Here is a 144,179-nt window from a genome sequence, read left to right on the forward strand (position 1 = left end):
CTTTATTACAGACAGAAATAATCCTCAGTTTCATCAGCTGTCCGGGTGGCTAGTCTCAGACGATCCTGCAGGTGAAGAAGCCGGATGTGGAGGTCCTGGGCTGGCATGGTTACACGTGGTCTGCGGTTGTGAGGCCAGTTGGACGTACTGCCAAATTCTCTAAAATGACATTAGAGGCAGCTTATGGTAGAGCAATTAACATTCAATTATCTGGCAACAGCTCTGGTGGACATTCCTGCAGTCAGCATGCCAATTGCAAGCTCCCTCAAAACTTGAGACATCTGTGGCATTGTGTTGTATGACAAAACTGCACATTTTAAAGTGGCCTTTTATTGTCCCCAGCACAAGGTGCACCTGTGAAATGATCATGCTGTTTAATCAGCTTCTTGATATGCAGCACCTGTCAGGTGGATGGATTATCTTGGCAAATGAGAAATGCTCACTAACAGGGATGTAAACACATTTGTGCACAAAATTTGAGAGAAATACGCTTTTTGTGTGTATGGAACATTTCTGGGATCTTGTATTTCAGATCATGAAACATGGGACCAACACTTTACATGTTGGGTTTATATTTTTGTTCAGTATAGATGTGACATGCTAATTGCTCATATAAACATTTCATATTTTTTCTTCATCTTTTTCATTCTTTTTTTCTTTTTCTTTTTCTTTTTACAATGTATCACTCTATGAAATCATAATACCTTATGTTATGTGTGTTCACATTTCCATCCACTATTGTAGATTTCATCTGACACCATAAATTATATGGATTAGCAGTTAAAGTCTGATGTATTTTGACCCTCCACAGCAGTTAGAGGTGCCTATAACCACTACCATGTTTCTGGGCAATGCTCTCTGGCTTGACCCCAGACATGAAGTCATTGCTGATAAGCATCATACAGCATAGTTAGGGTGAATAACCTATGTGCCTGCGTGTGTGTGTGTGTGTGTGTGTGTGTGTGTGTGTGTGTGTGTGTGTGTGTGTGTGTGTGTGTGTGTGTGTGTGTGTGTGTGTGTGTGTGTGTGTGTGTCTTCATACGCATATATACGTATGTGTATCTTCGTAGGTCTGTGTGTGTGTGCGTGTATCTGTCTGTATGTGCGTGTGCTCTGTGTGTGTGAGTGTCTTCATACATCCTGTGTGGAAACTGATTCATGGTGGAGTCTGTTTTTTTTTCAAACTGCTCGGCCTCACTGTAAACACTCTGACACAGCACAAGCCGATTACAAGTGAGGCAGATGGTTGGACTTCTAGGGAGTTGTGTTTTTGCATTCCACTGTCACGGGAGAGCTGAGAAATGCAATGCAAACTGACCCCCCCACCCCCCACCCCCACCCCACATACACACACACACACACACACACACACACCCCACCACATTGCAGAAAATATGGCCTTCACGTACTGTACTCCGAACTGGGACTCAGTTGATTTATTTTGTGTGCACGAGGGGAGCCTCTATCTCTCTGAATCATGGTTGTGCATTCCCTGGAGCGGATCGAGGAGATCTATCTCAGTAAAAGTTGGCTGTGTGTACTACTTCTATTATGATTTGTTGTTAGGCAAAGAGTGCTGGATGGTCTGGGCCTGGGGGAAAGTGCAGCACAAGACTCCATAATGGGTTGAAGAGTTTCAAGTCCCAGGTTTTGGATGAAAGTGCTCAAAATTGATATCCACATGCATGGGCTGTGAATAAGGCCTCTTAATATCTTATAAGGCCAATACTATCATTGCATGGACCCTCTGAACTCCCTAAATTTCAGCCCTCCCTACTTTGATGTACGGAGTCCTAATAAGGACACCAGATTGGACAGTAATCAGTGGAGGCGGGTCCAGGTAAAGGAGGTAATGGAGCTCCCTTGTAAATATGATGGTTGGTAATGAATAGGCAGTGTTCTATTCTCAGCTGTGCCTGCAGGAAGAAGAGCCTATGCTATAGTAGGCGCTATGCTTCGACATGGGCTAACTGTAAACAAAGGGATAAGTGGGTGGAGCAGAGGAGATAATGATTAAGTCATTTTGGTATTAATGCATCCTTTGAGGTCCATGCATTGACGATAAAGGTTCAAACAAGAAGTGGCTATGATGATGATGTGTACATTGCACTGTGAATCCCAATGTGCTGTCATTACTCAAAACTTTTGAGGAAACCCGTTGCACTTAATATATCTGAGTACAGTTACTTTGTAGTCATTACTCAAACTGATAGTCACTGTGACCCTGTATGGCAGAGGTGTCAAACTCTTTCCATGGAAGGCCTAATGTTTGCAGGTTTTGGGTTTTTCCTTTCAATTAAGGCCTAGACAACTAGGTGTGGGGAGTTCCTTACTAATTAGTGACTTTAATTCATCAATCAAGGACAAGGGAGGAGCGAAAACCCACAGACACTCGGCCCTCCTTGGAATGAGTTTGAAACCTGTGCTGTAGGGGATCCAGATTTGAGTTACCAGCTTGAACATTTGTGTGAGGAGATTACCTAAGCCATTTACAGTGGCTTGCGAAAGTATTCACCCCCCTTGGCATTTTTCCTATTTTGTTGCCTTACAACCATTTACAGTGGCTTGCGAAAGTATTCACCCCCACTTGGCATTTTTCCTATTTTGTTGCCTTACAACCTGGAATTAAAATTGATTTTTTGGGGGGTTTGTATCATTTGATTTACACAACATGCCTACCACTTTGAATATGCAAAATAATTTCTTTTGTGAAACAAACAAGAAATAAGACAAAAAAACAGAAAACTTGAGCGTGCATAACTATTCACCCTCCCCAAAGTCTATACTTTGCAGAGCCACCTTTTGCAGCAATTACAGCTGCAAGTCTCTTGAGGTATGTCTCTATAAGCTTGGCACATCTAGCCACTGGGATTTTTGCCCATTCTTCAAGGCAAAACTGCTCCAGCACCTTCAAGTTGGATGGGTTCTGCTAGTAAACAGCAATCTTTAAGTCATACCACAGATTCTCAATTGGATTGAGGACTGGGCTTTGACTAGGCCATTCCAAGATATTTAAATGTTTCCCCTTAAACCACTCAAGTGTTGCTTTAGCAGTATGCTTAGGGTCATTGTCCTGCTGGTAGGTGAACCTCCGTCTCAAATTTCTAGAAGACTGAAACAGGTTTCCCTCCAGAATGTCCCTGTATTTAGTGCCATCCATCATTCCTTCAATTCTGACCAGTTTCCCAGTCCCTGCCAATGAAAAACATCCCGACAGCATGATGCTTCCACCACCATGCTTCAGTGTGGGGATGGTGTTCTCGGGGTGATGAGAGGTGTTGGGTTTGCGCCAGACATTGTGTTTTCCTTGATGGCCAAAAAGCTCAATTTTAGTCTCATCTGACCAGAGTACCTTCTTCCATATGTTTGGGGAGTCTCCCCCATGCCTTTTGGCGAACACCAAACGTGTTTGCTTATTTTTTTCTTAAAGCAATGGCTTTTTTCTGGCCACTCTTCCGTAAAGCCCAGCTCTGTGGAGTGTACGGCTTAAAGTGGTCCTATGGACAGATACTCCAATCTCCGCTGTGGAGCTTTGCAGCTCCTTCAGAGTTATCTTTGGTCTCTTTGTTGCCTCTGATTAATGCCCTCCTTGCCTGCTCCGTGAGTTTTGGTGGGTGGCCCTCTCTTGGCAGGTTTGTTGTGGTGTCATATTCTTTCAATTTTTTAATAATGGATTTAATGGTGCTACGTGGGATGTTCAAAGTTTAAGATATTTTTTTATAACCCAACCCTGATCTGTACTTCTCCACAACTTTGTCCTGTTTGGAGAGCTCCTTGGTCTTCATGGTGCCGCTTGCTTGGTGGTGCCCCTTGCTTAGTGGTGTTGCAGACTCTGGGGACTTTCAGAACAGGTGTACATATACTAAGATCATGTGACACTTAGATTGCACACAGGTGGACTTTATTTAACTAATTATGTGACTTCTGAAGGTAATTGGTTGCACCAGATCTTATTTAGGGGCTTCATAGCAAAGGGGGTTTATTTATTTTTTTAATTTTATTTCACCTTTATTTAACCAGGTAAACCAGTTGAGAACAGGTTCTCATTTACAACTGCGACCTGGCCAAGATAAAGCAAAGCAGTGCAATAAAAACAACACAGAGTTACATACGGGGTAAAAAAACCTAAAGTCAAAAATACAACAGAAAATATATATACAGTGTGTGCAAATGTAGCAAGTTATGGAGGTAAGGCAATAAATAGGCTATAGTGCAGAATAATTACAATAGTATTAACACTGGAATGCTAGATGTGCAAGAGATTATGTGCAAATAGAGATACTGGGGTGCAAAAGAGCAAAATAAATAACAATATAGGGATGAGGTAGTTGGGTGGGCTAATTTCAGATGGGCTGTGTACAGGTGCAGTGATCGGTAAGGTGCTCTGACAACTGATGCTTAAAGTTATTGAGGGAGATAAGAGTCTCCAGCTTCAGAGATTTTTGCAATTCGTTCCAGTCATTGGCAGCAGAGAACTGGAAGGAATGGCGGCCAAAGGAGGTGTTGGCTTTGGGAATGACCAGTGAGATATACCTGCTGGAGCGCAGACTACGGGTGGGTGCTGCTATGGTGACCAATGAGCTAAGATAAGGCGGGGATTTGCCTAGCAGTGATTTATAGATGGCCTGGAGCCAGTGGGTTTGACGACGAACATGTAGTGAGGACCAGCCAACAAGAGCGTACAGGTCACAGTGGTGGGTAGTGTATGGGGCTTTGGAGACAAAACGGATGGCACTGTGATAGACTACATCCAATTTGCTGAGTAGAGTGTTGGAGGCTATTTTGTAAATGACATCGCCGAAGTCAAGGATCGGTAGGATAGTCAGTTTTACGAGGGCATGTTTGGCAGCATGAGTGAAGGAGGCTTTGTTGCGAAATAGGAAGCCGATTCTAGATTTAACTTTGGATTGGAGATTCTTTATGTGAGTCTGGAAGTTGAGTTTACAGTCTAACCAGACACCTAGGTATTTGTAGTTGTCCACATACTCTAGGTCAGACCCGTCGAGAGTGGTGATTCTGGAGCGGTTTTGGAGCGGTTTTGGAGCAGTGGCTTCTTCCTTGCTGAGCGGCCTTTCAGGGTATGTCGATATAGGACTCGTTTTGCTGTGGATATAGATACTTTTGTACCTGTTTCCTCCAGCATCTTCACAAGGTCCTTTGCTGTTGTTCTGGGATTGATTTGAACTTTTCGCACCAAAGTACATGCATCTCTAGGAGACAGAATGCGTCTCCTTCCTGAGCGGTATGACGGCTGCGTGGTCCCATGGTGTTTATACTTGCATACTATTGTTTGTACAGATGAATGTGGTACCTTCAGGCATTTGGAAATTGCTCCCAAGGATGAACCAGACTTGTGGAGGTCTACAATTTTTTTCTGAGGTCTTGGCTTATTTCTTTTGATTTTCCCATGATGTCAAGCAAAGAGGCACTGAGTTTGAAGGTAGGCCTTGAAATACATCCACAGGTACACCTCCAATTGATTCAAATTATGTCAATTAGCCTATCAGAAGCTTCTAAAGCCATGACATCATTTTCTGGAATTTTCCAAGCTGTTTAAGGGCACAGTCAACTTAGTGTATGTAAACTTCTGACCCACTGGAATTGTGATACAGTGAATTATAAGTGAAATAATCTGTTTGTAAACAATTGTTGGAAAAATTACTTGTGTCATGCACAAAGTAGATGTCCTAACCGACTTGCCAAAACTATAGTTTGTTAACAAGAAATGTGTGGAGTGGTTGAAAAATGAGTTTTAATGACTCCAACCTAAGTGTATGTAAACTTCCGACTTCAACTGTATGCACGCACCACTTTTCCGTTATTTATTTTTTTGAATTTTTTGAAACAAGTTACTTTTTTATTTCACTTCACCAATTTTGACTATTTTGTGTATGTCCATTACATGAAATTCAAATAAAAAACAATTTAAATTACAGGTTGTAATGCAACAAAATAGGAAAAACGCCAAGGGGGATGAATACTTTTGCAAGGCACTGTAAACTGGAACAACCATTTTAGTAACGGGTGCTAAATATAAAAGAAAGTAGTAACACAATAAAAACAATAACGAGGCTATATACAAGGAGTACCAGTACCGAGTCAATTTGCTGGGGTACGAGGTAGTTGATGTAATTGAGGTAATATAGTATGTATATGTGGGTAGGGGTAAAAGTGACTAGGCAATCAGGATATATAATAAACAGAGTAGCGGCAGCGTATGTACAGTGTGTCTTTGTGTGTGTATTTGTGTGTGTGTGTGATTGGCGTCAATATGTGTGTGTTTGTGTTTGTGTGTGTGTGTGTGTGTGTGTGTGTGTGTGTGTGTGTGTGTGTGTGTGTGTGTGTGTGTGTGTGTGTGTGTGTGTGTGTGCGTGTGCATTGAGCCAGTGCAAGGGGGTCAGTGCAATACAATTAATATTTTTTAAAAATACATAATAAAGGGGGTCAATGGAAATTGTCTGGGGTAGCCATTTGTTCAGCAGTCTTATGGTTTGGGGGTAGAAGCTGTTCAGGTGCCTTTTGGTCCCAGAATTGGTACCCCGGTACCACTTGCCATGCGGTAGCAGAGAGAACAGTCTATGACATGCTGCACTTCCAGTGTCATACATCCAAATGAACTCTTGAGCTGTGGACATTGGAGGGTTGGAATTAAAATCAGAATTAATGGTGGATTGGCCGATGTGGGTGAAAATCCAGCACTTGAAGAAAGAGGAAAGTAGGAATATATGTATAATTATTTAACTACAGGTATCGTAGATGTGAGTGAAATAGCTGTAAATAGCAGTAGAAGTATTGTCCATTAGTTTACTCCAATTAGGGTAGGGATGGTAGGGTGGAAAAAGTATGAAGAAAAAAATAAATAAGGGGGATTAGAAATGCTATCTAGGTGTCTGGTTAGACTGTAAACTCAACTTCCAGACTCACATAAAGAATCTCCAATCCAAAGTTAAATCTAGAATCGGCTTCCTATTTCGCAACAAAGCCTCCTTCACTCATGCTGCCAAACATGCCCTCGTAAAACTGACTATCCTACCGATCCTTGACTTCGGCGATGTCATTTACAAAATAGCCTCCAACACTCTACTCAGCAAATTGGATGTAGTCTATCACAGTGCCATCCGTTTTGTCTCCAAAGCCCCATACACTACCCACCACTGTGACCTGTACGCTCTTGTTGGCTGGTCCTCACTACATGTTCGTCGTCAAACCCACTGGCTCCAGGCCATCTATAAATCACTGCTAGGCAAATCCCCGCATTATCTTAGCTCATTGGTCACCATAGCAGCACCCACCCATAGTCTGCGCTCCAGCAGGTATATCTCTCTGGTCATTCCCAAAGCCAACACCTCCTTTGGCCGCCATTCCTTCCAGTTCTCTGCTGCCAATGACTGGAACGAATTGCAAAAATCTCTGAAGCTGGAGACTCTTATCTCCCTCAATAACTTTAAGCATCAGTTGTCAGAGCACCTTACCGATCACTGCACCTGTACACAGCCCATCTGAAATTAGCCCACCCAACTACCTCATCCCTATATTGTTATTTATTTTGCTCTTTTGCACCCCAGTATCTCTATTTGCACATAATCTCTTGCACATCTAGCATTCCAGTGTTAATACTATTGTAATTATTCTGCACTATAGCCTATTTATTGCCTTACCTCCATAACTTGCTACATTTGCACACACTGTATATATATTTTCTGTTGTATTTCTGACTTTATGTTTTTTTTTTACCCCATATATAACTCTGTGTTGTTTTTATTGCACTACTTTGCTTTATCTTGGCCAGGTCGCAGTTGTAAATGAGAACCTGTTCTCAACTGGCTTACCTGGTTAAATAAAGGTGAAATAAAAATAAAATAAAAATAAAAATGATGCAAACAATTAAATTGATAGAACCTACAATCTATCTGCTGATCTACCCCCCATGTAAAAATAATTTAAAAAAGGAGACAATTAGTCCACAGGATTTTAGACTGTGTTTTATCCATAAATGACTACGGTGACAGAGCAAAATACAACATTTGCATATCCTTACTACAGCCCTTTGTAACTAAAACCCTTTGTTTGGAGTACGTTTGCCTTAAAAACCCATTTGAATTACAGTATGTTGCTCATTGGAATATGCAGTCTCTTCCCCCATTTCTAAGAGGCCAGATTCCTTTCGCATTTACCGTATGTCTAAACCCCACTGATGAATGTGAAGTGTCAATCTTTGCCCTGTGGATGGACTGTGATGAAAAGCAGTGCTTCCTGTTATCATTAGTGCGGGTGTCCTTTGAGCAGCACTCCTGGGTCGTTGAACCGGTAGAGGCCAAATGGCCAAGCAGCCACCATGCAGTAATAATGAGTCCAGCCCAAGAGGATGCCACTAACTCACTCTGTTTATTTTAATTAACTGTGAGTCAACAGTTACCGGTAGAGGGAGAGGGAGGAAGGGGAGTGCCACAGTGATGAGGGATTGCATGAGGATTGAGTTAGCCAGCAGCCATCTCAAGTTGAAAGAAACAGTAAGAGGAAATCTAAGTGATTCAGAAGACCAAAATTAATGCGTGTTGCAAATGGATGGGGATTGGAGATGGAGACAGTTTAGGTTAAATATCTCAAAATGTCTGGACTTGTTTATAGTTTATAAAGTATGAATATTGAAATACCACACAGAAAAATGTGCATATTGTCTGTCTAGCATGTAGATGTGTGGAATACAACCATTGTAGACTACAGTGTGGGTGCGTGAGTGAGTGAGAGAGACAGACAGACAGACAGACAGACAGACAGACAGACAGAGACAGACAGACAGACAGACAGACAGACAGACAGACAGACAGACAGACAGACAGACAGACAGACAGACAGACAGACAGACAGACAGACAGACAGACAGACAGACAGACAGACAGACAGACAGAAACAGACAGACAGACAGACAGACAGAGCACATAGTGGAGGAACATCAGGATGGGCATGTCCGCTCTCCCTCCCCTCTCCCAGCCTGGGCTTGTTGGGTCCTGCGCTGGGGGAAGAATGTGCAGTGAACCTGGTGCTAACCTGCAGTAAATGTGCAGTGGGCCTGGCCTGTTAACCTGGCTCTGGTCTCCATTGCCTATCATCAGTATGTGTGTGTCACCCTGTCATTATCCTGATTATACTCCTCTGCTGTAGCACGCTCCTGTAGGCTCCATCTTAATGAAAGGGAGAGCACTGGTGCTAATGGATCTGTACTACGTCATCATAATACACACACACACACACACACACACAGACACATACACACACATGCTGTATAATCTACATTCATTTATCTTATAAATGCTTTCTGTGTGGTATTTCAATACTCATACTGTATACGCTATGCACAAGTCCAGACATTAAACTGTGGGAAACGGATGACTGGAAACAGATTGTTTGTTGTTGGAATCATCTTGTTGCTGCCAGTTAGTTTCCATGTCATTATGTGGAAGGCTGTGTTGTGATCGTTTGTCTCCTCGGCTGTGGTGAGGCACGCATCCATCCAGACCTGGGTTCGAATACTATTTGAAATAATTTCAAATACTTTACCTGTGCTTGATTGTTATTGGCTGTTGCAAAGGAACCAATAGAAATGTCCCAAATGTGCAAACATGTCTACCTGGCACAGGCTAAAGCAGGGGTGTCAAACTCATTTTAGCTCAGGGGCCACATGGAGGAAAATCTATTCCCAAGTGGGCCGGACCGGAAAAATCATGGTATATATAACTTAAAAACAACAACTTCAGATTGTTTTCTTTGTTTTAATACGATCAACATACAACATAAAGCTGGAGCCTGAGGACAGTGTGTCCAAAATAGTACAAGCACAACATCACTATTAATCATAAAACACGTCAAGTTTATTTGAAAATTCTAAAGAAAAAGAACACAAACACACAATGCCTCAGTGATTAACAGAACTGTTTCACAGATCACAGAACTATATCAGGGGTCATTTCTCAGGCAGAAATGTAGATAAAAAGAATGAAATCCTGTTCCCCAAACAAGTGCAAGAACCACAGAGTCAAGAATAAGTTAAATATACAAATAAAATAAAATCAATTAAAAACAATAGCACATCAACATAAAAACATATAAACATAAAGCTGGAGCCTGAGGACAGTGTGTCCAAAAGCACAACATCACTATTAATCATAAAACACCTCAAGTTATTTGAAAGTTCTGAGGACAAAGAACACACAAACACACAATGCCTCAGTGATTCACAGAAGTATATCACAGATCACAGAACTATATCAGGGTGTCTCATGTAGCACTTTAAGTGGGGTTGCATAGTTTATTTGACTCCTGATACCTGGCATCTTTTAGCTTTCACCAGCGCATCAATATCAGGCGTCACATCCTGAGTGGCAGCCAACTTCAGGATGTGATTCAAGTGCTTGTGCGTGAGCCTTGAGCGCAGCTTTGTTTTATTTATGCTCATTACAGAGAAAACTTGCTCACAAACATATGTGGTTCCAAACATGCACAACAGTTTTGCAGCGAGGGCTGTCAAGTTGGGGTAACCTGGCAAGAGATTCTGATTAAATGTGTCCAAGCCAGCTGCGGCAAATTTGCCCTTCAAATCCGAGTCACACTGCAAGTCTATTATTTCAAGTTGGATGCTGACGGGCAGATCAGAGGGATTCACGGTGAATGGCGAGCAAAAAACGTTGAAGTCTTTCTCCAGTTCACCAAAAATCTGAAGCGTTGCTCAAACTCCCGTAACAGTCCCGTTATTTTATCTTTGAACCGCTTCATGTCTGCCACATGTTGGGTCGCGCACACATTTTTCAGACAGGGGAAGTGAGCTGCATCACCACCGGCAAGTTGCGTCTCCCACAATGACAGCTTCAACTTGAAAGAACGTATGCTGTCATAATACTGCGTGACAACTTTGTTGCGCCCTTGCAGCTGTTTGTTCAAGTTATTCAGGTGCTCTGTAACATTCACCATAAATGCAAGGTCCTGCATCCATTCTGCGGAATGGAATTCTAACACTGTTCAATTTCTTCTCGTAAATCAAAGAAATGCCTCAGCACCTCGGCTTAACCATCTCAGTGTGGTATGGCAGGCCATAGATGTGGTCTTTCTCTCTGAGAAGGCTGTCAAACTGACAGTGATTCAGGCTTCTGGATCGGATGAAATTAACAGTTTGGATGACCACCTTCATGACGTTATCCATCTTTAATGACTTGCAACACAAAGCCTCCTGGTGCAAAATACAGTGAAAAGTCCAAAAATCACGTCCTCCATTTGCAGATTGCACTTTCTCTCGGAACTTTGTCACAACGCCTGCTTTTTTCCCGATCATTGAGGGCGCACCATCTGTAGCCAGGCTGACAGCGCGGGACCAGTCCACTCCGACCCTGTCCAGCGCGCCGACGAGTGCGGTAAAAATATCAGCTGCTGTCGTTGTATCTGTCATCGGCACCAACTCCACGAACTCCTCGGTGACGGTCAATGTGTCATCAACTCCGCGGATGAAAGTGGCCAGTTGTGCAACATCTGTAATGTCCGTGCTTTCATCGATTGCAACCGAAAACGCAATAAATGACTTTACTTTTTGCTTCAACTGGCTGTCCAAATCCACTGAAAGATCGGAAATCCTGTCTGCAACTGTGTTTCTTGTCAGGCTGATATTTACAAAAGCCTGACGCTTTTCAGGGCACACAATCTCAGCTGCCTTCATCATGCATGTTTTTACAAATTCACCCTCACTAAATGGTTTTGAAGCCACTGCGATTTCATTAGCAATGAGGTAGCTAGCTTTCACTGCAGCGTCACTGATGTCTCGGCTGTGAGTAAACACAGACTTGACCTACTTGCTCTGCCCCGGTATAAACAGTTTGCTTGCTTAACACAATTGCTATTGCGCCATCCAGTGGACGCAATTGGAACAGCAGTTTATTTTATTGAAAAATTGCAGCGCATTTTTATACTTTACAAAATCATCTCGCGGGCCGGATTAAACCCGTTTGCGGGCCTGATCCGGCCCGCGGGCTGGACGTTTGACACCCCTGGGCTAAAGCCAACGCTCAAAGTAAAATATAATTTTAACCCAGATCGTGTCGTGTGAGGTGATTGTTTGTCTCCGTTGCTTTGGCAAGGCATGGGTCTATCCCTTTACACAGTTTATAATCTGCATTGGGGTATTCCTTTATACAGTCTATGTTCTAAACCTGCATCCTTATGATTTATGCAACCCTCATCTGATGCATTTGGTTGCCTTTGGTTAACATTTCACCTCCTCGTCTCTTTCCCGTGACAGACATGAGAAGCTCACAACAGAAAGAATTAGGAGCTTGTAATAATAGCTCACATCTGTGGGATAGTTCACAGAGTTCCACAGGCTGTGAGTATGTAAGTCTAATTCTCTGTCTGTGTATACAGGACCGGGGAAGGCGATTATATGTTTTTATAAGGAGGATGATGGTTGTGAGGACTTGAAACCTGCTGGGGCTCCAGAAAGTCCAGGAAGTATATCATTGGAGCATGGACACATTAGTGAAGGGACCTCGTGGATTTGTCTGGCACCTGATTGGAAGATTTGGTCACAAGGAATTGCTCATTGGATGGGGTGGGGTATTGGCAGGGTGAAAGGGGAGGGGTGACAAAATGACTAGGTGGCTAAATGTTTGTAAAGCATGAAGGCCCCTCTGCTACAGTAGACTGCTGGTTAGTGAAATTCTTGTATTATCCCTGTGTGTGTGTGTGTGTGTGTGTGTGTGTGTGTGTGTGTGTGTGTGTGTGTGTGTGTGTGTGTGTGTGTGTGTGTGTGTGTGTGTGTGTGTGTGTGTGTGTGTGCATGCCTTTGTGCACGTGTTTGTGTGTGTGTTATCCCAAGTCAAGAGAAATCTGTTTGACCATTAGTCTCATATCACAAGGCCTTTTCTGATCCTTCAGGCTTTAGTCACACTAAATCAATGTCTTGCTTTCTTGTAGGCCCAAGACACAAATGTGACAATACAGGGCCATTTCCATTAGTTAGAAAGTGTCTCTTTGATTGGTCAAGTTTTTTGCTACATGAGGGGTTTTCTCTTCCTGAGGCCTTTAGCTTTTTCCTCATAAATAAGCCATTAGTCCTCATAAACCATTAGTGTTTCCGTAGTGAGAACTCCTTGACCAAAAGACACCCTGTTCCCAATGAGGTCTATCAGCGAGGAAATCCTCCTTTGATAAAGGACGTTTGCCCCCAGGTGAACGAAACTACCAGATTTCACAAGGTTTCACAGCCTTAAAGGCCCACTCTGATATTTACAGCCATTTTTAAAAATAATTGTATGAATGATACCCATTGATTGACATAGCCTTTAACAGTGTACTCAAAGACAGTCGAAAAAACACAATTTTTTGGTGGTAATTCTTTTTTCACATCCTCCTTTTTCTTTCTTTGCCATAGACCAGGAATATCTGGGAATAACTGGGAATTCGAAACTTGCTTTTACTTGGTTTCCTGTTGGCAGTAACGCTTGTTTACGTGTAAACCAAATTGCCGCCCAGAGCGCCACAAGGCACCCGCATGCCGTTCCTGTTTCTGTCTGAGTGGAGGCAGTAGAGTAGAGGGACTCAGACTTGGTGACTCATGTACTGTCTAGAGCATCAACTGAGAGGAGGGGGCTTGGGGGATGACTTCGCCCGGAGCTGTATCCACTACTTCCACCATTTAATTTTTTCCCTACAGATCTACACAACCTACTCCGCATTTTCAAAGTGAAAGAAAGTTATAGAACATTTTCATAATTGGATAAGTCTCTCCATGCCCCGATGAATTAAGGCTGTACAACTCAATATTAGGAAGGTGTTCCTAGTGTTTCATTCAATTCATTCATTCAAGTGTTCCTAGTGCTCATTCAATTTGGTTGGGAATCATTGATGGACAGCATCACAGCAATATTCAAACCAATATTCAAACCTACTCAACACCTCTTGGAAAGCCATTCTGGTATGTCTTTGGCATTAAAATGTGTGTAATTGTCTCACTGAAAATTAAAACTCTATCCCAGGGTTCGGTTTTCAGAAGACAGGTGTGTTTTCCTCTGACTTTTTACCTGGACTTTGTTTCTTTCATATTTATTTGGATCCTGACAAACTACCCAGTCCCTGCCAATGACAAGCATACCCATAACAACCCATAAAATAGAGAGGGTTTCACTCTGTGTTGGGTTGTATTGGATTTGAGCCAGGTAAAAAGTATTCTGAAACCTAACCCTGGGATATGGTTTTATTTTTCTGCAGGACAATTACACACGTTTTTATACAAAAAACACACCAAAATAACTTTCCAAGATGTGTTGAGTGTTCCTGAGTGGTCTAGTCTCAGTCCTGACTTAAATATGCTTAACAAATTTGAGACTAGGTTAAAATATCGCTGTCCATCAATGATCCCCAACCAAATTTACTGATCCTGAGCAATTTTGACAAAACTATGGATATTGTTGCCAGTGGCGATTTTAGCATGTAAACCTTGGTGGGGAAAACTAAAACAAAAAATGTATAGACATGCCAGCAAAGCCACTACACAACACAATAAATTTTTACATTTTTAGTCATTTAGCAGACGCTCTTATCCAGAGCGACTTACAGTTAGTGAATACATTTTTATACTGGCCCCCCGTGGGAAACGAACCCACAACCCTGGCGTTGCAAACGCCATTCTCTATCAACTGAGCTACATCCCTGCCGGCCATTCCCTCCCCTACCCTGGACGACGCTGGGCCAATTGTGCACCGCCCATGAGTCTCCCGGTCGCGGCCGGCTGCGACAGAGCCTGGATTCGAACCAGGATCTCTAGTAGCACAGTTAGCACTGCGATGCAGTGCCTTAGACCACTGCGCCACTCAGGAGTACGTACATTAATTGCACTATAACGGTGACAAACGGTGCCCACAAACTGTTAGGGCCTACATAAAGCTGTCCCAACAGCAGAGCTTTCTTTTCAACACCATGGAGTGAATCCTTACCACTGCTACACCTGGCTATCAGCGGAGCCTTGTCTGGCAGCAAAACAATTAATTCAGCCTTGTTTACTGCCTTTAAAAAAAACGTAAACAAATGTGGTTTCTACTGACAATTGAGATGTACAAACTATGGCATAAGGGGACGACAAGCGGATAAGAGGTAATCCGTAATTTAATTAAGACATTAATGAGCGAGCTAGGACGGACGTACAGTGCCTTGCAAAAGTATACATCCCCCTTGGCATTTTTCCTATTTTGTTGCATTACAACCTGTAATTTAAATTTAAATTGATTTTTATTTGGATTTCATGTAATGGACATACACAAAATAGTCCAAATTGGTGAAGTGAAATGAAAAAAATACCTTGGTTCAAAATATTCTAAACAATAAATAACGGAAAGGTAGTACGTGCATACAGTGGGGAAAATAAGTATTTAGTCAGCCACCAATTGTGCAAGTTCCCCCACTTAAAAAGATGAGAGAGGCCTGTAATTTTCATCATAGGTACACGTCAACTATGACAGACAAAATGAGAAAAAATAATTCAGAAAATCACATTGTAGGATTTTTTATGAATTTATTTGCAAATTATGGTGGAAAATAAGTATTTGGTCAATAACAAAAGTTTCTCAATACTTTGTTATATACCCTTTGTTGGCAATGACACAGGTGAAACGTTTTCTGTAAGTCTTCACAAGGTTTTCACACACTGTTGCTGGTATTTTGGCCCATTCCTCCATGCAGATCTCCTCTAGAGCAGTGATGTTTTGGGGCTGTCGCTGGGCAACACGGACTTTCAACTCCCTCCAAAGATTTTCTATGGGGTTGAGATCTGGAGACTGGCTAGGCCACTCCAGGACCTTGAAATGCTTCTTACGAAGCCACTCCTTCGTTGCCCGGGCGGTGTGTTTGGGATCATTGTCATGCTGAAAGACCCAGCCACGTTTCATCTTCAATGCCCTTGCTGATGGAAGGAGGTTTTCACTCAAAATCTCACGATACATGGTCCCATTCATTCTTTCCTTTACACGGATCAGTCGTCCTGGTCCATTTGCAGAAAAACAGCCCCAAAGCATGATGTTTCCACCCCAATGCTTTACAGTAGGTATGGTGTTCTTTGGATGCAACTCAGCATTCTTTGTCCTCCAAACACGACGAGTTGAGTTTTTACCAAAAAGTTCTATTTTGGTTTCATATGACATTCTCCCAATCCTCTTCTGGATCATCCAAATGCACTCGAGCAAACTTCAGACGGGCCTGGACATGTACTGGCTTAAGCAGGGGGACACGTCTGGCACTGCAGGATTTTAGTCCCTTGCGGCGTAGTGTGTTACTAATGGTAGGCTTTGTTACTTTGGTCCCAGCTCTCTGCAGGTCATTCACTAGGTCCCCCTGTGTGGTTCGGGATTTTTGCTCACCGTTCTTGTGATCATTTTGACCCCACGGGGTGAGATCTTGCGTGGAGCCCCAGATCGTGGGAGATTATCAGTGGTCTTGTATGTCTTCCATTTCCTAATAATTGCTCCCACAGTTGATTTCTTCAAACCAAGCTGCTTACCTATTGCAGATTCAGTCTTCCCAGCCTGGTGCAGGTCTACAATTTTGTTTCTGGTGTCCTTTGACAGCTCTTTGGTCTTGGCCATAGTGGAGTTTGGAGTGTGACTGTTTGAGGTTGTGGACAGGTGTCTTTTATACTGATAACAAGTTCAAACAGGTGCCATTAATACAGGTAACGAGTGGAGGACAGAGGAGCCTCTTAAAGAAGAAGTTACAGGTCTGTGAGAGCCAGAAATCTTGCTTGTTTGTCGGTGACCAAATACTTATTTTCCACCATCATTTGCAAATAAATTCATTAAAAATCCTACAATGTGATTTTCTGGATTTTTTTCCCTTAATTTGTCTGTCATAGTTGACGTGTACCTATGATGAAAATTACAGGCCTCGCTCATCTTTTTAAGTGGGAGAACTTGCACAATTGGTGGCTGACTAAATACTTTTTTCCCCCACTGTATGTATTCACCCCCTTTGCTATGAAGCGCCTAAATAAGATCTGGTGCAACCAATTACCTTCAGAAGTCACATAATTAGTTCAATAAAGTCCACCATGTGTGCAATCAAAGTGTCACATGATCTGTCACATGATCTCAGTATATATACAGCTGTTCTGAAAGGCCCCAGAGTCTACAACACCACTAAGCAAGGGGCACCACCAAGCAAGCAGCACCATGAAGACCAAGGAGCTCTCCAAGCAGGTCAGGGACAAAGTTGTGGAGAAGTACAGATCAGAGTTGGGTTATAAAAGAATATCAGAAACTTTGAACATCCCATGGAGCACCATTAAATCCATTATTAAAAAATGGAAAGAATATGGCACCACAACAAACCTGCCAAGAGAGGGCCGCCCACCAAAACTCACGGACCAGGCAAGGAGGGCATTAATCAGAGAGGCAACAAAGAGACCAAAGATAACCCTGAAGGAGCTGCAAAGCTCCACAGAGGAGATTGGAGTATCTGTCCATAGGACCACTTTAAGCCGTACACTCCACAGAGCATACCAATTGAGAATCTGTGGTATGACTTAAAGATTGCTGTTCACCAGCGGAACCCATCCAACTTGAAGGAGCTGGAGCAGTTTTGCCTTGAAGAATAGGTAAAAATCCCAGTGGCTAGATGTGCCAAGCTTATAGAGACATACCCCAAGAGACTTGCAGCTGTAATTGCTGCAAAAGGTGGCTCTACAAAGTATTGACTTTGGGGGGGGTGAATAGTTATGCACCCCCCCCCCATATTTCTTGTTTGTTTCACAATAAAAAAGAATATGCATCTTCAAAGTGGTAGGCATGTTGTGTAAATCAAATGATACAAACCCCCAAAAAATCCATTTTAATTCCAGGTTGTAAGGCAACAAAATAGGTAAAATGCCAAGGGGGGTGAATAATTTCGCAAGCCACTGTAGTCAATATAACTACTTGTTCAGCACTTTTGAAATGTACAGCGACAGAATTCAGAACATGGGCCGTTCTTACAGTATTCTCCCTGTACACCAAGTCAGAACCGTAGGATAAATAAAGTAGACAATGAAAGCTCTTGCAATATTCAATGATTACATTTCTCTAAAACAGGCTATAGGCTAAATGCACACCACCAAGTCAGAACAGTAGGCTAAGTTATGAGGGGGAAAAGGACCAAATTATTAGGTTGAGGCACGTGCTACTAACAGATTAATACACAACAAACACTTAGTATTACTTGCTTAGCTACAGTAGACATATCTCCCTGGCATATTACATCATTTATGCAGCAGCATTCAAAACATTTTTTGGGACTGTTGTGATTACTTGAACAGGAAAGTGGCGCGGCGGTCCTTCTTGTGGGCAAATTCTGTCATTAAACTTTGTCATTAAAGTCTGGTATTCTCTGGATTTATGGTGCTTTCAAGACAACTGGGAACTCTGAAAAATCTATCTGTAAAAGGTTGAATCATGATGTCAGTGATCTTCTGGTCAGAGCTCTAGAAAGAGGCCCGAGTTCCTGACTTGGAAGTCCGAGTTGGATGACTGTTCAAAACGTATTTTCCCAGTCGGAGCTCGTTTTTTTCAGAGTTCCCAGTTGTCTTGAACTCACTGAAGTCTGATATTTTCCAGTTGTTTTGAACGTGGCAGAAATAATGCTGGATTGACAGCATGACCAATGTATTCAACCTTTTCTGGCCCATGTTGTTGAATGTTTATCCTTTTAAGCTTGGAAAAGAGACTCTTAAACCCAGACTTGGACCACACACCCACTCCACTGAATAGCAGGCTAGTGATTGCTTTGCAACGCTTGCAGTTAGCCACTGATTCCCTCCAAAACACTAATTGTGGAATTTGCGATTTCCAACTTGTTGTGTAATGTTTATGTCAAATGCCCGATGAGCACCGTTACGTTTTATATATTATTTGTCTTCATATGACAAGGATTGAAAAGGATTTGTCAGTAGATTGTTGACTTGATTAATGATGATGACTGCTTGTCTCGCTTGCTAGCTAAGATTTTGAAAGTATGATGTTGACATGATCAGTCCAATCAAAGCTACGGTAGATATAACGTGATTTGACGTCTGTGGCCAATGACCTTGAGCCTTCTTAGATGGGCACTTCTAATGTAACTCTATGGCAGCACCCACAGGACTTGAATTTTCGAGCTCTCCCCGTAGATTTTGAGATGACGTAGTGTCCCCATGAGTGACAGAACACTGAGCCAATCACCGCGCAACTAGAGAACATTACCAACCCCTACGCTCCATATTTTCCGCTGGCTGCCCCACCACCACAGAAAGCACTGAGATAGGCTGAAACACCTGCATTTTGGAGCTGCCTTACGCAAGAAAGCAAAAAAGAGACCATGATTGTATGCTGCTTTATTAAGTCAATTACAAAAAATTGTTTACATTGGATTGTATTAATGCCAAAATAACATGCAAAACAGGCACCATTAAATGTTTTATATATATATATATTTTTTTTTTTTCTTAACAGGTGGGGCTCAAACAGGTGGCCTGAATGACGGGTCGCCACTATATGTTGCCCTAAGTGTTGTGCAAAGTTGGTAGAATCTTAATGAAAATGATTCACAGCTGTAATGGCTGCCAAAGGTACTTCCACCAAGTATTAACTCAGGGTGGTGGTGACTTATCCAATTATGATATTTCAGTTTTATTATATTTTCTTAATTTGGATCATTTTCTATAACTTTCTTTCTCTTTGAAAATGTGGAGTAGGTTGTGTAGATCTGTAGGAAAAAATGAATTGATTCCCTTTTTAAATGTGATTTTAAGACAGCAAAATGTGAACAAAAGTTCAAGGGGATGTAGACTTTTATAGGCACTGTTTACATGTCACTAATATTATTTAGCTAGTAGAATGTAGACAAAGTCAATATATGGAGTTGATGTCCGCGCCCGAGGAGAAATTGAATTAGTATAATTATTTAATTGCCGTTTCATTCATAAAAATCTGTGACTTTAAGCTAGAGACTTCTGGGTTGTTGCATGGGTTGCGTCTCAATCGACTGCATCCTCCAGTGCCGGCCATTCGGCTCTGCGGTGGACAATAGCAGACTTACAACGGAGTTTGTGAGACGAGGAGACATCCCGGAAACAGGTCTTCTCACGAAAATGTCTGTAAAGTCCGAACAGTTTGAGCTAGTAACTATTTTGATTCTATGTTGCCAGGCTAATGATCTGTCATGTCCCTGTCTTGTGAAATTAAGTGAGTTGGTCAAGGCACCAGAGTTCAAAACACAGGTCAACACAGGCATGTGAGGCCTCGGCTCTCTCTCTCCTCTCTCTCTCTCTCTCTCTCTCTCTCTCTCTCTCTCTCTCTCTCTCTCTCTCTCTCTCTCCCTGCCCCCTCTCTCTCTCTCTCTCTCTCTCTCTCTCTCTCTCTCTCTCTCTCTCTCTCGCTCTCTCTCTCTCTCTCTCTCTCTCTCTCTCTCTCTCTCTCTCTCTCTCTCCCTCTCTCTCTCTTTCTCTCTCTCTCTCTCTCTCTCTCTCTCTCTCTCTCTCTCTCCCCCTCTCCCTCCCTCTCTCTCTCTCTCTCTCTCTCTCTCCCCCTCCCTGCCCCTCTCTCTCTCCCCCTCTCCCTCCCTCTCTCTCTCTCTCTCTCTCTCTCTCTCTCTCTCTCTCTCTCTCTCTCTCTCTCTCTCTCTCTCTCTCTCTCTCTCTCTCTCTCTCTCTCTCTCTCTCTCTCTCTCTCTCTCTCTCTTTCTCTCTCTCTCTCTCCCCATCTCTTTCTCTCTCTGTCTCCCTCTCAGTCTCTTTCTCTCTGTTTTCCCTTGTGAGTCGAAAACAGTGTTCCTTAGCAGTGGTGTAAAGTACTTAAGTAAAAATACTTTAAAGTACTACTTAAGTAGTTTTTTTGGGTATCTGTACTTTACTTTACTATTTATATTTTTGACAACTTTTACTTTTACTTCACTACATTCCTAAAGAAAATAATGTACTTTTTACTGCATACATTTTCCCTGACACCCAAAAGTACTTGTTGCATTTTGAATGCTTAGCAGGACAGGAAAATGGTCCAATTCACGCACTTATCAAGAGAACATCCCTGGTCATCCCCTACTGCCTCTGATCTGGTCGGACACAAATACTTTGTTTGTAAATTATGTCTGAGTGTTGGAGTGTGCCCCTGGCTATTCGTAAACAAAATCTAAATAAGAAAATTGTGCCATCTGGTTTGCTTAATATAAGCAATTTGAAATGATTTCTACTTTTACTTTTGATACTTAAGTATATTTTTGCAATTACATTTACTTTTGATACTTAAGTATATTTAAAACCAAATACTTTTAGATTGTTACTCTAGTAATATTTTACTGGGTGACTTTCACTTTTACTTAAGTCATATTCTAAGGTATCTTTACTTTTACTCAAGTATGACAACTGGGTACTTTTCCCACTCAAGAGTTTTGAGGGCGTCCATTTCTCAGCTGCAGTGTCAGTGCTATCTAGGAGACAAGGTCAAAGAGCTGTCGAGTAGAATAGTTCAGGGAGGTGGTTTGAGGCGGAGGAGGTCGGACTGAAGCCAAAGGAGCAGAATGTTTTAGGTGGGGCGACTACAGATGGCGTCTGTCATTATGACAGGTCAGTCGCCAGTGTGGGGTGGGGGGAGGGAGGTTAGGACAGTTAACTGGCTCCAGCTTGCAGGCCTGGTGCTTTATCAAACCCAAACCACCACGCTTGCAGTTTTTAGTGTTAACCTCAAACAATACATTTGGTATACAAGTATTAGTGGCCATGGTTAAGCTTATATGCTCTGTAACTTTTTCGTATTGGTAAACATAAATATAAAATAGATATGTGTACTGGGTTCTATTCTGTATCTATGGTGGTAAACAAGATGACACACAAGTCAAAAGGTCTTAGAATATACAAGGGCCGTGTTTCATTGACGCTGATGACGCCACCGCCCAGAGGCATCTCACAAGGCTTTTAATGGACGCTGATGACGTCACCTCCTTAGAGGCATCTCACAAGGCTTTTAATGGACGCTGATGATGTCACCACCCAGAGGCATCTCATAAGGCTTTTAATGGACGCTGACGATGTCACGGCATCTCACAAGGCTTAACGAGGAGGATGTACATCAGACAGAGTGAACAGAGACAACGACCTAATACTCTTTCATCTGTGTGTCTGTGACCAATATAACCATTATATCGATTACTGTTTTCAAAGGCTCTTGTGTAGAATGCTTGGCGCAAACAACAATTTGACTAACTTTGATGATCATTTTTGGCTAAACTGACGACAACTTATTTCAATGGTCAATTGTGTTCAGTTCAATGTTGCAATGTTATCTCACATGTTTATCTAAATCATAGCTATGAACGTGTGTGTGGTGTGTGTGTGTGTGCATGCATGGGTTTATGTGTCGTACTGTATACAGAGCATAAAGTAGTCCAGCTAAACAGGGTTGGAAGCTGTTTACTTACCAATGGTCCTGGTCATAGATTTCGGAATCTTTTACTGTTTCTCCTAAAAGACACAATCTGTGAATAGGCCTTGAGTTTACTATTGGCTGTAGGCTATAAGGAGTGCTGCTGCTGGACAATAGTGGAAGTTAATTGTTTACTCCCTCAGTGTGGTTCACCAGGGGTGTATTCATTAGGGCATGACGTAGAAAATGTTTTAAAACGTTTTGCAACAGAAAACGAATAATAGCATTTCTTATTGGAAAATGGACAAATATAGGTTATATATATAACGTTTCAAACTGTGCAGAGTGACTACTGGGCCAGACGAGAAGCAGATTGTGGAGAAAGATTGTGTTTAAAGACTTTGTAGTGAACAGTTGATGTTTTAAAAAGGTTTGGACACACCTACTCATTCCGTTCACCAGTTCCGGAGGTCTACATCACCGGCTTTCTAGGTGTTACTGACATGGATCATTACCACCAACCCCGGACTGTCTTGTCTCATTACGCACACCGGGTTCCCATTCCCCCAGATTAGTATATGTATATATGTGCCCTCTGTTCCACGTTGTCCTTGTCGATTATTGTCCCATGTCCGTTGGTCTCGTGAGTACCGTGTATTGTGCTCTTATTGTTTATGGGTCTCGTCCCGTGTATTGTGTATAGGTTACACCTCGCTATTTTTTGGGGGGGGGTTACATCCCTTTGCATATCGCTGCAGAATGCTGTGGTAGCCATGCTGGTTAAGTGTGCCTTCAATTCTAAATAAATCACAGACAGCGTCACCAGCAAAGCACCCCTACACCATAACACCTCCTCCTCCATGCTTTACAGTGGCAACTACACATGCAGAGATCATCCGTTCACCCACACTGCGTCTCACAATGACACGCCGGTTGGAAGCATAAATCTCAAATTTGGACTTCTTCTTATTGGTCTCCTTTAGTAGTGGTTTCTTTGCAGCTAAATAGCCTTGGTTTCTCAAATGACTGCCTCGCCTGGTTCACCAACTATTTCTCAGATAGAGTTCAATGTGTCAAATCGGAGGGCCTGTTGTCTGGACCTATGGCAGTCTCTATGGGGGTGCCACAGGGTTCAATTCTTGGGCCGACTCTTTTCTCTGTGTATATCAATGATGTCGCTCTTGCTGCTGGTGATTCTACCCGCCCACCCGACTAGAATCACTACTCTCGACGGGTCTGACCTAGAGTATGTAACTACAAATACCTAGGTGTCTGGTTAGACTGTAAACTCTCCTTCCAGACTCACATTAAGCATCTCCAATCCAACGTTAAATCTAGAATCAGCTTCCTATTTCACAACAAAGCCTCCTTCACTCATGCTGCCAAACATGCCCTCGTAAAACTGACTATCCTACCGATCCTTGACTTCGACGATGTCATTTACAAAATAGCCTCCAACACTCTACTCAGCAAATTGGATGTAGTCTATCACAGTGCATCCGTTTTGTCACCAAAGCCCCATATACTACCCACCACTGTGACCTGTAAGCTCTTGTTGGCTGGTCCTCACTACATATTCGTCGCCAAACCCACTGGCTCCAGGCCATCTATAAATCACTGCTAGGCAAATCCCCGCCTTATCTTAGCTCATTGGTCACCATAGCAACACCCACCTGTAGTATGCGCTCCAGCAGGTATATCTCACTGGTCATCCCCAAAGCCAACACCTCCTTTGGCCGCCATTCCTTCCAGTTCTCTGCTGCCAATGACAGGAACGAACTGCAAAAATCTCTGAAGCTGGAGACTCTTATCTCCCTCACTAACTTTAAGCATCAGTTGTCAGAGCACCTTACCGATCACTGCACCTGTACACAGCCCATCTGAAATTAGCCCACCCAACTACCTCATCCCCATATTGTTATTTATTTTGCTCATTTGCACCCCAGTATCTCTATTTGAACATAATCTCTTGCACATCTATCATTCCAGTGTTAATACTAATTGTAATTATTTTGCACTATGGCCTATTTATTGCCTTACCTCCATAACTTGCTACATTTGCACACACTGTATATATATTTTCTGTTTTATATGTAACTCTGTGTTGTTGTTTTTATCGCACTGCTTTGCTTTATCTTGGCCAGGTCGCAGTTGTAAATGAGAACTTGTTCTCAACTGGCTTACCTGGTTACATAAAGGTGATATAATATAATAAAATTAAATAAAATTAAAAAATGAAGGCCTGATTCACACAGTTTCCTCTGAACAGTTTATGTTGAGATGTGTCTGTGACTTGAACTTGGGCTGCAATTTCTGAGGCTGGTAACTCTAATGAACTTATTCTCTGCAGCAGAGGTAACTCTGGGTCTTCCATTCCTGTGGCGGTCCTCATGAGAGCCAGTTTCATCATAGTGCTTGATGGTTTTTGCGACTGCACTTGAAGAAACCTTCAAAGTTCTTGAAATGTTCCGTATTGACTGACCTTCATGTCTTAAAGTAATGATGAACTGTCGTTTCTCTTTGCTTATTTGAGCTGTTCTTGCCTTAATATGGACTTGTTATTTTAGGGCTACCTTCTGTATACCCCCCTACCTTGTCACAACACAACTGATTGGCTCAAACGCATTAAGAAGGAAAGAAATTCCACAAATTAACTTTTAAGAAGGCACACCTTTTCATTGAAATGCATTCCAGGTTACCTCATGAAGCTGGTTGAGAGAATGCCAAGAGTGTGCAAAGCTGGCATCAAGGCAAAGGGTGGCTATTTGAAGAATCTCAAATGTAAAATATGTTTTGATTTGTTTAACACTTCTTTGGTTACTACATGATTCCATATGTGTTATTTCATAGTTTTGATGTCTTCACTATTATTCTACAACGTAGAAAATAGTATAAACAAAGAAAAACCCTTGAATAAGTTGGTGTGTCCAAACTTTTGACTGTATATATGGTGCCGTACCAGGGTTGACCAGCAGCATTTTAATTTACCAAACATTTGAGAAATTTACTGGACCCATGCATTGGGTGTTTAACCTGATTAGGGAGTCCTTCCATGGTTCTCAGAATGACAGAAATCACATTTAGATTATGGTAATTCATTTGAACAGAACATGCAAGTGAGGATGCAACGAAATGCTTCCTTCTTACCGAATTCCGATGTGCACTTTGAAGATGTTAGAATAACTTTCCACTTTTATTTTTCTTCAGCCAACAAGACTAGTATCAAACAGCAGAATCACTAGCTTATGTCAATCTATTATCCCCCATAGTATAAAAATGTTGACCTATTCTATTGGTCAGCTTGTCGAGACAGAAAGAGGCTATTCCAAACAGACAATGGGACAGTTGTGGGAGGATAGATCGCAATTCATACAACCAGTGGACCTAGCCTACATAAAAAAAGTTTAAAAGCAATGAGTCAGATGCAACAGACCAGAACGCATAGTTATAAAATGTTGATAAACTATTATTTCTTCACATTATAAGCGTAGCAATGCGCACAAGGCCGTAGACTACGAGTGAATGTTCGTTTCATAATACAATTAGCAGAAAACACCATTGTCAAAGTGACAGATGAAAATATCCGTTAGAAATTTAGAGAGGGGAAATCTAAAGATGCAACAACTATGGGTTGCTAATATGACCAGGACTGTGCTTTGGCTGCTGGACAATGAAAGAAAGATGAAAACCAATAAAACATGAGCGAAATACGCTACTGGCTTCAATGGCATAGGGAAGTCTTTATAAAATAATTTCCTCCACGGATATGGTCGGACTTTGCCTAGGCTACTTTGAAGCAAGGTAAAACATGCCTCATAATAGCTAGTAAACCATTCAGGTTTCAAACATGTTTTCAAAATGCATACTGCCTCCAGCTTATTGCAAAGTAGTGTGTGACGCGCTGATGAAGCCTGCCTTCCTGCTTATGCATTTGAATGGCGAATGGGAAGTACGCTTCAATTAGGCTACCATGAGAAATAGGCCTAAAAATATTAGCTATTTTTAATCGTGGCTATCAACAAATACATGAACACATGATTGCATTTAGAATTGTTGCACAATGATTGGGCTTATAAAAACACTGTCTGACAGATTCTCCACTCAAAGGCTCTGTATCTGTATGCTGTGAGCATGTAAGCATGTGTATATACCTTATGTGATTCATAAGGTATATACACAAGCGCCAATTTAATTCCACTAAATTATGCAAATTAACCCATAGACGATAAGTATGACAGATCCTACCGTTCCCAACACATGACAGCAATAGGCTAATGATATTTATTTTACAACAGGCCTACTTAAAACCTATCTTAACCTAAATACAGAACACACAATTCAAAAGACAGATTCAAACATAATTTAGCCAACAAAAATGTCTCAACAGAATGAAACAAAACAAGTTTTGCATTGGCTATTTAAATAACTGGTTTAGATTAATTAATAGGCCTACAATAATAACAATGATATACAATATAATAATAATAATAATGATCAAACAAATGATTATAAATACGAAGAAAAAATAATTACGCTCCATTGTATCCTACCTGAATAGTGAATTGCTTTGTGTGGTATTAAGAAAGATTCTGCTAATGTCTTCTATCATGTAAATGACATAGAATGCATGAAATGTGTTTATAAAAGGACAATTTTTTACACACCCTGCAATTTTTTTTTTGTGGAAATCCTCAAAATTAGTCTGCTCAACTGTATGCTACTCAAATGCGATGCGTTACACAATAAAAAAAATGTTGTCCTCCTGTCCAGTACCCTAACTCATAGCTATGCACTCTTCCCACAGCTATGCAAAGGACTCCACATGTTATGTCAATATCAGCATCTCCTTTCGATTTTTGAGCCAAACAGCAGTTATGAACTAATATAGCACTGGCTGGTAGGTTAAGATATAAGGTAACGTGGTTAACTCAGGCTTTTCCAGAAAATGGTTGGAAACAGGCAGTATGTGTAACTAAAGTTTAGTCAAGCTCAAGTAAAACTGAAAGTTACACAATGCTGCACAGAAGTGTTTCATATCCCCCCCTCTCTCAAGCATAAAAGCTATAGGGGTCAAATGTATACTTTCAGTGAAAATGAATGGTTCAGCTACTCCAAATTCCAAAGCTTGGAAGACTTGGAAGGCTGAATGCCAACATGTATGTCTTAAGCCCTGCCAACTGCCATTTTATAACAATGTTAAGTGTTCAAACTTTGTTCTGAACTTTCTAACCCTGTTCGTGTCCCGACCTACAGTGACTCAGTAACTGGTTGTTGAACTCCGTTCAGGAGGTGGGTTCTAGAATGGTTTTAATCAACAACCATGACAGGCATAGCTACAGTCATTCAGCATACAACGTTAAACATATCCCCCTTCACTTTATTAACATTTGAAACAGAGTTTATTTTCAACACATTCAAAAGTGTTATTTTGACACCAGTTCAGTGAGTTAATTCAAAACAACACAGAAAAATATAAACTGACAAGGGAGTTATTTAAAAACGACATGGAAAAGTGTGGAATGGCATTTAATGTAATTTTAACTCTAAAAAAATCAACACCATGTCACGCCCTGGCTCTGGGGACTCTTATATGTTGAGCCAGGGTGTGTAGGGTCTGTGTTTTGTGTTCTATGTTAAGTTTCTAGTTCATGTGTTTTCTAGGTTGGCCGGGGTGGTTCTCAATCAGATGCAACGAGAATCAGCTGTTGCTTGTTGTCTCTGATTGGGAACCATACTTAGGCAGCCTGTTGTGCACTTGTGTTTTGTGGGATCTTGTTCCGTGTTGGTGTGTGTTCATGACCGAGGACTTCACGTTTCGTTTTGTTGTTTTGTATTTTTGTATCGTGTTGCTAGTACACTATTAAAGAGATGTACGCATATCACGCTGCACCTTGGTCCAATCATTATGACGATCGTGACACACCATGACCAGAGTGGTTTTAACTCTTGCGATTTTACTGTGAATCCTTCACTGTTTCAATCTGTTTTCTTCCGTTTGGTACCTAATGAACATGACCCAGTATCCCTCCCTGGAATTCCGCTCCCTCCATTCTGCAGGCGTAATAATTAGTGTTTTGGCCTTGTGAGTGTTTGATGCCTGTCCCCATTAAATACTGATAATGGCACATACAGGGGTCCAAAGGGGCCAATCTGCACCCACTGCCTCAAGGCTGACTGGGGAAGTAGTCCCGTCACACTATTTCCTCACAACACACACACGCACACTGAACTATTTTTGTATGCAAATCTAGGTCTTTGGAACATTACATTTTGACTATATCTCTCCACAAACGAAAACTAGTGATGACTGAGATGTGTCCAGTCTCTTGAGTTCATTATGTAGAAAATAAATAGAACATATGCATTACTATGCATTACGGCTGCTTTAGGTACCATTTCACCCCACAAAGAAGAGTGGATGTCAGTAGCCTACAAAGCTCTCAAATATTTTTCCTTGGGCAAGCTAATTGTTGACACCGACCGCTGTATGTGTCCTGCCAGCAATCCACTCATTTGTCCTTGAACAGTTAATACAAACTCATCTGACGTTAACGCATCATCTAGACAAGCTGAACCCCAGGAATGTAAGGAGTGCTTCCAACGTGCCTGCTGCAACCCTGCAACCCTGGGGGCTTGGCACAGGGCTGTCAAGGAGCGAGATGGGAGGGAGGGAGAGGGGGATGGAGGAGGGAGGGAGGAGAGAGGGGGAGGAGAGAGGGGGGAGGGGATTGGAAGAGGTTGTGGGTAAGAGGTAGATGGAAGTCAAAATGCCTGGCTGCCAGGGTGCTGAACTGTTTATGTAATCCCCCCACCCCCTCTCCTTCCCCTCCAGCCTCTCTCCTCTAGACCTGTGCCTGGCTTGCGCCAGTTCAAACTCTGTCACCCCCTCCTGAGGAGAGGGGAACACAGGGGCCTTATATTCGGCTCTCGGCCCTGGGGCTGCATGACGGGACCGCTGCCCACCACCGTGCAGAGGCCGCCCTCCCCAGTCTTCCCTGAGCCATTTTCTGTACCAGCCTACCCAGCCTTTCCCGCCTAATAGACCTTTCCTTCAGTCCTGATGCTCAGCTTCTCATCCTTCCTTCCACGCTGCCTGGGTGTGCCAGAACCTTCCCAGTTCACGCCCATTTCTCCATAGCTACAGTCCCTCCACGGAAACATATAGGACTGTAAAACCCCAATGGCTGGGTAACACCACAGTGTCCCTGATATTCCACTATATGGTCAGTTAACAAGGCGTTAAAACTGTCTGTAAAAGAGGAATTCAGGCTTCTGTGAGGCTTCTCACTTAGGAGTAGAAGAAGTGGAAAGGAGTACGGAGCTGGCTGTCATCACAACTCTAGAATCACAAGGTAAGCAATGGCTCGGCAGGGAGTGGAGAGGTAGAGAGTGGATTCTGTGTGTGTGTGTGTGTGTAGGTGTGTGTAGTTGTGCGCATGTTCTGTGTGGGTTCTGCGTGTGTTTGTTTGTGTACGTGTTAGCCAGCGTGCATGCGTGTGTGTGTATAGTAGTTGAAGTAGGGGAAGTGGAGCCCCCTGATCACAAAACAAGCTCCACATACGGAACGTGGAGCCACTGCCATGGAATCCCATGTGTGTCATAAAGTGGCTCCTGGCAGATGCCTCCAGTTGATTTTATGAGGGGCCTCTGGGGCCAAAAGACAAAGACGTGTTTTATGTACTGGGTGGAGTGTGTGGGTGTGGGCTCTACCTACAGGGAAAACTGGACCAATCATCAGGTAGATTTGTCAAGGGAGCCGTCTTTAGCTAATGAATGGTTGCGAGGTGCCAAGGTGTTTTGTTGTATCTTGGCATGCTATCTTCGTCTCTGACAGTCCATGTAAATGGGAAAAGGAACATGCTTTTTCCTTTCTCCTCCCTCCCTCCATTCCTTCCATCTTGCTCACTTTTTAAGATGTCTCTAATTTCAGTGTCAGTCGAGGTAAGCAATCACAGCTCGAGCCGAGGCTGAGCAACATGTGTTTGGAGTTTGAAAATGTTTCTGATTTAAAACAAAGTATGCCAATTCTCTTTGGGAGCTCTCCCGTGATATTCATTTCCAGCGTACTGCATTTCTACAGATGACTATTACAGTGATGTGAGGTGTGTTTAACTGTCTCACTTTTGTCTGGGTTTTTCAATGGCCATTGAAGCTTGACTGATTCAATTATCATAGTCAATTATCAGATTAGTGGCTGTGTTGAAAAATCGTGGCGTTGTTTGTTACAGTCTATGTTCCTCATCTTGAAGCTAGCTACTAGCTAGCGTAACAGCTAACCATGTCAACCAACGACCCTGTTCTGTTCACAGTTAAAGTGTAACAAGTACTTTAAGGCTTACATGTGGGATAAGGGTCATTTTACCATGCATATGTAGCCTACAGTATTTATGTAAGTATAAGATTGGCTCCAGTGTTTGCCAGGCATTTTCTGTCTTTGTGTGCATGTATCTGTAAAGCAGCCCAACCCTGCCTTTCATCACCAGTGTTTCCCAGTAACATTCACACATCCACCCACACAATACAAAGCATCAACAAAGGAGTTTAATGGAAATCTTTTGGATTGAGTGGGCAAACCCTTATTCCCTTGTCTCAAACACTGTTCTATGAGGATTAATCTGAGCTAGAGGCTACACTTTCATAGTCTTTGTTCTTCCAAAACCTGCCTACCATTTATAGTCAACCTGGACTCCGGGGTAGACGTAACATTGCAAACGTAAAAATGTCTCCGTCCATTTTATGATATGTCACATGTCGTATGGTGTGTATTCATTTGTGGATGTCCATTCATTTCGTATGATATGTTACGAATTACAATTAATATGATATGTTACGAATTGCTACCCTAGGTGGCTAGGTGGCTCAGGCAGAAGAGTGAGTTATAAATTGGACTTCTATCCATGTCTTGAGGACGTCGGTAAATGCCTTCATAACCAGCCACTAGGGGCAACAGCAAGGGAGAACGACTGCCCCCTCTCATTGACGCCCCAGAAGTTCAAGGCCGACCGCAGTACTCCAGGCATTAGCAGAAAATAGGAACCCCCATTTTACTGAATGAAAAAATATATATCTTTGTGGTCAATCTTCATGGAAAAAAATAAATAAGATCGAAGGCAATCATGGTACCAATAATGTATGTCCTTGAACCGATTATTTTTAAATCGCACACAGAAGAGGCTATAAGGATAATTTAGTTGCTAATGGCAGCCTGCAGTACCCTGGTCGGCCTTCAATTTGAGTTACTTAAAGAGAGGGGGCAACACTGACCTAGCCTTTAACGTCATTCCTGGAGTGGCTAAAACTGCGCATGTTATGTCTCCATGAGACACCATCTTAACTGACTTAATTTCACATAGGAATGAATGGTGTCACCTGATCGATGGCTTTGTCCATTCATGTAAACAGTCATTGGGCAATAGTGAGCGCTATTACCATCAAGTAGGCATTAATTTTGCTAGGGTGTTGTGGACAGGGGTGGCAGATGGGTGTAATCCCATGACTCTCTATCAGAAGGTTGTGTGTTTGATCCCAGTGGTGGATCTTTGTTTTTTTGTTTGAACCCTATCCCAAACCTTAAGGCTTACCTTAACCATTCTGAATGGGTGCCTAAACTTTATGTTTTAACCCTATCCAAAACCTTAACCCTTAAAGGAGAAGTTTACCCAAAATACAGAATCTCCCAAGTGATTCCATACATTGAAACTAGTTCAGTGGAGTTTGCCCTCTCCCCATCTCTCTGCCTGTAGTGCTGTACTGAAACAGCTGCAAAAACGGGACACATGACGTTGCTGGATGCTGACCTCGCTCTGATCCATTGCCTGTGAATTCATGATTCGGATATCTATGAAGTGTGGACAAATTCATTATTTTATTTTTTTTACTTGTGGCCGAATTAGCTATTTTTGTCAAAAGTACTATCGGTTTTGAGTCAGAAAATTGGTACTTTTCCACCCCCCCCCCAAATAAAGGAGAGCCGCACACTCTAGGAGCTCAGATGCAATAATTTAATAACCTAATAACCAACGTTTCGACAGACAAGATGTCTTCATCAGGGTATAAATGATGAAGACAGCTTGTCTGTTGAAACATTGGTTATTAGGTTATTAAATTATTGCATCTGAGCTCCTAGAGTGTGCGGCTCTCCTTTTCTTTTTCAAGTGTTCTACTCCGCTAGCCAGCACCTCGCCTAAATAGGTGTGCGTTTCTTTCGCCTCCATACTTTTCCACCTAAAACATTATTTTATATCACAATTTTATGTAGCCATCTGCCACAGCAGCAGAGATGGGTAACAACTGCGCATGTACGCCCTCATGGGGGAGACCCTGCTATGTGAAACATCAAGATGCCCTTATATGGAGCTTGTTGTCACAGATTCTTCCTAGATTCCTGCCTTTCTAGGGAGTTTTCCCTAGCCACCGTTTGATTGATTGATTCAAGTTTTTGTGAGGGGAGAAGGAGCTAGTGCGAAAGTTGATAGAGTTAGGCATATCACAGGTATGAGTGTGTGTAGCAAGCACTTCAGCGACAATGCATATGATTGAGATATGTAATCTGAAATTATGGAGAAAGAAAACCGAAGGATACTAAAAGATACAACCATTGCTACTGTATTTCCATGGACTGGATCTGGCGCAGTGCCAAAATGCAAAGACGCTTTTGAGAAGAGAACGTGACAAAGCAAGCTTGCACAGGTATGTAGCCAGCCTGATTATTGAAGTTTGAGGTGTTCTTATTGTGTTATTACCATTGCACCATATCATATAGACATATAGGCCTAGGTGCTCTAGAGGTTAGCATATGTGCCCTATGTATTTATGATGGGGGGGGGGGGTTGAGAGACAGTAGACATTGTGTCACCTTACATTGCAGAAAAGAGTATCCTAAAACCATTGTGATAAATAAACATAGGTTATATAGTGTTTTGGGCTAATGTGAAAACATAAACCCACTAACGGTCCCGCTCATAGAGATTTATGATAAGCAATCATTCAATAAAGTAAATTTAGCTACTTATTCATTAAATAACTCTCAATTTTGCCCAGCTGGAACAGGGTTGCGTCACCAATTAATTTTTGGAATACAGATTTTTTTTCCAGGACACCAGAGTTAATGTGGGGAGCAAAGTCCCCATGGTCGCAAAAGCAAACGTACCTCTCGTCATCATCATTATGTTCCTCTATTTCTGTAGGAATTGTCGTCACGTATTCAAATTCTCTGCAGCACAAACATTCCTAATTCGTGGCATTGGAGCACAATTGCCACAACTGCACCACCAGTCTGTGTTGATCCTGGGGATGGGTTGGGGCTTTGGTCCAGCTACTGCTGCGGCTTCGGTGGCTAGAGCGGCAGCGTGCATCTGAAGCTCAATTTGCCTCAATTCTTCATCCAAATACTCAGGCTCATATAAATACGGTTCAACAACATCATCGGTGCCCCTCCAGTAGTGAGTATTTAGTCGTCAGACATACAGTATTTGTAGGTTGTGGTTTACTTTGTATAACTAATGTGTAACACCGTCTTCACTTCTCCGCCCCCACAGCAGTGGAGATGGGTAACAATTGTGCATCTCTGAATAAGGGCATAATGTGCAGTTTCTACGTGGCAGAGAGCGCACACGCACAATTGTTACCCATCTCCACTGCTGTGGCAGTCAGCTACATCAAATAATGATGTAAAATAATCACAAATGTTAGTACTAAAAGTGATAGTATTTCTGAAAAAAATAGCTAATTCGGCTGTACGCTTTCAATAAAACAACAAATTTGTCTGAATCATAAATTCACTGGCAACGGAGCAGAGCGAGGCCTGCATCAAGCAACGTTTTTGCAGCTGTTTCAGTACAGCACTACAGGCAGAGAGAGGGGGAGAGGGCAAACTCCACTGAACTAGTTTCAATGTATGGAATCACTTGGGAGTTTCTGGATTTTTGGTACATTTCTCCTTTAACCTTCTAAATTTGACTTTAGAGCAACTTTGAAATTTGACGTTTGGAGAAACGGAACGATACTGAGCAGGAGGAGTCAGCTCTTAGAAATGTGACGTTTGGAGAAACGTGAATATAGTCTAATTCTGGAGTGAGACCGTGAGAGCTTGTTGGGCTAACCTTAGCTAGGTTTGCTAACTACCGCTCTCAAAGACTGCAGTATATAAAGTCAGAACATCTGCTGTCTCAGCCACTACCTGTCACCAAGGGAGTACCCCAAGGCTCGATCCTAGGCCCCACGCTCTTCTCAATTTACATCAACAACATAGCTCAGGCAGTAGGAAGCTCTCTCATCCATTTATATGCAGATTATACAGTTTTATACTCAGCTGGCCCCTCCCCAGATTTTGAGTTAAACGCTCTACAACAAAGCTTTCTTAGTGTCCAACAAGTTTTCTCTGCCCTTAACCTTGTTCTGAACACCTCCAAAACAAAGGTCATGTGGTTTGGTAAGAAGAATGCCCCTCTCCCCACCGGTGTGATTACTACCTCTGAGGGTTTAAAGCTTGAGGTAGCCGCCTCATACAAGTACTTGGGAGTATGGCTAGACAGTACACTGTCCTTCTCTCAAAGCTGCAGGCTAAGGTTAAATCTAGACTTGGTTTCCTCTATCTTAATCGCTCCTCTTTCACCCCAGCTGCCAAACTAACCCTGATTCAGATGACCATCCTACCCATGCTAGATTACGGAGACGTAATTTATAGATCGGCAGGTAAGGGTGATCTTGAGCGGCTAGATGTTCTTTACCATTCGGCCATCAGATTTGCCACCAATACTCCTTATAGGACACATCACTGCACTCTATACTCCTCTGTAAACTGGTCATCTCTGTATATCCGTCGCAAGACCCACTGGTTGATGCTTATTTATAAAACCCTCTTAGGCCTCACTCCCCCCTATCTGAGATACCTACTGCAGCCCTCATCCTCCACATACAACACCCATTCTGCCAGTCACATTCTGTTAAAGGTCACCAAAGCACACACATCCCTGAGTCGCTCCTCTATTCTGTTTGCTGCAGCTAGCGACTGGAACGACCTGGAAAAAACACTCAAACTGGACAGTTTTATCTCCATCTCTTCATTCAAAGACTCAATCATGGACACTCTTACTGACAGTTGTGGCTGCTTCGCGTGATGTATTGTTGTCTCTACCTTCTTGTCTTTGTGCTGTTGTCTGTGCCCAATAATGTTTGTACCATGTTTTGTGTGGCTACCATGTTGTGCTGCTGCCATGTTGTGTTGCTACCATGTTGTTGTCATGTGGTGTTGCTACCATGCTGTGTTGTCATGTGTTGCTGCTATGTTCTTGTCTTAAGTCTCTCTTTATGTAGTATTGTGGTGTCTCTCTTGTCGTGATGTGTGTTTTGTCCTATATTTTTATTTTTAATCCCAGCCCCCATCCCCGCAGGAGGCCTTTTGCCTTTTGGTAAACTGTCATTGTAAATAAGAATTTGTTCTTAACTGACTTGCCTAGTTAAATAAAAGTTAAATTAAATAAAAGGTTAGGGTTAGGGTTAGGGGTTAAGGTCAGAGTTAGAGGATAAGATTAGGGTTAGGGTTAGGGTTAGGGGAAGGGTTAGCTAACATGCTAAGTAGTTGTAAAGTAGCTAAAAAGTAGTACGCTGTTGTAAAGTTGCTAATAAGCTAAATAAGCTGTTATAGTTTATCACCTCAAGTCACCCCAGCAGCTCACTCAATGAACAAGTGCTATCTTGTCTGAGATCTTCCCCTCCTCATCCTCCTCCTTCCCTCACCTCTCATTTCATCGTCCTTTGTTCATTTAATTCTCCCACCTGGTCTCCCCAGAGATAGAACCTTCATATCCCTGAACAAAGTCTCGCCCACTCCTTCTTCCTGTGACAAAAGCCTCTCACAATCTATGGTGTACACTACCTTGACTCGCTGTGCCCCACTGTAAGGTATACTTAAGTAATTGCCTCCTAAAGAGGATAGCATTGGGTTTGTCCCAAACTGGCCAAGATCAGACAGCCTGGAGGCTTCCAATGACTCTACCACCTCTCCACCCCTAACAGACCACACACACACGCACACACACAGACACGCACACACACCCACACCAATACCACAGACACACACACCACACACACCACACATACCACACACACACACACACACACACACACACACACACACACACACACACACACACCCATACCACACACACCCACCACTCACACCAAACACACACACCCCTCTCTCTCAGTGTTGGAGTGTTAATCAGTCCCAGGGACAGGGGGACATCTGCCAGCCATGAGGAGATCATCCATGCAGGAATGTGATCAGAGATGGAGCTCCCTGACAACCCCAGCAAAAAACACTGAGATCCTAGAGCTCAAAATAGTGTGTGTGTGTGTGCGCGCACACGTACAGGACTGCAGTCTAAGAACCCACTGATCCAGCCCACCCTGCTCTCCTCCTCTCATCTCCTGAGAGAGATGCCTTCCGCTGTCTCTCTTTCTTCTCCAATTTGTATTATAAGGGACAAGGGAAAAGCAAAAAGCTGTGAAGAGAGGCAGAAAGGGAGGATGTTTGAACTGGAGCGCCGATGAAATCCAATTTAACTGGATATATCTCCAGAGCATCCAAAGAGCTTGTGTCCCTTCATGGGTTGTTAAGTTCTGCTCTCTAGTGAGCTTGGGTTAATGAGTGAAATATGTGGACAGAAACCAAGGCTGCATCCCAAATGGCATCCTATTCCCTTTATAGTACACTACTTTTGACCAGGGCCCATAGTGAACTATATAGGGAATAGGGTGCTATTTGGGACATATCCCAATACCATGTTTTCTTTCTCTTTCCACCTCAGCAGCAGGATGTATCACAATATCAGCTTTGCGCCGACATTGACCCCATTGAGAAATAAGGAATCTCGATGACGCACTTTTTAATGCAGCTTTTCAATTTTGATTTCACAGCACTTTAGAGAAGTCTTCCCCTCCCTTGATTCCCATGGAGACCCAGTCCATGTTGATGGGAAATACTGTATCTCCATGTCCACCCACTCCTTCTGGCTTTAATAAAATCTGGTCAAGGCTTTGCTTGGTGGCCCGGTGTATTTCCTGCTCACTCTCTTCAGTTGGTTGGGGGTTCCCTCCCTGCTAGTAAGTCTGGGTTACAAAACAAGAAGAGCGTGTGCTCTGAGTCTGTAATGTAGGACTTATGTCCAAGTCATGCTGTCATGGCCAAGTGCTAAGCCTGAAAAGTAGGCTTTTTTTAAATAAAAGTGTTCAAAAGAGTATGGATACTTACATGGCTTTGTGGTTTTGTGTGATTATGTTATTCAGCAAGGATAGTTACTAGATAGATATCTCATATTATGCAGTCAAACCTCTTCAATCTTCATTTTCTTCTCTATAATGGATTTTAAAATCATATTGATAGCCATATGTTTCTGAGTGTGGCACACCTCTGTTAGCAATTAGTTTTCAGCGAGGGAGTTGTCATATTTTTCAGATGACATGTTTACTCCTACCCCCCCAAACGTTCCACTTTCCCATTCATCTTTAAATCTAAAAGGCTTAAGCTGCAATACAGTATGTTTTGTTTCTTATCTGCAGTTATTATAAATGGCTCCAAAGGTAAACAACAATCCATCATTGTCGTGCCTTGTGTTTTGTTTTTGTTCGTGTTTGCTGTCATGCTGTACTCAGTGTGGAAAATCATGCTTAATTTGTCTAGGGGTTGTGCTTTTCCTGCCCGTTTCCTTAACAGAGGGAATGAGGGGGAAGAACTCCCCTCCCACTACTACCTTCCTCCCTCCCTTTTTCCTTCCACCCTCCCTCCCTCCCTCTTTCCCAAACCCTGCTCATTTTTGGCAGTTCCTCCTTCCTCCTTTTTTCTCTCTCTCTCTCTGAGAGGGATTGTATGACACCTTTTCCTGCTGCTGGCAGAGAGAGTGGAGACCGGGAGGGAGAGGGAAAGTCTGTTATTCAGAGAAAGTTGCCACCTCTTCCCTATAGGCTTCTCTACATGCTCCAGGACTGGAGAACAGTAGTAGTCACACACAGGGAATCGGCAAGATTGACAAAGTCAGGATTGCTTGTTGTGTTGATTTTCCCAACCTGGAGGCGAGAAGTAGACTGTTTTGACTGAGGATAGCATTGAGCCTTACCTTATCTTGACAGGAATTAACTTTCCTAAGAGGACACCTTGACAGCACTACTTACTTGGTGAGTGTGACAACCCGTCTGTGTATGTACAATAACATATAAACCTCAACGAGGTATTTATAGAACTGTATTTACAATGTAAAGGCTGTAACTTTTTGCGGGGGGGAGGGGGGGTTGGGGGGGTTCTACTAAGCTATATGGAATTTTTTTAAGAAGGTCTTACCAAGGATCATTTTGCTATTTCATTTTGAATTTTAAGACCCTTTGAAGTATCCAAAAAAAATCCTGCTATTAGCCCATACAAATGCATTGAATAACAGATTCACTACATGGAACAACAGATAGTCCCCAAAAAATATCAAAAGGAAGTCTGTTCTGAAGTGTCTGTCCTATATCTGAGGGATATAAGAAAGATCAGGAAACATTTGTATATATGTATATATATATTTTTTTACATGTATTTAACCCCTTATTTTTGGCACTAAACAGTCTCTATATATACATACTTCCAATCATTTTTGTCAACTGGTATCATATTAGTGTGTAGCCCAAACTGTTCGGACTCTACAGACAGAAGTTGGCAGAACTGCTGTACCTACTTCAGACGAGTCCCAAGACGCTTGTGGGGGGTCGTAGAGCAAAACGGAGAACACCATCGTGTTCGTGAAAGTCTCATCTTTCCAAAGAAGGGTCATAATAGTTTGGGAAGACTGGTTTCGGGATGTCTCATGGTCTTACAAACACCGCTCTAGCTCTGTCACCTTTCACCGCAGATGTGGAAGTGCAACATAGGCGGATGCGGTGGATTGAGATGCATCTAATGCAAAAACGGATATCTCTAGCTTAAACTGTGATTTTTATGGGGATTTTTTTTATTATGCTAATTACATTTCCATGGGGTTGCGACCTGTGGTGTGTGTCTAGTTACAGTGGGGTTTCAATGAGTGCCTGCTGTTTCATGTTTTGAAGCCCTCTTGTGGTTGCACAAGTTTGGGAACACTGTAAAAACACTTTTAAACTGTAATGACGACTAGAGGTTCCCATCCATTCAGTCAGTACACTCAGTAGAACACACAGCTATAGGTTCCAGCACTGTGTGTTGTACCTTGTTTTCTTCCTTCCGGGAAAAGTCTTTACGTGATTCAGGCTCATTCATAGGGGTTATACTGTTCTTGTTGGATTGTCTTCAAGAGAAGCAATGCTCACCCTTGAGCATCTCAACAAGTGTCTCAACAAGAGCTACAGTATGAAGTGTGTGTGGTTACAACATGTATCTGATGGATCAGTGCCAGAGAGCAGGGCTGATGCAGCAAGAGTCAATGAGCATTCCCTGGCTGGTCCGTTTTCCTATGCAGCTAGCTGCACAGTGGCTAACCTTGCGGTGATAAATTACTTTTGCTTCAATAAATACAAACATCCTGCCGCGTTCTGTATTTTGATGAGGGCCTCGTCAACAGCGTAATACGATCAGGGGGATCCGAGGTGAGAGCGTCATGCTTCACTAATGTGCAGGCCTCCGTTTCGTCAACATATAGGGGTCCTGTGTGTGTGCGTACGTGTGTGTGGGGGGGAATAATGATTTTGTCTCACACACATACACATGCACACACCGTCTCCACTGGAGTGCTGTGGTCAGCTCCTCTTATCAGTAGGAGATAGCCATTCTCAGAGGTCCCCTCTAATTAGCATATCAGTGGCCAGGCTGTTTGCTGTGCCTTGCTTTGTCAATCTGATAAAGTGACAGATAACAGGGGATAAGTGTGAATGCCTTTAACCCTCAAGCATGTTTGAGACAGTTGACTTGTATCTGACCTCTCCCAGCTATGTTCCCCACCATCCTCTTGTTCTCCTCAATCTCACTGCCCCATGTTTTATCACTGGGGTTTTTGCCTTATCTGTGGCTTCTAATGAGTCACAGGTCAATCCTTGACTTGAAACGCTTGTCTGAACTCTAAACCAGTTGCCTGGCCCTCTGCTGCACAGGAGACAACAGAGTGCCTCAGAGTGCTTTCACAGACACACATAGACCTGGATCAAGATGAGTGGTGTATTTTACGAGTGGTGTATTTGCTTTATTACCACTACCATCCTGTAATGGTGCCTTGGTATCCCCATTTAAGCCATTGCCTTGGTCTTGCCATTCTCGCCTAGCAGACACTGATAGAGTAACTCACATCCGACAACTTCTTAGGGTGAGTGAAACATTACTCTCCCATTTGTGTTGGTATAATGGTTGGTTTGTTGTGTAACATGAGAGAGAGTTTGAGACATGCTAGCTAAATGAAGTGGGGCATACAGCATATCATATGTTGTAGACCACTAGCCATTAGATGTTGTAAAAGTGTTTTGAAAGAGACGCAAAAGCTATGAACTGCCTCATCTAATCTATTCAGATGTAAAGCCAACAAGACTGCATTCGATTCAGATTTCGCCATTGACAAATAATAGGTTGATGATGGATTTATCTCTGAAGCTGTGTTTGGCAAGACTCCTACTAAAACCACTGCTGTCTCATAAAGGCTCAATGCTTTCTAGTGAAGGCTTCTCCCTGGTCTCCTCAGATTTAGGGGGATGTTTGACATGCTAAATCCACTAGGGTTTGCCTAAGCCTCCCCTCTCTCTCTGTACTTCTCTCTCTGTACACACACATGTGAATGTCCAAGAACATAAAATAAGCCCTGGATTTAAGGTTGAATTTGTGTAAACTTTACATGGGAATCTGGGGGAAGAGAGAAACCATATGGTGAAGAAGGAATAAAAAACAAGATGACAGGGTTAAGCACACAGAAACTGGTACAGTGACGTCTGTAAAGTATCTCTAGTATTCATTGATTACACATTAAATAAGAGACACTGTACTCAGAAGCTTAATCTTATGATAAAATCATAGTTTAGGTCAGTTATCAAATATTTATGTACTACACCAAACAAGTCATTTGTCATGCTCAGAAAATACTGTACCCTAACGAACTAAAGAATTCAAACCATACAGACTATAGATGACACCACGGACCGCTTTCCCAGAAGACTAGGCTTAATTTATGTTCGGGAAACCAGCTCTACATGTTTGTAGACAGGACATGGTTAACTATGCCCAGCCACCCATGGAAAGGGTTAACACGTTTTGTGTCATAGGGTTATCACTAGTCCTGTGTAAAGAATACAGTGTGTGGTTGTGGTCGGCTGGTGCAGGCTGGCCCAGATCGATCAGAGATCACAACTCTATTTTTGGAGCTTGAGGTTGGGGATCACCTGGGGGTTAGTGTGCTTTGAGAAAGCACAGGGGTGATTGCAAGGGAGCAAAAATTAACACACATATGGGTGTATGCACAGACACACATCCTCACACTCTCTCTCTCTCACACACACAAACACATTCTCTCACACACACAAACTCATTAAGTTCCAATTCTGAGCATAAATGTTTTGGATAGAGATGGAGCACATATGATAAAGTCGATATGGAGATAGAGCATGTGTTTTCCCTTCTGGATTTCCATAGGAGCACAGCACTCTGTCTCTGTCTACCATCAAACCCCTCAACCCCACATCTGGCCACTATTAACCCCCACCCCTATGAGCCCGTATCTCCATTACTCCCCATACCCCCACCAGCCCAATCCTCATGGGGGTAAAGAGATTGCTCTCTGGGTAATTTCTTATGTCACTAAAATACCTGCTTCGGTTTGTCACGGGTTGCAGTTACATACGCACTGAAAAACATAGAGGCTTCTCTGCTGAACCAAGTTGGAGTGGAGTTGAATTTGGCACTCTACATTTAAATGAAATCATGGCCTCACGTAGAGAAGTATGACATAAAGAAACCAAAACAACTTCCTATTGAGTACCTGCCCTGTGAATTAGATCAGAATGTTTAATAATGCCTTGACTGAGAAGAAAGTTATGGTCCTTGAAAGCTACAGTGTTAAAAAGCTGTTGTTAATTGAGTCTAAAGTCAAATTCCTAAATGATTGACTAGCCACATAGTGACAGGGACCAACCTCAGAGGCAAACGTTTTCGCTCCTATTACCAAACAGAAGCCCTTTTCCCCAGATACTTGTACACTATAAACCTCTCATAAAGTATCTAACCATGGTACTCCTCTCCACGTCTGAGAAATCACATTAACAGCCCCTGAGTAGGAATTTATCCAGGGAGTGTAGCCATAATTGAATAACAATGAGAAAATACATGAAAAAATACAGCTCCCACAAGGGAGCGAGCACGCCTGTTTCCTCACCATAATGACACACTTTGAGCCACAGAGGGAAAGGGATATTTTCGATACCTAGAATTTCTGTGCGGCCGCAATAGTTCCCTGGCACAATGGATGCTCTTTCTGTGGTTTGCCTGGCATAGGTCTTCAGTGAGTTGAAAAAGCCCAGATTTGAATTGAATTACATTTTGTTGTTTTTATACACAGATATAGCCTTGTCCAACATCTCTGGCATGGGAGATCAGAGACATAGCTGGTGTCATTTTGAGTTTGAGTGTAAAATGAGGACAATTTTCATCAACTTTGCCCCTGACAATGTTCATTAAAAAGTTCCTTGTTTCTTTGAATTTTGTTTCTGCTACTGAGAGAGAATATCTGTCTGGGATTAATGATCCATGGGATCAAATGGACCACTGAGGAGTAATTTATTCATTGTTTTGAGCACATGGAGGCAGTTTTAAGCTCAATATATTCCACTTGACTTTTGCAACTTGAATAGATACTGTATGCTGGAATTGAGAGGCCTGTAGAGCTACTGCTAGTGCTTTGATTTATTTTGTTTCCATTTTTCTCAGAAAGCCATGATGTGAGATTCTGTATGTAGCAGAAAAGCAGGTTAATGGCTATTCCCTAGATGCTCATAATCTGAAGTTGTATCACAGAGGTATCTACTGGATGGTTTTTTCCATACCTTTCCTATTTCAACAGCTTTCTGTAAAATAATTTACCATGTGGCCTCAATCACGCCAGTGTATGGTCTCCAAGGCTTTGTCTATACCTAAACCCAGCCAAGATCACCTGACCACCAACCAAGGCAGGACGGCATCCAAGTCTAGAAAAGCCTGATTGAACTTCAAGCACCAGCTCTCTCTGGGTTTTGACTAGATGGGATACAGCTTTTGTCATATTGTATTTTTTTCGTAGCAGGTTAGGAGAACTTACGCTGCAGGTTAGGATAATTTACATAGCAGGTTAGGATAATTAGGTTAAGGCTAAGAAAAGGGTTAGGGTTAGCTAAAATGCACAAAAAGAAAAAGACAGAAGCTGTATCCCTTCTAGACATGATCCTCTCCCTGTGACAGACAGGCAAAGGTCTGCGATAACGTTCCAACCGATAAACACGGACACTTTTCCTAAGAGCTAGGGCTCTGTTCGCGCTGGTGCCTGCAAAAGCATTCAGAGGGTAGGCATCTGGTGAAGGCATTTTCTATCCAGCGCGGCTGGTCTTTCTTGACGGCCGTGAAGGGTTGTAAGGGCATTTTGGAGAAAAGAGAGTGTCTTCCTTTCTTGTTTTCTCTTGACATGGGATCTTGGGGATCAAGCTTTGCTAAGTGTTGGTGCTGTTTTCCATTGCACCGTGCCCTGGCCATGGACTCGTACTGTGGGGGGGGGGAATTATTTCAGTTCGAGCCCAGTCAGACATGTGTTTGCCATCAGGTTCAGTGACACTGAGCACCAGGTGGAGCTGACCCCAAAGATGGCTGCCAGCTGAGAGTATGGGGAGCTCCACTGAGCTGAGACTCAAACTTAGAAAAAACGTTTCCTTTTCTCCTCCGAACAGCGAGCAGGATTGCCACCCAGTGAAGATGGTTTCCAAACATTACCCTTGGATTAACTTTCTGGGGGTTTTAAGTGAACCATTTTAAACTGCTCACTGGGCACAAACTGGGAGAATCCCCCAAAAATGTTGGTCTTTTTTCACCCAACTTTTAACCAAAATGCACTTACATGGCTCAAAGATTGTTTTGATTTCACTTTCAATTCACGCTCGTTGACAACGCAATCAAATACAGTTGAAGTCAGAAGTTTACATACACCTTAGCCAAATACATTTAAACTCAGTTTTTCACAATTCCTGACATTTACTTTATTTTAAGAATGTGAAATATCAGAATAATAGTAGAGAGAATTATTTATTTCAGTTTTTATTTCTTTCATCACATTCCCAGTGGGTCAGAAGTTTACATACTCTCAATTAGTATTTGGTAGCATTGCCTTTAAATTGTTTAACTTGGGTCAAATGTTTTGGGTAGCCTTCCACAATAAGTTGGGTGAATTTTGGCCCATTCCCCTGACAGAGCTGGTGTAACTGAGTCAGGTTTGTAGGCCTCCTTGCTCGCACACGCGTTTTCAGTTCTGCCCACAAATGTTCTACAGGATTGAGGTCAGGGCTTTGTGATGGCCACGCCATACCTTGACTTTGTTATCCTTAAACCATTTTGCCACAACTTTGGAAGTATGCTTGGGGTCATTGTCGATTTGGAAGACCCATTTGCGACCAAGCTTTAACTTCTTGACTGATGTCTTGAGATGTTGCTTCAATATATCCACATAATTTTCCTTCCGATGATGCCATCTATTTTGTGAAGTGCACCAGTCCCTCCTGCAGCAAAGCACCCCCACAGCATAATGCTGCAACCCCCGTGCTTCACGGTTGGGATAGTGTTCTTAGGCTTGCAAGCGACCCCCTTTTTCCTCCAAACATAACGATGGTCATTATTTACATTTTAGTCATTTAGCAGACGCTTTTATCCAGAGCGACTTACAGTTAGTGAGTGCATACATTTTTTCATACTGGCCCTTCGTGGGAATCGAACCCACAACCCTGGCGTTGCAAACACCATGCTCTACCAACTGAGCTACACAGGGCCAAACAGTTCTATTTTTGTTTCATCATACCAGAGGACATTTCTCCAAAAAGTACGATCTTTGTCCCCATGTGCAGTTGCAAACCGTAGTCTGGCTTTTTTATGGCGGTTTTGGAGCAGTGGCTTCTTCCTTGCTGAGCGGTCTTTCAGGTTATGTCGATATAGGACTCGTTTTACTGTGGATATAGATACTTTTGTACCTGTTTCCTCCAGCATCTTCACAAGATCCTTTGCTGTTGTTTTGGGATTGATTTGCACTTTTCGCACCAAAGTACATTAATCTCTAGGAGACAGAACGCATCTCCTTCCTGAGCGGTATGACGGCTGCGTGGTCCCATGGTGTTTATACTTGCGTACTATTGTTTGTACAGATGAACGTGGTACCTTCAGGCATTTGGAAATTGCTCCCAAGGATGAACCAGCCTTGTGGAGGTCCACAATTATTTTATTTTTTTCTTGGCTGATTTCTTTTGATTTTCCCATGATGTCAAGCAAAGAGGCACTGAGTTTGAAGGTAGGCCTTGAAATACATCCACAGGTACACCTCCAATTGACTCAAATTGGATTTTTCCAAGCTGTTTAAAGGCACAGTCAACTTAGTGTATGTAAACTTCTGACCCACTGGAATTGTGATACAGTGAATTATAATTGAAATAATCTGTCTGTAAACAATTGTTGGAAAAAATACTTGTGTCATGCACAAAGTAGATGTCCTAACCGACTTGCCAAAACTATAGTTTGTTAACAAGAAATTTGTGGAGTGGTTGAAAAATGAGTTTTAATGACTCCAACCTAAGTGTATGTAAGTGTATCTTCTGACTTCAACTGTATAAATCAAAACTAGATGTTGTACCAACATTTGTGCACAGTGGGTGGACATATTTGAGTTACACATCATTCTCCATTGCACACTTTTGCTTCTTATGCCTTGCTGACAGCCAGCCAGTTTTGATAAGTTGTTGAATTTGACTTTAGACTCAATTAACAACAGCTTTTTAACACTGTAGCTTTCAAGGACCATTACTTTCTTCTCAGTCAAGGCATTATTAAACATTCTGATCTAATTCACAGGACAGTCAGTCATTGTATCCTCCATCTATGAATTCGAGAGAGTTTACATTTCTTTCACCCTGTCGTTCAGCTTTATAGCAAACCAAGTGGCGGGGCTGCCGTTTTGTTGTTTGTCAAATTTAAGGAGTGGGAGTTGAGGGTGTTTGTCTGGACTGGGTTCTGGACTGACAGTACAACCGGATGTATGGGGGAAAACTTGGTTGATAAGAACAAAAATATCACACAACGTAGCGGACAGGGTTTTCCTTCATTTGGTTCCTCTGTCCTCCCAACCAAAGCAAACATTTGTCAGTCAGAAACAGAGAATGACCTCTTCCCAGGCCTCACAACACCACGTTGTTTACCTTGGCGTCAGTCTCAACACTATTTATAGTTAGGCCTTACAGTTATTTGAGACTTGGATGAACTTGTCATTGTTTTCGTATCTTGACGTGGTGTCAAGATTCACTTTTCTTACACTCTTAAGTACAAACTGATTGGCTTCAATGTGAAGTCATTGGTTGACTGATGATGCCCACCATGTGAGGACACAGGAAGTGGATTGTGTGTTCAAATTGTTTGACCTGAGGATATGAGGTCAGTTAGGAATGAATGACAGGCATTATCTGGTCACATGTGAGGTGATGTAATCTATGAGTGAGGCCATCAAAGCTGAAGCCTTCTCACGCAACATTAGCTTGGAGTGTGCCTCCATTTATTTCCCAAAAAAAGGTTATAGTACCATAAAGGGTCTTTGGCATGTCTGTGTAGGAGAACCCTGTTTGGTTTCATGTAGAATTCTACAACCACTAAGAACCCTTTGAGAACCTTTTTTTCTTAGTGTGTTTGTGTCTACTTTTTTTGTAGAGGCGTAATGATCCAATTAGCTTTTAAACTATGTAGAGGCCCTTGAAGGGACTAATATGCCAGAACATTTTCAGCACACATTCAAGGTCCCCAAAATTGCAGAAATACTGAAACATATGTGAAGAGTGTTTTTCTCTCCAGCAGTCAAAGGGCATTGCAACATCTGCTATGAAAAATAAAGTCACTTGGAGAACATGACTGAAATTTGAGTCATGGGATAGTGCGTTGAGGAAGGTGGAGAGCACGTCTGTTAATACTTTCCTCCTCAGGGTAAAACAAAAACACAGCAAAACAACAGGCCCATGTTAATTATTATTTAGATTGGCTTTAAAGGGAAAGGGGGATACCTAGTCAGTTGTACAACTGAATGCATTCAACTGAAAGGTGTCTTCCGCATTTAACCCTTTGAATCAGAGAGGTGCGAGGGCTGCTTTAATCGACATCCACGTCACCCACGTCATCGGCGCCCGGGGAAAACGAGTCTCTGGTTGTCTTTAACCACCCTTCTCAGATGCCAGAGTTCTGACGAATTTTGTTCGGGTGCATTCCACTGTGAGAAAAGAGCAGTTAGGCCCAGTTAGCAGTCCAATCATTAGCCATGACCTTGGCGAACTGGTGAAGTCACTCTGGCCTTACACTTTATTGCCCTTGAGACCAAAGCATAATATTGCATTGGAAAGCTCTTAAGACAGTATCCTATGCGGATACTGGCTGCTTTTCCTAGATTATGAATATTTTCCAATAGCAAAGCAAGGATTAGGCCTAGGTAGCCTGGTCCAAGATCTGTTTTTGTTTGGCAATTACAACGACTGTAGTTGGCTATACATACAGCACAAACAGATCTGGGACCAGGCTATAGGAATGATGTGCTGGGGAAAAGAGTACCTTGTCTGTTTAAACACAAGCTACAGTAATTGAAAAGGAAGGAAGTAAAACAGGAAGAGTGTGCGGATGGATCCCGTTTCTGTGGTCCAAAACAAAGGCTCATCGTCTCACTCCCGTGGGGACTGACTGACCATTTGACTCAGTGGCCTGGAGTGGAAAGACGCTGCCATGGCGACCACTGCCTGTGTCCCTGATAGCCCCGAACACTCTCTCGGCCCAGCATTAGTGTACATTGGGTCTGCCAACAGTCAGCAAGATCTAAATCTGCACTGGAAAGCAAAGAGGCTCTGCTAAACCAACTCAAGCTGGCACTGGGCTTTTCCTCTCAACACAAAAATTCACAGAACAGCATTTTTCACAGCCCTCTTTCCCCACCTGGCATTTAAAGAGCTGCTCATATTCTGTGAGATATACTGTGCCGGTCGGGTTTATAGACTAGGATTTCTACTTCTTGGAGACAACATGCTCTGAGGATATCACAGTGGTTTGATGTGTCAGAGATGGGATGAGACTTAAGTTTCGATGTTAAACTGTTCCAGGAAAACATCAGCCCGTGACTTTATCAGAGATATTTTATATACTTTTATTTATCCCTTGTAAGCAGCTTTGACTACTTCAAACATATCAGTGCTTAGGAGTACACAAAAACCTGGAGAGAATTCACTCTTTGTCATGTTTGATTAGAAACACCATTGACAAATCCACAAAAAAAAAAGTGTCCGTCTCCCTGCACATAATGTATTGTTATGTATTCTCCATACATCAACAAGTGCAGTGTTTCAGTGTTTAAGGTTTATAATATATTTTTCATCATTGTTGTACATGCCTTTCGGACATATGTGTATGTAAACTGTATTTATACAGTATGCACTGTATACTTATATTATTATATTATTACTTATGTGTTTGCGTATCCAAATATTAACCTTTGTACTACTGAAAGCTAAGCCTGCATCTTGTCTGCTGCCGGATTGTGTATCCCTCGGCAACAGCACAGGGCCTGTCATTGTTTGCATTGCAAACGCCTCAGTGAGTTTGGATCTGATGTAGGCTGATGGCTGTGTGAGTGTCTGTGTGTTTGCTCTTGTCTCAGGGCGGCCAAATGAACTGTTCGGCCTGAGGAGCGAAGGGCACGGGTATAGATCCAGAGAGAGAGAGAGAGAGAGCGAGAGAGCGAGAGGCTCAATCATTCAGCAACCCTCTCCACTTCCACCATGAGCTGGGACTGAAGAGTTACCTCTACAGCTTCATTTTATGGTAAGATTTATGATACAATACAAAGTGTATATCTGTCCATACTTCTTATTGCCTATCTTTATATCTTAGAGCAAGAGAAAGAGTATTGTGCTTTTTTTTAAAGAGTCAGGCATGTGCTATGAACAGCTACAATATATATCGTTGACCCATGTTTTTGTTGCATTTTTGTATCCTTTTAAAATACTGCATTAACAAATGAGTGTGAAAACAACAGCACAATATCATCGGGATTCACATTAGCGTAGAATCCATAGATTCTGAAGAGATCACCCAACAATTTTGAGGTGACAGAGAACAATGTGACTGTATGTGACTGTGCTAGAGCCAGCCATCTTTTCATACTTGAACAACATGTTTGTTCCCCTGGGAGCCATAACACAAAACACGTGTAGAATAAAAGGGATCGGAGGCTAATGCTAACATGCTAACACATCGAAAGGTTCAGGGATACTCCTATTGGCTGGGCCCCTGTGTCCCTATCTATCACCGCTTGGCTTTCCTGTGCCATGTGCCTTCCATGTCCCATGTGATGATGTCATCAAGGCGGGTCAGTGGGGGGGGGGGGAGAATAATAGCGGAGCGGACGAGAAAATGGCAGTCAGCAGGAAAGGGCTATGACAAGAGAGGGGGTTGCACAGGAAATACAGGAGAGACGCAGCAGGAACCACATGACCCTGTGGATAGAGTGTTCCCTATGGATGAATCCACCCTTTCACTCAGATTGGAAACAGGTTCTCTCTCTCTCTCTCTCTCTCTCTCTCTCTCTCTCTCTCTCTCTCTCTCTCTCTCTCTCTCTCTCTCTCTCTCTCTCTCTCGCTCTCGCTATATCTCTCTCTCTCTCTCTTGCTCTCTCTCTCTCGAAAGTGCAGGGGTAGCATAGGGGCTCGCCTTTATAGCCTAGCCTATGTAATTGACAGAAAATAAAAACAGACCACATAGGAAAAGAAGCAGGACCAGGCGTAGTACTTTTGTTGGATGGTGAGGCGTGGCACCGCAAGGTTCTCTGTGAAGGGAAACTTGAGACTTCCTGCGGAGTCTGAGGCAAGGGAGTAATGACCGGGCCAGCGAGGGCCTGCAGGAACACAATGGAGCCAAACAGAGCAACAGGAAACGCTGAGGAAAAGACTCAGAAAGCGTCACCAGGGATGAGTCAGAATTGGTTCCCCAGTGGTCTAACTTAAACCAATCAAATGACTTGCTTAAACTTAATCATTTACATTTGGTTCTGCTTTCCAGGCAGAGCTGCCTTCAGAACAAGATCAAAAAAGGAAAACTCTAATCTGTTCCCAGTGACCCTGTTTCAGTCAGGGACAGTAAAATTGTAACCAAAATAGATAGTTAAACAACAACACAGGTCCTCCAGGTCTTCACCCATTTGTTTCAGTCAGGGAAATTGAAAGGGTGAACAAACCAGGTACTGTAAAAACAACACAAAGGGCCTCGCCCACATTGATCCGGGAGGCTCGTTGGAGGAAGTGCTGTTCATTGGCTTCTGAGGAGAGAGTTGACCCCTGGCCCCTCACTGTAGAGGCCTGTCACGGCTCACAGGCAGGACCATGTGCCAAATGTGTCATGATCCCAGTTTGCGCTGTTGGTATTTGAGGACGAAACAGTGGAGCTTTTGTTTGCCACAGCTGGACCAGGAGGCCTTGTCCGCACCCACCCAAAGACATATGTGACCGACCGTCTCAATTCGGTCTTATGTAGCAAGATTAGAAATTGTGTTTTTTACATTGGATAAAAGTAGAGACTCAGAGCTAGAAAATTGTATATCATATAATACAGTTGAGGAACAATGAGAAAGTAATTCTGCTTTGAAAGTTGATAAACTTGTAACCCCACTTTTGAGAAAATATCCCTTGAATGTTATTATGGAGAATTACTGTGGTCAGTGCGTTTGGCGCAATAGCAAAAGACAAAACATCTAGTGTGGCACTAGAGGCACTCGTAAAACACTTTAACTACATTGTAGGGGAGGGGAATTATGGGGGTTTGTGGTAGCAGAAGTGTTTCGGCGGGGTGCATGAGGGTAACATGTGGGTAGCTGTGGGGTGCATGAGGGTAGCATGTGGGTAGCTGTAGGGTGCATGAGGGTAGCATGTGGGTAGCTGTGGGGTGCATGAGGGTAACATGTGGGTAGCTGTGGGGTGCATGAGGGTAACATGTGGGTAGCTGTGGGGTGCATAAGGGTAACATGTGGGTAGCTGTGGGGTGCATGAGGGTAGCATGTGGGTAGCTGTGGGGTGCATGAGGGTAACATGTGGGTAGCTGTGGGGTGCATGAGGGTAACATGTGGGTAGCTGTGGGGTGCATGAGGGTAGCATGTGTCTTTTGGTCAAATATCTTGTTGTGTCAGTTTGTTTGAGGGTGTGTGGGAGTTTCTGTGATACACGGTGGGAATAACTGACATTCATGCATACATTCATGCATACAGAACTTTGTAGTTGAGATCGGAAGGAGTTCTGATGCAGTGTGTTGTTGTTAATTGTTCTAGGTGTAAGAAAGGGCTACTGGACATTTCATCAGCATGGACGCCAAGAGGAAAGAGATGGACCTCCTGAGCAACAGCATTGCTGCCTACGCACACATCAAAGGTCAGTCAATCAATCACTTTAACATCAGTAGTTGTCACATTCCTTTTAAAGTACCATACCAGTGATGATGATAATAGCACATCTTATCATATTCTGTAGTTTCATACATGAATCAATGAACCAAAATGGCCAATGTGCCAGTCATAACAATACTGATTTAGGATACTAGCACAATTACTTTTTGACCTATTGTGGTGTTTTGTTATACTAGGTGAATTTACCAACTATCTTTTTCTGTCCTGTAGAGAACCCGGAGAGCTTTGGGCTGTACTTTGTGATCGGGGTGTGTTTCGGCCTAGTCCTCACCCTCTGCCTCCTGGTCATCCGGATCTCCTGCAAGCCCCGCACCAACATCCCGGCCTCCACACTCGAGAAGAAACACTTAAAGGACTTCAGTGAGGACGAATGTGATGAAGATAGCGAGGATGAGGATGAGGAAGAGGAAGGCGACATCGAAGCACCCGCCCCCCTGCCCACCGCGGAGATTCCAATTGGCAACCACCACAACCACAGCCAATCGGACGGGACACTGAGCGTTAACGTGTTCACTTCGGCCGAGGAGCTGGAGCGGGCACAGCGATTGGAGGAGAGGGAGCGAATCATACGGGAGATCTGGAGGAATGGGCAGCCTGATATCCTAGGTTCAGGAACAGGCACTCTAGGTCGGGTGCACTACTACTAACGCCCAGTACTACGGGACCACTGAATGGACATACTATATAGAACTATGGTGCTTTGGAATCAGGGGGTACACTGTGGTCCACACCCGCCAAAGACAGACTTAGAATCAGACCACTGGGTGGGTCAGTGCCCCTGAGGGAGACCTTACAATTCCCATGAGGGGTGTTACTCATGCTGTTGAATACAGGCAGGTCACAAGTGGCGTGCTACTTCGTTCTGGAGTGTATTCAGTGATGTGAAACGTTCTGAACGTTGCAGATAGAAATAAAATGAAAACAGCTGACACAATTCCTTATTCTACCTGACAGACAATCATATCTGTTCTACACAATAAGTTTCTATCTGAACGTTCTGTAACGTGAGATCCCTCTGAACAGGCCCCTGAAGTGTAAGGCTTGACTCTAACACTATGTGATAATGGTGTTCTGTGTGAATGTATTTCCCCCATGAACATTTGTCACCTACTATCACTGCCATAATGGCATTACACCACAAGACACCTTTGAGACCAGTTCTGCTGCTGTGTGGTCTAGGCATGTGAATGGGAACATTTATCATAATTGGAGTCTACAGTGTAGAGAAGTGCCGGAATAAAGTATTGTCCTTAGAAAAGCACTAAGGGAGCAAGGAAGGACTAACACAGCTATTGACAAATAGCCAGAGATACTGTAGGGAGTAGGGAGTAGGGACCAAGTATTTTGCAATGAGAGGTCACTTCCTTTTGTTTGCTATGGGGCCATGTTTCCCTCAACACTGGTGAGTTTACAGCGGGACAGCTCCGTGAACTGTTTGTCATTATATTAGGAAAGGATCCTCAATGCTTTAGAGTGGTCTTAGAAACCTCTGTGAGGAAATAGCTTTGCCTAAGTAAATAGAAATAGATTCAGTGGGACCATTTTTCACCTGATGTCAAGTCATTTTGGAATTGGACTGCTCAGTCTGTTCAGTTTATGGACACAGTTTTAGGCTGTTTTCAGAACCAATTACACTAAGGGAAATTAAATAATTAAAGTGTTAAACTCAAAAGGCCTTGTGGTTGTTTCTGTTACACATAATGTCTTTTAGACAAACAATGCTCTTTCTTAAAATGTCACTGGGCTATATATTTTAAATATACAATACAATATAAAGATTGTCTAGGGCTGAAATTTAACAACTGAAAAACCTCAGTTGAGCCATTTAATTACAATGGATTGTAAGGTCACTCATTGTTAATTGTTATTCATAATCAATTGCTCCCACGTGTGCCTTGAAATGCTAAATAGATATGATTTTTATAATAAAATATCTTGAACTCTCAGATTTGTTTGCTAAATGTTTTGGCAAAACCCAGTGGTCTATCTATAAGAAATAAAGTCTTATTTTATTGTCTGAAATAAAACACAGGACAAAAGGTTATTTGATTGCCAACAGAATCATGTTGAACTTTGATGAATAACACAATTTGCATATGTATCTTGGGTATGATCATTATCCAATTTGGTGCTCTTGGGCTTTAGCTGTACAGGTTATTAACCAAATAAAGACCTGGCCCTCCAACAAAGACCTACAAGAACAGGAAAACATATAATTATCAGTGTACCAACTGGGCACAGACATCAATTCAATGTCTATTCCACATTGGTCCAACGTAATTTCATTGAAATGATGTTGAACCAAATCAGTAATTTATATTGATTACAGCATTGTTGGGTTTACAACTTGCAAGAAAGGCATTTCACTGTACTTGTGCGCGTGACATTAAAACTTGAAACAACATTGATTCAACCAGTGTGTGCCCGGTAGGTCTTCTATCCATTAGACTTTTTGGCCAACCTAGCAGCCAGAAGCCTTAGTTCTAGAATCTGACTGTGCTGGACACCCATGTATAGAGAGGCCAGGCCAATGTTGCGGGGAGGAAGGCATTACTTGGAGAGGAAACCAGCCAAGAACTTCTGTAACATGTCTTAAACTTCCTCGAAGTACACAATGTGTTGGAAAAGCAGACAGGGTAGCAGGTTTACCTTGGCAAGGTTTTCTCTGTTGAGGTCAGGGCTAAACCCTTATGTGGTCCAGGCCGTAGCTACATATGAGGACATTAGATTTAAAAAATAATAATAATTGGGAACTCTGTCGGGGTCTCAACTTACTGTTGAGAGTTATAGTAGCACACAAAAGGTGCAATTTCGAAACTTCGTTGTGCATTAGCAGTTTTCCTCTTGTTATACGTCACTCACTGACAGTCACTCAATTAGCCCATATCAGTTAACATTTTTTAGACTGGTAAATTAGTATAGTTAGTCTAGCCAGCTATCTAAACTTGAAGTAATCATGGTCAAATGACCGACCGGGCACGTGCCCAGGTGCCCTGACCTTCAGGGGGCCCCCATTGATTTTGTTAGTCACTCTCACTCAGATATCATGTTAAGGGCTGGATTCAATCAGAAGCATCGCAGAAATCTGCGTTAAAATGTTAAGGTAATTTCCGACTGAGCTGACCGATTGAGCTCTCCGCAACCGCGGGAACATTGCCTTTAATTGTCAATTGCGCTATGAAGCGGATCTTCAGCGCTACGGATTGAATAGAGCCCTGACATGGCATAAGTCCTCCTGACTTCAGAGTCTGGAAAGGCTCTTTTGATGTTCTCAGCACGAGTTGTCGATAATGAAGAGGGCTGTGCTTTTTTACTGGTTGATGGACCTCTGTGTCTTTCTCACTCAACAGCCACTGAGGGGCACCCCTTCCAATACAACTGTTGGATTTTCAAATCCAAACAATATGAGGTCTCAACCCCCCATGGAAATAAAGAAATCTAAAGGAACCAATCAAAACTCAGCCAGAAATAAGTACAACTGTGCGCGAATACTGCATAGACAACGTCCTCCTGTCCAGACCAGTGTCAGCTCTCCCTCGCTGACCACGTAAGTCATGGCAAAATGTGTAGAGTTGCAGGAAATTAGCTTTAAAACTGCAAAAATGTCTCCCCACCCCACAGACCTCACTAAAACTCAGACCCTGGCTATAGCCCTGGGAAACTCAGACCCTGGCTACAGCCCTGGGAAACTCAGACCCTGGCTACAGCCCTGGGAAACTCAGACCCTGGCTACAGCCCTGGGAAACTCAGACCCTGGCTACAGCCCTGGGAAACTCAGACCCTGGCTACAGCCCTGGGAAGGGGCTGCAGAGATTTTGGAGAGAGATGTTTTCTATCTTCCCTTGTTTCCAGTTGAGAGGACAAGATTCTAAAGACAGGTAGGCCTAAATTAAATTTCAAATAGTTAAACTGCTTAGGCTAAATCGAATTTGAATTAGGTCTGTCTTCAATACACTTTCCATTTAAAATTGCAATGCATTTTTATTAAGCTATTATGTCAATGATGATGATGATGATTATAAAGCCATAAAAACACTTCTAGACGATAACACAGACCTGGAGGAGGGAGGAGTCTCAAATGTCCATTCGGGCATGCTGATTGGTTGAAAGGCCTTTTTTACAATGATGATGATGAAGTTGATGATGATGGTGATGATGATGATGATGGTGGTGGAGGTGGGGATAATTAGGATTAGGGATTAAGAATGTGATGGTGATGTCGTGATGATGGTTAGGACTATGCATTACACTATAAAAAAATATATTATTATTTTCACCTCCTTCAATTACGTGGTGGGCTATTCCTCAGCGTTGCGGTCGCACCCCTGTGATCACCACTTCTGCCGTGAGTGCATGGATTAGATCATAGACGATGGCTTCCGCAACATCGAGGGGCTTGGCTTAAGTCCCAGTCCACAGTGTAAATCAGTTATACTAAATGTGTAATCGTGACTGCATATTTGAGCATTTTTCTTAGTTTTTGTAACCTTTTCTATTACAATGCAATTTTTTTTATCGTTTTTGGATAGCTTACTGTGTAGTAGGCCTAGGGGTCACAGTCAATTAAATTAATATATCTTAATATAACAATTAATCTAAACTCCATCCAATACAAACAACTACTTCAGAATATTGACAAATAGGGCTTAAGCTATATGATGGACTGGCCCAAAGGTCAGTATATCAAAAACAAATACTGCTTGAACTTCAATAAGCACTTCCCATCAAATTCCGCCCTGAAATTCATCTAAACCTCATAACTTGACCTTTGATCTTCAATAAATTACATGGCAGTACACAGTGCATTCATTTCATCTGCAATGTGCCCACATGAACCATATATAGAGAAAACAATCACAGACAAAATGGCAACCTTTCAACCCCTTTACTGGTGAAATTTCTGCATAATTTCAAGACGATGTCAAGAGAAGGAGTTCGATGGACATGACACAGGTGAAACAGACAGAGGGGAAATGTTTTTTCCCGTCTATGGCCTGAGCTGAACCAAAAGTGAAACCAAACTAGGGGGATGTTATGTTAGCTTTACTGGGGGGGAGGAGAGCCTTGGTCTGGTCAACCACGGTCTGGAAGAGCTGCTCCATCTGGGCCTGGAAGTCATCAGCCAGAGGCTTCAACTGGGCCTGCATCTTGTCGACCAGGTCCATTAACTGGGCCTGCAGGTTGTCAGCCAGAGGACTGAACTGGGCCTGGATGTTGTCAGTCATGGGGTGGACGTGGACCTGCTTCTCAATTTCACTGACAAAGGGCTTCATCTGTTCCTGGATCTTCTCAGCATGCTCCTTAATCTTGTCGGTCAGAGGCATGATCTGAGCCTTACCCTCCTCCATGTAACCTGTATGGGGAGAGTGACACGCTTAGTGAGACGTTTTCCAAAAGCTGTAGGCCCATGGATCAAGCTAGCATTATAGCGGACTCTATGGTACTGATGTGAAAACTGACATGTTGATATCCCTGTCGAGGACAATGGTATGAATAAATAAAATGAAAAGTTATATAATTTGAATGAGTAATCTATTTAGAACAACTTGATATCTTAGTGTGGCTGATACCAGTAAACTGAAATTCCAATTCAAGGGTTGTGGGTTCGATTCCCACGGGGAGCCAGTATGAAAATGTATGCACTCACTAACTGTAAGTCGCTCTGGATAAGAATGTCTGCTAAATGACTAAAATATAAAATGTAAATAATTGAAAAAGGGAATCTATTGTCAATGAGTTCTCAATGAAAAGGAGATGCTATTTATGTCAAATGTTTTGGCATTTTGGGATATTAAATTCAAATCACTTCCTGAATTCACTGAGTTTATTTGAATTGACCCCAACCATGGTGTAAACCCTCCTCTACACAGATAGGGCTCTATTCCGCGATAGAAATGTAAAGGTTGTTTCCGATTTAGCCGAAATATGCAGTGTTGCAATATCATGAATGTAGTCTCTGGTAAAGCGGGAACGTTGCCTTTAAATTTCAATCACGCTGTAAAGCTGAACTTCCGCGATGCGGATTGAAAAGAGCCCCTAGTCTTTATTACGCAGCCATTGAACACACATTTCTTAGAAAAAGACTAATAGTAATACGACTAACAACGCCTTTTCTACTTTTCAGGCCGGACATTCCCTCAGAACAGTAAGGGAGAGTGGGGTAAGTTGAGCCAAAGGGGTAAGTTGAGCCATACTTGTTTCTAGGAATTCATACACAAAATTAATAATTTGGAAGAGGTCATCATTTCATGGAGTCTGTGAAGGAAGAAACCACATGGAAAAAGTGGTAAGCAAGTTAGATCCCCAAAAATTATTTTCACCAACTCAAATGAATTTACTGTGTTAGAGGTTTCATGACCAAAGTAGATAATTGTAAGATTGTTCTATACATCAGTTGGGGTCTATATAAGCTTCAATATGAGCTCCTAAACCTAACATAAAAGTGCATTCTTGTAGCTGTGTGAGCTAATATTGTCAAAGTGTTTGCCTTGGGGTAAGTTGAGCCAATGGTTGAGCCAATGGCAAGTTGAGCAAATTGAAGTTTTCTTCCCAGGCATAATGCAAGGTATTATAGCTGGGATATGAGGTAACAACAGGACCTGGTCTATGTTAAACTTTTTTTTTAAGGTACAATGTGTTTGTTAGGCGTTGAGCCTGTGTTAAAAGATGCTTCAAATTATTAAAATTGCGATTGTGTTGAATTGTATTTGGGAAATGAAGATAGACATAGTTTTAAAAAGGTAGTGGTAATATTTAATTCAGTACAGATATTTGTAGGTGGCTTAACTTAGGCTGTCCTGAGGCTCAATTTACCCCATATCCGGGGCAAGTTGTGCCAAGAGACCACTTTTATTGGACAAGTTATGTTTTCAAAACTGTAATGTTTACATCAATTCTGATTATTTCCAGGGATACATGACATCCTGAAATATATGTAGATATCTTTGTTAGAAGGAATACTATATTTCCCTTGATGGAGTGATGCTGAATGTAAAGAATGGCTAAACTTACCCCACTCTCCCCTAATATCTGGCTATCAGCCATTGCCTCACTGCACCAAAATACTGTTACAGTACCAGGCAGAAACACAGAAGGCCTCAGATAAACCCATCACATCAGGGGAATGGCAGATAAGAAGAACGGTGCTTCTCATATTTCTTAGTAATATTCCTTTAATTATTATTTGATGTATGGTCTAACGTTAAATGTTTCTCACACTACGCATAACATATTATGCATAGGTTCTATTTTTTCATCTCTGGTTAAGATAGACTTGATAAATTAAAGCTTGGACTATGATTGCTATAGACAGCTCGTAAGTCCCATAAGCCTCAACCTTTTACAGCAGTGGGCTAAATCAGGGTCACACAGAGTGTTTCTTGCTAGTCTTAAACAAATCTACTTTGAAACAAAAGCATACACATCACACACATGGTTATGGGTTTAAACAAAAGAAGACACCTGTACCATGTCAGATATAGAGTTGAAATGTATTCAATTTTGAGTTTGCATCCCAATATTACACTTTAAATACATCACAGAAGACTGAAATATAGCAAAACTGTTTGACATAGAAACACCGGATTTTCGGCGTTTAAAAATAAGGAATGTTTATTAATTATGAAATTATGAAAATACTAATAACATTCCACCCATGTGGCCACTAGGTCATTTGACTGCAGGAAAGGGATTTATCTTAGAACAAATAGGAATTGCATTGTTTTATGGTTGTAGTGGTGATGGCCTTTCAGGTGTCAGACTGTGCGGACTGTTGCCATTGAATTTGCAATGTTCCTAGAACATTTTTGCTTAATGATGTTGACTAGTGTTTACTGCATCTACAATTCAATGAGAGGGTATGTCAGTACATTACAGAACATTAAATTAGAGGAAATAGTATGGCAATTAATCTGGAAATACAGTGGGGAAAAAAATTATTTAGTCAGCCACCAATTGTGCAAGTTCTCCCACTTAAAAAAATTAGAGAGGCCTGTAATTTTCATCATAGGTACACGTCAACTATGACAGACAAAATTAGAATTTTCTTTCCAGAAAATCACATTGTAGGATTTTTTATGAATTTATTTGCAAATTATGGTGGAAAATAAGTATTTGGTCAATAACAAAAGTTTCTCAATACTTTGTTATATACTCTTTGTTGGCAATGACACAGGTCAATTGTTTTCTGTAAGTCTTCACAAGGTTTTCACACACTGTTGCTGGTATTTTGGCCCATTCCTCCATGCAGATCTCCTCTAGAGCAGTGATGTTTTGGGGCTGTCGCTGGGCAACACAGACTTTCAACTCCCTCCAAAGATTTTCTATGGGGTTGAGATCTGGAGACTGGCTAGGCCTCTCCAGGATCTTGAAATGCTTCTTACGAAGCCACTCCTTCGTTGCCGGGCGGTGTGTTTGGGATCATTGTCATGCTGAAAGACCCAGCCACGTTTCATCTTCAATGCCCTTGCTGATGGAAGGAGGTTTTCACTCAAAATCTCACGATACATGGCCCCATTCATTCTTTCCTTTACACGGATCAGTCGTCCTGGTCCCTTTGCAGAAAAACAGCCCCAAAGCATGATGTTTCCACCCCCATGCTTCACAGTAGGTATGGTGTTCTTTGGATGCAACTCAGCATTCTTTGTCCTCCAAACACGACGAGTTGAGTTTTTACCAAAAAGTTCTATTTTGGTTTCATCTGACCATATGACATTCTCCCAATCCTCTTCTGGATCATCCAAATGCACTCTAGCAAACTTCAGACGGGCCTGGACATGTACTGGCTTAAGCAGGGGGACACGTCTGGCACTGCAGGATTTGAGTCCCTGGCGGCGTAGTGTGGTACTGATGGTAGGCTTTGTTACTTTGGTCCCAGCTCTCTGCAGGTCATTCACTAGGTCCCCCCGTGTGGTTCTGGGATTTTTGCTCACCGTTCTTGTGATCATTTTGACCCCACGGGGTGAGATCTTGCGTGGAGCCCCAGATCGAAGGAGATTATCAGTGGTCTTGTATGTCTTCCATTTCCTAATAATTGCTCCCACAGTTGATTTCTTCAAACCAAGCTGCTTACCTATTGCAGATTCAGTCTTCCCAGCCTGGTGCAGGTCTACAATTTTGTTTCTGGTGTCCTTTGACAGCTCTTTGGTCTTGGCCATAGTGGAGTTTGGAGTGTGACTGTTTGAGGTTGTGGACAGGTGTCTTTTATACTGATAACAAGTTCAAACAGGTGCCATTAATACAGGTAACGAGTGGAGGACAGAGGAGCCTCTTAAAGAAGAAGTTACAGGTCTGTGAGAGCCAGAAATCTTGCTTGTTTGTAGGTGACCAAATACTTATTTTCCACCATAATTTGCAAATAAATTCATAAAAAATCCTATAATGTGATTTTCTGGAGAAAATAATCTCAATTTGTCTGTCATAGTTGACGTGTACCTATGATGAAAATTACAGGCCTCTCTCATCTTTTTAAGTGGGAGAACTTGCACAATTGGTGGCTGACTAAATACTTTTTTCCCCCACTGTATATGAATGTTATTTAGTACAATTTTCACGGTCCAATGTTGATCATCGAAGACAATGAGGTATTTGTTTTAATTTAATAAGGCCTTAAATGCTTCACAAATAATGTATAATCGACTGTCATACCATATAAAGCGTGGCAAAAGGGTCATGCCACAATTCGCAAAGTACCAAATGTGCAGACCAGTTATATCATCACCCTTATATAGTGACATTTGCTTGTAAATGATTTGTGAAGCATCTACGTAGTGCTTATGAAGGCTTCATTAAGCTGAATAAGTTATAGTTTGTGTGACATAGTAAAGTGCACAAAAAAATCTGACATGTTATTAGTCTCAGTAGTAGTAATTGAGTTGAGAGTAGAGGATCTTCACAGCAAACAATTTCTGCTTACCTTCTTCTTCCCAGAACGTTAGCAGGGATGTCTTCAGAATGTTAAAATGACAATGTTTAACAGAGGTTCCCATGACGTAGCTTTATTGTTTTCTCCATCAATGTCCCTAACGTTGTAGCAACGTTAACTGTTTGTTGGGTTTGACTCATACCAATTAAACAACTGAAGAATAACACATGAAAATAATCAATGAATGAGACAAAGAGGACTTCCAAAAAGTTAAGATGAGGAAACTCCAATTAGGATGGACCACACAGAGAACCCCAACGCTGTGTGGGAAAAGGTTCTGACTCGCCCACCGAGAGGATCTGAACATTGTAGAAGGGGCAAGACTGTAATTTGTGGTTCAGTGACTTATTTGGGAAAACACCACTTCAAAAATAATTACTGCTACAGCAGCAACACACGCTCTATTCCTCCCCAATGTAACTGGTTAACCCCTTCATATTGTTCACTGAACCGCAGACAATTCTATAGACTAGCATAATGGGCAAATTTGCAATTGAGAATCAAATCAAAATGACACAAACCATTCATCTCTAGAGTTCCATGGCCCTGGTTGAAGACTTTAGAAATGCATCCTTCCTTCCTCATTTCCTGGAGGTAAGCACGGATCTATCTATAAGTGATTGGATAAGTGGAAGCAAGGTTACCACCCTATTCGTTTTACCAATGCAACCAAGTCAGATCTGTGATTACGTCAGGGAAGATAGGAAGGAATGACTGATGAAGGCATTCAAAAAGGGCCCATGTCTTTTGAATGATATGACAGTCATCAGTGATAACTGTACTGTTTGTGACTTGTGGCTCCTTATCTACGCAATGACACATTTAAAAAAGGGCTTTGTTGTCATTTCCTGGAGGTTAACCAGCTGATCTATGTAGCTCATGCCCTCTCCTCATCCCTAATTTCCTCTCCACAGAAGAGAGGAAAACTGTTCTCCTTCTGTCCGTTTCAGACCCTTTTTTTTTATAAAGGCTAATTTTAGTTTACCTTTGACCCTCCTCCATATCGTATTTCTGGCTCTGTGCCTCCTGATGATACCATTGCTCTTCTCTCAAATCCCTCCTCTTTTACAGTAACTTTTTCCCTCTAAAAAAGATTGTTCTGGATGAATGAAAAGGCTGTCTATTTTCTCTTTGGATGATTCCGGAGTAAAAGTTGCAAAATTGATGTGTTTAATGGAAATGCCTGTGCTGTAACAGTTATGAATGATGACCTATCAAATATGTTTTATGAAAAATCAAATCTGAAATACAATTTTCAGTTGTCTTTGCAGGTCCATGGATGAAGTATCACTTTCAATAGGCCTTATGTGAAAGAAATACTGCTGTACCAACAAACCCTATTTATTTACTTTAGTTTCTTTCATGTTACACTAGCAGTTTTAGCCTGAGAGGAAATATGCACCCCATCACCCGTATTCAATGCCGTTTTTAAAAATAGTTTGTTCCCATGACAGTTTCAGAAGCCCACGCTCTCTAATGTGTTCCAGATGCGCTTTCCAGCTCACAGACTTCCCGGGCCATGCTAGAAGCATGTCGCCAATGCTGAGATGGGGGGAACAGATCTATAGGGCTCACTCAAGAGAAGCCAAAGGCCTAAAATGGTAACAACAAATCTCAAATATCCAACAGTAAAGCTCTCCTTGTTTTTCTTCCTTCATCCTCTATTTTTGTTCATTGTGATAAGTCAACTTGTTTTCAGTTTCAGTATGCTATAAGTTAATGTTCTGGTGTGACTGACGCAACCACTTTTATCCAGCTGCAAAAGTATAATACCGACATGCCTCAATGGCTGATCACTTTAATTTCAGTGTGTTTGTATTTTCAAGGTTTTAATTAGTTTCACTTCACCCTGTGCATGACTAAGTTAACATTTTGACCACAAGTGTGACCCCCTAGCACCTATTCTAAAAGACACATCCAAAAATGAGAAAAGGGTACAGAATTAACTAATATAGTTATGTTTTTGTGGACTGAAAGCCATTTACAATGCAGCACTGAATTCACAACAGTAGTACAAAAGTGCCTCCCAATGGATACATGCAGCATTGCAGAATAGTTGCAAAATATTGCTTGCCAAGTCACTGGAAGCCTGTATTTCCATAAAACATGGCACAAAGGAAACACAAAATAGTATTTTGGACAGGTAATATTTTATATTTAAAAAAAGACACAAAATAGTTACTCTTATATACAATGGCAGTTTGCACAAAAGATACAAGTAGTTTGTTCAGTTGACTCATGTTCCGCAAACACTATGCTTCAAAACATTCCCAAACATGCTCATAAAAATAAGAAATATGCTTTTACAGGAAAATAAGCACTGAGGAACATGGCCCACATTCAGTTGTGTTGTTCTGTCAATGAAATATACAATATCAATATAAAATAAAACGTATTTTCTATCCAAAGGCAGGGATTCAATGCATTGGGGAAAAGTCCTTTGTGCACTGCGCTATAACCCATGTTGAATTGAATCCCGGTTACAAAGTACTTTGGTCGATATATACAAAGCATTTTGGTCGATTCACTTGGTCCCTTGCCAATCAAGTCCAGAATGTCCTCAAACTAAATGGCTGACTACAATCTAGGGCTGGATTCAATCGTTATCGCGAAAGTATCGCAGATCTTAAAATGTAAAAGGTATACTCCGGGATTTTGGCAATGAAGCCCTTTATCTATTTCCCCAGAGTCAGATTAACTCAAGGTTAGAGGTAGTGTTGGCAGCCAATGCTAACTAGAGTTAGGGCAATGACTGGAAGTCTATGGTATCTACTAGCATGCTAGCAGTTACCATAGACTTCCAGTCATTGCACTAACACTAGTTAGAAATTGGGCTAACGCTAGTTAGCAAATTCCTTCAAACTGCACGCAGAGACATAAAAATGGTATCCACGGGTTCATCTGACTCTGGAGAAGTAGATAAAAGACTTAATTGCCAAAATCCCAAAGTATCCCTTTAAAGGTAATATTCGATTGAGCCGGCTTATATACATCTGGCCCTTCGATTGAGCCGGCTTTTGTATACATCTGGCCCTTCATTGGACACTGTGTTAACAAACCTCCAAACGAGCTTCAATGCCATACAACAATCCTTCAGTAGCCTTCAACTGCTCTTAAACACTAGTAAAACTAAATGCATGCTTTTCAATCGAACGCTGCTAGCACCCGCCCACCCGACTAGAATCACCACTCTCGACGGGTCTGACCTAGAGTATGTGGACAACTACAAATATCTAGGTGTCTGGTTAGACTGTAAACTCAACTTCCAGACTCACATAAAGAATCTCCAATCCAAAGTTAAATCTAGAATCGGCTTCCTATTTCGCAACAAAGCCTCCTTCACTCATGCTGCCAAACATGCCCTCGTAAAACTGACTATCCTACCGATCCTTGACTTCGGCGATGTCATTTATAAAATAGCCTCCAACACTCTACTCAGCAAATTGGATGTAGTCTATCACAGTGCCATCCGTTTTGTCTCCAAAGCCCCATACACTACCCACCACTGTGACCTGTACGCTCTTGTTGGCTGGTCCTCACTACATGTTCGTCGTCAAACCCACTGGCTCCAGGCCATCTATAAATCACTGCTAGGCAAATCCCCGCCTTATCTTAGCTCATTGGTCACCATAGCAGCACCCACCCGTAGTCTGCGCTCCAGCAGGTATATCTCACTGGTCATTCCCAAAGCCAACACCTCCTTTGGCCGCCATTCCTTCCAGTTCTCTGCTGCCAATGACTGGAACGAATTGCAAAAATCTCTGAAGCTGGAGACTCTTATCTCCCTCAATAACTTTAAGCATCAGTTGTCAGAGCACCTTACCGATCACTGCACCTGTACACAGCCCATCTGAAATTAGCCCACCCAACTACCTCATCCCTATATTGTTATTTAATTTGCTCTTTTGCACCCCAGTATCTCTATTTGCACATAATCTCTTGCACATCTAGCATTCCAGTGTTAATACTATTGTAATTATTCTGCACTATAGCCTATTTATTGCCTTACCTCCATAACTTGCTACATTTGCACACACTGTATATATATTTTCTGTTGTATTTCTGACTTTATGTTTTTTTTTACCCCATATGTAACTCTGTGTTGTTTTTGTTGCACTACTTTGCTTTGTCTTGGCCAGGTCGCAGTTGTAAATGAGAACCTGTTCTCAACTGGCTTACCTGGTTAAATAAAGGTGAAATAAAAAAAATTAAAAAAATTATGCAGCGTTTACCGTGAATGCAAACATTGCCTTTACATTTTTAACCGAGCTATAAAGCAGACCTTCCACAATACTTCAGAGATACGGATTGATTCCAGCCCCTAATGTGGCCTCATCTGGTATGTCTGTAGAGGAAGCAGACACCTATCCTTTCCATCCCCTCTTGCACTCAAATATCAGGAACATTTTTTATTTCATTTCAAGTTTGTGTTCAAGGGAATGACATAGCAGAGCCTTACTTAGACCGGTCATGGTGTCAGTTAGGATGAATGTTTAGTCCTAAGACCACGTACCTCCTCCTGCATAGGGGAAACATTGTGTTAATATTCAGTTAAATCAAAAGCTTGTATTATGCTCCAAACATTGTGTTGTATGTTCCACTGTATGCTCCAAACAAGACATGCTAACCTCTCACTATTACAATAACACGGGAGGTTAGAATGTCTTGGGGGTATGATATTTGTGCGATATTTGTGCTGCACTTTAACCTCATAGTCATGGTATCATTTCAAATTCAAAGTGCTGGAGTACAGAGCCAAAACAACAAAAAAAGGGTCACTGTCCCAATACTTTTGGAGCTCACTGTAAATATTCCACATACCTGCAGCTCCCCACGTTTGTTTCTTTCATCTCTCAGTTCCTCTTTCAGTTCCTGTATGTCTCGTCTAGAAGGAAAGAACAGAAAATATATCAATAAATGCACTAAGAGGTCAAAGAAGAGTCAGAAAATTAAGGAATGGTTTACATTTTTGGCAGGAGAAATGTAGCCTGGTTAACCCATACTGAATTGTTTCAACAATGGTGAGCCCAGCATTCAGTCTGGTTTAACCAGACTAGGAGAGATCTGACTGGAAGTGTGCAGAGACTTTTTCCTGTCTTTCCAGTTTTGCATTTTGCCTCCAGCACCTTCACTAATCATTTTTGGGTGTGCGGTAGATTATGCCTATTATCAAAATAGTTGAAAATAGCTTGTTTGAACAACTGAACAAACGGGTTAATACTACTTACTCATGTCTGTTTTGCAGCAGCTCCAGAGCCATCTTCAGCTCCCTGACCTCAGCGTGTAGGCTGTCCAGACAAGGCTTCTCCTCCTGGGCTTCCCTGGCCTCCACTACAGCCTTGGGAAGCGCTAGCCTGGAGGGTATCAGATTCTTGGTAGGATGCTCAGGCTTGGATGGTGGTGAGGTGGCAGGTTCTGCAACCTGCAATGTTTAGACAAGGTATCTCTCAGTTTGATTGTCAAGGATTGACAGGTCCAGGATTCAAGCACTTTGAATTAAATCTATTCAATCTCAGCTTATTTAAAGTCAGTTGTTATTTTGTGGCTAATTGATACTTTGAGAGAGATACATTGACGCTATGTTAATTTTGTGTTCTCTATACTTGCCAACAAGGCCTAACATGACGATAGTATCACACCCTGATCTGTTTCACCTGTCTTGTGCTTGTCTCCACCCCCCACCAGGTGTCTCCCATTTTCCCCATCATCCCCTGTGTATTTATACATGCATTTTCTGTTTTTCTGTTGCCAGTTCGTCTTGTCTTGCCAAGTCTAACCAGCGTGTTTTCCCATTTTCCAGTCGCTCTAGTTTTTGTTTTTCTAGTCCTCCTGGTTCTGACCATTCTGCCTGCCCTGACCCCGAGCCCGCCTGCCGTTCTGTCCCTGATTGACGCTGCCATGTTTTATTGACCATTCTGCCTGCCCTGACCCTGAGCCTGCCTGCCGTCCTGTACCTGTCGGACTCTGATCTGGTTATGAACCTCTGCCTGTCCTCGACCTGCCCTTTGCCTGCTCCCCGTGTTAGAATAAATTATCTGAGAACTGAACCATCCGCCTTCTGTGTCTGCATCTGGGTCATATCCTGAGTCATGATAGATAGTGTTCATATACATGGAATCAAAGTCAATTTTACAAACCTTCAGCAGTTTAGGCGATTTTTCTGCTTCTGTCTGGTCCCTGCCACTCAGAGCCTAGGGTTAGAACAACAACCATGACCTTAATGACGATTCCTCTTTAAGAGTCATTCCTCACATCACGGCCTCACTAACCCTTCATGGCATGTAACTTGTCAAGCCACTTATGAACAGGCCATCTCTCTCTATGGGCGGGTGAGTTAAGACTTAGTGAGCCAGATGGGCCACGTCATACAAACTAATAGTCTTCAGGGAAACTCTGGAGGAATGTCATCTAACAAGGGCCACTATTCTCCACTGATATGCCCCTATGACTGTGATGACAGTGATTCCTCTAGGCAGATATGTTCTTGTGGCGTGACATTAGAAAATGACATCAGACTAACCAGAGAATGTATCATCATCTCTATGTTAACCTGGGGTTGTGGGTTCATAATGTCACTGCATGATGAGTGTTGGGCCACACTGCACCCCTGTGGTTTCGGAGGGAATGTGGAGTACAGTGTGCACCTCTGGGCAGATATGGACTGGTGGCGTCATGACAATAGGCAAATCAGGGATTGTATCATCATCGCTATGATAACCAAGGGGATGTGGGTCTTCTGTCATGTGATGTGTCATGTGTTGAAGCCACATTGTGGTTAATTACATGATTAACCCTGTGGTTTCAGAGGAAACATAACTATGTGTGGTGGTCATGTTAGGACACACATACGACAACAACATCAACTCAAAGTGACTGACAGCATCCATGGATGTGTGACTCTTTCCTAATATGCGATCTGTCCTAAATCAAATCAAATACAATTGTATTGGTCGCATACACATATTTAGCAAATGTTATAGTGGGTGTAGCGGAATGCTTCTGTTCCTTGTATGTCCTAATATGTACACTGTACAGAGGTGCAGTCTGTACCATAATAATATTCATAATAATACAGTATGGTATATTGTCACCATACCTGTGGACCGGTGACGAGGGCTGATGGTGGTCGTCTCTGTGGGGGTTTGGCTCTGTTGGCTGTGGGGTGACTCAGTTTCTCAGGGGACACCTCCACTCCGTCAAACTGGTCCGAGTTGCTCTCCTCTGTACATTTGGGTGAAAGGGGAGGGAGATCGCCATTGGCTCTAATGGGAGAAAATAGATAGGCATTTATTTTCTGAGAAATTAAACATTCATTCTTTCAGGCCTACACTTGATTCATAAGGTTAACTTGACCCAAATTGCTGTGATGTAGAGAGAGAAAACAAAGATATGCTTCATTTTCTACGGTTGAGATTTTCAGTTGATGAAAATGGCTGTGGTTCAGTGTGGAAAAAGTGGTATCCTGTTTCCTCTTGCAGGCAATTAGAGGCAGGTGTTGATGCACTGCATATTGAAACCTCAGTGAGTTTATGTTTAGCCAAGCATTAAGACTTCTCCTTTCAACGTCCACACCCTCACTAGAACAAAAAGACGCCAAAGCTTTAAATAAAATATACAAACTTGTTTGACCTTTGCAAGTATAATGATTCAATATCAAGTACATTTTACAAATAAGCAATATGCTTTTAGCCAAGGCCACACTTTTATTGCTTTGCCTCCAACATGTGACAGTTTACTTGGAAAGAACAGTCCGGATTACTTTTTCTTCGTCAGTTGCCCCTTGGTAAAGACTGCCTTTTTGTTTTCACAGTCGTGTGTGTGTTTGTGTGTGTGTGTGTGTGTGTGTGTGTGTGTGTGTGTGTGCGCATGTGTGTTCAGGAAACAGGAAATGGGCTGCTCTCGTCTGTTTAGGCCCACACTGACTCATCCCAGAGTTTCCAGTGCACCGATCAAGGTTTGAGAATCCTGGCATTCAGCATTAAGACATGAAGACTATGTGCTATAGTAGCCTAGGCACCAACCAAAACTATCCTCCACACTCTCCTTCCTTGCCAGTTTAAAGAGAAGAAACAGTTCCTGTCTTGACAGAGACCTTTAGCTTTTCTTATTAGTGGCGTTTGCAATTATATAACTACCAAGGCTTCCGAGTGCCCTATTTGTCCATTCTGATCAGTAACAAAGTCTGAAAGCAATGCTTCCTGAAGCAATCCTTCATTTACAAGTCTCACTATTAACGTTCATACTTCATACTATGGAGTGATATTAGTGTCAACATTGGATTAAGATTGCATTCATGTTGGAACTGCTATACCTCCATACTCTACCTAAATGTTTGATGTTGACTGAGAAAAAAATATATATTTTAGAATCACTCACTTGCCACAACCAAACTTGTGAGGCTTGTCCTTCACTGGAGGTGGTAGTACAGGTCTACTTGGAGCAGGGAGCTTGACTTTGGTTGGGGGGTTGCTTCTCAGGTCTTTACTCTCTGGTTTCTCATCTGTACGCACATGTGCACATTTAAGCATTGCTAGTAAGCAAACTGTACTCACTCGTAATTATTAACAACACACACCTTGGTACAATTGTAAAGCATAATCTCCTCTGTATTTTTAAGTATAATGTAATACAACATCTGGTTATATGAGACTACAGATACAGTAAAACTGTACTTTGACTGAACAGTATCAACATACTGTATCTTACCTTTTGCTTTTGCAGGGCTGCTCATCTCCATCGCTGAACCCTCTGCCTTAACTAGAAGATCATTAGAGCACAAAATACACACCATATTATACACGGCCACAGGTATCTATCTTGCTACTGGTGTATTGTTCTCTTCACTATGATAACGGTGAGGGTACAACAGCATCAAGACCCAGAACTCCAGGGTTAATAATTCTCAGCACATTTGTTTTAGCATAATTTCATTAAAATGCAAATTAATATTCATGTAGCGCAGAAACGTTGTTAATTTTCTTCCATTTGAGTTTGATTAAATTCCAACCAGTATAGTGGCATGGGAAGCCAAGATTCTGTATGTCATAGGAGCAGGCTAGGTCAAAGTTGTGTCCAATAGAATCCTACAGAATCCAACATACTGTAGTTACTGTTCCCAAGGGTCTCCCTTGAGAAGGCCTTGGCTTGGGGTGGAAATAATGTATTTATCACAAAGGAGATCCCTCAAGTGTGAACAGCTATGTATAAAAAACTTATGAGAGTGTCTTTCGACAAAGCACAATGTTCTGCCGCTCAATTACCATTAAGAGTTAACCGAGCAATTATAGTGTTTATTAAAAACAAGAAATTATCAACTAGAGTGCAGTTAAGGGAACTGACCACAATACAGCCAAGTCAATAAAAACATGGATCTGCATTATAGCTTTTAGCACATCTCTCAAGATACAGAGGAAGAACATGATGAGTGTCATGCTGACACGTAAGACAATAAACCACCAAAAAGACTGGTGATGATGAATTCCACAGACTAAGAGTACCAATAGTGAATTAATGAGAATAGAGCCTACCTTCTCAGTTCAAAACACATGTAAAACTCCCTGAACAAGCCTTTCCACCAATGTGAAGTTGTTGCAGAGTTGCTGCTTGGGCAGCTTCTGAAAAGCCACTGTGACAGACAGAGCTCTCTACGGTCCCCCACCCCCTGGCTTCCTCCAAGGTATCTCAGCCAGGTCATGTGACCTACTGTATTACATCTCCCTCTCCATCATGGTCTATAACTTCCTGTGACGTAGTTGCAACCCCCCAGTGACAGTAGATGCCAATGGAGTAGTGGGAGCAATGGGGTGGGGTGGAGGGATTCAAGTGCAAAGATTGTTTGGAATTGGGATGATATTATCTCCAAATGACTGTTAGGCCTCTTAATGTTTGAACTCAAACTCAAACAACAAGATATGAAAGTTTGTTATTTCTCAGCGAGAGCGAGTGCCTCAAAATGTCAATCAAAGGGGTCATGTAGCAATAACAAACGTTCTTTCAGTATTTGTGCACTGATTTTATCATTGATATTTTATTTATCAGTGATTGAAATATTGCATCTTAATGTTGTGTACCCTTCGTATTCAATTAGAAAGGCTTTATTATTTAAAGCTGAGAAGAAACATCCGGCCTAACAGCTAACTAACAGTTAGTGTCTTAAACAGAAGTTGTACCATCAGCAGAAGTGTGTGTTTGAGACAAGATCTGGTGCCCTTAGATAAAACCTGCCCGCGAACCACATCCTGCTATGTGTGGCGCTAACAGTCTCAAGATCGAACTCCCACATCCTCGTTACTGTTTCAGGCAAAACATCTGTTACATGCCGTCTATCCCTCCCCACTGGGCACAAACTGGTTGAATCAGCGTTGTATCAATGCAATTTGTCAGCGTATTGTGACATGGAATCTACATTGGATTTGAAAAAAGTCATCCTCGTAAACTGTTGTTTTGAGGGTGAAATTACAACCACAGGATTATGTCGTCACCAAATTTCAACATGGACAAACCTTTGTAAAATATGTTGAATTTGTGTATTTAAAACAATGTCAGATCTTCAACATAATATCCACTATCAGAAGAAAAATATATATAGGCTAGACAGCACCTCCTACTGGAGAACTTATCTACAGCTGCCCTTCGGTCTCCCATCCAGGGTCTTAACCAAGCCCTGCTTAGCTATGAGATTCATTGCTGACTATTACCAATGTGCTATCGTGAGAACGATTGTTGAGTGTTCTCCACTTAGAAACTAAATAGATTCACTGTTGCTATCAAAGTATTTCCAAAGGCTAGGTTTAACAGAACAAATTAAATGTGACCATACTTTATCACTCATATATCATCAATGATGCTATTTAGGCATATAGCATTTGCAAAGTCATCAACAGCTATTGTTGTTTACAATAGGCCTAAGGTTTCAAGCTTTGGTTTATTTCAAATGTAATGATATTTAGTGATATTGAATTGTGTTTGGTTGAAAATGCAACCAAATATTAACATTTGAAGGAGATTATTTGCTTGGATTGTTCCATCTGTGTGACTGACTCAGTTTGACTTTAATTCCAGTTTGTCTGATATGTTGGATTCACGTCTCCATCTCAACCCATAAATCTAAGTTAAAGTATAGGACAAAATCAAATCAAACTTTAGTGCATTTAAAGTTTGATTTGATTTAGTCCTATTTTTTTATTGAGATGTTTGGTTGAGATAGAGACGTGAATATAACATCAATTATTAATTTGTAGACAAACTGGAATTAAAGTCAGAAGTCAGTGGCACAGATGGAACTATCCAGGAGTTGACAACCAAACACAATTCAATATCATTTTTGAAATACAATAAATTAACTTGTCGACAATGGCCACATTTGTTCCTGTACCAAAGAAAGCAAAGGTAACTGAACTAAACGACTATCGCCCCGTAGCACTCACCTCTTTCATCATGAAGTGCTTTGAGAGATTAGTCAAGGATCATATCACCTCTACCTTACCTGCCACCCTAGACCCACTTCAATTTGCTTACCACCCCAACAGATCCACAGACGATGCAATCGCCATCACTCTTCACACTACCCTATCCCATCTGGACAAGAGGAATACCTGTAAGAATGCTGTTCATTGACTATAGCTCAGCATTCAACACCATAGTACCCTCCAAGCTCATCATTAAGCTCGAGGCCCTGGGTCTGAACCCTGCCCTGTGCAACTGGGTCCTGGACTTCCTGACGAGCCGCCCCCAGGTGGTGCAGGTAGGAAACAACACCTCCACTTCGCTGACCCACAAGGGTGCGTGCTCAGCCCACTCCTGTACTCCCTGTTCACCCATGACTGCGTGGCCAAGCACGCCTCCAACTCAGACGACACAACAATAGTAGGCTTGATTACCAACAATGACTAGACAGTCTACAGGGAGGAGGTGAGGGCTCTGGGAGTGTGGTGCCAGGAAAATAACCTCTCACTCAACATCAACAAAACAAAGGAGATGATCTTGGACTTCAGGAAACAGCAAAGGGTGCACCCCTCTATCCACATCGACGGGACTGCAGTGGAAAAGATGGAAAGCTTCAAGTTCCTTGGCGTACACATCACTGACAAACTGAAATGGACCACCCACACAGACAGTGTGGTGAAGAAGGCGCAACAGAGCCTCTTCAACCTCAGGAGGCTGAAGAAATTTGGCTTGGCACCTAAAACCCTCACAAACTTTTACAGATGCACAATTGAGAGCATCCTGTTGGGCTGTATCACCGCCTGGTACTGCAACTGCACTGCCCGCAACCGCAAGGCTCTCCAGAGGGTGGTGTAGTCTGCACAACGCATTACCGGGGACAAACTACCCGTCCTCCAGGACACCTACAGCACCCAATGTCATAAGAAGGCCAAAAAGATCATAAAGGACATCAACCACCCGAGCCACTGCCTGTTCACCCCGCTATCATCCAGAAGGCGAGGTCAGTACAGGTGCATCAAAGCTGGGACAGAGAGACTGAAAAACAGCTTCTATCTCAAGGCCATCAGACTGTTAAACAGCCATCACTTGCACATTGGAGGCTGCTGCCTTTAGACAGACTAGAAATCACTGGCCACTTTAAGAAATGGAACACTAGCCACTTTAATAATGTTTACATATCTTGCTCTCATATGTATATACTGTATTCTATACTATTCTACTGTATCTTAGTCCATGCTGCTCTGACATCGCTCGTCCATATATGTACAGTTGAAGTCGGAAGTTTACATACACTTACATACACATAATTTTCCTTCCTCATGATGTCATCTATTTTGTGAAGTGCACCAGTCCCTCCTGCAGCAAAGCACCCCCACAGCATGATGCTGCCACCCCCGTGCTTCACGGTTGGGATGGTGTTCTTCAGCTTGCAAGCTGACCCCTTTTTCTTCCAAACATAACGATGGTCATTATGGCCAAACAATTCTATTTTTGTTTCATCAGACCAGAAGACATTTCTCCGAAAAGTATTTGTCCCCATGTGCAGTTGCAAACCGTAGTCTGGCTTTTTTATGGCATTTTGGAGCAGTGGCTTCTTCCTTGCTGAGCGGCCTTTCAGGTTATGTCGATATAGGACTCGTTTTACTGTGGATAAAGATGCTTTTGTACCTGTTTCCTCCAGCATCTTCACAAGGTCCTTTGCTGTTGTTCTGGGGTTGATTTGCACTTTTTGCACCAAAGTACGTTCATCTCTAGGAGACAGAACGCATCTCCTTCCTGAGCGGTATGACGGCTGCGTGGTCCCATGGTGTTTATACTTGCATACTATTGTTTGTACAGATGTGCGTGGTATCTTCAGGCGTTTGGAAATTGCTCCCAAGGATGAACCAGACTTGTGGAGGTCTACAATTTTTCTTCTGAGGTGTTGGCTGATTTCTTTTGATTTTCCCATGATGTCAAGCAAAGAGGCACTGAGTTTGAAGGTAGGCCTTGAAATACATCCACAGGTACACCTCCAATTGACTAAAATGATGTCAATTATCCTATCAGAAGCTTCTAAAGCCATGACATCATTTTCTGGAATTTTCCAAGCTGTTTAAAGGCACAGTCAACTTAGTGTATGTAAACTTCTGACCCACTGGAATTGTGATACAGTGAAACGATTGTTTGAAAAATTACTTGTGTCAAAGTAGATGTCCTAACCGACTTGCCAAAATGTATAGTTTGTTAACAAGAAATTTGTGGAGTGGTTGAAAAACTAGTTTTAATGACTCCAACCTACAGTAAGTGTATGTAAACCTCCGACTTCAACTGTATGTTAATGTTTGTTGTCCATCTACAAGAAAATAATCTGTAAAATGCAAAGATCTTGATTTTGAAATATTCAGGAAGCCATTTGGACCACACAAATTCTCATATTCAGCTGCTAAAACAACAACCTCAAACACCCTAAAACATGAACACTGTGCCAGACTAAACAAACACCACAGCAGATGAAAACTGTAGCAGCCGTAACCATTTCCTTGTGTGAGAAACCTCTTATTCAGCCCTCATTAGCATCTCTAAATCCCAAAACAATCTGTGCTGTCATATTGGTGTTCATATTGGTGTGTCACAGATTGGTGTCACCATAGAATTAGGAATTAGAATACTAATACACTAATACTAATTCTATAATTAGAATAGTAATTTAATAGGATCTCTATGGGTGTCACAGTATATTTTATTGCACCAGTTATTCTGTTAAACCTCATAACCTCCATCATCAGCATCTAAATCACAATACATTCTGTACTGTCATATTGGTGTCATGGACTAACTGGTGTTACAGTATATCCTGCTGCACTGGTCTCTCTGTTAAAACAGGAAGTTGCTGTCTTTACCTGCGTGTCTGTCCGTGCCACGGCGCTCCGGTAGTTGACTGGTGCTCCCAGACTGGAGGAAAAGGAACGGAAAACACATCAGGTCGGCTCGGTCTCTCTTTACTACCTTTTAGCAGCAACACACACATCTAAAACTAACACACACCCACTGATTAGAGCGCCCACTGATGGGAGCGGCCATTCGTATTGTCTTTGTATTGTCTTGTATATATATATATATATATATATTTTTCGAAATATAAAATGAATAAAATTTAACTAACACACTCTTTCCACAGACGGACATTTTAGTCAGTGACTCCTAAACTGCATCTGTTTAAGAGATCTTTGAGTCAGAAACCTTTATAAGTTAGTTATATAAGAAAGACTTGACTGAGAATTTTATTTTTTATTTTTATGTCAGCCAACTGTAGATAAAGGGCTTTCATTTCTTGACCTGTTGCGGTCTAATAAATAGCAAATGTTTATTACTGGTTGATGTATCGTTGGTGTCATAGTTGCTTAGGTCAATGTAATATAATGGCTCAACCCCCCTGGAATGTGTGAGGGGAAATTCCCATTCACAGGGCTACAGTGAGACTATTCCTGGGAACGTTTCCCTCATTCCCTGCTCCAACTCACTTGGAGAGTGTTCGTCATCGGTATCACCATGACGAAGTTGTCGGGGAAAAAACCTCTGCGTCCATTCAGCTCTCCCTCCCACCAGCCATCGTCCTCCGTTTCCTTCAGAAGAAGAGATTGTGCAAAGAGCAACTCAAAGAACTACACATAGTTCAAAAAATTGTCTGAGAGCTTAACAGAGGGTCAGGGGAAGCATGGTCATTGCCAACTGTGGACACTATTATTTGATCTTCAAAGTTATCATAAACCTCTCTTTTCCACTTATAATTTGGCAGTGACGGAAAAAGTACTCAATTGTCATACTTGAGTAAAAGTAAATAGAAATTACTCAAGTAACCCGGTAAAATACTACATGAGTAAAAGTCTGAAAGTATCTGGTTTTAAATATACTTAAGTAAAGTGGTGGAAAAAGTAGTCAATTGTCATATTTGAGTAAAAGTAAAAGTAAATGCTAGACATCAAATTCCTTATTTTAAGCTAACCAGATGGCACGATTCTCATGTTGTTGTTTTTACAGCTAGGGGCACATTCCAACACTCAGACATAATTTACAAACAAAGTATTTGTGTTTAGTGAGTCTGCCAGATCAGTGTGTGAATTGGACCACATTGTTGTCCTACCTAAGCATTCAAAATGTAATGAGTACTTTTGGGTGTCAGGGAAAATGCATGGTAGTAAAAAGTACATATTTTCTTTAGGAATGTAGTGGAGTAAAAGTAAAAGTTGTCAAAAATATAAAGTAAAGTAAAGTACAGATATCCCAAAAAACTGCTTAAGTAGTACTTCAAAGTATTTTTACTTAATGTAGTTACTTTACACCACTGTAATTTGGAATAGAATTTATACCATCTGATTTTTGGATGGTTTCACTACTTATGTAATTGTGCATGCTGTGTTATCTAGTGTATTGTGGCACATATTTTCACAAGTCACATAACAGGTTTGTCTGGTTGAAGAGAAGAAAAAATATTCCAGTACAGAAATGCTATCTAATAGTGAGGGATGAAATTGTATAACCCATTTTATTCTAGTCCAAAGATGGAGCAGAATATTATTGATTTTGGCCCCAAAAGGCATAAAGTCATGAAGGTATACTGTATTGGGGAACATGGATGACAACATTAGGATAAAGACCCAAACCTTGGTGATGATTGTAACAATGTCTCCCTTTTTTAGATTCAACTCGTCCTCGGTCAAGGCTGCGTAGTCGAACATGACTTGACAACATTCTTTCACTGAGTAGACATAAAAGAGAGGGGAACGTTATAAAGAGAACCTAAGCAATGCATGGCTGGAATAGGTTGGTTGTAAGATGATGTTGTAACAGACGCTGACAGTAATTTATCACGATACCTCATCATAACTGACCAATCGACAAGGAAGAATATCAGTCCATACGTTCTTATCTTTTTCTGAGAAGGGTGTGAACTGTGAAGCATTGAGATTAACCTGTGTGATCTCTTTCCACATTAAACTGTGGCATCAAGCCAGGGTTACTGTAAGAGTTTCTGTGGGCCCACACCCACATAGCCTGTTGGGTAAACTGCAGGAATTACTGACTGTCATATGCCAATGACGTGGCTATCTGTTCTTTGTGGACATTCGCCTTAGTAGCAGTTTGGTCCAAAAATAGAACGCTTGTCACACGCAGAACAAAAAGGTCTCACTGTTGTTGTAGTACATCAGAACATGTCTATATTCAGTGGAGACATTGCTTTGCAGTTTCATTCAATGTTTCAAAAAGTCTCTCCCACAAGGAGGATTTATTTGTTGAGGGGTACAAGGATGAACCTTATCTTATCCTTTTTTAAATTATTTTTTAAACGTTTTACCCCTTTTTCTCACCAATTGGTAGTTACAGTTTTGTCCCATTGCTGCAACTCCCATACGGACTCGGGAGAGGCGAAGGTCGAGAGCCATGCGTCCTCCAAAACACGACCCTGCCAAGCCGCACTGCTTCTTGACACACTGCTCATTTAACCTGGAAGCCAGCCGCACCAATGTGTCAGAGGAAACACCATACAACTGGTGACCGCGTCAGTGTGCATGCACCCGGCCCGCCACAGGAGTCGCTAGAGCGCGGTGGGACAAGGACATCCCGGCCGACCAAACCCTCCCCTAACCCGGACGACGCTGGGCCAATTGTGCGTCGCCTCATGCATCTCCCAGTCGCGGCCGACTGCGACACAGCCCGGGATCGAACCCAGATCTGTAGTGACGCCTCAAGCACCACAGTGCCTTAGACTGCTGCGCCACTCGGGAGGCCCTTATTGTACAATTTTATGATGTTTTTCAAAATGCATTCCACTCATTTATACGACCTACATAAAGTAGGAATAAGAACTATAGAAACTTACCATTTTTTGTTTTGTTCCGCACACTCGTCCTCTGAGGTAGCTTTGTCTTAACAAAAGCACAAATGTATTACATTAATCAATGGCATATCACACCTACTGTATGTTTTCAGGAGAAAAGAATCCCATATTTATTGTATTTTGATTTATCTTGCATTCCATACCTCTTTACTGAACATTGTATCTGAGAGTTTGGGTCTGGTTTTGCTCTCGTTATGCTTGACATCTGAATAAAGATATATTGATTTTAGTAGATTAAAGTCTACAAGTCCACGCTCAGAACATGTACAGTAAATCTGCTGTGCAAAAAAAAGGCCATGTGAAAAATGTGCCAATCCCACCTTTTCGAGAGACAAATATCTCTTTGGTGAAGTTTGACGGAAGCGCTCCCACTTTACCACTTTTCATTCCCATCCACCACCCATCTTCAATCTGTCAGGTGTTAAAAGAGAGAAGTAAAAGAGAGAGAAGTAAAAAGAAAGATAAACAGATATATAAGAATAGCACAGTGTAACAGAGCATGTTTCACCAATCAACCACATGCATAGGAATTCTCAAAACAGGTTTGGTCAGCATAATGTCTACAGATGTAGGTCTTAATTTGATCACCCTGTTGCAGGAGACTGTCACGCCCTGGCTCTGGGGACTCTGTTATGTTGAGCCAGGGTGTGTAGAGTCTATGTTTTGTGTTTCTATGTTCAGGATCTAGTTGATGTGTTTCTATGTTGGCCGGGGTGGTTCTCAATCAGAGGCAACGTGAATCAGCTGTTGCTTGTTGTCTCTGATTGGGAACCATACTTAGGTAGTCGTTTGGCATTTCTGTGGTGTGGTATCTTTTTCCGTGTTGGTTTGTGTATGTACCCAAGGACTTCACGTATCGTTTTGTTGTTTTTGTTTGTGTGGTGAATAATATAATAAAAGATGTTCGCATTCCACGCTGCGCATTGGTCCACTCCTTTTGACGATCGTGACAGAGACCTTTCCTGCAACGCAGGAAATGTAAAACTCTGAGTGTATTTGAGGTTTAAAAAGGATTCTGAAGTTTGTAATTTCCCTTATGAAATGTCCATTAATTAGAATCCACATCAGTGGAGGCTATATGAGGGGAGGATGGATCATAAAAATGGCTGGAACGTGCTCCCCAATTAAGGTGCCACCAACCTCCTGTGATCCACATAATAACTATAATTTCCTGTTACTGCAGCAGGATTATTTTCCTGCTGTAGCAAACTGGCTCATATTAAGATCCTACATCTGTACACACCTCAAAGTGATGTTGGAATGTGTGTGAGAAACATGATTTATCAGCATCATTTGGGGGAAATATCACACAATGAATATGCATTGCTGGAAATGTCTGTGCGACTATTGTTTGGTTTTCTGAGCTTTTGGAGGGGTGACATTTTAGTATCATATCTAGCTAGGCAAACAAGATAAATGATTTGTGGTTGTTCCCTCATGCTCATGAATTTGCCATTAGAGATAAGATACAAAGAAAGTAAATATGATATGACACTCCAATTATGAAGTAAAAACATAAACATATCCTTCTAAATAGAGCAGCTAATGTTCTATCCAACAACCTACAACTAATTTACACTGATACTCTATAGCAGTGGTCTCAAGCTAATTTGGGTCTAGGGCTGCATTAAATTGTCTCGTGGGATATTTGTTTGAGAATCCTTCTCTAGTATGTTTGCAAGTGTTTTCCATCTATTGATAATCTAGAGTGTCAGTAATGATAAAAGCAGCACTTTACCTCTCTGAGGATCTCAATGGTCTCCCCGACAACCAGCTCCAGCTCGTCCTCATTCAAGGGACTGTAGGCAAAGGCCACCTCACACTTCCTTGTATGTTGAATCATCCTCGCTGCATGAGCAAAGCATTGTACCAGCCACATAATTAGTCAAAACTGCTCTTATTATTGTAAAATAATAGTTAAAACTAATGATGAATAGAAATTCAGTAGAGAAATTCAGAGCATGAGTAGAATAATTCAAGCTTCTTCGTGTTGTAACTAATTGAACCCCTGAAAGGGACTGTGCTATAACAGTAGACTGTGTGGTTTGTATCTGTTCCTTCTTTGTACATTATAATTAAGCTTGGTGCTAGCAGGCGAGGCTGTACATCAACACAAGGCCTTTAATTACATGTTTCAGCCTGTCTTGCTGACAAGTGTGTGTATCTGAGCACAAACCCAAACACTTCCATATTTCAGTACAAAACAGGGTTCATGTTTGACAGACTGGGAAACATATCTGGATACAGTTTTTGTTACGGTTCAAGTTATGGGCAACACAACAAGCAGAGTGTTATGGTAGTGGAGGTTTAAAGACATTGGAGAATGACACATACATTTTCGTAGGCTTCTTGGTTCCCGCTTGCTGTCACCTATCAAATACACTGGCACCTCCTGTGTGGGAAATAAAAGATACAAACACATACAAGGAAAAAGCTAATGAGTCAAGTATTATACAATGGATTGCACATGAAACATGCACAAACAATAGGCTGATCAGAGTTGGGGTCAAATCGATTTAAAATCAAGTAAACTGAAATAATGGAATTTCAGTTCCTTGACAGAATAGAATTGAATTTGACTTCCTTCGTTGACTGAATTGAGATGGTATTAATCCTTGTCCATGGACTGAAGGCATGAAGGCAAACTCTTGATGGACATACTGTACCTTGACAAAGTTAGCGGGGAAGATGCCCCTCTTGCCCCTCAGTTCCCCCTCCAGCCAGCCCTCCTCGCTGGCCTTGGTGACGCTCTTCACCACGTCTCCCACCTGCACCGTCATCTCATCTCCCATCGTGCCCTCAAAGTCTATCAGCACCAGCACCTCTGAGACACGCAAATGGGGGAGGAGGGTGAAGATGGTGTTGCAAGTTTGATTCTCTTTTCAAACAGATCTAACAATATTGCTTGAGGAACTGCAGTTATTTCGAGTAATTTAACAAATAATGTGGCCCAACATCCAGAAGGTTAACACAATAGTCTGGTTCCTCAAAGACATGGGGAGGGGAAGAGAGATAACGTGGACCCTTTTCACACTATTGTGATGATCCAAACTGTAGTGTGCTGGCATGGATATTGTTTTTCACATTGTTCTCTCTAGCATGGTTTTGGCAACTATGGTGGGTATATAACCAGCTTGTTTGACTCAGCTTGGCTGCATAGTGTGAGAAGGCTAATGGAATTGCAAGTTTGGCTTTCTTTTTTCTAAAATATCTAAAGATATTGATTGAGTAACTGCAGTTATTTGGAATCATTAGACAGGTAATGTGCCCCAACATCTACGAAGGCAATGCTTGTTTCAACAGGCTATATGGTATGTATCATGCAAGGCCGGAGGAGAGTAGTATAGTTGCAATGGGCAACAATGTGACATCAAGATTATTGTGTTTGGAACATACAGTAAATCATAGGCAAAAAAAGCTTATGTTGTTTAAAGATTTCAGCTTTACTTTATCTGAATAAACACCAAGGCCTTCGTAAACCAAACCAGTCTCCTGTAGCATATTTGTGTTTGAACAACACGTATGTAAACCAAGGTTACAGTACAGTACTGGGGCAGCAAAATGGATTCCAAAAATTACAGTTTGGAATTTGCCCTGGCATGGTGAAAAGGTTTCTGTTCAAGTAGTTTTTAGGCAAGGAATATAAATTAAAACATGATGTACCACACACACCCATAGCCTACAACCTGCAAGTAAGAAAATAATGAAAATTGTACCTTACCCACTGCTAGTACTAGTGCTAACCTGCTTACCTGGCTTTAGGCATTTATGTCAATGTTAGCTATGAAGAAACCCTCCAACACCAAATACTCATATAGTATAGTGGAGACCCAGAGACCTACTACCCCTTTGCTTTCTGAATAATAAAGAAGCAAGATCATTATCTCTGTTGTCTGTTTTCTGACAAAGAGGGTGTATAATCTACAAACATGAACTGGCCTACATATCTGGTATACCAAAATCACCTCCAATCCCAACTATTATTTGGGATTACAAAATGACCATGTTTTCTACACTATAGTTCTTGTCAATTACCCTGAATATAACTGATTCATTGACAGACATTGTAAACATTCCCCAAACCCTTGTAGACACTGCTGAATAGACAACACAGTTACAATGCACTTACCCATGACGTCTTAGAAAGCGTTACTCTCTCTTCTAGACTTTAAGGTAATTCCTCTTCAGAGGACAGACAGACACCTCATGCTACAGAAGGAGAACTGAAAGAAAGTGAGTATTGCTCAAGAAGCAAAGCTATATATGGCTAGCCAGGGCCCTCCTTCCCTCTAGTCAAACATTAACATCTACTTCGGCTAGTCATGACAAGCCACCAGCCAGGCGGAGGATGAGTCACATAGAGCAAGCGAGAGAGTAAGAGAAGGAGAGAGATAGAACAGGTGGGACAGGTTTCTAATCGAAAGAGAGAGACAGTAGGCAAGGGTGAAAAAAGTACATGACCACATATTTTCAGCTGTAAAGTAGCTGTCACACATTGTATGGGAAAGAAACAATGTGACGTAATTGTGTGTGTGTGTGTACTCCCTCCAGGCAGTCTCCAAGACACATTTCCAATACCTTGAGAGAGTAATGTGATGTATTTACTATTTGCTGCAGCAATGTCCTTTTCATGAACACCATTGCAGAGTTGTTCAGGTTTAGTCAAGTATACTCGTTATCTGCAATCTCCCAATGTAAGCTATTCTATGAATGGACAGCTATCATTATGTGAAAATTCTCACCCTCTATTGCTAATTATGTTTTACTTCATTGAATGGTTTCCTGTTAAACATGTTTACAGATGTAGGATTTTAATTTGACCTATATTGTCACAGCAAGAATCATGCAGCAACAGGATTTAAATATTTAGTCCATAATGTTGATTGAGTGGTGGTTAGGCTATTATCTGGCCTAAAGTAGGCTACACAAACGTGCAATACTGTTAAAGAAGTCCTACAGCGATTTTTGAACTTTTACTGTTGAAGAGCGATATCCCAAGCATAAATACAGTCAAATACACACACTAAAGAGTTTTTAAAAAAATGTTTACACAACTGCAAACTTCAAGGAGTAGGCCATTCAAGGAGTTGGTTTGATGGGAATCTGTGATGTCATCAGCCTCTCCATTGCCTGATAAACAATAGAGGAGCAATAGAGAACAAAAGAGGAAAGACCCACCCCCTCCACTTGTGCTATAATAATCATATAATATGCCATTTAGCAGACGCTTTTATCCAAAGCGATTTACAGTCATGCGTGCATAAATTTTTTTTGGTGTATGGGTGGTCCTCGGGGATCGAACCCACTACCTTGGCGTTACAAGCGCCATGCTCTACCAGCTGAGCTACAGAGGACCACCATGACATACCTGGACCACCTATTGAGATTTACATTTACATTTTAGTCATTTTAGTAGATGCATATATATTTTTTTCATACTGGCCCCCCGTGGGAAATGAACCCACAACCCTGGCGTTGCAAGCGCCATGCTCTACCAACTGAGCTACACAGGGTCGAGATGTGCCTTTTGTTAAGTAAATCAGGCGTTAAATGACGTGAAAAGGAAACTGGAGTGCCAACCGTGTGTTAGAGTGGGGTTTCAGTGAATTTATGTAAATCATGAAGCTCATCTGCATTTCCTGCAATGCAGGAAAATTCTCAGCAACAAAAGAGTGATCAAATTAAGATCCTACATCTGTAAATCAAAGCTTTCACCACTTCTCTTCCCTATACACAGAATACAGTACTGAAAGTCAGTATAACGACTTATACATCTCTGCTCTTTTGTGTCTAGTGCATGTACTGTATGGCCTATGCTCACCTTACCAGTACAGTATAGACAGGTGGCAATAATGTAAACGTTAGATTTTCAACTCCTTATTGAATAAAGATACATAAAATAAGCAACACAGAAGTAAATTTAACAGATGTTAAATTAACCAGAAGTTCTTTTTAATTTACATCTGAAAAACATTGGCTACAGGAACCATTAAAAAAAGTAATTGCCCCCAACCACATAAAATGTAACATGAGTGTCAACCACAACGTATATCATGTACATTATAGAGCAGTGCAACCCACAGCAAGACATACAAATCAAAATAGTGCTACAGCCTACTTTTTCTTACAAACATTTTTTTACAAACTATATCTTCTTGAACAGCACAAATAATTTCAGATCAAATTCAAATACCTTAGAACTTATTTTATTTTATATTCAACCAAAGTTGACTGTGTTGCACCCCACACATACTACTCAGCAATCAAAACTTAAAAAAGACGTTACACAAGGGGGAAAGTCCCCATTCAATGAAGAAAACCTAGCACATCAAAGCATGAGTGTGTCCCATGAGCTAATCAATGCCATGATATAATCACTCACCATTCTTTCTTAACATACAAAGGAAGCATTAGTTGCTACAAATAATTACAAATTGTGTCGCCTAATCAAAAGATAAATGAATGACTTTGCAAAGGTATATTCTGAGGCACAGACTTCCAATGCTGAGTAGTACACACACCCGACCCAAGACCAAGTTAACAGTTCTGAAAAGTACAAGATAAAAAAATCCAATACAGGATTCTCAACAAACTAGACAAGATAACAAACATCCAGGTAGCCCATTGTGACTTTGCAGACAGGGTATGCCATTTTAGTTAACAGTCTCTGTTTGCCCTTCTGGGGGACTGTGAGCATCTTGTGTCACTCCACAGTGCAGGTCTGTAGAATATAACCTTTGACCCTTTATGATTTGGTCCCATTGTCAGAGGGGTCATTTGCAGGATGCTGGACTAGCAGTTGAATCAACTACGTAGGTTACGTAGTTGAATCCATAGGTTACGTAGTTGAATCCTAAAACTTGCTAAAGTCAACAGTATACTGCATTTTCTCCGGTTGATGACTAAACTAGTCTAAAAATATATCTCCAGTATAATAGTGTACGATTTATCACTACGGTATAATAAATATAAAAATGTTTCTCTTCTAGTATAGTTTTCATCTGTTTGGCCTCAAAAGTCATTTAATTAGATAAATATGTGGCTGACATATTTTAACAAGTCTAAGGAACAAAAATATCCTCCTGTCATGCTCTGCAAAAAGGTGTGACTTTCTTGCATTAGACTTTCTCGCAAAAAAAAAAAAGAAGTGATATGCAATGTTGCATCAGCCCTGTACTAAGATGCACTGTTCATAGTGCTGACCTATCAAGCGCAGAGGTTGGTTACGTATATTTCCTATTCCAACACAGCAGTTCACAATAAGCAGATAAAACACAAGTTAGCTATACCCTGACAAAAGTATAACATAATGTTGCGTAAAGTATTGTGTCAAAGAGAGTCCCCAGAAATAAAACCATACAGCGTTCTCCATTTAATAGCACTGATTGATTCCTAATGTGTGTATTTGTGCACTGGCAAAACTCTCCCATGTCCAGCCATTGTGATGGATAAAGGCTGAGAGCAGGGTATTTTCTTATTGGACAAGTCCAGGTAGTTTCTTATTGGACAGTGTCTTCAGACTTCTCCTGGTCTTTGTGGTCCTGCTCTGTATCCTCCTCTTGGGGCTCGCCCTCCTCCTCCCCCCTGTTGACCTGAAACTTGTCATGTGTCCACTTTGGGCTGCTGTTGTTGTTGTTGGGTGGGCCAACGGTGGCCTTCCGGATAATGAAACGGCCCCTGCTGCCACGCAGGAAGTTTCCCCGTCCTCCACGTCCTCGGTTGTCCACCCACTTCCTCTCGCCCTCCCTGTCATCATGCTGAAGGAGAAAGGGAAAGACAGGAAAAGAGAGAAAGAGTTAATATCTTGAAGTGAGCAAGTTCACTTGGTAGTAAGTTCAAAGGAGTTGTGAATTTGGTGAATTCACCGATTTGATTTGAGGAATTAATTAATTTGAGGATGGAATATTATATATAGGCAAGAGGAAACAAAGATATAATTTATAATGGCATGGGTACAAACCTACCAAGTAGTATTTTCGGCTCTTGGGTGTGTACTCTGGGTCCCAGTCCTCATTCTTGGGGTGAACTGGTATGTCCATGTTAGGGGGATTACCATTGGTGTTATTGTTTCCCCTGTTCCAGCCCCTTCCTCTTATTCTAAATTGCTGCAATATGAGTCAGACACAGAGAACCCAGATCATAAAGACAAGAAGACAATTGCAGAAATTTAATTAACTGCCCATGAGTGTGATTTCCGGTAAAAATCTTTCCAAGTGCAAAGCCAAAGAAGAAGACAAACGTGCCAGCATTTGACATATTTTAATATTTTAAATGTTTTGTTTCAGGTTAGTTGTGGTTGTACTTTGTCTTGTTGTCTTGATGATTCTATTCTTTATCAAACCCTTTAATTTCCTAAACTAATATGAGTGCACGTCCATGAGTAGACTTACAAAACCTCCGCGTCCTCGTCCCCTCTCCATGGGGCCACCATAGTCTCCCCGAGGCCCCAGCCTGGCCTTGTTAAAGCCTTCGTGGGGGTAGTCTCCTCCCCTGTGAGATTCGGCAGATGAAGAGGAAGAGGAGGAGCGAGAGCGAGATGGCTTCTTCTTGTTTTTCCTGGAGGAAGAGGTTGAGGGACCAAAACCCCTTTAAAAGTCAGTTTATTGTTATTGACATATGGCTCCATTGCTTGTCTTGTAAGACCTTGGCTAGATGTAGATATGTACATGACTTGTAAAGTACAGCGAGGGAAAAAAGTATTTGATCCCGTGCTGATTTTGTACGTTTGCCCACTGACAAAGACATGATCAGTCTATAATTTTAATGGTAGGTTTATTTGAACAGTGAGAGACAGAATAACAACAACGAAAATCCAGAAAAACGCATGTCAAAAATGTTATAAATTGATTTGCATTTTAATGAGGGAAATAAGTATTTGACCCCCTCTCAATCAGAAAGATTTCTGGCTCCCAGGTGTCTTTTATACAGGTAACGAGCTGAGATTAGGAGCACACTCTTAAAGGGAGTGCTCAAAATCTCAGTTTGTTACCTGTATAAAAGACACCTGTCCACAAAAGCAATCAATCAATCAGATTCCAAACTCTCCACCATGGCCAAGACCAAAGAGCTCTCCAAGGATGTCAGGGACAAGATTGTAGACCTACACAAGGCTGGAATGGGCTACAAGACCATCGCCAAGCAGCTTGGTGAGAAGGTGACAACAGTTGGTGCGATTATTCGCAAATGGAAGAAACACAAAAGACCTGTCAATCTCCCTCGGCCTGGTGCTCCATGCAAGATCTCACCTCGTGGAGTTGCAATGATCATGAGAACGGTGAGGAATCAGCCCAGAACTACACGGGAGGATCTTGTCAATGATCTCAAGGCAGCTGGGACCATAGTCACCAAGAAAACAATTGGTAACTACGCCGTGAAGGACTGAAATCCTGCAGCGCCCGCAAGTTCCCCCTGCTCAAGAAAGCACATGTACAGGCCCGTCTGAAGTTTGCCAATGAACATCTGAATGATTCAGAGGAGAACTGGATGAAAGTGTTGTGGTCAGATGAGACCAAAATCGAGCTCTTTGCCATCAACTCAACTCGGCGTGTTTGGAGGAGGAGGAATGCTGCCTATGACTCCAAGAACACCATCCCCACCGTCAAACATGGAGGTGGAAACATTATGCTTTGGGGGTGTTTTTCTGCTAAGGGGACAGGACAACTTCACCGCATCAAAGGGACGATGGACGGGGCCATGTACCGTCAACTCTTGGGTGAGAACCTCCTTCCCTCAGCCAGGGCATTGAAAATGGGTCGTGGATGGGTATTCCAGCATGACAATGACCCAAAACACACGGCCAAGGCAACAAAGGAGTGGCTCAAGAAGAAGCACATTAAGGTCCTGGAGTGGCCTAGCCAGTCTCAGACCTTAATCCCATAGAAAATCTGTGGAGGGAGCTGAAGGTTCGAGTTGCCAAACATCAGCCTTGAAACCTTAATGACTTGGAGAAGATCTGCAAAGAGCCAACTACAAGAAACGTCTGACCTCTGTGATTGCCAACAAGGGTTTTGCCACCAAGTACTAAGTCATGTTTTGCAGAGGGGTCAAATACTTATTTCCCTCATTAAAATGCAAATCAATTTATAACATTTTTTACATGCATTTTCTGGATTTTTTTGTTGTTATTCTGTCTCTCACTCTTCAAATAAACCTACCATTAAAATTATAGACTGATCATGTCTTTGTCAGTGGGCAAACTTACAAAATCCGCAGGGGATCAAATACTTTTTTACCTCACTGTAAATGTAGTAAAGTAAAGTAATTGTGATGCTAGTGATAGAGCAGTGGTTCTCAAACCCCTCCTCAGAGACCCTCAGACCTTTCACAATTTTGTTGTAGCTCTGAACTAGCTCACCTGTTTCACCTAGTCAAAGGCTTGATGATTAGTTGACAAAGTGTACTAGCTATGGAATAAATCAAATACATGGAACGGCTGGGGGCCCAGAGGAGAGGTTTGAGAACCACTGCTATAGAGTGTCAGTTGGTTGAACATACTTGGACTTCTTGTGGTGCTTGGAGGATTTCTCAGCGGACCTCTCCCTGTTAGCTTCTGGGGAGTCTCCTGAATCTCTCCCCCCATCCTGTTTATAATCTCTCTCCCGGGTGGAATATTTTTTACGGCGCTCAATATCCAGACGAAGGTCCATTGAGTCACCCTTAATGTTTTTACCTTCGTCCTGTACAGGTAAAAAGAAAAAGAACACAAGGACATGGACATGCTATGGGTTAGCATGGAGAGGTGCTGTCAGTCTGCAGTCAGTCTTGTTTGTACACTACATGTGAGGGGCCGGGAGAACTGTTCCAAGACCATAAATAACCGACAAACTCTGAGAACTGCCAGTTTAACGGCTGCTGTGTTACATTTGACCGGCATAAGTGAAAACAGACCATTCTGGAACTACACTGAACAAAAATATGAACACAAAGTGTTGGTCCCATGTTTCATGAGCTGAAATAAAATATCCCAGCAATCTTGCATAAGCACAAAAAACGTATTTCTCTCAAATTTTGTGCACACATTTGTTTACATTCATGTTAGTGAGCATTTCTCCTTCGCCAAGATAATCCATCCACCTGACAGGTGTGGCATATCAAGAAGCTGATTAAACAGCATGATCATTACACAAGTGCACCTTATGCTGGGGACAATAAAAGGCCATTCTAAAATGTGCAGTTTTGTCACACAACACAATCCCACAGATGACTCAAGTTTTGAGGGAGCATGCAATTGGCAGGATGACTGCAGGAATGTCCAGCAGAGCTATTGCCAGATAATTTAAGATTAATTTCTCTACCATGTATGTTTTAGAGAATTTGGCAGTACATCCAACCAGCCTCACAATCGCAGACCACGTGTAACCACACCAGCGCAGGATTTCCACATCCGGCTTCTTCACCTGCGGGATCGTCTGAGACAGCTGATGAAACTATGGGTTTGCACAAGCAAATAATTTCTGCACAAACTGTCAGAAACCATCTCAGCAATGCTTATCTGCGTGCTCGTCGTCCTCACCAGGGTCATGACCTGACTGTAGTTCGACGTCGTAACCGACTTCAGTGGGCAAATGCTCACCTTCGATGGCCACTGGCACGCTGGAGAATTGTGCTCTTCACGGATGAATCCCGGGTTTCAACTGTACCGGACAGATGGCAGAAGGCATGTATGGCATCATGTGGACGAGTGGTTTGCTGAGTGCCACATGGTGGCGGTGGGGTTATGGTATGGGCAGGCATAAGCTACGGACAACGAACACAACTGCATTTTATTGATGCACAGAGATACCGTAACGAGATCCTGAGGCCCATTGTTGTGCCATTCATCCGCCGCCATCACCTCATGTTTCAGCATGATAATGCACTGCCCCATGTCGCAAGCATCTATACACAATTCCTGGAAGCTGAAAATGTCCCAGTTCTTCACTGGCCTGCATACTCACCAGACAAGTCACCCATTGAGCATGTTTAGGATGCTCTGGATCAACGTGTATGACAGCATGTTCCAGTTCCCGCCAATATCCAGCAACTTCGTGGAGTTGGACAACATTCCACAGGCCACAATCAACAGCCTGATCAACTCTATGCGAAGAAGATGTGTTGCGCTGCATGAGGAAAATGGTGGTCACACCAGATACTGACTGGTTTCCTGATCCACGTCCCTACAGTGCCTTGCAAAAGTATTCATCCCCTTGCCGTTTTTCCTATTTTGTTGCATTACAATCTGTAATTTAAATTGATTTTTTATTTGGATTTCATGTAATGGACATACACAAAATAGTCAAAACTGGTGAAGTGAAATGAAAAAAATAACTTGTTTCAAAACATAATTTTTTTTAAATAGCGGAAAAGTGGTGCGTGCATATGTATTCACGCCCTTTGCTATGAAATCCATAAATAAGATCTGTTGTAACCAATTACCTTCAGAAGTCACATAATTAGTTAAATAAAGTCCACCTGTGTGCAATCTAAGTGTCACATGATCTGTCACATGATCACCTGTTCTGAAAGGCCCCAGAGTCTGCAACACCACTATGCAAGGGGCACCACCAAGCAAGCGGAACCATGAAGACCAAGGAGCTCTCCAAACAGGTCAGGGACAAAGTTGTGGAGAACAAATATCTGAAACTTTGAACATCCCACGGAGCACCATTAAATCCATTATAAAAAAAATGGAAAGTATATGGCACCACAGCAAACCGGCCAAGAGAGGGCCGCCCACCAAAACTCATGGACCAGGTAAGGAGGGCATTAATCAGAGAGGCAACAAAGAGACCAAAGATAACCCGAAAGGAGCTGCAAAGCTCCACAGCGGAGATTGGAGTATTTGTCCATAGGACCACTATAAGCTGTACACGCCAGAGCTGGGCTGGCGTGTACAGCTTATAGAGTGGCCATAAAAAAGCCATTGCTTAAAGAAAAAAATAAGTAAACACGTTTGGTGTTCGCCAAAAGGCATGTGGGAGACTCCCCAAATATATGAAAGAAGGTACTCTGGTCAGATGAGACAAAAATTGAGCTTTTTGGCCATCAAGGAAAATGTCTGGCGCAAACCCAACACCTCACACCACCCCGAGAACACCATCCCCACAGTGAAGAATGGTGGTGGCAGCATCATGCTGTGGGGATGTTTTTCATCGGCAGGGACTGGGAAACTGGTCAGAAAGGAATTATGGATGGCGCTAAATACAGGGAAATTCTTGAGGGAAACCTGTTTCAGTCTTCCAGAGATTTGAGACTGGGACGGAGGTTCACCTTCCAGCAGGACAATGACCCTAAGCATACTGCTAAAGCAACACTGTCTTGGAATGGCCTAGTCAAAGTCCAGACCTAAATCCAATTAAGAATCTGTGGTATGACTTAAAGATTGCTGTACACCAGCGGAACCCATCCAACTTGAAGGAGCTGGAGCAGTTTTGCCTTGAAGAATGGGCAAAAATCCCAGTGGCTAGATGTGTCAAGCTTATAGAGACATACCCCAAGAGACTTGCAGCTGTAATTGCTGCAAAAGGTGGCTCTACAAAGTATTGACTTTCGGGGGGTGAATAGTTATGCACGCTCAAGTTTTCTGTTTTTATGTCTTATTTCTTGTTTGTTTCACACTAAAAAATATTTTGCATCTTCAAAGTGGTAGGCATGTTGTGTAAATCAAATGATACAAACCCCCCAAAAATCAAGTTTAATTCCAGGTTGTAAGGCAACAAAATAGGAAAAATGTACACTACATGACCAAAAGTATGTGGACACCTGCTTGTCGAACAGCTCATTCCAAAATCATGGGCATTAATATGGAGTTTGTTCCCCCTTTGCTGCCATAACAGCCTCCACTCTTCTGGGAAGGCTTTCCACTAGATGTTGGAACATTGCTGCGGGGACTTGCTTCTATTCAGCCACAAGAGCATTAGTGAGGTCAGGCACTGATGTTGGGCGATTAGGCCTGGCTCGCAATCGGCATTCCAATTCATCGCAAATGTTCGATGGGGTTGAGGTCAGGGCTCTGTGCAGGCCAGTCAAGTTCCTCCACACCAATCTCGGCAAACTATTTCTGTATGGACCTCGCTTTGTGTTCGGGGGCATTGTCATGCTGAAACAGTAAAGGGCCTTCCCAAACTGTTGCCACAAACTTCGGAAGCACAGAATTGTCTAGAATGTCATTGTATGGTGTAGCGTTAAGATCTCACTTCACTAGAACTAAGGGGCCTAGCCCGAACCATGAAAAACAGCCCCATACCATTATTCCTCCTCCAACAAACTTTACAGTTGGCACATGGTATTTGGGCAGGTAGCGTTCTCCTGGCATCTGCCAAACCCAGATTTGTCCATTGGACTGCTAGATGGTGATGCGTGATTCCTCACTCCAGAGAATGCGTTTCCACTGCTCCAGAGTCCAATGGCGGCAAGCTTTACACAACTCCAAAGGTTATCTGAAGCTTGTGTGCGGTTGCTCGGCCATGGAAACCCATTTCATGAAGCTCCCGACAAACAGTTATTGTGCTAACATTGCTTCCAGAGGCAATTTGGAACTCGGTAGTGAGTGTTGCAACCACGGACAGACGCTTGATATTGCGCATGGTTATCTGAAGCTTGTGTGCGGTTGCTCGGCCATGGAAACCCATTTCATGAAGCTCCCGACAAACAGTTATTGTGCTAACATTGCTTCCAGAGGCAATTTGGAACTCGGTAGTGAGTGTTGCTTACTTTTGTATATATAGTGTATCTGTGACCAACAGGTGCATATCTGTATTCCCAGTCATGTGAAATCCATAGACTAGGGCCTAATTTATTTATTTCAACTGACTGATTTCCTTATAAATAAAATAAAATAAAATTGTATTGGTCACATACACGTGTTTAGCAGATGTTATTGCGGGTGTAGCGAAATGCTTGTGTTTCTAGCTCCAACAGTGCAGTAATTTCTAACAATTTCACAACATATACCCAATACACACAAATCTAAGTAAAGCAATGGAATTAAGAATATATAAATATATGGACGAGCAATGTCAGCAATGAACTGTAACTCAGTAAAATCTTCGAAATTGTTGCACGTTGCGTATATATATTTGATCAGTGTACTTTCCCAGGTCTGCACAACACAATGTTGAACCTCTGCAACACAACCGGACATAATGAGGTTACAATCTCTTAAAGGCTGAGTTCATTCACTTTCACGCTGTTTCATTCCCCTAAAATGTTTCAGTTTTGAAGCGAGTTCAATTTAGTCATACCACAAAATGGTCTCAGTCAGATATCATCAAATGACCAAAGTTATAAGTAGGCCTATAGACTGTATAAGCACTCCAAAAGTACAACAGGTTTTGCTTTTGACTATATTTTGCCTTATTTGTTGAAGAATAATACTTACTATGACATTTGTTTAGAGTCCTTTGAATGGCTTGGACACAGGAGCAATTGGCCGTTTCCATTTCTGACCCCTCATGTTTTTCGACTCAATGGCCTCAGGCAGGCTTGTACCCACAGTATAACCAAATCATCATACGTGGTGGAGGAGTATATAACACACAACAAATTGAATGTGCCTCGTTTTGCATTTGCTTTGCTTTTAGACGTTATGCATCTCCCTTCAAAGAAAAGCACAGGCTTAGATGGAGAACGCAGTCTAAAAGTGGATGGCTGGCTCACTCGCTCGCTTGCTGTTGTTTTGTCAGTTTTCCAAAATACTTCATATTTCAAAATGTTCAGTCACCTTGTAACTGCCATCCCCGGAGTTTTTCATTCCCTCAAACAGGTGAGAGTGTTTCTTAAAAGCACTGGGAGAAACATCAATTCTCCTGCAAGAGAGAAATACACAAGGTCTAACTTTGCCACAGCTCATAAGCAAGGGATTACTATAAAACATTTTAGGTCAGTGCTGTTCAGATGAGGACTGAAATGACTGCAATGAATTACTCTTAGTTTCAAGTCTGTGCTGCTCAGGTGAGGACTGAAATGACTGCAAATAATTATTCTTAGTTTCAGTGATGATCAGATGAGGACTGAAATGAATAGTCTACGAGCAATGTATAGACCCAAATAACTCCAGGATATCACGTAGCAAACAAGACCACCATTGAACGTGCACTGAATGACAAAAGGTGTGAAAAATACCTGTGCAAGCTTTGATAAATCTAGAGGTGATGCCACAGCACACTGAAGGTGAGAGGGTCACTCAGAAGGCGACTCTACCTGTGTATCTCTGGGCTCTTTCTTGGCTTCATCATTTCCTTTTCCGCAGCTCTTCTTTGGTACATGGCAAATCGCTCATTTAGAGTAATTCCGTTGGATGGAAAGTGCTGTGCTGTAATGAACAGGAACCAGAACTTGTGTTACACAACAGATATATGACCGTACATTCTGCGCCAATGCACTTTCCCATTCCTTTAAATTCATAAGTTACGTACAGTATTAGCTTGTGACCATAAAAACAATATTTTCAGCTACTCCATCAAAGGTTATCTATATTTCAATGTGATTTCATTAGCCCCATAGGGTCATAAAATGTATAATAACCATGCAAATGTTTTCATAGCAATGAAAAACTTTTTTGGAAAACTTATTGAAATCAAATTAAATTACATACCATTTGTGGCTGAAAAAAATAATTTTTTCGATGTACAGAAATATTTTTCAATAATCATTCCCACACAGGATTGCAATGCATGGCAGGGCTAGCTAGGCATACTGGCCAAGCTATTTCACAAGCACTTGGCAACCCTTTTCAGTTTGACCTATCAAATGATACACTGTATAGTCTATATAAACCTTTTGATATTGCAATTGCACCTTAACTTACACCTGTGTTAAAGCACAGCTGGCAGAGAGACTGGTCAGTTGTAAAGGATCAGAAGTGAGCGAGGTCAGTCACCTTTTATGTAGTGGACGATGGTGACAATGTGCTGGGCAAACAGCTCTAAGGGACTCCTTTGTAACTCTGTGGCCTGAATGTGCTGGAAGATAGAGTGAAACTCCTGCTCCTTTTTAGTAGGATGCACAAGATCCCGTGATAACCTTCGCTCACCAACCATAACACCAGAGGAGCTGGGGAAGAGACAAAACAACATTTCATTTGATGTTTCACCTTTGCCCTTTTTGGCAAGAATAAACAGAGAACAAAGAGAATGGGATCTTTCTCATGAGACTTCTATAAACAACACCTGAAAGATTGAATCAGGAGGGGTAATTTCATTATTTCAATTGTCTTAGTACACATCTTTATTCATTTTGATAAAGCTCAGGGTTTCATAGAACTATGACTCAAAGAGGCTATAAAACATGGTCCAGGCCTGAGCCAAAGAGCGTGTCTCATGATTCATGGCTTCCTGCTAATGGAGAGTGAAACCTATCCAAGTCGATAAGGCATCAGAGTCTCTATGTGAATCTATATGATGATGGTGCATACTGCTTACCTTGCCACGTCATCTCTGAGGGAATCCATTCTGACACTGAACTCCGTTCCTCTTTTCCCAGAGGCCCTTGGGGGAGAGTCCTCCCCCCTGACCATGAACATCTCTCGGTCAGAGTTCCTCCGTGGTGGGGGTGTGGGGGGTGGGCTGGAGGCAGCTTTCTCCTTCCTCCTGCCTTTGCTGACATTCTCCGGGGAGAAGCCTCTGAGCATGCCCGCTATGGCCTCTCTCTTGGCCAGGGCTGCAGCTATGGCCGCCGCCTTCTCCTGCTTCCGGCTGCGGTAAATCTCCTCCGCCATGGCGTCAAGATCGTTGTCTTTGGCAGCCACCTGCAAGTAGGCCAGGTCCTCCCACTTGCCGAAGCGCTCCTCGAATAGCTTGCGGGCCGAGAGGGTGACTTTGCTCTTGAGCTTGGGCGACTCGTCGTCCTCCCGGTCACGGTCTTTGCGGAGCACCTTGGGACGGGGCTCGGGTATCATCTCCTCGTCCTCTTCCTCACCATCGCAGGAAAAGAAAGGGGAGGCTTTCAAGAAGCTGTTCAACGACACATTTCCCTCATCGTCAAAGTCTTCCCTGTACTTGTACTTCTCCTTCTCCCCTTTGTCGGGCTCTCTGTCAAAGATGCCCCCAGAGGACTTCATGCCATTCCCTTTCTCCCGCTCCACATCCCCACCATTGGTTTCCATCTCTCTGCCATTCTCCCAACCGGACTGCTTTTTCTTATGATTGTGCTCTTCCAAGAACCTAGACAATGGCGAAGAGAGAAAGAGAAACAACTGTGTTTAAATGCATCTTGGACAACTGTTCAGGTGAGTGCCCTGCAACTTTATTACACAAACAATGTGAAATAAATAAGGACGCTTGTCAATGGTGTAGGTAAAAATCCCCTTCATTGTGGATGACTTAGGGTAATGGATGATACAGTTATAAACACAGAAGCTGACAGCCAGCAAAATATATCCCTTCTTCAAAAGCCCAAGCCATAAGGGATTTGTCATGGTTAGTGCAGCGTTGACTGGCCAAGAAAACACACACATCTCAAAACTCCCAAGGGTCCGTAATGCCTTCTCAACTTACAAACTCCTGTTTCAGCATTGCTATGACTACCACCACTTCCCCAAGGGCTTAGGGCAAAGGAAAAATACTAGGGACAAAGTATTCTATGTGGTGCATGACGCATTGGGAAAGATCCATGAATTCTAAATACAAATAAAATACTCTCAGAGGAAGACTCCTAGACTCATACAGAATTAAAATTGGCACGTTATAACTATGCACTAACCTCACTAAATGAAATGAAAGGTTTTTCCTAGCCTTGAAAAGGGTATTTTACCGAAATGTTGACAAAAATCAACTTTGGGGCAGAATATTCCTGCACTACAAATGAGAAAAACATGGTAGTATGTGTATTAACCTTTCACTTCTAAAGATATTTCATAGAGAAAAGGAGACAAATGTTTGTCTTACCTTTTGAACATAGCTGCTTTATCTCCTGCCAGGTTGTCCTCTTTAGAGAAGAAGCCAAAGCCAGAGAACACAGGTGTGGGGCTTTTCTGAGAAGGGCTTTTGCTGGAAGGCGAGCTGCCCACCGTCTGTGTCTGCCATGAGGGGGCACCATTGGAATTGGGGCCATTAGCATTAGTGCTGTTAGGAGAGGGACTAGCCTGGGTCGTTGCTGGTGCGCCCTGACCAATGATAACAGCTGAGCGCACCTGAGGACTTGACCTCTTGGGGCTGGTGCTATTGCTGTGATCCGTCATGCCCTGCCAGTTAGCCTTGGGCTTGTCCCCACCGGCGCCCCCATCAGGCCCTGCAGACCCCCCTGTGATCTCCACGGGCTCGCCATCTCCTCCTCCTCCTCCTTCTCTCTTCTGGATGTCCTTGGAGGCAGAACGCTCCTCCTTGACATCCTTAGAGTTCTGCGTGGCCGACCCAGAGCCTGACCTGCGTGTGGGAGAGGAAGAATGCGAGGAGTGGCGGGAGCGGCGGGATGGGGGCGAGGAAGAGCGGTCCGAGTACTTGGAGTGGCTGTGGGAACGAGGGCTACCAGAGCGCTTTTTAGGGGTACGGGATCGTCCCCGTCTCGGGCTGTGGGGGTGGGGGTGTTGCTGCTGCTGTTGTTGCTGCTGCTGCTGCTGTTGGGGGTGCTGCCTGTAGTTCTGCCAGTTATTGGGGCGGTAGTTGTTGTTGTAGCCGCCTCCCCCACCCCTCTGGAAGCGCCCCCGTGGGAAGTAGCCACGCCCTCGGCCTCTGAAGTAGTAGGGCCTCCGGAAGCCTCGGTGGTAGCCCCGGAACTCGCGGTTATTATTCTGGTACTCCCTTGGGTAGTTCCGCTCTCGGTTATTGTGGGATGGAGAATGAGATCTGGAGCGCGAGCGAGTGCGGGACCTAGAGCTTTGAAAGTGGGAGAAAGAGACAAGGGAGAAGAGAGAGAGAGATGAAAGGGAGGGAAGACAAAGAGAAGATTCCGTTGTATAAATCTCATTAGCAAAAAAAAAGTGCTTTGAGGAAAAAGGCTATAAACAACATTATAGCGTGAGAAATTCATTTCTTGGTGTTGCTTATGAAAGTGATGTTGTCCGCCATCCAAAACCATTGAAACAATTAGGCCAACAAATGTTGTTTTCAAGTCCACATTTCCATAAGCAATGTATTGGGTCTACAGCTGAAAAAATAATAAAGTGCTTGCTGGTTACAGGAAAAAAATCTAATGTACCTAGCAGTTGTGTTTCTGTAAAGTATATCATAATCCCATTTACAGGTAATGACATGTCACACTATGATGCATCTGTGTGCATCTGACAAATCTATTAACGGAGGTAGCAAACCACATCTTAACAATTAACTGCTGGGAAGTGGGAATACAGGGGTGCACAATGGAGCAGTGGAGAAAAACAGACTTCTCGACACGTCTAGAGACATGGCTGTGAGGTCTACCCAATCCACATGGTGGCTCCATAGCACCATGGATGCTAAAGCATAACAGAGGTAGCCTTCGATACCACCAGACAAGTTTCTCCAGTTTCTAAACAATCTATCGCCTCTGTAAGTATTACGATTTAGTCGATCCATATGGTCAATCTTAGCTACAGTAAAGAAAACAATCTCACTTAAAGAGGATACATCTCTGAGACTACTCATATATCAGCACGATCCAACAATAAATAGCCTGGTAAATAGTCTGAATCCTTTGATAATAACATATGAGTTAAAAGTCATTAAAATCTCAAACTGCTCAGCAGCTTTACACTGCAGTCAATATCCCTATGCAGGCAAAGATGGATAACTTGCACAAATAACAATGAGAAATCCAAACTACAGTCAACACTACAGAAAAAGACCTCAAATTACATCACTTAGACTAAAAGCACACAAAATCCATACAGAAAAGCACCATTGACAGAACAATCTAGTACTCCTAAGTCAGACCCATCTCCATACATTGAAAGTAAATAACAAGCACTCACCCAGTGTGTTTTTTCATTGGAATAAAGAGTGAGCAGAGAAAGTAGTTCACCGAGCAGCATTGCACACTCACATTGAGAGCAAGACACTCTGCATCTCTTATGCTGAGCCCTAGTGGAAAGAGGGTCACATGGGCCATATGGGAAAAATGTCTACTCTAATCCTTCAAGGCAAAAGGAGGGGGCACGGCTTGCCAATTACACTGGCTGGCCAGCCTGCCCAGAAACCTCGGCTAAAAGGAGCAATTCAGTCAGCCAGCTACTATATACAGGGATTTAGGACAGCTAAAATCACTGTTTTTATGAATTAAATGGCCTAATATTACATAATACAGCACGTATGGCATTTTCAAACTAAACAATGTAGGCATCTTTGCATTGGATAAAATTTCACTGTACCCACAAATGCTAAAGATTTGTGGGTACATGGAGTACTTTTGATGAAGGAACATTTCATGGAATGCTTACATCTAAAATAAGTCATGTTTGTGCGTGTGTGCCATCTTGTCTTGCGAGAAGGTAACATTTCACACACTGTAAACAGTGACAGGCCAATCCAGGTCCAGCATTGACTTTCAGCTTCAAGCCATCTCTTTTCAGAACTCACAGAACTCAAGACCATGGCATAATAGTACCATGCCATGCAGTGCCACTCCCCGGAAAAGAGCTGCCATGCATTTCATTTTAATAGACTCCACAAAACCATTCTGCCAGCAGCAAGAGTGGCCAGTGGCGTCACACTCAAACGAATTTCCCTTGCAAATGAACAACATTGGAGCCGGACCACTGCCGAGGAATTTCCATTTAGGGCTACACAACGACATAGTAAAAGCACTAGGTAGATGTTTAGCATGTAGCCTACTAAGGAATGCAATTATCCTAGTAAAGGAAAGAGAAAGGGGATATATAGTCAGTTCATTCAACCGAAATGTGTCTTCTGCATTTAACCCAACCCCTCTGAATCAGAGAGGTGCAGGTAATGCAAATAATTCTGAAATGTTTTTGGTGCAAGTCAAAGGTCTGTGTAGTAGTGGCAGAGGACATTACAATAGCCAAGTACCAAGTCTCACTGAGGCAAGTGTGCCATCACAGCACCAGAGCTCTTTCCCACACACATCAATTTCCTTTGTATAAAGTGCACCAGACCCTGAGTAAGGCCCGTAACCAATAGAAAGCTGTTGTGGCTCTGCAGTTAATATGCACACCAACTCACCATAAAGCACAGGAAACGCATGGGTTTTGAGGCAGGAAATAAAAAAGCAAGTGTATGCTTCAGCACCACTGCAACCCCTTCCAAGCACACTCAAATATTATGCCATGAACGTCTGCAGAAAGAATGGGGTGTCAGCTATGACATGACACCTTGAGTTTGAAAAAATCTATTTTGGTTATTGAACTACAGTAAGTGACGTGGATTTATACCCGGTAACAGAATTGCGGTAATGGAATTTCATCATGGGCCTCTGATCTGTACTACACAGAAATGCATAATTATGGATATTCATGTCATTCTCTTTATGGTGATGTATCCTAAATAGGTACACAAAGGTAGAAATATGCAATATCCTCCTTTGCATATTTGGGTATTATTCTAATAATAATAATAATATGCCATTTAGCAGATGCTTTTATCCAAAGCGACTTACAGTCATGTGCGCATACATTTTTACGTATGGGTGGTCCCGGGGATCGAACCCACTACCCTGGCGTTACAAGCGCCATGCTCTACCAATTGAGCTACAGAGGACCACACACTGGCTATTATTTTAATGAGCTCCGCCACCAAACAGCCCCGGGTTCGATCTAAGGCTGTGGGAGACCCATAGGTTTGGCCGGCCGGGATTTCCTTGTCCCATTGCGCTCTAGTGACTACTTGTGGCCGGCCGGTTGCCTGCAAGCTGACTTCGTTCGCCAGTTGTTTCTTCCGACACATTGGTGCGGCTGGCTTCCGGGTTAAGCGAGCAGTGTGTCAAGAAGCAGTGCGGCTTGGCAGGGTCGTATTTAGGAAGACGCATGGCTCTCGACCTTCGCCTCTCCCGAGTTGCAGCGATGTAACTACCAATTGGGGAGAATAAAAGGACATGTATGGTTTAAACATGTCTTTAATGTTTATTTGTTTTAGCTGTTAGTGATAATTCCCTACGTGTTAATACATTTGTGTTTACATCATTAAGGCTTCATGTATGTGTTATAAATTACAAAAAGGTGTCTGACTTTAAATTAAGTAAAGCATCATGTGATATAGTCTTTATGGATGTGTTATGAATGACCGAAGATGTCTCACGTAAAACTAAGTATTACAGGACACTACATCAGTGTCAATAAATAGGTTATTAACATTCTACTGATTTATGAAGGTTCTCTCATGGTCCACAGGTTACTGTAGAGTGTGAGGTATTTAAATGGGTTGATGGACCTGTAAAGCTTTTGTGTGTGTCGGAGCCAAGATGATTTGGAGTAGTCCAACCTGAGACCACCGCACCAGGTGTTCCTCATCTGTTCCCATGCTGGAGACCAGGGCTTGATTACAACCTGTTACAATGGTGCCAACATTTTGTCATCGTCACTAGTTAACACAGTAAAAAAGTCATAATAATGGCTAAACCCTGCCCACTTCCACAATGTATCCTCTTAAAATGTTATTTTAAACCTAACCCTAACTAATAAAGGCCAAGTCTGATGCGTTGGTCCTCCAGACCTTCCGCACATTTGGGCGGAAGTGTCTGTGAATGAGATTAGGTGTAATGTGACTAACATGACTTTACTTCAGAGAGTAATCCAATCCTTCCACCCAACATGTCACCCTTTATAAAGCACATGGTTATGTCATATTTGATATTGGCGATTATGTCACACAGTTACGCCACATTTATGAACCCTTTATAAAGCATGATATACGGTTATAGATACTTTGTAACACATTTATGACTCAGCGGTCATTTGACACCCAATTTGACATGCTCCTATGAACTTCACATGTTGGTGCTGACAAATGAAACATGTCATGCACCCAATTTGACATGCTACTATGAACTTCACATGTTGGTGATAACAAATGAAACATGTCATGAATTGAGGCCCAAATATAGCATACATAGTCCACGCATAACTGCTGGAGGTCAGCAACCAATCAGGAGCATTTCAAACCTTGGCTAATCGACATAGCAACAACCTTTGTTGGGTCAAAAGCATTTCTTGCAATCTATGTGTAGCATATCTGTCAAGACGCTGTCAGCAACTCTTATCTCGTTACGATTTGTCAGAAAGAAGGAAATAATCTTTCTCAGAAAACATGTTACCTCGCCTCTTGTTTTTGTTTCAAAATCTTCTTCAGGCTCTCTACCCATGTAATGAACTTTTATGGATTTTATAGACAAAAAAAAGACTTCATAAGTCCTTATAAGGTGGAATATGTTGCCTCATCCCTCTTAACCTGTTTATAGACAATTTATAGACAAAATAATATGAATTCATAACAATGTCCTAGTTTCCTCCCATGGGAGGAATTGAGGTGGTCCGTAATATGTAGGTAAGTAAGTTAGCTAAGTTACAGTAAGTTACATTGTTAGCCACCTGTAGCGATGTTTCCTGGATCTGGATCGTGAGCTGCTTCTAGAGCGGGAGACAGAGCGAGATCTGGACCTGGACCGAGAGTGGGACCGAGACTTGGAGGCTGACTTCGTTGCCTTGGACATCACTGCAGGCAACCTCTTTGAGATAACAGCCTGTCAGACAAACAGAGGGGAATCAGTGAGCATCAGCATCTATTCAATTTCAACATTTCACCCACATTCTCCATAGGCCCACATAGGCAACATTGAATAAGTAGAACAAGGTAAATTTGAATCAGCTAAAGTGCTGGTCATAGGATTAATAACAATGATTCATTATTATTATTTATGTTCTTTTCTTCATCTGAACCCATTGCGTACAAAAACATTGATATTCTTCAATGAGGCCTACTGCATAGGAGATACCCACAATTTAATATAACTTAACAAGATAAAGGATTCTTCACAACATTTTTGGAAGATTTAGAGCAAAATGTCTGTCAAATAGTAAAGTGGGCAAATCTGTAAATCACTGTGACCGAAGAGTCAGGTGGCAAACTACAACCAGATGACTAGGCCGCTGAATGATTGTCTACAGTCACTGCAGAGATAGAGGGATTAAGATAAAGAGCTGTGACTCAAGAAAACCATGACAACAATACCTCCAAGAGATATAAAGCATTCAAGAGATGCCATACTTCAGAAAAGCTTTTGTGCAAAAATGTGCAGTGAAGCAGCTTTAAAAGAAGTGCAAAAAGGCTACCACCATACACTAACGATTGCTGCCAAAAACACTGTTGGAGAACAGTGTGGATACTGCAGGTGCAAGTAACATAACCAGTTTCATGTAGTGATTCATTTGCATTAAAGAATCTGTTTCATTCCAGTCATGGGACTGAACTGTTTTACGGAATCATGTCTCTCTCCGGATATATTGTCCCCGTCCATTCAGCCAGCGGGGTTTTCCGTCCATCATGTGGACAGGAAGAAAGAACTCTCTGGGAAAAAGAAAGGGTGGAGGGGTTTGTTTCATGATTAAGAACTCATGGTGTGATTGTGGTAATGTACAAGAACTCAAGTCCTTTTGTTCTCCTGATCTGGAATACCTCCCCATCAAATGCCGACCACACCGCCGTGTATATTCGACAGTACAGGGACAAATTGGAGTTGCAATTCAATGGTTTAGACATGAGACGTACTGTATGTGGAAGGGACCAGACAATCACGGATTATAAATGGAAAGCTATCCACGTGGCAGACACACGTCTCGCTCCCAGACATAAGCTAAACACCTTCTAAGCCCGCTTCGAGGAAAACAACATCGATCCACCGACACGGGCCCCCTCCGCTCACGAGAACTGTGTGCTCTTGTTTTCCATGGCCAACGTGATTAAGTCATTTAAGCGTGTTCACCCTTGCAAGGCTGCCAGCCCAGACGGTATTCCAAGCCGCGTACTCAGAGTATGTGCAGACTAGCTGGCTGGAGTGTTTACGGACATATTCAATCTCTCCATATCCCAGTCTGTTGTTCCCACTTCCTTCAAGATGTCCACCATTGTTCCCGTACCCAAGAAAGCGAAAGTAACTGAACTAAATTACTTTCGCTCTGTAGCACTCACTTCTGTCATCATGAAGTGCTTTTAGAGGATAGTTAAGGACCATATCACCTCCACCTTACCCGGCAACCTAGACCCACTACAATTCGCATACCGTCCCAACAGATCCACGGACGACGGAATCGCCATTGCACTGCACACTGCCCTTTCCCACCTGGACAAGAGAAATACCTATGTAAGAATGCTGTTTATAGACTACAGCTCAGCCTTCAACACTATGGTGCCCTCCAAGCTCATCACTAATCTCTGGGCTCTGGGTCTGAACCCCTCCCTGTGCAACTGGGACCTGGACTTTCTGACGGCCAACCCCAAGTGGTGAAGTGTAGGCAACAACACCTCCGCCACGCTGATCCTCAACACGGGGGCCCACAGGGTTGTGTGCCCAGCCCCCTCCTGTACTCCCTGTTCACCCATGACTGCATGGCCATGTACGTCTCCATCTCAATCATAAAGTTTGCTGACGACACAACCCTCTGGAGAGCCCTGCGTTTGCAGTCGGTGCAATTTCCGTACCAGTCGGTGATACAGCCTGACAGAATTCTCTCAATGGTGCATCTGTAGAAGTTCAACACCTCCGCGACGCTGATCCTCAACACATGGGCCCCACAGGGGTGTGTGCTCAGCCATGACTGCATGGCAATGAACATCTCCAACTCAATCATCACATTTTCTGACAACACAACCCTCTTTAATAATGTTTACATACTGTTTTACCCACTTTCTATGTATATACTGTATTCATGGCTCATCCTATATAACTACTGCTGTACACACCTTTTCTATTCATATACTGTCCATACTGTCTATATACACTATTATATACACTGTTTATTAGGTACATCCATCTAGTACAGGGTTGGACCCCCCTTTGCCTCCAGAACAGCCTGAATTCGATGTGGCATGGACACGTTGCTCAATTGGTATCAAGGGACCTAACGCATGCCAGGAAAAAACAAGAAGAAGCGGCTCCAGTGGGCACGCGATCACCAACACTGGACAACTGAGGAGTGGAAAAACATTTCCTGGTCCGACGAATCCCGGTTCCTGTTGCATCATGCTGATGGCAGAGTCAGGATTTGGTGTAAGCAGCATGAGTCCATGGACCAATCCTGCCTGGTACAGGCTGTACTGGTGTGGGGAATGTTTTCCTGGCACACTTTAGGTCCCTTGATACCAATTGAGCAAAGAATATTTCCGACACCTTGTAGAATCAATGCCCTGAAGAATTCAGGCTGTTTTGGAGGCAAAGAAGTGTCCGACCCGGTACTAGATGGGCATACCTAATAACTCTGACACTGCTCGTTCTGATATTTGTTTTACTTTTAATTTTTACTTTTTGGATTATGTGCGTATAGTTTTGTATTGCTAGGTCTTATTACTGCACTGTTGGAGCTGCACTGTTGGAGGATTTCGCTGCACCTGCGATAACATCTGCAAATATGTGTACGCGACCAATAAACTTTGATTTGATTATACAAAGTTACAAGACATTACTGGAGAGCTTTATAAGATTCACAGACTGAACAACTGGGCTGCCAATAAAGAGAAGGTTACTCTGGCTAGCCTTGAATGTCAACAATGTGTGAAAAACTCTCTCCGAAATAAACTAATTGAAAGGATAACAGTCATATGGTGTCAGACCAGCAAGTGGATTGGCTTGTGAGAGTTGAGAAGATGATCTGATTATTGGGCCTAATGCAACTGCCAATCAGTGGCCGAAGAATGTCCATTCTAGAATAGCACAATCAGTGCCTAACATCTTAACATGTTCCTTACCCCTGTGGAGGGTAAATACGATTCCTTAATGGGATTTTGGCTATATTCTGAGAATTATTCATATGATCCAGCAGATTAGGTTTTTCAGTCTATGGACACTCTCCATGGCATATGATCTTCGGTCTAAGTTAGCAGGGATCAAAACATTTATTTTTCATTTTGATAAGCATCTGAGGGGGGATGCCGTGCAGAGGAAATTGCAGACTAAACATTGGCAGGACTTCAAAAACGGTGCACCGGCATCAAACAGCACATGGTGGTCCCAGAGTATATCCCTGCTACTACTTTGGTGAGTATTGAAATGGACCCTCCTCCTGCTACTCCTCTATGGTGCTCCTTCCCTCGTTTTTCTTCATTGCAGACTGCGCTTGTTATTTTTGGCTACCAGGGCTAATTTCCTGAAGGCACTGAAATATACTTTTTTTGCTTACTGGGCACATTTCATAACCGCCATTCAGAACGTGCTCCCGTATCCACATTTAGAAAAAATAAAGGGAACCTAAACCCTGGTCAACAGATGGTATGGCATATTATGAAACTGGACATTTTGCAATTTACTCTCTGCAGAAGACCTTTAAATCCTAGTCATACACAGTTGACTTAACAGATGTAGCCTATACAGTGGGGGAAAAAAGTATTTAGTCAGCCACCAATTGTGCAAGTTCTCCGACTTAAAAAGATGAGAGAGGCCTGTAATTTTCATCATAGGTACACGTCAACTATGACAGACAAAATGAGAAAGAAATATCCAGAAAATCACATTGTAGGATTTTTAATGAATTTATTTGCAAATTATGGTGGAAAATAAGTATTTGGTCAATAACAAAAGTTTCTCAATACTTTGTTATATACCCTTTGTTGGCAATGACACAGGTCAAACGTTTTCTGTAAGTCTTCACAAGGTTTTCACACACTGTTGCTGGTATTTTGGCCCATTCCTCCATGCAGATCTCCTCTAGAGCAGTGATGTTTTGGGGCTGTCGCTGGGCAACACGGACTTTCAACTCCCTCCAAAGATTTTCTATGGGGGTTGAGATCTGGAGACTGGCTAGGCCACCCAGGACCTTGAAATGCTTCTTACGAAGCCACTCCTTCGTTGCCCGGGCGGTGTGTTTGGGATCATTGTCATGCTGGAAGACCCAGCCACGTTTCATCTTCAATGCCCTTGCTGATGGAAGGAGGTTTTCACTCAAAATCTCACGATACATGGCCCTATTCATTCTTTTCCTTTACACGGATCAGTCGCCCTGGTCCCTTTGCAGAAAAACAGCCCCAAAGCATGATGTTTCCACCCCATGCTTCACAGTAGGTATGGTGTTATTTGGATGCAACTCAGCATTCTTTGTCCTCCAAACACAACGAGTTGAGTTTTTACCAAAAAGTTCTATTTTGGTTTCATCTGACCATATGCCATTCTCCCAATCCTCTTCTGGATCATCCAAATGCACTCTAGCAAACTTCAGACGGGCCTGGACATGTACTGGCTTAAGCAGGGGGACACGTCTAGCACTGCAGGATTTGAGTCCTGGCGGCGTAGTGTTACTGATGGTAGGCTTTGTTACTTTGGTCCCAGCTCTCTGCAGGTCATTCACTAGGTCCCCCGTGTGGTTCTGGGATTTTTGCTCACCCGTTCTTGTGATCATTTTGACCCCACGGGTGAGATCTTGCGTGGAGCCCCAGATCGAGGGAGATTATCAGTGGTCTTGTATGTCTTCCATTTCCTAATAATTGCTCCCACAGTTGATTTCTTCAAACCAAGCTGCTTACCTATTGCAGATTCAGTCTTCCCAGCCTGGTGCAGGTCTACAATTTTGTTTCTGGTGTCCTTTGACAGCTCTTTGGTCTTGGCCATAGTGGAGTTTGGAGAGTGACTATTTGAGGTTGTGGACAGGTGTCTTTTATACTGATAACAAGTTCAAACAGGTGCCATTAATACAGGTAACGAGTGGAGGACAGAGGTGCCTCTTAAAGAAGGAGTTACAGGTCTGTGAGAGCCAAAAATCTTGCTTGTTTGTAGGTGACCAAATACTTATTTTCCACCATAATTTGCAAATAAATTCATTAAAAATCCTACAATGTGATTTTCTGGATATTTTTTTCTCAATTTGTCTGTCATAGTTGACGTGTACCTATGATGAAAATTACAGGCCTCTCTCATCTTTTTAAGTGGGAGAACTTGCACAATTGGTGGCTGACTAAATACTTTTTTCCCCCACTGTAGCTGTATAGCTGTATAACTGCATATACTGTAATACCAAGAATATGTTTAAAACTCATTAAACAAACAAGAAAAACATCTGTTTTGGGGGTTTTCCCAGGACCGGTTTCATATTGCTGAGAATAAACCTTTCTGAAAGCTCTCAAATGCCTGTCAAATGAAACTAAACAAGATGGGGGGCATTCCTGTGCATTTATCCACTAGGTAACTAGAGTATAATCACTTCCTTCACTTAATTTTGTGTGACTGGTTTATCTTACTGGTAAAACCGTGTAGCGCATTGCAGGGGCCAAAACTGGGCAAACTGGGCATTCACTAGGTAACTATTGTATCATGTTTCATCATCTTTAACTTAAATAGATGCTCCCCTGATTTGTGTGTGACTGGTTTATCTTACTGTTAAAACGGCAAGGATATGTGTAGCCCATTCCAACTATAGTTAACTGTAACTTAATAAGTAATAAGTGTTGGTAAAGTGTGATGAATCATGGGTCCATTTCAGTCAGAGCACAGTGACCCATTTCCAACTGATAACCAGAGGCAGCTGCCTGTCTCCTCCTCAGAGTGTGGTCCCCAGTCTAATCACTAGGATTTAAACATCTAAAAGGCTGTGACAAGCATCTACACTAATTATGTACCCTTTACTGACAGACACACAAACACAGGGCCCCTGGTGCAAAGAGTGACAGCTGCTCAAGCCGGGTCACCTGTTTATTTTATTTAAGGGCAAAAGTTGTTGCGAACAATGGTTGGGCAACTCGATACAGCAGCGACAGTATAAACAGAAACTCTCCGCTCAATCAACTACTCTATCATTAAGACCTGGATGCCTAAGAAGCAGCTGGAATCACATTTGGCATCTATATGGACCACTGAGACAACACTCCCCACAGCAACTGTCACTGATGTCGTCTTTGGTTACCAAAATGGACCAGAAATGTGTGCATCATTGTAAGGGTGTCAGAGTTTTCCCTCAAGACGTGGCTTTATAGAGGCGGTTCATGGATTGCCAAGCTGACTCAGCCGGTGATTGTCAAGCAAATAACTGTTGGTCTCACAGTAATTGACCGTTAATTAACATAAACACATTTAGCATCTCCTGGCTTCCACAATTTTAAAAATAATAATAAATCCATGTAATATAGCCTACACCTTCACAATAAATATATGATTTATTTTAGACAGGTCTATGGCTGAGGGTTACACTAGTTTATTTAGCAGACAAGATTTGCTTGTAATTCCGTGGCATTATTTTATATTATTTTATAGTATGAAGAATATAATTGAAGAAAGCTGAATAAAATATAAATATTTTCTCCAAACGATTTGAGGGAGTGGGCACATGCGGCTATTCTGTGTTGAGCGGTTAACAAATAAATAGGTACTCGTATATGCTTAATTTAGAGTTATTAATGTAACTTTAGTTGTTCTACAAACGTTGGGCTATATGTTTAGATGTTTTATACATTGTAAGGCTGCATGATGAGACTCTAATGATGATTTGAAAAAAGTAGCTTTGTTTTTTGCACAGGCTGTATACACTCCAATAGTCTCTCATTCACAATTTCACAAGTACTTGATAATGCCTGGAATTTCACGGCGGCATCCCCTTTGTGGCAGTAATGCACCCTTAAAAAATCCATGCCTTTTGCGACCCGGAGTGCTGCGTTGTGCCCTTTTCCCTGAGTGTGCTGCGCAATCCGAAGCGTCTCTCAATCGCATGGCTCTCTGTCACGTGATCGGGTCTTTCTCACAGGCTACATACAAGTGAAGAGAGACACATCCGGGACGCAACTGCGCGCGTCCTTATCCAATTCCTAGGTGCATATTGAAGATATTGGAAGAACTGTCAACATTTACTTTTCGTCAGCCAGCAAGATGAGTAGGCCTAACGAACAGCAAAAGCACTAGCCTATGTCAATCTACTATCCCCCATAGTACAAAAGTCAACCTATTATATTCTGTGCGAGAAATAAATATTCCAAACAGTCTGGGACAGTTGTGGGATGCGATAGATCCCAAATTAATACAACCACTAGCATCAACAAACCTTTTTTATGCAATGTGGCTTACGCAACAGATCAGAACATTTAGCTTAAAATGTTGCTAAACTATTAGGCTATTTCTTCACATTATAAGCGCAGCAATGCACACATGGTATTAGGCTATAAGCGCAAATGTTCCATTAGCGGAAAACACCATTATCAAAAGTGACCGCAAATGCAATTATGCATGTAATGCTTTTATTATAAAGGCGCATTTTAATGGTGAAAATGTTCTTCCCCAAACTTGAAACTCACGCGTGCTTATATATGCCAGTTAGGCTCTACACCCCTTGTAAAGAGGATTGATATCCTTAATTTTAAGAAGTTATTAGGCCACTTCAGTTGTGATACAAACCTTATTAAAACATATAGGCCTATGGCTAGGCTACATGAGGTGTGCGACTATGATTTAAAAAAAGTCGCAAAAAAAGGCATTGTTTCTTATGCTGGGCATCATTCACAAATGATAATATATAATTCACAATTGAAAGGCTAATATTGTCACCCATCAGACTTTTCTTGATTTAATATTGTCTTTACATATTCTAAATAATATATGTGTGACATTTGTTTCGATTTATAATGGACCATTATCATGCACCTGCATTGAAACAGGGGCAGCGGGAAAATATACATGTCATCTATGCACTTAAATAGGGAATGGAGGACGCTTTTCACCGTGGTTTATTTTCATGCCAGCCAGGTAGGCTATACTCCTGTTGTAAATATAAGCAATGTGCTTAATATTAGGAAAGGTGAGATATAAATATAGTAGGCCTAGCCTATAGAAAGCTGATGGGGATCCTCCTCTTTTTAATAGCGGCCATCACTCTGTTTTCTCCCGCAATTGCATAGCCTATAGAAATGTTGCTCAACATGAGCTCATGGGCTCTCATGAAGTGTTTGATTAGAGTTTCGACTAGATTTGCATTGATGACAGAGTCATTAGAGGGACAATAGAGTGCTGAGTACCAGGCAGTTAGCAAGTTTGGTAGGCTCCTAATGACCAGCAGCAGCATCAGAGCTTGGAGAACATTTTACATTTTAGTCATTTAGCAGATGCTCTTATCCAGAGCGACTTACAGTTAGTGAGTGCATACATTTTCATACTGGCCCCCCGTGGGAATCAAACCCACAACCCTGGTGTTGCAAGCGCCATGCTCTACCAACTTAGCTACACAGGGCCTAATTACTGTGACTAAATGGCTGTCTTCATGACTCGTGACCGCAGGTGTGGCGGTAATATGGTCACCACAACAGCCCTAGTCAAGATACACTGTGTAGCTTCCTTCCATACAGTTCCATGGGCATCATAGGATCATTATTTTGTTTCTAAAAGTTGCCTTATTGCCAATAAGGCCCATTGTAACTTGATTTAGGCCTATTTATAATGGCCCTCTCAGATAAGAAATCATTCAACCATGACTGCATCATTGTGATTTTCTGCAGCAAACTCACAACTGACAAAAACCGTCAAACCAACGTTGAATTGGACATTGCAACAATAATAATTGAAACAAAACAAAAAAACATCACTCAATAACAGAAAGGGTGAGAAAGTTATGTGGTTTATTTTCTCAGAGTGACAAAGGAAATACAGGGGCCCATAGCAGTGTGTCCTCACTAAAAGTTCAGTGTCAGTCTATGTGAGACAGTCCCTCTGTTGGGTGCAACAGCCACAGCGAGTTCCCATCAACTCCCACCAATTGAGTAGGATCCATGTGCGGTACATATAATCACTCTTTGTTCCTACTTGAGATTTCTTAAAAACCTCCTCAGTCAGCACTATAACCAGTATGTTTATTTCTTGGACTGTTGTAAACAGGTGGAAAGTTAATAGGTAGCTATGTGAGCTTTTGATTTACACAACTCTTGTCCTGAAAATACGTAGCAGACCATTTTCTGAGGCATCCTCAAATCGTGAGGACATGCTTCTCAACTTGCAGCTATCAAGATGGAACTCAACAGCTAAAGGTCCTCTCTATTTTAGTCCGTTGTGAACAGCATGGCAAATGGCAAGCTATCGTTCCTTATTTCAGCAATGTGGTGAGATTATGCATTTGTTAGGTCTTGCCTATTCACAGACATTTTCATTCAAATGTAGGCTAAAGCTGTAGATATCTAGAGTATTTGGTCAACTTTCAGTGGAAGCCATTCTACAGGGGCCAGAGTCGTTACATTCACACACAAGTGATGTTGTGGTCCTCTGTAGCTCAGCTGGTAGAGCACGGCGCTTGTAACGCCAAGGTAGTGGGTTCGATCCCCGGGACCACCCATACACACAAAAAATGTATGCACGCATGACTGTAAGTCGCTTTGGATAAAAGCGTCTGCTAAATGGCATATTATTATTATTATTATTATGTTACCCCAGAGTTGGCAGTGTCAAAAACGCCATATCAAATTGTCGACTTCTCCTGTGTACGCCACCTTTTCTCATCACATTTTGCAACTGTCTGAAAAGAAATGTCACGTATGGTGTGAATCCTGTGAAGAGACAAGTGTAGATACAACACCCTGTAGATACATCACCCTGACACTGGAGAGTGCCAGTGACAGGGGTGTCCTCAAATATATACCATACAGAGTTGAGGGCATCACCCATGCATTCACAGCATCAACTGTAGGCTAGTTAACAAGCGTCCATACATACTGTAAAAGGCCGATTACTGTAAATCCCATTGCTTTACAATGATCCCCATGAACAGCAAATGGAAAAGTTATTCTTAGTAAATAAACAAAAGTGACGGTACAATACAGCTTCTTTGTTATAGGACCTGTGCCAGGATACCAGTGGGAATGTGGTTACACCTTTCTTATCTGTGTACATTTGAACAGATATTCTCTGCGTTAAGAGAACAATAAGCCCGGATCTTAGAGCAAACTACAACAGGATATGCTATGATGTAGTGATTATTTATGCAATGGCTGGCACATTCAATCCTGTCCCATTATTTGCTCATAATTAATTAGAAATTATAATTGGGGGGTGAACTATGAATTGGGTTTTCACTATGCAACTGACCCACTGGCTGACATAACTGAAGCTCTAGCATTGCTGATCAATCAATTGACAACATGAAACGCATTCAAAGTGACATCGAGCTGTCGACTTTCTGTAGCTTGACAAATGGTAACTACATTGTATACAAAGTCATGCTTTGAGAATAACCTCACATGTGATACATTATACCATATACAGTAGCTGGTGGGGATAAAAGGACATACTAAAGCAGGGATAGACAGGCTATAGCTTACCTCCGATGTTTTTGGTTTTTTCACGCTCCTCTGGTGGGTCCGGGTCGTATAGCTTCTTGGGTGAAAGCCGGCAGAGGATCCGTTGCTGTCACTGTCAACCAATTTTTTTTTCGATAGGTTGCAATCCGAATAAACAGGCCAGTAGAGCTAACCTTGGCTACTGTGTGTCAAGCATCGTATTGACCGAAACATTTGCGGGAATTACGTTTATCAGCTCGTTAAACAAGCCTTTTATCAGGTCCGTTTTGTATTCATGTCACACTAAATAGCGAGAGCAGTTGTAATGTGACACTGCGCTGTGCGCTCACGAGGAATGAATTCAAAGTGGAGAAATTCTCCGAGAACGCATACAATACGACGCTATAGTACTGGCTACAGTAGAGCCTTCCTTCGCAGCGCAGCTCAGTGCACGCAGGTGAAATTTCCTTCCTGGTATCCCTCGGTCAAACACGTTTCAGAGTGTGCGCCTCCTATGATTATCAATAAACATACACTGAACAAAAATATAAATGCAACATGTAAAGTGTTGGTCCCATTTTTCATGAAATTAAATAAAAGATACCAGAAATTTCCCATATGCAAAAAAGCTTATTTCTTTCAAATATTGTGCACAAATTTGTTTACATCCTTGTTAGTGAGCATTTCTCCTTTGCCAAAATAATCCATCCATCTGACAGGTGTGGCATATCAAGAAGCTGATTAAACAGTATAATAATTACATAGGTGCACCTCGTGCTGGGGACAATAAAAGGCCACTCTAAAATGTGCAGTTTTGTCACACAACACAATGCCACAGATGTCTCAAGTTTTGAGGGAGTGTGCAATTGGCATGCTGACTGCAGGAATGTCCACCAGAGCTTTTGGCAGATAATTGAATGTTAATTGCTCTACCATAAGCCGCCTCCAACTTTGTTTTAGAGAACTTGGCAGTACGTCCAACTGGCCTCAAAACCGCAGACCATGTGTATGGTGTTGTGTGGGCGAGCAGTTTGCCGAAGTCAACGTTGTGAACAAAGTGCCCCATGGTGGCTGGTGGGGTTATGGGTATGGGCAGACATAAGTTACAGACAACGAACACGTGCATTTTATTGAGGGCAATTTGAATGATACCGTGACGAGATCCTGAGGCCCATTGTCGTGCCATTCATCCGCCGCCATTGTCTCATGTTTCAGCATGATAATGCACAGCCCCATGTTGCAAGGACCTGTACACAATTCCTGGAAGCTGAAAATGTCCCAGTTCTTCCATGGCCTGCATAGTCACCAGACATGTCACCCATTGAGCATGTTTGGGATGCTCTGGATCGACGTGTACAACAGCTTGTTCCATTTCCCACCAATATCCATCAACTTCGCACAGCCATTGAAAAGGAGTGGGACAACATTCCACAGGCCACAATCAACAGCCTGATCAACTCTATGCGAAGGAGATGTGTCACGCTGCCTCAGTTGACTGAGACAAATGGTGGTTACACCAGATACTGACTGGTTTTCTGATCCAAGCCCCTACCTTTTTTTGTAAGGTATCTGTGACCAACAGATGCATATCTGTATTCCCAGCCATGTGAAATCCATAGATTAGGGCCTAATTAATTTATTTCAGTTGACTGATTTCCTTATATGAACTGTAAAATTCTGTAAAATCTTTGAAATTGCTACATGTTGCTTTTATATTTTTGTTCAGTATAGTTACACTTTAGCAAAATGTTTTCTACTTCATCAGCAGCTGCGTGTTACACTGTAACAAAGTCCACCACAATTGTTATTTGCAGTCACTACAGCGCTTCTGCAGAAATGTAATTGGTCATGTGCCCTGCATATACAGTATAAGAAAGAATCCAAGGCAGACGAGAGGTCTCATAGGGCATGTTTCATAATTTGTTGCTATACTACAGCAAGTTATTCCTGTCCTGGCAGAAATTGGACAGGAGGAAACATCATTAGTCTTGATTAAGGTATACCAGAGTCATAAAGACTGAAATTATGCAGGTGGCATGAACCTTGCACAAATGTTTCAATATCTACCATAGGTGCTCAACATATTCATTTATCAACAGACCTGCGTCCTTGGACCAACTGGATGCACTGACAGTTAAGATGCTTGGGTTGCAGTGACATTGCCTTGAGGTTTGTATTTGCAAGGCAAATATTGGTACATATGTTAGGATGAATCAAGCTAACGCAGTCTGGGAAAACAGGGAACAAAACAACCCCTTAAGCAAAGTTCTGTTGAGCAGTATTGAGCCCATTCAAATCGCAATAACCACAACCCCAACCCCAACTATGGACTTCTATTACCAGGGGATGAGACAACACAATGAATGCATCATACAAAGATACATAATTTATAGGTTATGGTTAGGGAAACAATATTTTTCTGACCATGTGATCTAATCCTGGGAAAGAAAAAACTCCTGGCCCTAGTAATGACAAAGACAGTAGCCAGATGAATTGAAGACAAATTAAATTAAATATCTTCCAAAAAATATTAGGAGGTAGAGTTATAACATTAGCATAATGCATGTACTGTACTTTACAGTAGACTATTAATGGTAAACATCCATAGTTGTGAGACCTTTTCATCAACTGTTGCCTGTCACACTTCCTTTTAATGTTTGCTTTTTATCTTGACATAGACCAGATAGAATGTACATAGTGATAATGTTCCCATGCCATGTAGGCCTACAGCTTTCCAGTGGTAAGCCTACAAGAAACCCACAAGTAACCTACAAGTAACCCCTTGCGTAGACACAGCTAAAAGACAATACCCAAACAGTAACTAGCCAGTGGTGGAATAAGTACCCAATTGTCATACCTGAGCAAAAGTAAAGATACCTTCATAAAGAAATGACTCAAGTAAAAGTGAAAGTCACCCAGTAAAATACTACTTGAGTAAAAGTAAACAAATATTTGGTTTTCAATTTAAGTATAAAAAGAAAATGTAAATGCTCAAATATACTTAAGTGTGAAAAGTAAAAGTAAATGCTATATTAAGCAAACCAGACACCACAATGTTCTTGTTTTTTTAATTTACGGATAGCCAGGGGCACACTCCAACACAGACACATTTTACAAACAAAGCATTTGTGTTTATTGAGTCCGCCAGATCAGAAGCCGTAGGGATGACCACATGTACTCTTGATAAGTGTGTGAATTGGGCCATTTTCCTGTCCTGCTAAATATTCCAAATGTAACAAGTACTTTTAGGTGTCAGGGAAATGTATGGGAGTAAAAAGTATACATTTTCTTCAGGAATGTAGTGGAGTAAAAGTGAAAGTTGTCAAAAATATAAATAGTAAAGTACAGATACCCCAAAAAACGACTTAAGTAGTACTTCAAAGTAGTTTTACTTAGTTACTTTACACCACTTTAACTAGCAGAGTTAAAGTATGACTTTTCCACTCATAGCAAAAGCTTTGTGCTCAAGATACAACACAGCTTATAGCAGTGCCTGCTGGCAAATCACCTAAAGACGCTTCTTGCTTTTGTCTTTGCGTCCTGTTTTCTACTGTGTAATACATTTTCTGCCAAGTGGAAAACTAATTGTGGGAAAACCACATTGAGAGAAAGAGAAAAAAATATCTGAGGACAAAATTAACCTCCTTGCGAAGCTTAGTGTAGCATTACTGGCATCTATGGCATGTCATCATCAATATTTAAAGAGCAGGGCCTGTATTCATAAAAAAATAAAGCCTCTCAGAGTAGTAGTGCAGATCTAGGTCCAGATCCCCCGTCCATGTAATGTTACTCATTATGATTTTGAAAGCAAAACTCATCCTACATCAGCACTCCTACTCTGAGAGTCTTTGTGAATATGGGCCCTGGTCCCAAAATCAAATTATCCTCATGATAATATAAAAGAATAGGCATTGGAAGGTTTAAACATTTAAAATGTAATAATTTTTGCCACTTCTGCCAGAACCTTGGACAGCGATGATGAACCCATTTTGCATTGCAAAGACAAATTCCTCTAACCAAATGTGTGGCATGTATAGCACAAATCAATCTCAAAAACAAATAGTGCTATCTGAGAGCTTATTTGATTAATTTAAAACAGGAAGCCAAAAGCAAATGCCTACAGTACATTGTTTACCTCATGAGTAGATGTGAGAGTAGGCAAAGTAGGGGTCAGTGGTTGTAAAGTGGTTAACCTCTTAAGGATCGGACCCTTCAATTTTCAACTAAAATGACATACCCAAATCTACCTGCCTGTAGCTCAGGACCTGAAGCAAGGATATGCATATTCTTGATACCATTTGAATGGAAACATTTTGAAGTTTGTGGAAATGTGAAATTAATGTAGGAGAATATAACACATTAGATCTGGTAAAAGATAATACATACAAAAAAACATGCGTTTTCTATTTATATTTTTGTTCCATCATCTTTGAAATGCAAGAGAAAGGCCACAATATAATATTGCAGTTTAGGCGCAATTTAGATTTTAGCTACTAGATGGAAGCAGTGTGTGTGCAAAGTTTCAGATTGATCCAGTGAAGCATTGCAATACTGGACTATTTTGTATCAAGTCTGCCCAACTGTGCCGAATTGGTCAACTGATAAATAACTATAGAGAACATACAAAAATGATATGGTAATACAAAATGTAAGTTTACACACTCCTAGGAATGTCATACATGATGGATCATTAGCTTATACACTAACTTTCACACATCTAGATGGCCGGGCGGGGTGGGTGTGGAGCCAGAGATAGCAGGGGTTTAAACTGTTGTTGTGCACTCTCCTCAAACAATAGCATGGTATTTTTTCACTGTAATAGCTACTGTAAATCGGACAGTGCAGTTAGATTAAAAATAATGTAATCTTTCTGCCCATATAAGACATGTCTATGTTCTCGAAAGTTTGCTGTTACTTACAACAGTCATGCTAATCACATTAGCGCACGTTAGCTCAACCATCCCGTATACGGGACACCGATCCCGTAGAGGTTAAAGTGTCAAAGAGAGGTGTCTCTCCATCAAGCAGGGGTTGTTATGCGGTGTTTACGGTTCAAGAGTTCACATTGTAAGGGGTCACCAAAAGGCCTCACTATCCTACTCTTTATCAACAGGAATAATTTAGCCTCAATTCTGTTATTGAATACACTGTACCTCTGTCAGAATATATTTTTTTTAAATGGGGGAGGGGGGAATGTAGTGTGAAGATGTTAAACTGTCTTCAGGAACATCTTCCAAAATGTTTAACACTTGAGTTTTACAAACATGAGTTTTGTGCACTCATATCTAAACAAATATCCTACATGATTTACTATCCAATTGACATAATTAATTTGCATATATTCATAGCACAGTCTTTGGTTCAGAGCAGCTGTGACACAAGTATTTTGCTAGTTCAACACATTTGAAGACATAAATAGAGAAACATTTGTCTTTATTGTGAATTAATTAATAGTTATCCGGTGATATATCGATTCCAAGGATATTTGGGTTCTCTTTGACTGAACAACCCACACTTTACACACCTTTTTGGACAATCCCAAACACAGGCCACATTCCCTCCTCAACTGCTGTGTGTCTGTGTGTGTGTGAACTAAAGAGTGGTTTTGCATTAACCCTTCCAGTTGAATAGTTGCCCCCTGAGTCACGCCCCTCATGGACTTCCCCACCTACCCTATTAGCCCTGGACTGTGACCCAGAGAATTAGTATAACCCACGAGTGTACAGACAGCAGGGAGGTTTATTTTTGGGCGACCCCTCTGACACCACTTTCTCCATCTGTGCCTGGATAAAAGAGGTCTCACTCCCCCACATACTGCCCACCTGTTGGAAGCGTCTGCTCCCTAACTGACAGGTCAGGACAGACAGGTCTTTACGATATCCAAACTAACTTCCATAAAACCTACCTCATCTACAAGGGGCCACAGACAGTGCAACTTTCATAGTAAAGAATAACATAAGATACTGAAGCAGGAGATGCTTATGGACGACAATCACAGACTCAACCAACACCTAATGTGAACCTCAAGCAGAAAACAATCTAAACTCTACTGATTGAGACCAATGATTAACCAGTACCTTACTAGGGATCAAGGACACACTTTGAATAGAAAGTGACGTGTTTGGCATGCTGTGTGATTTCCCAACATCGCCGTGTGGACACTAGTATCATAAATGGGCATGCAGTCTGAACCAGAAATGTTTTCTCAGAAGCACTTCTGAACTTGACTATATTCCCTGTGTCTCCATGCCAGTGACTTTGCATGATATTGTTTTTAAAGCCCTTTGACCATCTGTTAATGGTTACCACAGCGTGGAGGGATCTACAGTTTAGCAATACAGTTGGCCATGTTTCGATTATTAAACTACAAAGCATTGTGATGACATGAAGGCATAATATATTTAGATCTCATTGTATGTATTTAAACAATGTTCTCAAGATTCAGATCAATATCTCTGTAAAGCCCAAACTATGTAAGTGATGCATGGAGCAGTGATACATAGAGCACATAGTGCTACACACTTTCGCAGTTTCCTGCCCGGTAACGGCGGTGTTGGGAGACGGGGTTGGTTGGAGCCAAGACACCATGCTATCATCAAATCCCAGGTCAACTCCAAAATCCAACCTTTCCTACTCCACGCTGACACAACCATGGCACCTGTTCTACCCTCTACAAAGCACTGCTATTCAATTACAGTCCTTTTTATGTCAGCCTCTTGCAACTACCCAGCTACCCAGGAGCCCAGAAAGGTCAGCTTCAAAGGAGAGGCCTGTGAATTTAGATTCGATTTAAAGGATTCGAGTTGAGGACCCATAAAGGTCTACTTTTTCACCTGAGTACCGAGGCCATTAACCTTTCTAACCAAGGTTAGAACGACTGTAAGGGGTTTATTGATTGTCCTGATTCACAAGGCTGGGAAATCCACAGATTTCACAATGTCCCATATAAATGAATAAGAGAAAACAAACAAATGAAACACTAGCTCAATGTCCATTGCCCTTCATTGACTGTCCCTACTATTCAGCCCCCAAACGGCATTTGATTATGGCTGTCTAATATGTTGTTGTTTGCGGTGCATTGAAGGATGGGTTATTTTTGTGCCACAAGGCTAGAATTAGCAACTTCAAGAATATAAATGCCAGTGTGGAGGAAAGTACATTTCACCATTTCAGTTGTAAATCCATAAAGCCACAGACCGCCATCAGATGTGTTAACAATCTTTATATTTCAGGATGGTAGTGTTAGTTAGATGTCATATTTGTTCATAATGAGTCCAGTATGCGATGTCTCTACCATCTGGCCAGTCCTATCGTAGTCCACAATCAGTCTGGACATCTCACACTTTACCAAGTCGGGCTCGATGTCTCTCTCAGTCTCTTCGTCCTCTTCTTTGAAAGACAGGCCGGGGCTGACCTGAGGTTGGGTTGAGAGGATCAAACCGTTTGTGGGGGGGCAGCTGCCCATGACTTCAGACTGACTCCAGAGGGGGTGTCACCCAGCTGTTCAGAACCTCTTATCACCTTCTAGATGTTTCCACGGGCCTGAGGGCTCGGACCTCCTCAGACCACGTCGCTCTGTGTCAGCGCTCAAGGGAGACGAGTGTCGGAACCCAAGAAGGTGCCATCTGATCTAAGATTTTATCGACAGTGTCATTATAATCAACAGTCCAATTTGACGAGCAGACAGATGACACGTAAAGTTGACACGCAAATTTACGATATGCTTAATTGATACAGTTCTTTGCCGTTCCATATCAAGAAATGTAGAACAGAAATTAAACCTGCACACTGGTACATGCTCCCAAAGTGTTAGTTTAATCGGAAAACATTTCGAACCCAACTGGGTCTTCGTCAGGACCAAACAAGCAATAGTCATAACATTGTCTTGTTTCTAACCCTGCTTAAAAAAACAGCATAGACCAGCAGGCGACCAGCCTTCGCTGTGTTTTGGGCACTGGTGATCAGCCTTCACCGTGTTTTGGGCACTAGTGACCAGCCTTGGCTGTGTTTTGTACACTGGTGACCAGTATACCAGCATGTGTTTTGGACACTGGTGACCAGCATTCCAGCATAAACTGGTCACCAGCATACCAGCATAAACCAGCATCGAAGTGCTTAATTATTTAAGACAGTACATTAAATATATCAAGGCCTAGTTTTTCCCCTAATACAGTAGCGACATCAGGCCTGCAAGTCACATTATGCTGGCTTGCAAAGTGATGTTTCATTCCTATTGGAATCCAGCCAGAATGGGGACATCCAACCGTTAGAACTTATATTCATCCACAATCTGCATTCAGAATGACTCCCATGGTTAGAATGATTAATAAATGAGACTACCTAAACCCTCTAAACTGGAACAACCATTTCAGTAATGGATGCAACTAACAGATTGGATTAGTTTACAAAAATGTATCTTTGTGTAGCATAAGATTAATTAGACAATCATTGTACATGCAAAAACACAACAAACAATAAAGATATTGATTGAAACATACAATTCTAAAAATCAAACTGCAATAGAGCATGCTGGGTAATATGATATTGATGGGCATGGTTTTGCAAGGCCAGCTTGACCAGCTAGACCTTGCTGGACCAGCTTAGACCAGCATGAACCAGCTTTGTCACCAGCATACCAGCATAAACTGGTCACCAGCATATCAGCATAAGATGGCCACCAGCATACCAGCATGATCTGGTCACCAGCATCACCAGCTTGACCAGCTGGTCGGCCAGCCTAACCAGCTAGACAATGATAGACAGTCCAGCTTGACCAGCATAGACTATCATGAACCAGCATAGACCAGCTTGAAATTTAGGCTGGTCTATTAATGTTTTTCCAGCAGGGAAGTCTGTCTAAGATAGCGAGTTGGTTATTGTTCTTTAGCTGGAATTGCTATGGTTCAGATTACCAAAACAGCCCACATTTCATGTTGCTGTAAAGCTGGACTCAATTTGCAGAGCGCCAGATTAAATATGAGTCTCCATTAACATGGCTACCCTTTTCCTGAAAGCTAATTCAGGAGACCACCCGTGAATGTAATTAAGGCTGCCAAATCTCTCACATTTTACTGTGCTACACCTGTCAAACCACTCAAACCAGAAAAAAAATGGATCAGAATCTGTGTTCTGACAGACATGATTGCTGTTACAGTAGTTGTGGAATTGCTCCACTTTGATACATTCAAGATATACTGTAAGATGAGTACAGGTAAGCTGTAATGGCATATGAATACTAAGTCTGCTATTGTGTAAATGGTTACATGCAGCAGAAACAAATAATCTATGTATAGTACTGTCTGTATGTATAGCTGTGAGGCAGTTTAGGCCAGACATTAGATGGATGGACTGCCTGAGGATGCTTTCATCCAGGGACGTGATGTAATAAAAAAAAATGAAAAATGAACTCAAGTGGTTTGACAAATGTGAGAGAAGCTGTCAAGCATGAAAGAAAACAAAGGAAAGTGGAAGGGGGAAAAAGTAAGGAACTTGTCTGTCGGCCTTGCATTAAAGAATAGAATTGGTTAAAGAAAATTGTGATAAATGAAAAAGTATACCAGTTTAATTTAAGGACCAAAGGATTGACAGCCGTCCCATATAGATTGCAAAATAGTTGGGAAGAGATTTTTGACGTACCGATTCCATGGCATGGTGTTTATGAATTGATATGCAAAACGACGCCGGATTCAAAACATATAATTTTTCAATTAAAATTATTATATAAAATTCTTGCTACCAATAGAATGTTATTTATATGGGGGATACAATCTTCCCAGCTCTGCAGATTTAGCTGCGAAGAGACAGAATCATTAGATCATTTGTTTTGGTACTGTCCATTTGTAGCTTGTTTTTGGACACAGGTCCAGGAATGGCTAAAGGATTGCAATATTTACATGGAGCTTACCCTGCAGATAGCACTACTGGGTGATCTGAAAAGTCAAAGTCAATCGATCAATAATATAATAATACTTTTAACAAAAATGTTTATATTCAATTTACGATCTGTAGAAACAATGACAACAGAAAGGTTCAGAACTTTTGTAAAACATCACAGTTCAGTTCAAAAATATATGGCAAATATAAATCCAATATGGATGGTGTTAAGAGATAGATAGGAGGTGTTGAATGGAGCTGAATGATGGGACTAATAACAATAACTAATAACAACAAGATAACTAATGTAAAGCATACTGTGTCCATAATAAGTTTATAGGTTGAGAGCTTTTGTGAAAGAGCACAGTTAGAAAAATATGGTATATACAGTGGGGGAAAAAAGTATTTAGTCAGCCACCAATTGACGTGTACCTATGATGAAAATTACAGGCCTCTCTCATCTTTTTAAGTGGGAGAACTTGCACAATTGGTGGCTGACTAAATACTTTTTTTCCCCACTGTATATATATTTGCGAGAAAAAAAACATATGGGGGATTGGAAGTGATGCAGACAATTACATTGATGGAAGTTACAATCTATCTGAAATATTAAAGCTGATCTACCCCCTAAATTTTTTTTATAAACAAACTAAAAAAATAAAATAAAAATAAATAAAACAAAGGACGCTACTGTATTTAACTGGGCCAAGGACAGTGTATACAGGTGACAACAGTATCAGTAGGTTTGTGTATCAGCACTGGTTTCACTATTTATCTTCTCATGGGAATAATGAACCAACATACCAAGCATTTCTGGGTTTTAGAACTCTTTGGAACTCTGCTGAAACAAACAGAATGTTTTTAGCATTGGAAAAAACAATGAACATGGCTTAAAATGAATGATGTTTCTGTTTTGAATTATGACAGGGATAAAAAGGGCTAATACATTTTAAGTAAACGGCATCATTAGAAAAACAAGAAGAAGAAGTCCGTACAAGGAAGCTAACGTGTTTTCCAAAATATGCCCGTTGCATTGGAAAAAATAATAAAGCTTTTGGAGAGAACCGGCCAACGCATAATAAGACAGACATTTTATGCACATTTATTTAATTTCCTCTGTAGACTAGACCCAGTTTGGATTTCACACTTGTAAAATAGACTTTATCACGTTGAACCTGAGCTACAGTTCTGCCGAGGCTGCCCCTCCTCCTTGCTCGTGCAGGCTTCGGCGTTCGTCGTCACCGGAATACTAGCTACTGCCGATCTATGTTCTATGTTTCTATGTTCTACCTGTTGTCTGATTGTTACACACCTGTTTTCCATTATGTGATTACTCCTTCCCTATTTAACCCGGTGGCTCCCAATGTGTTTTGTGCGTGTTTGTTTTTCGTTTTGTGTGTCGTTGGTGAGCGGGTTTGTTCCTCCCTGTGTGGAGGTATTTGTATTGTTTTCTTTACCTATTCAGTAAAGTACGTTTCATAGAGTTCTGTGTCCTGCGCCTGACTTCGATCCACCGCATTACACTGACACTCGTGACAAGTGCCTTTAGAAAGTATTCATACCCCTTGACTTATTCCACATTTTGTTGTGTTACAGCCTGAATTCAAAATTGATTCAATACATTTTTTACACACAATACCTCATAATGACAAAGTGAAAACATGTTTTTAGACATTTTTGCAAATGTATTGAAAATGAAATACAGAAATATCTCATTTACATAAGTATTCACATCCCTGAGTCAATACTTTGTAGAAGCACCTTTGGCAGCGATTATAGCTGTGTATCTTTCTGGGTATGTTTTTAAGAGCTTTCCACACCTGCATTGTGCAACATTTGCTCATTATTCTTTTCAAAATTCTACAAGCTCTGTCAAATTCGTTGTTGATCATTACTAGACAACCATGTTCAGGTCTTGCCATAGATTTTCTAGTAGATTTAAGTCAAAACTGTAACTCGGCCACTCAGGAACATTCGGTCCTTAACGATTACAAGAATACCCATAACATGATGCAGCCACCACCATGCTTGAAAATATGGAGAGTGGTACTCAGTAATGCGGTATTACTTAAGTGAATATTTTTATCTGTAGAGGCTTCCTTCTTTTCTCTCTGTCAATTAGGTTAATATTGTGGAGTAACTACAATGTTGTTGATCCATCGTCAGTTTTCTCCTATCACAGCCATTAAACTCTGTAACTGTTTTAAAGTCATCATTAGCCTCGTGGTGAAATCTCTGATCGGTTTCCTTCCTCTCCGGCAACTGAGTTAGGAAGGACACCTGTATCTTTGTAGTGACTGGGTGCATTGATACACCATCCAAAGTGTAATTAATAACTTCACCATGCTGAAAGGGATATTCAATGTCAGCTTTTTTATTTTGACCCGTCTACCAATAGATCCCCTTCTTTGCGAGGCATTGAACAACCTCCCCGGTCTTTGTAGCTGAATCTGTGTTTGAAATTCACTGCTTGACTACAGAAAATTGTATGTGTGGGGTACAGAGATGAGGTAGTCATTCAAAAATCATGTTAAACACTATTATTGCACACAGTGAGTCCATGCAATTTATTATGTGACTTGTTAACAAACTTATTTAGGCTTGCCATAACAAAGGGGTTGAAGACATTTTTGCTTTCATTTTTAATTAATTTGTAAAAAACAAAATAGAAAAAACATAATTCACTTTGAAATTATAGGGTATTGTGTGTAGGCCAGTGACAAAAAAAAATCTACATTTAAGCTATTTTAAATTCAGGCTGTAACAAAACAAAATGTGGAAAACGTCAAGGGGTGTTTGAGTTGTAAACCTCTCCCATTGCTCCAATTGCTCTGAGGCCTCACATGGGCCCTATCGTGGCTCTTTATTGCAGAACGTAGAACAATACATGGTAGAATCAGAGAGCTCTGTAACATGGCAGAGCTATGTTATGCTCATCCACATTCTAGGAGGTAGCTTTGACGGAGCTGAAATAGGCCTTTGAGAACACTACTTCAAGTCTGCTGGTAATATGCTTAATTACTTGCATGAGCTTTTATAACCGCTTCATAATGCCTTATACCTGAAGGTCTCAGTAAAGTGTTATCAGGTCTTTTTGTGCATAGAGTCAATGGTTTGAGAAGGCTCAGCAACAGAGGAGATTTTCTCTCTCTCCTGGCCCAGGCCTCTTTCCTCATCTAAGTTTGGTTCTTAAGCCCCTACTTAGAGGTCTCTGCCAAGAGCCCAGACCTAAATAGACTTCCCCCGTTATAATGCACTGCGGTGCACTCATAAAATAAGAACTCTCCCCGCGTGTGGCTCACACACACAGCAGCTGGGTCAGTTGGAGTTACTGCTAAAGAGCAATCTTTACGTCAAGCAAGGGAGGAGGGGAGTGGTGGTATTGGGGGGGACAACCATTTTCCACCTGGGGGGACTTAACAGGGAAAGCCTTGAGCTAAAATTGTATGGCAAAATATTTGACCTATATGAACCTCCCTGGGTGGAAAGGCCTGTGTGCGGGTCGGGGGGAACATGGGGAGGCGGATTCTGCCCTAACATGATTAGATTTATGTTGTTTATGGCTTTGCTCGTAGCTGTAGTCATAACTCATCTCAACGGAAAGGGACAGGCAGCTGGCATAGCCATTCAAACCTCTCCACCGATGACCAATAAATGATCAGAAAGTGAACTCAGAGGGGTCTAAGGCCACATGACACCTCTCGTGGTGGATTCTCCCCAAAGTAATTAATGAGATGTGAAATGAAAACCTACTGTCAGGTTGCCCAACTTGCCTTCCATTTCCTTTGCAATGGAGTTCCTCAAGTTTGATAGATCCTCGGCCATAGGATACCAGACAGAGTAGTGTCACCCACGATGAACTGGAATGTTCATCTTCAGACCCAAACTTCATGGAAGCACTTTGGCATGTCCCGGGCCTTCTTCCATGCAATGAACAGATAATATGGCACAGATGTGAAGCATGATATCGCACAAGTAGCAGCTGACACATGACATTTCCATCCACTATGTGCTAATAAAATACATATAATAAAAAACCCAGCTGATCCATATTAAACTCAGATAAAACCAAATGGAATGGGATTAGACGTACTTCTGTAATTGACGGAATGCTTCTGCAGCAGCCTCCTTCCACAACTAATAAGGCTTCAGCTTCTTTGTAGTCAGATTCTACGTTTCTGTTGCAAATTTTAGAGCTAGTCCCTGGAGAATTTGTGTGTAGAGAGAGAAGAGAACAACGCACACTTCCAACATAGAGCTGACATTATGCAAATGGCTGTGGGTTTGTGAAGGTCATTCCTCGGAGGACGGAGAAAGTGTTGTAAACAATACAGGTGGGGCCACACAAAGGACACAGTGCTCCAGTTTGGCAGGTTGTGTGTGTGCATGCCTGTGAGTGTGTGTTTGCAAGGAAGCATGTGGAAAACATGGTACAGTACAAACCAGCTGCCTTCCCAAACTCCTAGGAGGAGCCAGAGACCCTAGGGCAGAGGGATGCCCAGAGGAGCAGCTTTTATTGGGCAGGGGGGGCAGCTGAGACCTTGATTCTACGAGGGTTAACAAACTGAACCGTTTGCTCCATAGCAATAGGCTCAATCCCATGGTGGGAAGGTTGTGATCTGTTATTTAAATAAAGATGAATACAAGCAGGCTCTATGGTCTGATGCTGTAAACAGGTCTCTCTTCGCTTGAGGTGAAACATCACAAACACGTCCCTGATGGAACCCCATCTGCCTTTACATTCCACATCACACACACACACACACACATGCATGCACACGCACACACGCACACACTCCACACAGACCCTTACCACAGGAGCACCCAAATTCTCCTTCCCCCCCACCCCACATGCGCGATTGGGTAAAATGAGTGCCCGCGCAAATCCTACCCTACCTCGGACACCCTATCTCCCAGGCCTGTCTGTCAACATTGCAGGCTATTAACGGTCTCGCTTACCGTTAGCGTTCCAGAGTATCACAGGTAACCGGAGAGCACGGGCGAGGGATGGGGCGGCAGTGCACGCTCCTACGGTTTCTATCATAAAACGTTCACATGGCCTTTGCTGACACCCGAGAGTCCAGTTTTCTTTTTTGTCTGGGAGGCTTGAGAATCATATAGCACATCGCTAACGCACCTCTAACACACACAGAAAGAGACATTGGCTGATAAAAGAAAGCTTATGAAATTATGGAAGGTTCAATGGGAGTTCATTTAAATTTAGTTTGAGAATCATTTGGTCTGTGAATCTACTCCCACACCACAAGTCGTTTGTTTTCTCTTCGGGTACCCTCTGCCCTTTAGAAGTGGCCCCAGAAGCCAATCAATCAATCAATATCTCTCTCTCTCTCTCTCTCTCTCTCTCTCTCTCTCTCTCTCTCTCTCTCTCTCTCTCTCTCTCTCTCTCTCTCTCTCTCTCTCTCTCTCTCGTAACGGTGAAACCGATACGGCGGGGTGGGCATGCAATAAATCATGTTTATTTTTTGGTCATTTCCCTCTCTCATTTACTAGACGGCATATTTTCAAAAGGTAATTTTTCTCGATTGCTAAGACACATTTCTTGAAAGCTGCTCTCCTTTTCTCTTAACTGTGAACACAAAACCCAATTTTCAAGCTACATTCACAAAACCTCAGACTCTTCTTGCAAAACCAAACTTTCACCTCAAAACAGTTCAATCTGTGCTCAAAACTGAACTATGTTGTCAAATCGTGCCCCGAGTCAATCAAAATAAAAAACACTACTGAACAGTCACTAAACACTACGTAGAAAAATAGAAAACACAATGCTCAGGACATGAAGCTGGAGAAATACATGTTTATTGTTCACTGTAGCCTAAATGCATGTTGCAAAACAAAAAAAAACTGTGCATTTAGCACTTGTACAAAAAGACAAAACAGAAATCTTGTGCATTTACATGTAGCACTTGTAAAAACAAACAGAAATCTTATGCGTTTGCCACTTGTGTACAGTAAGCCCATGTAAAAATAAAGTACAAAAATATACAAATAAGTGCATTACTCAGCCACAGCATCATGTCTCCGTACTGGGTCAGGCCACAGGACTTCATCCACATCACAGGCCACATTTTGTCTGGCCAGGCAACGGGGGAAAAAACCCCTGGCATGCCGTATCCAGGCTTGGCATGCCTCCACACCTATGTCACCACAGGCAAGTCCCATGGCTTGCAGGAGATTTACCCTGGTGTAAGGTTGGCGTTCATATACCTTCCACCGCCATGAGGAGAAGAATTCCTCAATGGGGTTTAGGAAAGGGGAGTACGGTGGAAGGCAAAGATTGATAAAACCTTGGTTCATATTGTACCACTCTCTAACCTGGAGGGCTCTGTGAAAACTCACATTGTCCCAAACAACAACATAGATGGGATGCTCATCCTGCTGCCCTAACAAAGCATCTCGCATGTGATTGAGGAAAATGAGGAGCTGGTGAGTGTTGTAGGGCCCCAGGTTGGCATGATGGTGGACAACCCCATGATTGCTGATGGCAGCACATAATGTGACATTGCCACCACGCTGCCCAGGAACACCAACAATGGCCCGATGGCCAATCACATTACGGCCTCTCCTTCTCCTTTTGGTGAGATTAAACCCAGCTTCATCCATGTAGATGTATTGATGGGGTCTTTCCATTGCATCCAGTTGAAAAACCCTCTGTAGAAATATATATAGTTTTGTAAGTGATACGGAAAAAGTGATTTAGGCCACTACAGTAAATCACTACTTAGAGTAATCAACATTGAATGTGTCTGGATATATGCCAACCTGTACATACTGGAATCTTTGCTCTTTGACTCTGTCTGTTTGCGATCAAAGGGCACTCTGTATAGCTGTTTCATGCGCAGTCTGTTGCGCTTGAGGACACGATCAACAGTAGAGAGGCTGACACTGTTGATACCCTCAAAATTTACAGTTTTTGCCTATTGCTTACACACTTTTTGCAGAATTTGAGTCATTATGTCAAAACTCAACACACAAGCCAATCAGACATAGCACTTGGAGATTAACAACTCACATATATGCCAAAATGAAACACTGCAATCAAAACTTAACACTCCTTTCTAAAAATGAAATTCTTGCAACAAAACCATACACACAAGCAACATTTGAATTACTCTTTCATATCACCAGCAACACACTGATGGTCTTTATATAAAACACTGCAGTCTTTGTGTTTCTATTTTTATTGTCATTTTATTGTCATTGTCTTCTGTAAAACTCAAAAGTAGAATTTCTGCAGTAATCAAACAGTATTTACAAATAAGTTTTTACAAAAAAACAAACATTCTTACAGAAATTCTTAACATCAAATTTAGCAACAAAACAAAAGTAAGAAAACAAAACAATTACTGGATAAATTGCTATTGGGGGAAAAAACATATACTTGTTTTGTGTGTGTGTGCGTGTGCGTGTGTGTGGTGGGGGGCCGGGGGGCTTATGGATCACGCCTTCTGTTCGGATCTGGCCACAAGACCTCATCAACATCACAGGCGATGTCCTCGCGGGCTAGGCATCGGGGAAAATTTCGCCTTGTGTGCCGAATCCACCCTTGGATTGATCCCACCTCAATGTCTCCACATGCCTCTTCCATTGCTTGCAGAAGAGTCATGCGGGCATGTGGTTGCCGATCATATACTTTCCACCGCCACGCTGAAAATAATTCCTCGATTGCATTTAGAAAGGGGCTGTAAGGGGACAGGTATAAAACTGTGAAATGATTATGGTTGTTGAACCAATCTCGGACCAGAGCAGCCCGGTGGAAACTAACATTATCCCAGATGACAACAAACCTGGGCTGCTATGGTCTGTCCTGCACAACTGCATGTAGTGCATCTAGAAATGCAATGATCTGTCCTGTATTGTAGGGACCTAGAGTGGCATGATGATGCAGGACTCCTTGAAACTAATTGCAGCACACAAGGTGATATTTCCCCCCCGCTGCCCAGGGACATTTACAACAGCCCTTTGTCCAACTACGTTACGGCCCCGACGCCTGGTTTTGGCCAGATTGAAGCCTGCCTCATCCACGTAGATGAACTCATGCGGCAGTTCGGCGGCATCAAACTCCAGAACTGTCTGTAACAGAAAATATTGAATAGTGTTACTGAAAACACATACAGTAACTACAATGTCTATATTTTCACACAAGTAGGGGCTGGGTTGGGTGAGTATAGACAAAAACTACAAGCTACAGGCAGGGCAGGTGGCAGCATAAACCCTCATTCCCACATCACAATATATAGTATGTAAAGTAAAGTGACACATACCTGCACATAATCATGGCGCAGATCATTGACCCTGACACTGTTCCTCTCAAATGGCACCCTGGACAGCTGCTTCATTCTGAAGTTATGTTTCTGTAGGATGCGACTTAGTGTAGAAATGCTGACCCTGTTGATATTGTTGAATTCATTTCCATTTGCAATTATGCGTTGTTGCAACTCACGAAGTCGGATTGCATTATTTTCTCGCACCATTTCAATGATGGCAAGCTCTTGTTGTTGAGTGAAGAGCCATTCCCTTCCACCTTGAGGAGGTCGTCCAACCATTCTGTAGAAAATGCCACCACAAGATGTCATTGGTTAGGTTATTTTTCACATACTATACTTTCAAACTGTACACAGTACTGCAACATCACAATGGTATTCCTTTACATATACAGTACTTCACAGCACTACCCATTTTTGTATAGTTAGTACAGTAATACTGTAATATGATACAGAATCATGTGACACATACAGTAGGTACAGTCTGGAGTAGAAACTTGAAGATCTACCTGTTCTCCAGTCGGAATGTCCTTATTATCGATGCTACTGTGTAGCGACTGAGGTTAGGGTGGACTCTTTGCCCAGCCTCCCTCATGGACAGGCCATGATTTATCACATGGTCCACCAGAGTAGCCCTGATGTCATCTGATATACGTCTCCGCACTGGTCCTCGTCCTCTTCCACGTCCTCTTCCACATCCGACTCCTCTCTCTCTTTGTCCTCCTCTTACTCTGACTCTCATTGCCTCCATGCTTGCAAAGTTCTAAAAATGGCTTACCTGAGGCCTATTTGTAGTGCTAAGGCTCAGACTGATTGGTGTTCTGTTTTCTGTGCAAGTGTTTTCAGGTGTGTATGTAAGTGCATACAATTGCCAGATGAGTTTTGCATTTTGAACAGAGTGTTTTCCCAATGATAACAGGTGATTTCGTTTTTGAACAAAGTGTCTAATGTAAGAAAACGTGTGTAGTGTTTCACAATAAGTGTGTTACAGAATTGTAAACAAAGTGCAAAGTTGACATTGTGTTTAAGCTATGGTTACACTGTGTTTAAGGTATGCTACAAGAAGTTTAGGTATTGAGGCTTTGGTCTAAGCATTCGGTTTTAGTGTGTAAGCAATGGGCAAAAACTGTAAATGGTCCTCAATGACCTTCTGCTGAATTTCGCTCAGTTTAATTGTTCTCACGGACCATATCAACAATTAGGGTCTCTTGGTGTGGGGAGAACATACCTGTCCTCCCACCCCCATGTGGCAGTCTTTCAATTCTACAAAAAGAGAACATGGAGTTACAAAAAATATACATGGAATACTAGGCCTACAAACAGTTAGACCAACCCTCCATTACAATACTACAGTACATTGGTACAGTGATGTACTGAAACATATATTTACTTACAGTATACTGTGGTACAGTATATAGTATGTCATACAGTAATTGCTGTCAACATTTACATACTGTACTATAATGTCAAAAAAAGGTAATTACCTGTTCTCTTCTCTAAATCTTCGGATTATGGTGGACACAGTGAATCTACTGATGTTTGGTTGTACCCTTTGTCCAGCCTCCCTCATGCTCATACCATGGACAAGAACATGGTCAATCACAGTAGCTCTGATTTCATCAGATATTACTGTTCTTTGTCTTCGCTGACCACCTCGACCTCTTCTCACACGAACTCTTCCTCTCAGATTTCTATCCATTGTAGGGCCTCACAAACCAGTGCTCTCTGAACTGGCTTACTGTATATGTTCCCTCACATCATTAGCCACAAGTGTGATCAATCTTGAGTTGTTGTGTTCAAGTGGTGACACCTGTGCTCTAATTGTGTTTGACTTTTGTCACCTGTGCTCACCATTATGCAGCACGGGTGCATCACAATGAAAATGTGTTGACAAGTTATGTCTAAACAGGTGAAAAGTGCTTATGGTTTTGCCAAAAGAGTGATTGATTCAATCAGTGGGTTCAGGCAACTGAGCATTTGGTTCAGACAATAGGGTTTAGTGTTTTAGCAATTGAGAAAAACTGTAATCGCAGCAATCAATGGCTACAGGAGGGGGTCGCAGTTCCGGAGCAACCCACTCGGTGTCACCTGTCTACATGTTCACCTGTGTATATATGCCCTCACTTCCCTGTGTTCTCTTGCTCTGTTTGCTCTGCTAGTTTCTCGATGCCAAACAGTACTAATCAGTGTCTGATTGTGAGACGTATGTATAGGTACTTGAGAAGTGTTCTCCCTGTTTAATTGTTGTTTTCAGTCGTAGTTAGTATTTCGTATGTTTGCTGTCAGCCTGTTTTTGGAGACCAATTTGCTCCTCCTTTATTTTATTTTGACAAGTACGTACTTTTGTATCCTGGTTTTGGGACCACCAGTAAAGATCCTGGTTTCACCATCTCTGCCTACTGTCTGTCCTGCACCGCACCTGGGTCACACCTCACACAACCCTTACAATATAGTACTTTATTTATGCCAGTCTATAGGAGCTGAGGGCCTAGGCCCCAAGGTCCTTAGTCATGGCCTGACAAGCTCCACACCAGCACATAGACAGAGCCTCACACTCTCAGGGAAAGCTACAGTAATAACCTAAGAGCTCAACTGTCACGAAACACACCAAACACTACACATATTAAGCACCATTATTACTGAAAGTTACAAAGGCATTGAAAGGGACCTAAAAGTCAGTCCCTATAAGAAATATGTTCTGCTGTCTGTGAAGACAGTAGCTGCTCTGCTACTCTAGCAAACCTGCTTTGAAGAAGTGATCAGTCCAAAGCAGCAACCAAATACGTGACAACCACATTTTTACATATACACTCTTAGAAAAAAAGGTAGAACCATATAGGGTTCTTCGGTTTGTCCTGATAGGGGAACCATTTTTGGTGCTAGGTAGAACCTTTAACAGAGGGTTTGTCACGACTTCCTCCGAAGCTGCCTCCTCTCCTGGTTCGGGCAGGCTTCGGCATTTGTCGTAACCGGCCTCCTAGCCACTGCTGCTCCTCATCTCATCATTCCATTTGTTTTGTCTTGTTTATTACACACACCTGGTTCATATCCCCTCATCAGCACCTGTATAAGTGTTCCCTCTGCCCCCTTGTCTTTGTGTGTGATTGTTTATTGTGAGGAGAGTGAAGCTCGGTTGAGCTCCTTGTATTTTCTATTGCCGGGTTATTTTCCCTGTGTGCCTTGTTGGTTCCAGTGTGCCTGTTTTGCGCACTGGACTGTTTTGACGCATTACTGCATAACTCTGTATTCCGGAATAAATCCTGTTATTCTGTGATTTACCCTCCTGCGCCTGACTCCTCCAAATCACCCATCACAGGGTTCTACCTAGAACCGTCTATAAATCCTCTGTAAATGGTTCTACTTAGAATACTATTCATGGTTTGCACCTGACGTCATAAACAGTGGTGCCTGCCATGGTGCCCGCAATACTGATGCCCAACTTGTTAACATCGTTCCATTGAAATCAGTTCCATTCACACTATTTTCCTTGCATTCACAATACTTTTATTTAAATTGCTGAATTAGCCAACATGCCTGTAATATGTTGTGCTGATAGTGCTTTGTGGACATTAGCTAGCTAGCCATCTTTACATGACGACTGACACCTGAGGAAAACCTGAGGAAAGCCTGAGTGACATCTATGTGTTTATCTACTATATATTTGCATTTTAATGAAATATCCTGCTAATCTATCTCTATTTTAAGAGTGGAAATTGTAGTTGATATTTTGATTTCACTGTTAGCTAACTAGCTACAGCAGTCTTGCAACTATTCAACTTACTCTGAACGAATTACTATAAGAATAACAGGAAGCAGATTACTTTTGCTGATGCCAACTTCTGAATCCTTTCACAGGGGAAAGTGATAATCCACTGAGGCCAGACTACGTGCCATCTGTCTTCGCCCACCTTCCATCCCATCAGAAAGACACCTGTCACTACATCCTAAACAAATGTGAAACCAGACAGGAGATAAAGAGGAAAATGAAAAGGGTAAAGGCTCCACTAGAGAAGACAGATGTCACAGGAGATCGATGTGGAGGCGGGTGTCATAACAACGCCCATGGATACGGATACACAGGGAGCTTGGAGGAAGAGGTTGAAAACCCCCAAAACCTCAGTGCACATGGACAAAACTACATTTACAAACATCACAACACGGTGAAGTACCTCCTCTCTATCACCCCACAGGGAGTCATCTCTTTTGTTTCCAGAGGTGAGGTCGCAGGACCAGCGACAAACAAATAACTGAGAACTCTGGGTTTATTGACAAACTGTCTCCAGAAGATGTTGTGCTGGCAGACAAAATACTTCACTGTGAGGGGGTCAGTGGGTTTGGTAAATGCCCATCTAAAGATACCTGCCCATCTAAAGTCACAACTGCATCCTGCCGAAATCGAATTCACCAGGGCTGCTGTTAGAATACATGTGAAGAGAGTGATAGGACTTGTGAGGAACAAGTACACAATTTTTATTTGTCAGGCAGCCCCGGGTCCTCTGGACAAGATTGTTCAGGTGTGTTCAAATCAAATCACATTTTATTGGTCACGTACACAGTTTAGCAGGTGTTACGGCAGGTGAAGAGAAATGCTTATGTTCCTAGTTCCTATCAATCAATGCAGTAAATGTCAACAAGCACATAACAGTATAAAAAAATTATCAACAATTTAGTACCGCAGTAGACATACACTAAGTGCACAAAACATTAAGAGCACCCACCCCCCCCTTTTTCCCTCAGAACAGTTTCAATTCGTCGTGGCATGGACTCTACAAGGTGTCGAAAGCGTTCTACAGGGATGCTGGCCCATGTTGACTCCAATGCTTCCCACAGTTGTGTGAAGTTGTCTGGATGTCCTTTGGGTGGTAGACTATTCATGATACACACGGGAAACTGTTGATGTGAACAACCCAGCAGCGTTGCAGTTCTTGACACAAACTGGTGTGCCTGGCACCTACTACAATACCCCGTTCAATTTTGTGTCTTGCCAATTCACCCTCTGAATGGCACACATACACAATCCATGTCTCAATTGTCACAAGGCTTAAAAATCCTTCTTTAACCTGTCTCCTCCCCTTCATCTACACTGATTGAAGTGGATTTTTAAAGTGACATCAATAAGGGATCATAGCTTTCACCTGCATTCACCTGGTCAGTCTATGTCATGGAAAGAGCAGGTGTTCATAATCTTTTGTACACTCAGTGTATAAATAGTATGTAAACATTATTAAAGTGACCAGTGTTCAATGACTATATACGTAGGGCATCAGTCCCTAAGGTGCAGGGTAGAGTACCCAGTAATAGCTGGCTAGTGACAGTGATTGAGGGGCAGGGTAGGGTACTGGTATCACAGCACCTCTCCTCTTTCAAAAAATCTAATGTAACTGTACTGTATATAAGAATATTTATAAGTATAAATGAATTTTATTTTTGTTGTCTCTTTTCTATATATATATATATATATATATATATATATATATATATATATATATATATATATATATATATATATCAGTGGGGGAAAAAAGTATTTAGTCAGCCACCAATTGTGCAAGTTCTCCCACTTAAAAAGATGAGAGAGGCCTGTAATTTTCATCATAGGTACACGTCAACTATGACAGACAAAATGAGAAAAGAAATTCCAGAAAAACACATTGTAGGATTTTTTATGAATATATTTAGAAATTATAGTGGAAAATAAGTATTTGGTCACCTACAAACAAGCACGATTTCTGGCTCTCACAGACCTGTAACTTCTTCTTTAAGAGGCTCCTCTGTCCTCCACTCGTTACCTGTATTAATGGCACCTGTTTGAACTTGTTATCAGTATAAAAGACACCTGTCCACAACCTCAAACAGTCACACTCCAAACTCCACTATGGCCAAGACCAAAGAGCTGTCAAAGGACACCAGAAACAAAATTGTAGACCTGCACCAGGCTGGAAAGACTGAATCTGCAATATGTAAGCAGCTTGGTTTGAAGAAATCAACTGTGGGAGCAATTATTAGGAAATGGAAGACATACAAGACCACTGATAATCTCCCTCGATCTGGGGCTCCACCCAAGATCTCACCCCGTGGGGTCAAAATGATCACACACGGGGGGACCTAGTGAATGACCTGCAGAGAGCTGTGTCCCCCTGCTTAAGCCAGTACATGTCCAGGCCCGTCTGAAGTTTGCTAGAGTGCATTTGGATGATCCAGAAGAGGATTGGGAGAATGTCATATGGTCAGATGAAACCAAAATATAACTTTTTGGTAAAAACTCAACTCGTCGTGTTTGGAGGACAAAGAATGCTGAGTTGCATCCAAAGAACACCATACCTACTGTGAAGCATGGGGGTGGAAACATCATGCTTTGGGGCTGTTTTTCTGCAAAGGGACCAGGACAACTGATCTGTGTAAAGGAAAGAATGAATGGGGCCATGTATTGTGAGATTTTGAGTGAAAACCTCCTTCCATCAGCAAGGGCATTGAAGATGAAACGTGGCTGGGTCTTTCGGCATGACAATGATCCAAACACACCGCCCGGGCAACGAAGGAGTGGCTTCGTAAGAAGCATTTCAAGGTGCTGGAGTGGCCTAGCCAGTCTCCAGATCTCAACCCCATAGAAAATCTTTGGAGGGAGTTGAAAGTCTGTGTTGCCCAGCGACAGCCCCAAAACATCACTGCTCTAGAGGATATCTGCATGGAGGAATGGGCCAAAATACCAGCAACAGTGTGTGAAAACCTTGTGAAGACTTACAGAAAACGTTTGACCTGTGTCATTGCCAACAAAGGGTATATAACAAAGTATTGAGAAACTTTTGTTATTGACCAAATACTTATTTTCCACCATAATTTCCAAATAAATTCATTAAAAATCCTACAATGTGATTTTCTGGAAAATGTTTTCTCATTTTGTCTGTCATAGTTGACGTGTACCTATGATGAATGAATTACAGGCCTCTCTCATCTTTTTAAGTGGGAGAACTTGCACAATTGTTGGCTGACTAAATACTTTTTTCCCCCACTGTATATATATATATATATATATATATATATATATATATATATATACATATAACTCTTATTTTATTTTGAATGTAATGTAATATCTTATGTTGTTCTTGTCTTTTACTGTTCTGTACTTTGTCATGTATTTGTACGTTTTATGTGGACCCCAGGAAAAAGTAGCATGTGCAGTAGCTAATGGGCATCCTAATAAACTAAACTAAACTTGGCTGAGGGCAGAGTACAGGGAAGAGGCCGTCTAGTGGTGGCTGTTTAACAGTCTGAATCCCTGGGGATAGAAGATGTTTATCAGTCTTTCGGTCCCAGCTTTAATGCACCTGTACTGTGTTCGCCTCTAGATGGTAGTGGGGTGAACACGTCGTGGCTGAGGTCCTTCATCTTCTTGGCCTTCCTGTGACACTGGATGCAGTAGATGTCCTGGAGGGCAGGCACTGTGCCCTCGATGGTGCGTTGGGCTGACTGCACTACCCTCTGGAGAGCCCTGCAGTTGCGGATGGTGCAATTGACGTACCAGGCGGTGATACAGCCCAACCAACGGGATGCTCTCAATGGTGCATCTTTAGTTCGTGAGGGTCTTAGGGTCTTAGGTGCCAAGACTAATTTGTTCAGCCTCCTGAGGTTGAAGAGGCGCTGTTGCGCCTTCTTCACCACACTGTCGGTGTGAAGGGACCATTTCAGGTCCTAAGTGATGTGCATGCTGAGGAACTTGAAGCTTTGACCCTCTCCCACTGCGGCTCCATCGATGTGGATGGGGGCGTGCTCTCTCTGCTGTCTCCTGTAGTCCACGATCAGCTCCTTCGTTTTGTTGACGTTGAGGGAGAGGTTATTTTCCTGGCACCACTCAAAGTACTCACCTCCTCCCTGTGGGCTGTCTCGTCATTGTTGGTAATCAGGCCTACCATTGTTGTGTCGTCAGCAAACCTGATGATTGAGTTGGAAATGTGCGTGGCCACGCAGTCATGGTTGAACAGGGAGTACAGGAGGGTGCTGAGCACGCACCTCTGTGGGGCCCCCGTGTTGAGGATCTGCGTGGCAGAGGTGTTGTTGCCTACCTTCACCACCTGGGGTCAGCCAGGAAGTCCAGGACCCAGTTGCACAGGGAGAGGTTCAGACCCAGAGCTTAGTGATGAGCTTGGAGGGCACTATAGAGTTGAAGGCTGAGCTGTAGACGATGAACAGCATTCTTACATAGGTATTCCTCTTGTCCAGGTGGGATAGGGCAGTGTGCAGTGCATTGCCGATTGCGTCGTCTGTGGATCTGTTGGGGCGGTATGTAAATTGTAGTGGGTCTAGGGTGTCAGGTAAGGTGGAGTTGATATGGTCCTTAACTAGCCTCTCAAAGCACTTTATGATTAGTCATTTAGTTCAGTTACCTTGCTTTGCTTCTGGGCCAGCAGCCTTGTGAGGGTTAACACGCTTAAATGTCTTACTCACGCCGGCCATGGAGATCGGGAGCACGCGGTCCTCGTAAGCGGCGGGGGCCCACGGCAGTGGCGTTTTCCTCAAACCAGATTCTGTACGTAGGAATTACTTACAGTAATAACGTTTTTTTTTACCGGTGTGTTACATACATTTTTAGTCATTTAGCAGACGGTCTTATCCAGATTGACTAGGGTTAAGTGCCTTGCTCAAGGGCACATTGACAGATGTTGTCACCTAGTGGATTCAAACCAGCAACCTTTTAGTTACTAGCCCAATGCTCTTAACCGCTAGGCTACCAGCCACCCTTGTCTTGTGCTAATGGAATTCATACTGTAGGCTAACTCATTTCCAATAGGCTATCGTAAAGCTGAAAATGTAAGAAATATGGCTGATTAACCTTTTCCTTGTGGAAATGGTCCCATTATTTTGAGTTAATCGAGAAGAAAGAGAACGTTTTAGTCAAATGCAAACTCTGGAAAGGCAGCATTGATCAGTTCATCCAGAAACACCACATCAAACCTGATAAGGCATCTGGAGGTCGTGCACAAAGGCACAACGCTGGTTGCTAAATGTGTGAAAGAGGAGAAATCTATACACATTATGATAATAAACAGAGATGCCTAAATAATATTTCCAAGTGTAATTAAAAATGGCAATAATTAACATACACTGAGTGTACAAAACATAGGAACACCTGTGAAAGCAATGATCCCTTTGTAACGATCCCGGCAGTCTGAGTCGGGTCCTGTCTGGTGACTAGTTTTTCTGTTCGTGATCTCCAGTTTCCCGAGGGTTCGGGAACGCTCCGGGGAGCTCTCTTGATTTCCGCACCTGCATCCCATCAGCAATCTGCACACCTGGTCCTGATCATCACCCTTCTTAGGCTCTGGCCTAACATCCATTCCCTGCCGGATCGTTAGCCATGAACAGTAGGTTTACCAGAGTATCAGTCTTAGAGCCTAGCGTTAGTTTTGTTGTTTTTGCACCTTGTTGGTTTGTTGCTTACTTACCCCCGTTTTGTTCCATCTGCAGTCACCCGTCCGAACCTTCATCCAACCTCTGCCTGGTGGTCGGCGGCTGCCGACCCAGGATGGGATCAACCACTGCACCCCCAACAACTAATCAACGCCGCCCGCTCTGTTCCCTGGATTATTCAGCATCACTCTTGAATTTGTAATAAACACTCACCTTCGTTTCAACTTACCTTGTCCTGGTCTGCTTCTGGGTTCTGGCTTAGCAACTCGTGACAGAACGATCCGGCCAGTAATGAACCCAGCGGACCTGGACTCTGTTCGCCATGCCATTACCCAGCAGGAGAAGATGTTGGGCCATCATAGCACGGTACTACAGGAGATCGCGTTGTCAGTTCGGAACCTTTCTACCGGTCTGACGGAGGTCCAGAACCAACGCAAGTGTCCGGTGGAGGATCCACTACCGGTTTCACCCATCTCGCCTGCCGCTTCTGAAGCTGTGTCCTTCCGTGAGCCCAAGGTTCCGACGCCGGATAAATATGAGGGGGAGCTGGGAAGATGCCGTTCCTTCCTTATGCAGTGTGGATTAGTGTTCGATCTACAGCCCTACTCTTATGCCACAGACAAGGCTAGGATAGCCTTTGTGATTGAGTTGCTGCGTGGTCGAGCGCTGGAGTGGGCTTCAGCCGTTTGGGAACGACAGGATCCCTGCATGGCTTCATACCGGGGGTTCACGGCCGAGATGAGGAAGCTCTTCGACCATTCCGTCCGAGGGAGGGACGCAGCTAGGCGCCTGTTTTCGCTTCGCCAAGGAACTCGCAGCGTGGCCGACTTCGTGATCGAGTTCAAGACGTTGGCTGTGGAGAGTGGGTGGAATGAGGAGGCTCTGCAAGCGGCCTTTACCAGGGTCTGTCGGAGCAGCTCAAGGATGAGTTGATCTCCTATCCGGAGCCTAGTGACCTGGACAGCTTGGTAGCCTTGTCTATTCGGGTGGATAATCGAGTCCGAGAGCGGAGGAGGGAGAAGCAATGGGTTCCGTCCAACCGATCAGCTTCTCAGGTTCCAGTCGGGTCGTCAAACTGCGCGGCTCGCTAAAGTTGGGAGGACTTTTAGCGAGCCAGTTTCGACCTCTCAATACCTCTGTCAGACCCCCGTTTCCCGGCTACCCTTATGAACAGGAATCAGAGCTTAGCGATTAACGCTTTATCGATTCAGGTGCCGATGGAAGCTTTCTAGATGCCGAGTTGGTGGAACAGCTGGGGCTTTCCAAGGAGCAATTGCCGGAAGCCATTGAAGCTACCACTCTGAACGGCAGTAGTCTGGCACGTATCACGATGAGGACTGAACCGGTTAAGATGCGGTTGTCGGGGAATCATTCTGAGATGATTTCATTCTTCATTCTGCCGTCTTCCCATGTTCCTCTGGTCCTTGGATACCCCTGGCTGAAGGAACACAATCCCACGTTCGATTGGGTGACGGGCAAGGTAACGAGTTGGAGCCTTGATTGTCATGCTAACTGTCTCAAGACTGCCTGCCCCCATTCGGTTCCCAGTCAGGTGATTGAGGCTAAACCCCCAGATTTGTCCCTGGTTCCCGAGACATATCACGATTTGGGGGAAGTGTTCAGTAAGCAGAAGGCTCTGTCACTCCCTCCCCACCGACCATATGATTGTGCCATCAACCTGTTCCCTGGAGCTGTCTACCCCAAGGGAAGGTTATACAGTATCTCCCGACCTGAACGTGAGGCTTTGGAGACCTACATCAAGGAGTCCCTAGCTGCTGGTCTCGTTCGTCCCTCGTCATCACCCCCTGGGGGCAGGATTCTTCTTTGTGGGTAAGAAGGATGGCTCTCTTCGACCGTGTATTGATTATCGGGGGTTGAATGACATCACGGTCAAGAACAAGTATCCCCTGCCCTTGATGAGTTCTGCCTTCGACTCCTTACAGGGTGCTACGGTGTTCACCAAGCTAGACCTACGCAATGCGTATCACATGGTCCGGATCAGAGAGGGGGACGAGTGGTTGACGGGTTTCAA

General features: G+C 42.3%; 3 protein-coding genes across 9 annotated transcripts; 1 reads left to right on the plus strand and 2 right to left on the minus strand.

Annotated features, from left to right (window-relative positions):
• Positions 1 to 32,855: 32,855 nt before the first annotated feature.
• LOC121586730 (protein eva-1 homolog B) lies at positions 32,856 to 54,003 on the plus strand. 2 transcript variants are annotated; one of them, XM_041903670.2, is made up of 4 exons: positions 32,856 to 33,080; positions 49,265 to 49,428; positions 51,923 to 52,022; positions 52,268 to 54,003. In XM_041903670.2, exons 3-4 carry the CDS (start codon positions 51,956 to 51,958, stop codon positions 52,702 to 52,704), a joined length of 504 nt encoding a protein of 167 aa, XP_041759604.1. In that variant the 5' UTR covers positions 32,856 to 33,080; positions 49,265 to 49,428; positions 51,923 to 51,955; the 3' UTR covers positions 52,705 to 54,003. The 2 variants fall into 2 exon arrangements, with proteins under 2 accessions (XP_041759604.1, XP_041759603.1); XM_041903669.1 differs by lacking the exon at positions 32,856 to 33,080 and adding an exon at positions 38,247 to 38,564.
• A 3,270-nt stretch (positions 54,004 to 57,273) lies between these two features.
• LOC121586731 (SH3 domain-containing kinase-binding protein 1-like) lies at positions 57,274 to 83,565 on the minus strand. 2 transcript variants are annotated; one of them, XM_041903672.2, is made up of 18 exons: positions 83,432 to 83,565; positions 81,969 to 82,126; positions 81,637 to 81,694; positions 81,041 to 81,150; positions 79,623 to 79,713; positions 79,446 to 79,507; positions 79,285 to 79,330; positions 78,068 to 78,162; positions 76,928 to 77,029; positions 76,307 to 76,358; positions 70,686 to 70,736; positions 70,356 to 70,479; positions 69,076 to 69,241; positions 68,117 to 68,170; positions 67,208 to 67,401; positions 66,801 to 66,864; positions 66,493 to 66,498; positions 57,274 to 57,410 (listed from the first exon to the last, which is right to left on the minus strand). In XM_041903672.2, the coding sequence occupies exons 1-18, from the start codon at positions 83,433 to 83,435 to the stop codon at positions 57,372 to 57,374; spliced, it is 1,476 nt and encodes a 491-aa protein (XP_041759606.1). In that variant the 5' UTR covers positions 83,436 to 83,565; the 3' UTR covers positions 57,274 to 57,371. The 2 variants fall into 2 exon arrangements, with proteins under 2 accessions (XP_041759606.1, XP_041759607.1); XM_041903673.2 differs by having other exon boundaries at positions 57,322 to 57,410; positions 66,439 to 66,498; positions 83,432 to 83,564.
• A 1,667-nt stretch (positions 83,566 to 85,232) lies between these two features.
• On the minus strand, positions 85,233 to 115,045 carry LOC121586733 (thyroid hormone receptor-associated protein 3). 5 transcript variants are annotated; one of them, XM_045226402.1, is made up of 11 exons: positions 114,627 to 115,045; positions 103,736 to 103,887; positions 98,166 to 99,092; positions 96,702 to 97,442; positions 96,161 to 96,333; positions 95,482 to 95,593; positions 95,003 to 95,087; positions 89,797 to 89,978; positions 87,693 to 87,858; positions 87,267 to 87,407; positions 85,233 to 87,059 (listed from the first exon to the last, which is right to left on the minus strand). In XM_045226402.1, the coding sequence occupies exons 2-11, from the start codon at positions 103,855 to 103,857 to the stop codon at positions 86,802 to 86,804; spliced, it is 2,907 nt and encodes a 968-aa protein (XP_045082337.1). In that variant the 5' UTR covers positions 103,858 to 103,887; positions 114,627 to 115,045; the 3' UTR covers positions 85,233 to 86,801. The 5 variants fall into 5 exon arrangements, with proteins under 5 accessions (XP_045082337.1, XP_045082336.1, XP_041759609.2 ...); XM_045226401.1 differs by having other exon boundaries at positions 87,693 to 87,888; XM_041903675.2 differs by lacking the exons at positions 103,736 to 103,887; positions 114,627 to 115,045 and adding an exon at positions 100,166 to 101,182 and having other exon boundaries at positions 87,693 to 87,888.
• Positions 115,046 to 144,179: the final 29,134 nt, after the last annotated feature.

Source organism: Coregonus clupeaformis, chromosome 17 (genome assembly GCF_020615455.1).
Source record: "Coregonus clupeaformis isolate EN_2021a chromosome 17, ASM2061545v1, whole genome shotgun sequence".
NCBI lineage: Eukaryota > Metazoa > Chordata > Actinopteri > Salmoniformes > Salmonidae > Coregonus > Coregonus clupeaformis.

Excerpts from the sequence above, each read along its gene's own strand:
- LOC121586730 (XM_041903670.2), top strand. The coding sequence starts at position 51,956 with ATGGACGCCAAGAGGAAAGAGATGGACCTCCTGAGCAACAGCATTGCT. Across the intron at positions 52,023-52,267 it reads TGCCTACGCACACATCAAAG|AGAACCCGGAGAGCTTTGGG; the intron begins GTCAGTCAATCA and ends TCTGTCCTGTAG.
- LOC121586731 (XM_041903672.2), bottom strand. Across the intron at positions 81,151-81,636 it reads ACCAAGAAGCCTACGAAAAT|CGAGGATGATTCAACATACA; the intron begins GTATGTGTCATT and ends TTGCTCATGCAG. Across the intron at positions 68,171-69,075 it reads CCCTCGTCACCGGTCCACAG|GCTCTGAGTGGCAGGGACCA; the intron begins GTATGGTGACAA and ends TTCTAACCCTAG.
- LOC121586733 (XM_041903675.2), bottom strand. The coding sequence starts at position 100,302 with ATGGCCCATGTGACCCTCTTTCCACTAGGGCTCAGCATAAGAGATGCA. Across the intron at positions 95,088-95,481 it reads AAGAGCCCAGAGATACACAG|GAGAATTGATGTTTCTCCCA; the intron begins GTAGAGTCGCCT and ends TCTCTCTTGCAG. Across the intron at positions 87,408-87,692 it reads GACGAGGACGCGGAGGTTTT|CAATTTAGAATAAGAGGAAG; the intron begins GTAAGTCTACTC and ends CTCATATTGCAG.